Source organism: Nesoenas mayeri (assembly GCF_963082525.1).
Source record: "Nesoenas mayeri genome assembly, chromosome: Z".
Lineage (NCBI taxonomy): Eukaryota > Metazoa > Chordata > Aves > Columbiformes > Columbidae > Nesoenas > Nesoenas mayeri.
In genome coordinates, this window is record NC_137542.1 from 63,719,999 (window position 1) to 63,864,177 (window position 144,179).

A 144,179-nucleotide genomic window follows, 5' to 3' on the forward strand; every position below is an offset into this window, starting at 1 on the left:
CCTGGCAGGACCTGTGGTGCTGTGAGGAGAGGAGCCCAGGCTGGAGCAGGTTTTCTGTCAGGACTTGTGACCCTGTGGGGGGCCCACGCTGGAGCAGTCTGTCCCTGAAGGACTGCACCCCTTGGAAAGGACCCACAGTGGAGCAGTTTGGTTTCCCAGCGCTGAAATAAAAGCACCGCATATAACTACGTCCGTGGTTATGTGTTTTCGTTTGCTGACATTGGTGGGCACCAGGTGATTAGTCACGGTCAAGCCACCACATCAACAGTTGATGTCACCCTACAGAGATCTCCCAGGATTGTTCCAGTATAGCAGCATACTTGACATTCCCTTGTTGGTTCCTTACAAGCACTGCTCCTGCCACAGCCTGGCACAGTCCCGTAGTCAGTCACCCAGCATCCAGAGGCACATTTCTTCTCTTAGCAGCTTTCTATTACAGTTACAACAGGTTCAATCTAAGCTAAAACTGTAAAGTATTCATCGCATAACATGGCAAAATTACCAAACAAGTGACAAGACAGGATAGCTATGTAGTTTCAAGTCTTAGTTGAAGGTAAGCTGCAAACTATAAATGCTTCCTGTTAGGAAAAGATTTAGGATGTTAATAAAGTATTTCTTGCCATAAATACAGCCATAATGTGTTTTCTCTCTCTACTCAAGCTGCTGCATGAAGATGCCCACCTTGTATCATAATAAGAGCTTTTTCTTAATGAACATCAGTATTATCTCACTTGAACAGACATTAATGTAGGTAACATCTAGGTAATCACATATTTTACATAAAGCCTCTGGGAAACTTTGCCACACTGGTGCTTTATCACATGTAAATCATAATACAAATACAGGTAAACCTCCTAAAATTGGCTAATAGCCAGTAAATTGTTAAATGTGGGGATAATTCAAATAATGGAATTGGAAATGTTATATTTGGCAATATGGATAATTTTACTGTTGAAATCTAGAGTGCCTGTATTGTCCATGTCAAGTGTTGCATTCTGCCTTTTTTATTTATATGACCTTAATTGAGGGCTAGCTAAACACACACTTTGCTCACTACTGAAGAGTTATTTTCCTGGTAGTAAACTGATTTGCTACAGCCTTTTCTTCTGCAGTTATCTTAATAGTTTAATTTAACATCTTTGACCACTCTCTGAATCAAAAAACATTCATTATATGACCCACGAGACTTTTTAATGCTTGAGACATGACTGAATCCTTTTCTCTCCAGATGAGACCTAGCCTGAAGATGAAGCAGCTGGCTGCAGTGATAGGACAAGATGCTCTGCTTTGTTAACTTTAACATATCAAGCGGGGTGTTTTTCAGGTATTAGGCCACACAGGTCAGCCCATGAGCTTTGCATGACTTTAAATAATACCTTGAGAAAATCCTTCCGTATCTTAAGGTCTGTCATTAAATACTGTTAGCTTTTTGCCTCGTCTACAACAGGTGAGAGAAGAGTGCATAATTCTCAACATAACTTTTTTTCCATGACTCATTGATAAGCAGGTACTAGCTCATTTGGGATCTCAGCTCATACCTATGACTGAACTCCATATTCCAATTCTGCATCTTTTTTTCTGTTTCTCATTCTTAAGATTCTGTGAATTCTTTCTTCTTCCGATTCTGTGAATCTCAGCCTGACCCTTTCCAGAAGACTTTTACATGCATTCTCGTTGCTCACATCTCTCCCACGAAACATTACATTAGTGAGGACAAACAAGAGACTTTGAATAAAACTTCATTTGTTTTAACACTCCAAACAGTGTCATCCTTTTATTTTTTTTTTCCACAAGTCAAGCTCAAACTATCTGCCTTTGTTAAGTCCGGTTAAAACTTAACCCAGGGTCAATCCGATTTCAACTAACGCTTTCACTGCTGTCAGTCATATGTGCTATGCCTCTTTCTGCTAATAAGCCATGGCCTGCAGACTGAAAAACAGATTGCTTCATATAACAGCACCCTTCACCTTCCACTGGTGATGGAAAATAATTTGCCACACTTTACAACACACAGATGCATAGTGGGTTGGTGGGAATGTTGATCTGCTGGAGGGTGGGAAAGCCATACAGAGGGATCTGGACCAGCTGGATCACTGGGCTGAGGCAAATTGTATGAGGTTCAACAAGGCCAAGTGCCAGGTCTTGCACTTGTGTCACAACAACCCCAGGCAGTGCTATGAGCTTGGGGAAGAGTGGCTGGAAAGCTGCCTGGTGGAATAGGATCTGGGGGTGTTGATTGACAGTGGCTGAACATGAACTAGCAGTGTGCCCAGGACTAGGGGAGTGATTGTGCCACTGTACTTGCCAGTGGTGAGGCCCCACCTTGAATCCTGTGTTCAGTTTTGGGCCCCTCATCATAAGAAAGACATTGAGGTGCTGGAGAGAGTGCAGAGGAGGGAGATGAAGCTGGGGAGGGATCTGGAGGACCAGTCTGATGAGGAGCAGTTGGGGCAACTGGGGCCATTCAGCCTGGAGAAAAGAAGGCTGAGGGGAGACATTATCGCTGTCTACAACTGCCTGAAAGGAGGTTGTAGCATCGAGGGTGTTGGTCTCTTCTCCCAGGTAGCAAATGATAGAACAAGAGGAAGTGGCCTGAAGTTGCACCAGGGGAGGTTCCAACTGGATATGAGGAAAAAATACTTCACAGATAGGGTTTTCAGACATTGGGACAGGCTGCCCAGAGGGATGGAGTCACCATCCCTGGAGGTCTTTAAAAGGCATTTAGACAAGGTTCTTGGGGACATAGTTTAGTGCTAGAGTTAGGTTATGGCTGGACTTGATGATCCTGAGGGTCTCTTCCAACCAAACTGACTCTATGATTCTAGGAGTTCAGACAGCTGTCAGTACAGGATAAGGGAACAGATCTCAGTTTCACTGCAGGTGTAACAAAAGTATTTGATAGGAAATTTATCCAGTTGCTATGCCCAAAGTCTTTCTAGAAATGACTGCCCTTTCTTGAGGAGGTTAAATGTATAGTTGCTAAGTAAATACATTGATTTATTAAAAAGAAGAGAGAAGTTGCAATAGTTGCCTGGCTGCAGAACAGTTGTTAAATAGCAGAAATTGACCTGTGTGGTCTCTGTGCCCTGGCATCTAGATGACAAAATGGTCCCTCTGACTCCGTCTGCTCTGCGTGTCCTCTCATGTGGCATTTGTCATTGTCCTGCCCAAGTATCCTGACAGTAGTGTGTCCAAGTCAGGTTTAGAGAAACCTGAAACAGGGACACTACTCACCTCAATGTACATAAATATAGTCAGGGAGCTGATGAGTGCTATCATGTATTGCCTGTTATTGGTAACATCTTCCATAATTTTTTGTCAGCAGCCACTGAGACTGTCTCTTCTCAATTAGAGACTCAATTATGGACCTTTCAGTGTGAGTGATGGTGCATGGAGAGAAGTACATTAGAAATTCCCAGAGGATGAGCAAGCAGAGGGGTGTGATTAGTGAAGCTGGCTAAGTTCTCTGAATGCTTTTGGCTTCATGAATTCTCTTGCAGGGTATGTATGGATGGCTGGCTTGCTCTGAGATGGGGGAGGCAAGGAAAAAAGCAGAATGAAGGTTGAAGCTACTGCCTTCTTGTACACACTAGGCAAAGGCAGTTGATCTAAGGAAACTGAGTACTCAGGCAGGCAGGACTTCTGCCTGGAGGTTCCTCCTGTCCCCAGGCAATGGAGTGGAGTGGAGTCGCGTGGCATGGCGTGGCGTGGAGTGGAGTGAAAGGTGATTGCTCTTCAGTAGAAAAAAAAGATCATAGTGGTGACAAATGGCAAGCAACTTGGCTTGTTGGCTCTTGAGTATTGAAAAGCAGTCCCAGAGGAAGGTACTGTGTAAACACATGCCCAAGTACACTGGTAAAGCTGTGGTATAAATGGAGAACAATGCTCTCTGCTTGATGGCTGATCTATAGACTGTGAAGCCACAAGGCTGCCAAGTGAGAAACATGAGACGAACAAGCCCTTACGCACAGTACCTGCTGGGGATGAAAAGCAGCAATCAGCAAGATAAATGTGAAAAAGTAATGTTCTCCATTTTGTGGCACTTTTCTCTCTCTCTCCCTACAGCATTACTTATGGACAATGTAAAGTGACCTATATAATCCTGGTGGATATGATATAAAAGGCCATAATGGACCATTGTTGCCTTTTCAGTACATTGATTAACTATTTTAGTTGTGAAATTGGTCAGATGTACCTTGCAGGATCCTTCCTCTCTGCCAGCCAAATCACTTTAGGGCCAGCAGGAGAGTGATATTTGGGGCAGGAGTCAGCTGGGGGAGACAGAGAGCGAGCTCTGGCTGGAGGACACAGTGTGAGCGGCAGCACAAAGGTGAAGCAACTTGGATAGACTCGAGGTTTCTTGTTTAGAAGAGAGGGACCAGTGTGCTGTGTCTCAAGAAAATCCCCTGAGAGGGGAGAAGGAATGACCTGGGGGTACGGACAGTATCAGAGGTTCACACTCAGGCTCCACAGGGCCGAGTAAGAACCGAAAAGAGACCATCTTAAAACAGATCTCCAATGACCTCATGAAGACCATCCCAGCACAAGGGTCAGGTTTAAGGATACTGGTGTTTACTAACCTCTTGGTAGGTATCAGCCTTCTTTGGCTGGTCAGATATTTCCTTTATTTCAAAACACAGGAGCACAGCAAAACCCTCTAGCCTATGGAAATTGTACCAGATATTTACATACCTTTTGCTAAGCCTTACATTCAAGTATTTTGAAATATAATACATGACCTACAGGGCACTGAGATATCTGTTTCTAGGAAACACCTGTTTGATGCAGATGATAACCCATTCCCTAGACCTTCCTTATCTAGGTGGTACTTGGCTGACTTAAATGACGTTAGTAAGGAAAATTGCATTTGTTAAGTAAATTTTCTACAGAATATTTTACAGTAAAAGGAAAAATGGTGCCTGTCTCTCTTCCCCTCAGCATTGTTTTGTTCACCTACAATCCCTCTTTCACTGCCGGTACCCTAAGAACCTTCCAGAAGAGACATAATGGTAAAAGATCCTCTCCTGAAAGAAGACTCTAATAATCACAACAGTATGTTTCCACATGACTATTTTTTAAAAAAAGGAAAGCAATTTTCTTGAAGGATTTTTCTTACTGCTTGCTCTATACTGTTTAGACTAATTGGCTTCTGACAATCATGTACAAGCAAGGGAATCGTGATAAATACCATGAGGAGTCTGTAGGCATTCACTTCTCTGCTAATCACTTCTGGCTTCTGTTACAATCAGTGGATAGAAGTGGGCAGTTCATCCTAAATCAGAAAATACCTGGGTTTCTCCACTGATGGTAAGAGTGTATGGGAAGTAATTAATGTATAGACCTCTACACAGTAGACACTTAAGGTTAGATGAGATTATTCCAATCAAAAAGAGCACTAGGCTGTGTTTACACAATTTACTAAAACTGTTTCCTGAAAGGTGGATTAACAATGAGAAGTTTGAGCTCAGTTTCATGTGTTAAGTTTAATATGTAAAATGAGATGGTCTGGATACCCACCTAAATTACTTGACTTCACGTTACACCAAAAAAAGTAAGTTGGCATGGGAACCCAAATCTCCTTGTTCCAGAACTTAAGTCTGTGTACACTACCTGGTAATGTTCTTTCCCTCAGTGTAAGAAATGTCACTTCACAAATATAAGCTCTAGTAATCTGAAATAAAGGTAGCTTTGAGGAGGTGGAGGTATCTTGCTTTCATGTAAGGTCATCACACCACAGGCATTGCTGTATCCTGAAGCTCTGGAAATTTATTGGGAGCTCAATTGAAGTCAGGAATAATCAGTGAAGTACTAAAATCAAAATATACTATATTCAAGCATCATGTCAGATTTCCTTATATTTGAAAGCCTCAATTTAAATCTTAGTTTGTGGTGTTAAAGACAACGTTAGTATCACGTTTGATCCATAAATATTGATTAAGATAATATTCACCTACTTTAAAAGATCATGTTTGGACATGGAGTTAAAGAGTCATATTTTCTATTAATACTTACCTTTAATTTTTTTTAATTTGATGAATATTTTTGGTCAATATTGAACTTTCCAAGTTAAATTTAAGCCTATTGAAGAGCTTGTCAATTATCAGGAGCTAGAGATCTGTTTTGTAATACACTTTATTTTAGGTAAGAAAACTAAGAATATCTTCTTGAATCAGTGTCTACAGATAGCCCACTTCATGAGCTCTAGATGCAGTATTAGATGGTAAACAAAACTTTTAACCACTGTGTTTTACATCTGTATTCATTTTAAAATTTGTGCAGCATCGCAGAAACCTAAAATGTGCTTGGAAAAATCTAAAATCTACATTCAGAATCAAAGTTCTTTTTTTGCAATCTTTGCAAAAGCTTTTTAGATGTCTCCAGATTTTCCCAGTTAAAACAAACAAGCAAACAAAAAACCCCAAGTCAAACCAAAACCAAACCAAACAAACAAAAAACCCCACAAAACTAAACAAAGAACCAACAAACAAAAAAAATCCCCAAAACTAGCTGTTTTGTTTTCTTACTGGCCCACTCTGATACCAGTCTGGATAGCTGGATTCTGCCTATTTAAATTCTGCCCTGCAACTCCAGATGGATAGAACACTAGATGTTTCTTGTCCTAAACTGCTGTTTGCATTCATGGTGGCCTGATCCTTCAGCTCCAGCAGCAGCAGGAGGATATTTGGCATGCCGCTATGTATTAGTCCTCATTCAACAGAAATACAATATCGGAGTGGTCTGCTCCTCATTTATTATAGTACACAAGGGATGTTGTAAGAGGAGAAATTTTTGCTGGGACTAATGAGCAGAGTCTTAATTGCAGTGCAACTAGGGCAACATTTCAATTGCAGCATAAGTGATTGAGGTAAAATGAGGATATTCACTTTGGGTCATCCTGGGCCTTTTGAAATGATTGGATATGCAGATGCCAGTACTTCATAACTGTACCATGGAGTTGTTTGCACAGTTCAATCTATGATAATTCTTTTTCATTTCAAGTATAGCCTAACAAGATGTCACAGAGATACAAGTTATTAGAAATTATTATTCCCCATTAAAAATTCCATATTTGGGATTCTTTTTCTTCTGGACTGGAATGAGAAAGCAAACTCTCTCCTAGTCAAAGCATTTTGAAACTGAGGGAAGATTTTATTATTATAAACAAATTTTCAGCTCTTCGGTTGCAATGAGATGAAATCAATGTTCATATGATGTCAAAACTTTGTATGGAGAGGACAGATGTGGTAGCCCAACAGAGGTGAAGCCATTGCAGCTCCCACCCAGGAACAAGGCTGAGTGCGTAGTCCCAGTAGGCACACACACAGACACACATATACAATACACATATATACATAACTGGCCACACTGCTGAACACAGCGAGAGAAATTCTCACTCATATAAACACAAGCTGCACCAATGACCTTGTCCTGTCCCCTTCTGTGGCTCATCAGGATAAAGGTCTGTTGGTGGGAAACATATCCATGCATATAAATTAAATATGGATTGCTCCAGTAACTGACCAACACCATCACTAACTGGTCCTGGACCCTTAGCTTCCACAGTTCCTAGCACCTGTGCACACAAGCCCTCAGTGCCTGCAGCCCCACTCACAGACACAAGCATGCTATGGATCCCCTAGTGTCACCTGGATCCTCTTGTCTCCAGTTGCCCTGAACAGACACACACATACAGATGCAAACAGGTCTCTCCATCCACCCAAAACTCCATGGTCTGGCCTGGACCCCTGATTCCTCCAGCAGCCAGGTCCTGCTGTGGGCTCACTCAGACAGGCATGTACCCCCAGCTCCCATGCCACCCCTGCTTGCTGCCCAGTCTAGCACAACCTTTGCTAGAGCTCCCATACTTATTGACACACCCACACTCATGCTGGTCACTGGCACCATGGATGGATGGGTCCCTGTGATGTGTGGTTGCTGCCCCAGTCACTGGTGACACTCAAGACACCACTGCCTGCACGTGTACACAGAGTAGAAAGTCCCTCACCCAGGAAATTGCTTAGAAACAGATTTTACTGAGAAGTCAGGACAGACTGTGGTGACCAGGCACCAGGACATGGCCAGATAAGTGTGCTGAGCAGCACCATGTTTATGTCTCACCACCTCTTTTGTCCCCTTATTTCCCACACCTACTCTTCCCCAAACCATGTTGATACTTTGCTTTCCCCACCTTTGATTTCTCTGGTAAACATCCTTCAGTTAATATTAAACAATTCCCAAATGCTCTTCCCTGTTGTGGGTTAACCCTGGCAGGCAGCTGAGATCCACAGAACTGCTCACTTACTACCAACCTCACTGCCCTCAGTGGGATGGGGAGAGAATAAGAAGGGTAAAAGTGAAAAAACTCATGAGCTGAGATAAGAATATTTTAATAGGAGAAGCAAAAGCCCCTCACAAAAGCAAAGCAAGACAAGGAATTCATTCACTCCTTCCCATCAGCAGGCAAATGCTCAGCCATCACCAAGAAAGCAGGGATCCACCATACATCACAGTGACATGTGTGAGAGTCGGTCTGAAGATGGAGCAGTAGTTGCCTGAACATAGCCATCAGGAACTGAGAGAAATGAGGTCCTGACAGAAAGAACACATGGACAGTGACTTGGAGAGAGGCCCAAGGAGAAGCAGTGTGCTGCACTGGTTTCTTTGATACAGGGGGGCTGCTGCTTACAATGGCCGCTGTATGGACTTCACCTGCTGCTTCAGCCAAACGAGCCCCAGCCTCCTGAAGGCTATTGTTATGAGGGTCTCTTCGACACAGGGACAATAGCTGCCGTCCAGAAGATGTGTTCTCACCTGCAGTCTCAGTCACACATGTCCCACACCTGCTCCCCCAAACAATGGCCAATGAAAAGCAGCATGTCCAGAAGCTCGCCAAGGGTCCTGAGGTCACCCAATGAACCAGAGAAAGACCCCTGAAAGCTGGACACGTAAGCGCTGGCAAAAGAAAGCGTGGATCTTTTGAGCCTGCGCAGTATAAGCCTGAGTTGCGAAGCCAAGGTGGAGACTGGCCTCAAACAATGGGAGAGAGGCAGGGTGAAGAAGCATAAGAGATGACTCCCAAATGGACACTGTCAAGATCTTCCCACCAGAGGATCCTGAACCACGACGGAGAACCAGCAGGACTCTATAGGACCGCAGACCAGAGGGACACCTCTGAAGCTCGACTGGTGGTAAACGCATCCTCATTTCCCATCTTTACTTTTTCTTTCCATGTTTCTTTTCCCTTTTTGTTTTTGTTACTCTCCCTCTCTGTTGCGTGCTGCTTTATGGGCAAATTAATAAAGTAACGCTGTTTGATTGAATCATAACCCCTTGGCTTTTTGGTTGCCTTAATTTTGCACTCTGAGATCAAGGCAAATGAACCATCATGAGTCCATCACCAAGTGGACCATGACAACATGGTAAGACAAATGCCATCACTCTGAATGTCCCCCCCTTCCTTCTTCTTCCCCCAGCTTTTATTGCTGATCATGATGTCATATGGTATGGAATATTCCTGGGGTCAGTTGGGGTCAGCTGTCCCAGCTGTATCCCCTCCCAACTTCTTGTGCAGCCCCAGGCCACTCACTGGTAGGGTGGTGTGAGAAGTAGAAAAGCCTTGATTCTGTGTAAGCACTGCTCAGAGATCTAAAACACCTCTGTGATATCAACACTGGTTTCAGCACGAATCCAAAATAGCCACATATAGGTTACTATGAAGAAATTCAGCTGTATTGCAGCCCAAAACAGCACAATCTCAAGAGTCACATAGCCCTAGGGAGTAACTTCCCTCAGCTTGAAAGGGGCCCCAGAGAGCTTTACGTTGACTCAGGGTAATAAGTGTCATCCCCAGCCAATGCAGCTGATGGGCAGCCCTGGTAGGAGATGGACAGGGGCTCCCTGTCTCTGACTGGGTTACAATGGTTCCACTGCCTCTGTGCTCCTCTGTGTGGGTGGAGATGCGCCTATCATCACATAACCTAACAATACATACAGTAAATATCAAACGAATAAAAGTTCTAGGAAAATAAAACTTTTTTCACTTTATCGTGATATTGTGTATCCCACAGCATTCTCCTGGAGAAGCTGGCTGGTGGAAGAGTGGCTGGAAAGTGCCTGGTGGAATAGGATCTGGGGGTGTTGATTGACAGTGGCTGAGCATGAGCCAGCAGTGTGCCCAGGTGGCCAAAAAGGCCAACAGCATCCTGGCTTGTGTCAGGAACAGCGTGGCCAGCAGGACTAGAGAAGTGATTGTGCCACTGTACTTGCCCACTGGTGAGGCCTCACCTTGAATCCTGTGTTCAGTTTTGGGCCCCTCATCATAAGAAAGACATTGAGGTACTAGAGAGAGTGCAGAGGAGGGAGACGAAGCTGGTGAGGGCTCTGGAGCACAAGTTTTCTGAGGAGCAGCTGAGGGAACTGGGGCTGTTCGGCCTGGAGAAAAGGAGGCTGAGAGGAGACATTATCACTGTCTACAACTACCTGAAAGGAGGTTGTAGCATGGAGGGTATTGGTCTCTTCTTCCGAGTAACAAGTGATAGGATGAGAGAAAACAGCCTGAAGTTGCACCAGGGGAGGTTCAGATTGGATATCAGGAAAAAATTCTTCCTGGAAACAGTTGTCAGGCATTGGAACAGGCTGCCCAGGGACATGGTGGAGCCACCCATCCCTGGAGTTGTTTAAAAGGTGTTTAGACAAGGTTCTTAGGGACATGGCTTAGTGCTACAGTTAGGTTAGGTTATGGTTGGACTCCATGATCATGACAGTCTCTTCCAATCAAAATGATTCTATGATTCTATCCCATGTGAAAACCCTTTGGCTTCTGTCAAAAAAATCATCAAAAACATTGATGTACTACCATGAAATATTTCCATTTTAACAAATATTACCATGAAATATTTCCATTTTAACAAATATGCACTTGCCAGTTACAAAAAGTTCTGTGTAGATTTTTGTCAGCCAGGTCCATGGAGTAGTATCTCCTTGCTTTGGATCCTGTTTGGAATTTATCTGGGTAATACCTTTCACTGAAGTATTTTGCCTGTTTTGTAACTGATAGTATGAATTAAAGTCAAACTGACAAACTGGCAAAAAAAAACATTTCTCATCAAAAATAAAACCTTGCTGAAGAACCATTATTTTTCTATATGGACAATATAACTATTATTTGTGCGAATAATATAACATAAAGAATTAAAACACATACGGCTTCTAGTCCTGCAGGAATATACACAAGTACTTAATTACTTAATATTATTCACTCTGAGCAAGGAGAATGCTAAACACAGGTAGTATATCCCTGCTTGATCCCACTAATCAAGAAAGAAGTTGATTTTGTTTGGCTTATCATGAATATTGACTACAGAACAAATATCCCTAAAGATTATGTGGTGGTTTAACCCGAGCTGGCAAAACAACCACAATAGCTGCTCACTCACCCCCTCCCCACCTTGACCCCAAATAGGGGAGAGAATTGCAAGGGAAGGGAGAAACTTGGGTTGAGATAAACACAGTTTAATAAAATAACAAAATACTAATATAATACACTACTAGTAAATATATATATAAAATAGAAATAAAAGATACTCAAGGCAATTCCTCATGAACTCCATCCACACTGAAGAGCCAGTCCCAGGAAGCAGCACCTGGTCCCAAACAGCCGACCCCAAAGAGAGAAAAAAGGAAAGAAGCAGAAGGGTTCAGAGGCCTCCGCAAAACAGCCAAAGGCAGGACTAAACGTCTCAAACCAAACTCCCCCAGCTCTGACAAAAAAAAGCGAACAAGAACACATGAGAGGGAGCAAAGAGCACCCGAGAACAAGACCAGACTCCTCAGTCTCCTTAAATACAAAGCATGATGCTTATGGGACAGAATACTCCTATCGATCAGTCTGGATGTCAGTCAAGCTCTTCCCCGTCCATGCCTCGCTTCCTCGCTGCCTCACACCTGTTGGCAGAGCACTCAGAATGTCCTTGGCTCTCAGACCAGAGCAATTAAAAACATTATCTCTGTGCTGGGGTGTTATCTCTTGTTCTCAAGCTAAGTCCAAATAACAACTGTACTAGCTATGAAAAAGAAAGTTTTCTAACTGCATGAAGAAAATTAACTTAGTAAAACCAGCATAAGATTATCCTTGTTTTATGAAAAAGCTTTAATTCTGTAGATAAACTGAGGTTTAGGGTTCCTGATCACAAACACTCCAAAGCAGAACAGTTTCTTGCAGATCACTGCTATCATAAAGCTGAAAAATCCTCCTTGGCAGGTGCTGAGATTTGCCTTTTTCCAGGTGATGAGGTTCTGTTCAAAGCTTCTTCAAGAGTTTGTCCTTAAAAAAAGATCTGAATCAAAGTTAGAGGGTTATAGCATTTAAAGGTAAGGCATGTTCAGAGTCATTGTCACAGCAGCTTCGTCTCATTCTATATTTACATTTGCTCATCCTCTTGGTTGTTTGATTTTTCAGGGTAAAAAATCTCAGACTGTTATTTGGAAGCATAAAAGGACATGTGTAATTTGAAGAGAATGTAACATGAAGATCAATTTCTGACTGGAATTCAAGTTGTCGCCTTCAAGACTAGATCACTAAGCCCACAATGCCTCCCTACCTGTGCAGATATTACTGCTTTTCAGGAAACTCCACAGGACGTCCCAGGCTGAAGTATCGTTCCATCGTTGTGCTTCAGATCCTTCCAGACCTGCTAATCTGACTTATCAAAAGACTTGTAAGTAACGTGGCTTGCATGTCACAAGTAACATGGTGCCAAAAGCAGTTTCTCTGCAGTACAGGAAAAATCTCTTAAAAACTGGTGGGTGATTCTTGAAAGGAGAAGATATAGTAGCAACAGAATGATAAGTGGACTTCAGAAAAAAACAAATGTAACCAAACTTTGGAAATGGCAAAGAGGAGCTCTTTGGGGGCCATAGTAAGAAGAACAGGCACCCCATTTGTAAAGAGAAATCAAATGCAAACCTATAAAAAAGGGACTAACAGGGCAGGTAGCAGTCCTTAGAAAAGGACCTAAGTATTATATTATGGTACATTGCAAACTGAATATGGGTCAGCAATGGTATACTACTGACAGGAAAGCAATAAAACCATAAGGTAATTCAGGTTGGATCTCAGGAAGTCTCTAGTCCAGCTTCCTGCTTGAGGTAAGGTCACCTAGGAGGTCACATCAAGTTTGTCTGGGCCTTACCCAGTCTTACAGTGAAAACTTTCATGTACAGAGACTGCACAGTCCCTCTGGACAACCTATTCCCAAGCCTGACTGTTCATCACTTTAAAAGTCTTTCCTTATATCCTGTCAGAATGTCTCATTTCAGTTTTCCAGGATGCATTAAGAGAAGTATTGATGACTATGGTAATTATTTTGGTCTACTTGTGCTGTTGGAGTCTCAGTTTTACAGTTTGTAGTTTTTATATTCTTTCTAGTTTGGTGTATTGCACTTACAAGTTGCAATGTTGGGAGAAGAACCATGAAGGGTGAAAAGAAGATCGTAAACATGATCCTTGAGTCAAGCATGAAGCATGAAGTGGTTAGTGAAGAAAAGAAGAAAAAATGTGCAGAACTGCACATAAAAGTGTTTTCTTAGGCTGCAAGGGGACTGTGATCAATCAGGCTCATGGACACAATGCCAAAGGACAAAAAATAATTTACTTACATTGATATGGTGTTCTATTAGACATCAAAGAAAGTTTTTTTAAAAAATGCAAGGCTGATTTTGTGGATTCTTCCTCACTAGAGGCTAAAAGATCAAGATTACACTAGTAACTGCTAGAGATTTGCCTAGACTCACTCATCTCTCAGTACAAAGGGATGGACTGGGAGTCCTTTTAGTCCCATGTTTCTGAGAGAGGGCTTCCTGCTATCAGATGGAGAAGAAAAAGAAACTGTGAAAAATAATGCTAGACTGTCGGACAGACTCTCTGTCCTGCTTACATCCCCACAAAGGTCTTAAATTCTTATTTCTATGGCCTTACACTCCCTGTCCATTATTAGAGCTCTGGTGGGTTTCTTCATGTGCATTGATGATTTTCTGGCCTTCAGTGGGAGTTCCCCCCTACCTGCTGTCATCTAAGTGCTTCCCTTCAGAGTGCTGCTGAAGGACATTCCCCAGGTTTCCAGACACAACTTCAGAAGTTCTTCTTACCATCTCCCCAACAAGTCGTCTCTCTTATTCCTCGCACAGAATGCTATTTGATGGAGACTGCAAGAAATGAAGACTTGAAATTTTTATCTACTCACTTCAGAAGCACACTGCTCTCCTCACACGGGCACTTGGTATGGAGTGGGAGAGCATAAGCATGGTCACACAGCAGTGAGTGCTGATGCCAGCACTGCCCTGTGCACCAGCATGTACAGACATACCCTCCCCAGCCACAGGGGAATCTGCATATAGAAACAAGTGGTACTCAGAGAGAGCTTCAAGTAAATTGTAAAAGCAATTTTTGCTGTGAATTTTGAGAGTAAAAAAGCAGAAAATAATTTATTTCTGAAAATGTGTCTGTACAGTAGGTAAGGTCACAACTACTCAAGTGAAAACACACGTGAACAAATAAAGTGCCAAGAGCTAATCAGAACAATTACCAAATTCCTGTTTTGTAGTAATAAATATACACAGATACTAGAGGATGAAAGAAAGAGTTTGCTGTTTTCTAATGCTCTGACATTAAAAATATGTTCAGATAGAGCAATTGTTTTCACTCTTTCCCACACTGCAGATCTCTGCTTTGCAATGTTCACTTCTATATAGCAAAATTAAGGACAGCAAACTCGCTTTTTTTAAGTTATCCTTCAGAAATCCTGTAAAAGTTGTCACAAATCCACAGGGATACCTACTCATTTTTAAGATCACTCTCTTAGGCAAGTGAAAAGATAAGGCTGTGAGACATTTTTACGTGCAAAAGCATAGAGTAGACAACATTCCTGTCACATGTACAACAACCTAGTGTTCTTTTGGTTGTGTTGAAGCTATGGGATGAAATCCTGGCTTCAGGATTACTGTTTTTCTGTGGTAGTTTCTGTGTGTTATTTTGGACAATGGCTGTCCTTCCATTTTCTCCTCTGCTATAAAATGTTAATCCTGCCATTGATGGGGAATGGTCTTATCTATGACCAGACTGTTTAGAGAACTGACAGTCTCAAGATAAGAAACACTGGGATTTATGGGTTAACAAAAAAGCATGAGGCAACAGGGACACAGTAGGGACCATCCTGACCAGGAGTGGTTCAAGCCCATTTGTGGTCTGTACCTACCCATCTGCTATCAAGTGTAGTCAGCTATCACACAGAGAAAATGTATAAAGAAAAGACTTGAAGGGAGCCATGGAGAGCTGCTTTGGTATTTATTGAAAAAATCTCTAAAGTCCAAAGGGAAGTGTGTGTATTTCATAGAATCATTTTGTTTAAGCTTTTAAGCCTTTATGCTCAAGTCAAACCATAAATCTAACACTGTCAACTCCACCTCTAAGTCATGTCCGTAAGCACTTAATCTACACGTCTTTTAAACACCTCCAGGGCTGGTGATTCAACCACGTCCCTGGGCAGCCTGTTCCAATGGCTGGCAACCCCTTCTGTGAATAAAATTTTCCTAATATCTAATCTAAACATCCCCCTCTAGACACTTTTCTCTCATCTATCACTTGTTACTCGGGAGAAGAGACCAACACCCTCCACGCTACAACCTCCTTTCAGGCAGCTGTAAACAGCGATAATGTCTCCCCTCAGCCTCCTTTTCTCCAGGCTGAACAGCCCCAGTTCCCTTAGCTGCTCCTCATCAGAATTGTGCTCCAGACTCCTCACCAGCTTTGTCAACCTTTGCTGAACTTTACCAAGCATCTCAGGGTTAAGTTAGGGTAAAAGCATAGTAGAAATCTGTTTTGTTTTTAAAAAAACAAAAGCAGTAACTTCCTTGTCCTCATACTCATCATTGGGAAAAGGTATTCTCATGGGCAGTAACTATAGATCAATTAAATCCACACCAAGACTTGCTTCACACTAACTTCACACATGAGATCAGATAAACTGAGCTTTCTTACCTTAGCTCTTTCTGCTTTTCACCATTTAAGTAATATCTTGTAAATTTGATTTAAGTTTTTCTGCGCAATTTAACTGCAATTTTTTCCATTTGTGTCTTTCCCCTCTTTCTTCCCACATGTGCCCTGCACAGGGCCTGTCTAACTGCTGAAGACTGTGACTAGTGAATGCCTGGTTGACTTTCTGCTGCATAGAGCAGATGGGACTGCTGTGGTATTTCATTTCACATTAGGAAAACTGCAAGAGGCCATGAGCCTTGGGGCCAGAGGAGCAGTAAGTCATGGGGCCAGCAAGAGGACAGGGGCCACAAGGACAGGTTTCAAATTAACTGCATAGTAAGAGCATTGTACAGGGAGATGGAGGAGAGGGGATATGCATCCTGCAGAGGCCAGACTACTGATTGCAGGCAGTCCTAATCATGGAAGATGTACAAGCCAAAACAATACAAAATCTGCATATTTGAACGAGGTGCAGTCTTAGAATGGTGAAGCTGTTTTTCAGCCTTTGTGAAATGTCTTCTCTTACGTTGCTCTGTGATGGTGGAGCCGTCCTAGAAAACTTTCTGCATCTACACTTCCATGTGGCATCATCTTCAAACACACTTAGAGGTCTCTGCATCACTAATGCTCTTTTGGTATGAATAGCAGGGCTGATGTAGTTAAAGACCTGGACACTATATGCACATTCCTATGTGTGCCTATGTGGCAATCACAGATTTGACTGCATTATCAACACGGCACAAGAGGAGATCTATATTGGTGATTTACAATGCAGTTCCACTTGCCTGAGGTCAGATGATCTCCACACAGATAATATCACAGCATCACAGTATGTTTGGGATAGGAAGGGACCTCAAAAGATCATCTAGTCCAATCCCCCTGCTGGAGCAGGAACGCTTAGGTGAGGTCGCACAGGAACATGTCCAGGTGGGTTTTGAATGTCTCCAGAGAAGGAGACTCCACAACCTCCCTGGGCAGCCTGTTCCAGTGTCTGTCACCCTCACTGAGAAGTTGTTTTTTCTCAAATTTAAGTGGAACCTCTTGTGTTCCAGCTTGATCCCATTACCCCTTGTCCTATCATTGTTTGCCACTGAGAAGAGCCTGGCTCCATCCTTGTGGCACTCATCCTTTATATATTTATAAACATTAATAAGGTCACCCCTCAGTCTCCTCTTCTCCAAACTAAAGAGACCCAGCTCCCTCAGCCTTTCTTCATAAGGGAGATGCTCCACTCCCTTCATCATCTTTGTTGCCCTATGCTGGACTCTCTCCAGCAGTTCCCTGTCCTTCTGGAACTGAGGGGCCCAGAACTGGACACAGTATTCCAGATGGGGTCTCACCAGGGCAGAGTAGAGGGGAAGGAGAACCTCTCTCGACCTACTAACCACCCCCTTGTAATACACCCCAGGATGCCATTGGCCTTCCTGGCCACAAGGGCACAGTGCTGGCTCATGGTCATCCTGCTGTCCACCAGGACCCCCAGGTCCCTTTCCCCTACACTGCTCTCTAATATGTAATTTCCCAGCCTATACTGGAACCTGGGGTTGTTCCTGCCCAGATGCAGGACTCTACACTTTCCCTTGTTAAATTTCATCAGGTTATTCCCCGCCCAACTCTCCAGCCTGTCCAGGTCTCTGGATGGCAGCACAGCCTTCTGGCGTGTCAGCCACTCCTCCCAGCTTAGTGTCATCAGCAAACTTGCTGATAGTACACTCTATTCCCTCGACTAAATTGTTAATGAATATATTGAATAATATTGGCCCCAGTACTGACCCCTGAGGCACTCCACTAGATACTGGTCTCCAACTAGACTCCGCACCATTGACTGCCACTCTCTGGCTTCTCTCCTTAAGCCAGTTTGCAACCCACCTCACTACTCTATTGTCTAGACCACACCTCCTCAACTTAGCTGTGAGGATGCTGTGGGAGACTGTGTCAAAGGCTTTACTGAAGTCAAGGTAGACCACATCCACCGCTCTGCCATCATCCATCCACCTTGTTACACTCTCATAAAAGGCTATGAGGATATGACCCCTCAAAACAATATAAGGAGGAGATTTTATTCTTTCCCTCCCAATTTTACAAGATAAAGCTTTCTATTTGGCTCATTTACAGCACTTTTGGTTTTATAAATGCCCATTCTATGCTTGGGGAGTAAGAAAATTTTGATAAGAAATTGAAGATGTAGATGAAAGAAGCTTATGAAATATCCTGAATTACTCCAAAAGTCTTCATCTCCTGGTAAAACTACAACCACACAAAAATGTTTTCATAACGAAGACAGAATGTGGAGTATTTCAGAAAGCAAGGGCTAGGCAAAATAAGTTCAGAGTGAGAACACAAAACTCATACAGTATTTGGAGAGAAAAGGAAGATTTCAAGCTATGAAATTGGAAATTTAAAAGGAGGCGTTAACTTAGAATGGTTATTTCTGTTACATGCTGTTGGATAATTCATCTTGTGATGACATAGTAAAATCCTTTTGCATGTGGAATAAGATCACCAGAAAGGGAGATATTTCTAGCTTTACCACAGGAATATAAGGGAGAAGCAAACTTTGTTATGTGATTGTGGACGTACTGGGTTTGTGTCACAAGGTTTTGATAGCAGTAGGGCTTGGAGAGGTGGCTTTTGTGAGAAGGTGCCAGAAGCTTCCCCCATGTATGATAGAGCCAGTTCTAGTTGGCTCCAACATGGCCAAAACTAAGCTAAATAGCAATGGTGGTAGCATCCCTGTGATAACATTTAAGAAAGGGTAAAATCTGATGTGCAACAGCTAGGAGAAAGGAGTGAGAAAATATGGGAGACTATGCAGATATCAAGGTCAGTGAAGAGGGAGAAGGAGGAGGTGCTTGGGGGGCTGGAGCAGAGATTCCTCTGCAGCCCATGGTAAAGACCTGAAGGTTGTCGTTCTGCAGCCTATGGAGGTCCATGGTGGAGCAGACACCCACCCTGCAGCCCTTGGAGGATCTTGCACAGATCATGCTGGAGCAGTTAATGAAGAACTGCAGCCTGTGGGAAGGACTCACATTGAAGAAGTTTGTGAAGGACTGTCTCACATGGGTAGGACTCCATGCTGGAGCAGGGGAAGAGTGTAAGGAGGAAGGAGCAGCAGAGACAATGTATGATGGACTGACCACTCAGGGGGAAGAGATAAAGGAGTCAGGAGTGAAGTCAAGCCATGGAAAAAGGGAGGGGTGGGAGAAAGGTGTTTCAAGATTTGATGCTATTTCTCATTATCCTACTTTAATTTGATTGGTAGTAAATTAAATTAACTTTCCTGAGTCAAATCAGGTTTCCCTGTGATGGTAACTGGTGACTCCCTGTCCTTATCTTGATGCACGAGTCTGTCCAGTTGAGGAGGGGCAGCGATAGAGTGACTTGGTATGCATGTGTGATAGTCAAGGTCAACCCTCCACAATGGAACAGTCTTTGACTAATAAGTCACATGGATGGGCCCAAAATCTCATCAATAAAAATGTCAAGATGATGTCACCTTTACTGGAGTGAACGTGGCTCTGCAAAGGACACCAAGGCTGTATTTGTCCATGCTGTGGAGGGTGGTGGGAGAGATTAAAGAAGAGAAAGGTGGAGGATAGATGTAGCTGACATAGCTGTTTGATATCCCCTAAAAGAACTTGTCAGTAAAAGGAGTTGCAAGATGCACATTTCTTTATTCACATCTTTATTTCCCTATAGCTAATTTAATAACACTCCTAAGACTGTCCTTGTCTAAGAATGAAAGGGAAAAAATACAGCAAGATGGTCAGAAGCTGTAATTTTGCATGTTTTGTGCGTTTGGTTTGTTATGCTTTGGTCTGTTACGTAAATCTTGCAAAGAGCAGGTTGTCCCTTTTTCTAGATGGGTTAGGCACCCTCAAGTAACTAGCAATAAACCACTAATTCCTTGTTGACTGCCAAATCTTGCTGGCCATACCTGTGCACTTCTGCAAGTGTGTAGCCACCAGAGCTCCCTCAGCAATGCCTGCCACCAGTTCTCTACTTGTCAAACCCAAGTCTCCCACTGTTAACCCCAGCATTTTGTCTGTTAAATTCTTGATCTTCTATAGTGACAAGTCCCAGGATCACTAGCTGTAACATCTGCTAATGAGTATATTTCAATGAAATTTTTCACAGTGAGGGTGCTGAGACACTGAACAGGTTGCCTGGAGTAGTTGTAAATGTCTCATCTTCAGAAGTGTTCAAGGGCAAGTTGGGTAGGACTTTGAGCAACTATCTACTGAGAGATGTCCCCTCTCCTGACAAGGGGGTTGAACTAGATTGTTTTGGCAGGTCACTTCCAACCCAAACCATTCTACGATTATATGTTTCTAAGTACATCATATGTCACTGGAACATGTGTTTGGAGTACAATTTATGGAAGCTGTGCCAAACGCACAGTCAGATATGTATGTTGTAGCTACATAGCATGCTTGTCATTTAGCATGCAATAGCCATGACCATAACACCATGAGAACTTGCTACCTTTCATTTTACTCTTTGTTTATTGGAAAAAAAATCTAACCTAGAAGTCGACTTAGGTAGGCTATGGGCACCTCCCTCACTGGAGATTTAAGAAAGATCAACTTAAACATCTCCCAGTCTTGGCCTTGCCTCTCTGCAAGATGGACCAGACAATTTGTTGAGTTTCCTTCCAATTTGACATTTCTTGGAAAGTATTGATTGTTCTAAGATACCAGAGACAGAAGATGTAAAAATATAGGGTAAAATGCTAGACCTTCCAATTCTACATTCTCTCTTTAGTGCAAAGGTTTTATGAAAGTATTTAGCTGTAGGAGCATCTCCTTTTCCTGTACACAACCACGGCTGTGGTGAGGTATGGTCTTCGCGGGAAAAATTATCATGGCAATCCAAAATACCAAAGGACAGCTTTGTGGCAGGTGGGAATGTGTGTTTGTACAACGTATTGCACAGGGGATCATCCCAGTTCTATATAATGTAATTTGTAGGATCCCCCACTGCATATATTTAATGTTATTGGTGTGAGCGGTCCTATTAGTAATGTTGAATATACTTTTAAGAATTTGCAATGTAGACATGATATAGGAGAGAAGGAATGGATGCACAAACTCACAGGGAGATTAATATGACTATCAGAATGAGAACTAGTCATGACCAAGCACCTTCTATCAAGATTTCTGTAAGCCTTACAACATAAGTTAAAGACAAAGCAGAAAGCGCATCTTCATTTGTGGGTTTTGCACGAAGGTTCTTCCAGACATAAAACATGGCATGAAAGAAGTAACAACAGGAAAAAAAGAAAAAGAAAAATGGAAAAAAAAGAAACAAAAATGGAAACCTATTTCTAAACCAGATTGGAGGTGGCTTGTGAAGGCAATAATTTATTGAATGATTTCTGTCTGAATTTATTCTTCTGCCTTAAGCTCATATCTGTCTTTGTATTTCTTCTCCTAAAAGACTTTGTGGCCAGGATTTTAATAGCACATCCATATCCTAAGCAAGTAAGAAGGGAAATATTTTTATTAAATTACATTCTGTATGTTAAAGTCTCGTTATCTCATTCCAAATACCCAGTAAACAACTATGATAAAAAACGCATGAAAAATTTTTCATCAAGAAAGGCCCAAAGATTCTTGGTCCTTCCACTAACCTGTCAGCAAAAGTGAAGATAGAAACATACAACCAATTGCTAGGTTCTTTCCTTCATTTATTGTTTGAACAAAAAATACAGGAAGCAGAATTAACTAATTTTAAGAATTTCCTGGCAGGGTCAATTTCTAGTTTTACTCCATTAGCATGTCTTGTTTTCTACTACATACTGCAGAACAATTTTCACTATGTAACTACATGACAGATTTCACTATATAACACATAAAATTTCTTTATTTGAAAAGCAAGTACAAAACATAATCAGTATCACTCTAACAAGGAGAAAAAAATTGAAGTACCATAAACCTTGGTCCTGCTACATAGGGCTGTATGAGTTGATACTTGAGCTCACATTCTTGGTGGAATAGGTGTGCTTGAGTATGACCTAAAGGATATTCCCATACTAATCTAGTTTTCCGCTGCCAATAGATCTTTCGTCAAAGCTTGGTCATATACAGATTTTTAAGGTAATCACTGTATTAAAAAGTTCTGTTTGTGCTGTGTCCCAAAACTGCTCTCGTATTCTGATAGCTTTAGCAAAGTGAAATTATTTTGGACACACACATAACCATTATTAATGCCCTGAATTGCTGCTTATTTGGCCCTTGGAGCGACAAACTTGTTTCTAGCAGGCAGCACTGAGATGGAATGACTGCTGGCCCCATCCAGCAGTGACCTCATTTTGTGCCCAGCCTCTTCTGTCCCACCAGTGTCACCACAGCTGTGCACCTAGTACCTCCCCAGCTCGGAACAAAGGATCATGTGCTATAAAGCAAGGGTGTGTTGCACAGTCTGATTCAAGGGCCACCACTGTCCTCCTGCAAGAACCCGTTTGATGTGTTGTTCTTCAGCTCCCTGGCACGCAGGCCGTCTCGAGAGTGGAAGCCCTTGTGCCGTGGGCAGTGGTGGTCAGTGCTGGGAAACAGGGTTGACCATTCTCCTTTGGAAAAGATGCCCTTGCAAGGAATGCAAGCCAGTTGGCTCCCCGGTTTGGTGAAGCGGAGCAGTGGCGAGGCTTCAGGCTGGCCCGTGGTGTGGGTTCTGCTGGAGACGGGCAGGCAGCCCTTCCCAGCTGGGGCCGTGGGTCGGCCTGCTCACAGAGGGAAGATTTCACCCCCAGCTTCATGGCGAGCTGCTCTGCGCGGCCTTGCTCCTTCCTCCGTGCAGGTACCACCCATCACCAGGACAGCCCTGGGCTCCCTCTGTGTGCCGGGGCCGCACGGCAGGTACCTCCACCCCCAGCGCAGTGAGTGACGCCGTGGGCTCCATCACGGCCGCCGAAGCTGACGATGGCACAGGTACCAGAGCTGCCGCTGCGGTGAGCGATGGTGCAGGTACCACCACCGCACGAACCGCCAGGGCGGGGGGCGATGGCGCAGGTACCACCGCCCTCCCCGCCGCGGCAAGGGACGATGGCGCGGGAGACCCAGCAGCCGCCATGGCGGGGGGCGCGGGGCGAGCGGCGGCGGCTCCGGGCGTAGCAGCTGGAGTGCGTCAGCGGCGAGGGGCGGAGAGGCCGCCGGGGGAGACGGTATCAGGCGCGGGGCAGCAGGACTGGGCGAAGCCGGAGGTGAGCCAGGGACCGCCGTGGACGCCGCCTCCGCCTCCATTCATTTCCGCGCCTCCGTCCTCGCCCGGTGCCGCCGCGGGAGGCTGCCCGGCCGGCTGAGGTGAGGCGCGGCGGAGCGTGAGGGGTGACCTGCTGGGGCGTCCCGCCTCTCCGCGTAGCCCAGCCGGGCCTGGCCGGGCGGGTGGGGGACTGGGCGGCCGGTTGCAGAGGCTGGGGAAAGGGAAGCAGGCCCCGGCCCCACCGGTGGGCGCGGACCGTGCTGCCCGGCGGGAGGTAGGTGGGCGGGCCGGAGCAGCCGCTGGTCCCCGGCCCCTGGCCCGCGGCAGGCCCCGACCCCGGGGCATCCCCACTGGGGGCAGCGCTCGGCCCCCGCCGCCCTCCGCGGCCATGGCAGCGAGCTCGCCGTCGCGATGTCGCCGAGGCCGCGGGGCAGATGCGGCTCTGTCAGGCGGCGGGGTCGGCCAGGCTCTCCCGCGGTGGGGGGCGGCCCGGCCCGGCCTCCCCTCGGCCCGGGCAGCCGCCCCGCGCCTCGCCTGGCCCCCGCGGGGTGCGGGCCGGGGCTTGCGTGGTGCCGAGTTCGGTGTGAGTTTTGGGCCAGGCCACTCCGTGTTGGGTAGGGCCAGCCATCTTTTGTGACAGCATCTATTGTAGCTTTCTAATTTGCGTATTATAGCCACACACACAGGTAAGATCTGTTATATATACATAATACCTTTATGCATATATATGAAAACAGAATTGCAATGCTACAATAGATGCCTCCCACAAAAGATGGCTGTGTGTCTGCATGCATATGTGAATACGTGTGGACACACAGTCATGCATGCTTCCATTTTTCTATGCGTGATGTGTGGAGTTCTTTTAATTTTATCTTGAGGTAAGATTGATTCTTCCCTCTTAAAATGGGAGGCATCTCGCCTAAGATATCTGTTGACGTAGCATTGCTATCCTGCTTATGGAGTGTTAAATCCAACCTGAGAAGGTGGGTTACTCTGGGAGCTAGAGCAAAAGCTTTTAGTAGCATTAATGGAAAACGAAATATATTAGCTTACTGATTTTATACACAATGTCCTATTTAGAGGAAGCCATTAAGGAGTCATCTTTAGGCGTTTCTGAGCTGTGGAGTTTTCAGTGTTAACAATGAGAAACTGGAAAAACTAGCCTGTGGTGTGGAGGCACTGTCCTGCTGATACTGTAGTGGTGAGTTTTTTATGTGTGTATGTGCGTGCAAGAGAGTGGAGGGGGTTTTTTACTCTTTTTGAGTGCAGGTACCTGTTCTATTTGTTTGGAGCACCATTGTCATAGTCTGGTATAGAACCGCCCAGTTTTTTAGGGGAATAATTATTGTGTCTGTGATCAGTATGAGAGGAGCGGTGCTGCTTCTATGGAGGACATATAAAAGATTGCTGCAGATCAGAGTGATCGTGGTCTCAGTTGTTCAAATGCGTCGTATGGGAACTGAATACATCTTCTCTCCTTAACCACACCAGCCGGTTTCTTGTTATTTAACTGACCTCCACTTGACTTAAATAGTGAAGAACTTCTCACTTCTTATCTTAGTAGTGGCTATTAAGAAGTCATTTTGGCATCTACTTCATAGAGGGAAAACATCAGGGCAGAGAGAGGTTTAAAATAAAAACGCTTAAATTCAGTTGTTAATCTTGGTGATCATCTCAATTTTAACACTGTTAATAAATGAAAAGCCACTGGGGACTCATATTTACCACACAGGTGTTTAAGTTGCCCCCCAATCCTCTTCCCCCAGTCTGATCTTAGCATCTGCTCTGTATGGAAGCAAATGTTTTACATTGCCTTTCTTTACTGTTTGGAAGATGAGTAATTACAATGGGGTCCTACCATAGTTTTCCAGTTTATTCTCACCAGCAATGTGTGATCGAGGCACACAGTGACATGTCTTTTTGGAGTGTTTCATAACTCCTTTACAAAGAGGCAGTACTCTGAGAAACTATTTGGAAAGTACTCTTAATTTCTTCTGTATGCATATTAAGGTAGAAAAAGTGGAAAAATGTCTCTTCACTTTAATAATTAGAAACAGTGTTTTGGTTGTGTGTGTGTCTTTGTTTTTTTAGCCTATCGGTTTTGCAAAGCACAGCTCAGAATGAACTTGGAACTCTCCTTACTTATCCAAACATCCTATCTGTGCAGGTAGGTTTAAATTGGACGCCTATTACAGTGCAGAATCTTTGCCAGGGAAAGATGGATGAAGTGCACATCAGTGTTAAGGCTGACACTTACTAATGCTCTTCTTTTCATTTTTTAATGTGAAAATTTGAAATGTTTGATATGAAATCACTAAGAAAAGAGCACTGAATTTGGTAGTATTAGAGAAACTCATCAGATTAGAAGAGCCCTTTACTTGCTTTCATTCTTGGGTCTAGTAGTACTTGGTTTATAAATCTCTGTCTTGTAGCAATCAATGAATATCGAGTAGTAGTAATCATTTGAAGATGTTATCAATTATATTTCTAAACTTCAAATACAAGTAGTAGTTACAGAACTGAAATAGTGCTTGCTTATTACTTATGCTTATTTTCACATTGTTACTCATTAAATATTTCTCTATTCAAGTACTTGCTTCACATTTCCTCACAGATAAATACCTTTCTCCAGGTTGTAATCTAGCGATCAGTTCTATCAGCTGTACATTCCAGAAGGCTATAGTCATCCTTGAATCTGTGAAAAGTGCAGTTTGGGACAGCTATGGTAGAGGTGCGTTCTTTTCTCTGGAACTGCTTTAATCAGTGTCTCTTGGGTAATAATTTTGTAAACTGTTTAAAAACAAAACCTTTCTCATAAAATAAAAATGGGTTTAAAACAAAAAATAAATCAAGGAAAATTCAACTGTCCTCTCAAACCTCTTCCAGCTGTTACAGTACCGATTAAACAACCCTGAGTAGAAACATGTGCTTTAATGTGTTTCCTCTACTTCTTTGTTTTAAATATGACTGAAATGGCATATGCAGTGTCTTGATATCTCTTCTCTGGCATTCTTGCAGTTTTGTCTGGTATTGCTTTTTTTTAAAAAAAAAACATGGCATGTGACAGCATATATTTATTTAATCACTGTAAATTTACGTGGTGTTCTCCAGTGAGCCTGAGATTTCAAAGAAGCTTTTAAATATTTCCCTAAAATATGTAAAAGAATCCTGCCCCAAAAGAGTGATGAGCTTTCAAATCTTTCCTGGAAAGAACCTAACTGGAACTAACTGGAAGAACTAACTGGAAAACCTACCTGTGTTTTAAATGATACATCTGTGTGTAATAAAATGATTCATTGAGTTGAAAATCTAGGAAAATGCACTTGTCTGAATTGCGTACTGGACTGTGTGTTGTACAGCTATTCAAAATAGCATTTTTAGATTTTTGATTTGTTTTCAAATCTGAGTTGTTCTGCTCTTGGTCCTGCGCTATAGAACAGGGGACCTGCATATTTACAGTGCCACTATCTCTCCCTCCTACTTATGGTTAGAAACTGTTTGTGGGCCGGGATGAATTGAAGTCACCATTACTCTTTCTTCTAGGCTTCATCAAAACATGTAAAGTAAGGGTGGTTAAGCAGGTTTCTTTGATTCTGTGGATCACTAAAGAGGAAGAATAATTGGTAAAAGGTGTGGTCTCCATTGAATTAGTAGCCCCTGAGGCAGTGCTAGGGGAACACAGCCTGTTCAGAAATTAGAGCATAGCAGTGGTCGTGAGCCTGCAGCTGCATCGGCCTTGCCCAAACACTGAGCATCCATGAACTTTGAATGGTACGACTTTATACTTACAATACACCAGGTGTAAAAATGTGAAATGTATTTAAGTTAACAAATGTATTGGTAGAAGACCAGTCTTTTATCTGTCTCTTGCAGGAAGCAAATCCTGTGAGGCTTTGTAGCTTGAAAGCTGTTGTAGAACTAGCCAGCAATAATTATAACTTTGTGGAATTAAAATTACTTGTGAGTTGCTAGTGATAAAATAGTTGGGGATGTTAACAATAACAATGTAAATGTCATTACAGTGCAGCACAGACAATGTGAAAGGATTTTAAAGTGTTGTAGTATTTTATTTCTTTTGATACTGCAGCATTGAGAGTTCATCTTGTGAGCCTTTAGTCTGAAGCTGCAGAAGAGAGTTTTCTGAAGAAGCAGGAGCTAACAACCTGATTCTTGCAACCCAGGCTTAAAGCTGAACGCTAATTTAGGGTTAATATAATGAGTCAGCAGTGCTAATACTGTTGCTGTTTTTTGTATAGTGTGGTATGGTGATATGTTCAGAGGCATGATTAACTTGCTAACTTCTAAACAATCCATAATGGGAAAGTAATGTCTGTATTTCTAAGGAAGAACAGTTATTGAAACTTTAAAGGAATTCTTTAAAAAAATAAAGTACATCTGTAACAGGATAGCTTAGGTACTAGGAGGTGTAGCTTAGAAGTTTGAACCTAACAAATGTGTAGTACAGTGAGAAGCAGGAGAAATGTGTATTCACAGAAGCGCCCATGTTCTTGGAAGGATGTCAGGGTGGTTGATGAACACGATAAAGCCAGGATGACACCAGGGAGGAGGTTGTGTGTGAATTCCTTTCTGCTATTAGAGACATTTTTGCCAACATTCTGAGACACAGAACTTGAGTCCTGTGGTAACATGTTTACTGATAGCTAGTGAATGCAAGGTAATGAATATTTTTTTATAATGCAGCTGTGGTGAGTTGAACTAAACCAGGAGTACCTGTATACCCAGACAATTGAGGGAAACAAAAGTGAACCATCTACAAGTATGAGACTGCTGAAAGTGAAGGCAAACACAGAGCTGCTCAGGAATTTGCTCTGTCAGCTAAGGAATTTGCTAAATACAGGTTTTGATGGCAGCAGGTATCGATAGTGAGGGGAAAAGATTCCTTTTGGGCAAGATGATGTGCCTTAAGCTGCTGCTCATTTGTGTGGTCCCATTGGAAGGCTTAGAGAAGAGGGATGTGAGTCAGTTGATTTTTGAACATATTCTTGAGGGCTCTGAGTAATGAAATACTCTTTTGATGCTTTGTTCTTCCATTGTTTTGTGAGCAGGACTTCTACGCAAACAAGAAATACCAAATCTTGCTACATGTTTTTTTCTTCTATCTGGAAGAGCCTACAAGATGCCTGACTCTTTCATAGCTTCTTACTCACATTGATGCTGGGTTTGAATTTGTGTTTCTTGGATGCTTATTTTTCAGAGGGTGGAGTTTACTTATAGTTTTATAGTTTTAGTTCATATGTGCCTTTTTTTTTTTTTTGTCCTTCTGAAAATGGGACGAAGAAGACAAACTTACTGCTAAGTCAAGCTGTGAGATAGATTAGGGTAGTCTGTCTGTGTGGCTTTTGTAAAGGTGAGGAAGCACTGGTGCTGTTTTGCATTGATATATGGAGATATTTACACTTACTACTGCATTTGTGAAAATGGTATCTGTCAGCTGGGATGGTAGCTTGAAATGTCTCTTCACAAAGTGATTGGGCTCAGGCAGCCACACAGTTATGACTTACTCATCATGCCTGTGGCCCAAGCATGGTATGTGAAAGCCCCGATTACTTCCTTTGAACATTGTTCTTTATGTCTGTAGTATTCTTGTCATTTGACTTTCACCCTACCAGTCCCTCAAGAAAGGCAGGTAGATTTATTTCTAGTTATCTGTGTCCCTGGCTCTTCTGGTGTTCTTTGATCCCACCCTGTTTTGATAAATCCACAAACTGCATTGCCAGGACATCCATAATTTTGTTGTACATTGTCAGGACTCTAGCTGTGTGCAGCTGAAAGAGTTTGCTAATGTAGAACACAGACCACAAACAGCATGTAAAATTCAGCACTTACTTTTATTAAACACTATATTTTTAACCATCTGTCATCCTCTGAAGATAATTGTAATAACAGTTGGATGGTTGCCTGCTCCCTTTTTTGGAAAAAAGGAATTCTTAATCTGCAGTAAGGTTTGAATTCCTACTGCTCCAAATATATTCTTGTAGCAGTGATTTGCCTAGTCTGCAAGGAAGTTTTGGTTTGATTGACAGGGATCTGTTATTGCAGTCTTGTTTATTTGCCTTCTCTGCTTCGCTTCGGTGATTTACTCCTACTCCTGGGAAGATCCCATGTTAATTTCTACCACCCCCCAGCGTTGTGTTCCCGTCCCCCCACCTCCGCCCAGTTTCTGCATTTTCATTTGAATCACCACAAAGCCAAGGCAATTGCTGCCTTCTTAGTTACAGGTCTCCTGCTGCGAATGACTTTAAAAACAAAACAAACCCACCTAACCATAATTTAAAAGAGGCAAAAAAAAGCCTGAATACCACTTGAATTTCCTACACCTCCTCTGCTGAAAGCCACAACATCCCGAGACTTCATGTGGCTAGCTGTAGCTCAGGCAACTGCTTTAGTAACTCCTCGGGTATGGAGGGTATGATTGCAAAGCTTAATGACATGCTGCTCACCGTTAGTAACCATGGTCACCATCACATTTGAATTTGCATGTGGAATAACCTCCAAGCAGCCGTAAAGAGAGTTGCTGTTTTTTGGTTTGATGAGCAGTAACTCATTAGATTGTGCTAACATGTGTCTGCAATTGTCTGGCCTGGTCTATTCAGCTTTGAAGTCCACCCCAGTTGTGGTGATAGGGGAGGGAATGGCACAACCATGCGTTTTGAAAATGTATGCAAATTTGTACATAGGTTTACTGCAACACCAGTGTCACTGCAGTGTTAGGCTGTTTATGTTAGGCTTGATAGTCCACCAGCTGACTAACCAGATTCAGTGGGGTTTTTTGTAAGTGTGGTCAAGAGCAGAGTTTGCTTTATTGTAGTTATCTTTAAAATAGCTAGATGTATTTCTGAGGTGGCCCTTCCAAACTGGAGGGATGATACTAGAGGAAGCCATGAAGGTCTGAAAACTGAACAAGTTGCCAAGAAACATGGGCACCAAGTGGTAGTAGGAAATACTCTTCTGATAGCAAGTGGCAAATAAAGATGCAGAAAAACAAAGAGGAGATGCATCTTTTTGCCTTTTTGAAGAGGTGCTTTGGGAAGCAGAAGGTCAACGTAAGGATGTGTAGTTGTGGAAGACTAGCAGGGGCAAGAGCAGCGTGGCTGGATGTGTCCCAGGTGGCCAGCAGACACCTGAGGAAGGGAGCTAAGTGTGGGCTACTAGTGCTGAGCCTTTAAGAGCAGATGCTGTGGGGTATGAAGTGCAGGAGCAAAACTGGAGGAAGCTGCGGGTGGAGCTGGAGAACTGCAAAACAGCTGCTCTGAACTGCTGAGGCACAGAAGAGAGAAAAAGCAGTGACCAGAGAGGAAAGGTGGGTCTGTAAAGGGTATCTGTGTGGGTTTTGGTGTTATGTTTTTTAGACCCTAAGCAGGTTTATCTTGTGAAGGGGAGATAGAGGAAAGTGGGAGATTAGAAAGAAGAGTGAGTGCTGAGTACAGGAGGGATCAGATGTACGTCAGAGAGGCTGATGCAGGAAGTAATAATCCCACTTTGTCCTGCATGCCTGTCTTTCACTTGTTCATTATTTTCAAACACAATTGGAATATATTTTCGTTTTGTGTATGGATGTAGTCACCTTGAATCTGAGAAGCTGAAAGGGAAGGCATGAAAGGTTTAAGAAAAACTCTAGATTTGTTAATTATGGCTATTTTCAGTAGTCTCAAACACAGAATTTTGGTTTATTAAATCTCTGGCACCCTTTCCTTGTAGGAATCGCTTGCACATATTAATTTATCAAAACTCTCTACTGAAGAAATTGCTCCTCAAGAAACCAGATGATAATCTCATTAAAATGTGAGACTGTATAGAAAAATGTAAATAACAGATTAGCAGTTTGTATACCTAAAACTTAGTCTTCGATTTAAATAGGCTACCTAATCAAATACCTAATTTTAATCACTTGAGCAAAATGCCAGTGGTGTTACACAGGTGTTTAATCAGGCATATGCTTAAGAACCTTACCTGCCTAAGATGGGTATGAAAGTGAAGTTGTGTAATATATTCTCCCAGTACTACTCTGTCACCTCAGTTTTGTCAAGTTTTCTGTCCTGTTTTCATCAAAGCCATATAATTCCATTCTATGCATTCATGTTTTCTGCAAGTCTATCCATCAGTTGATTGAAAGTACTCTTTAAAGCTGTTACTTATACTTTAATTAGGAGCATCAAGTTTTATAGTAGCACATTTTGCTTGCAGTTTAGTCTTTTAGAACTACCAAATGTTATTTTTTTTAATGACATGTTAGAACATCCTGGATATATTTAGTTGTAGGATGAACTTTTAGATACTTTTTTTCTGACTCTATTTTGTTTTTAATGACATTAATATACATTTTTCAAACTTTATTTTTTTAATTGAAAAGAAGTCATGTGCAAATACTTTTTTTTTTTTTTTTAATGTGGAGGACTCTTTTATGTTTCATTTGACAGGAGACTATTTGAACACAGTTGCATAGACCTTTTGACCATAATTCTTGCTGATCTCCACTGCAATTGTGTTTTATACCAGGACTAGGGAATTGAATCCTTTCTGTAGGTTTCATAATTCCATGTTATACAAGAAAATGAAAGTTAAATTGTGATGGCTAATTAATGAGTGGAAATGTTTATTTTTATTTGTTTGCATTCAAAGCAACACCTTAGATTTGTGTCTCTGATAGAAATGCAGGGCTGCATAAGCTGCTTCAAGCAGATTACGGATAATGTGGTTGACGTATTAATCCATAGCTTTTGGTGGATGTTGACAACAATTTCTAGACCACTGTCCTGCATTTCCTTAAGAACTTTCTATTTGGGATTTTATAGTGTATGAATAGACCTTATTTGGCGTTTTATGTTCCTTTTCTAAAAAAACCCTACAACAACACCACCAAACCAAAACAGAAAACAAAACCTCAGTTTCTTCCTTTTAGGAAAAAAAAACCAAACCAAACCAAAACAACAAACCCTAAACCAGAGCAAATATATCTGAGTTGGCAAGAGCTTGTATTTAAGATCAATGTGTCTTTATCCTCTAAAAACGTGAACAGAAGCCACGCTGCAGGAAATAGTATTTATGTGACTTAGTACTATGGTGCAGATAATGGCTTGAAGATCACTTAGGAATGTATAAAACCAAGCTTTTAAAATTAAAACCCAAGAAAAATACCTTTAAATATATAGTTATTTGAGCAAGGAGGATTTGAGTTGTCTGTTCAGTGTGGCAGATGAGATAGAGTATTGTTGTTGCTTCTTTGAGCCTGTATGATTTTCAAGAAATCCTAATAAATGCTCTAGTGTTCAAAGAACAGCTTGCCTTTCCTAAAATGTCTTTCTCTTACCACAGTCAAGATACGTTACATTACAAATTAAAAGACATGGGGATATTTATAAAATGTGAAAGCCTCTTTACAGTAGTGGTCTAAACTGTTAATTATGGGACAGGTTTCTCTATGAATTTCAAACTAGCGGAGTCACCATAAAACATATTTGAATGATTGAATATCTTAACATAGCTTTAAAATTTACTTATTTCTATATTAGAAAAAGATTAACAACGTTTTTACTTAATTAAATGTTTCAGACCATGTTTGGGTAGAAACAAGAAAAAATGATATTTAAAAACAACCCCTCCCAATTTAACGTATTTGATGTTGAATAAAGAAGAAACAAAAGCCATGAAAATGTTTTGTATATATGACAGCTTGTAGTCTAAGAACAGAAACACTTATATAATTTGTCTGTTAATAGAATTAGTGTTAGTGGAGCTTAACAATTTTAGAAGGGGCAGATGTAAGACTGTTTTTTGTAGTTGAAGCTTTAAATTTTTTTTATTTTGTATCCAACTTTTGTATAGTGTCACAGCTTTCACCAAACCATTTCAGGGGGGGAAACTGACATGGCAAATTATGTTCCTGCTGCTCTGTTTGAGAAGATTATTGCTGGTTTGGTGCATCATCAGATCTGGTTCCTGAGCGTGGCTTGAGACTTCTGCAGTCATGGTTTTGTTTTCTCTGGAACATCAGCAGCTAGGGTATATATGGAGATATATATTTGGTTTGTTGTTTATCTTCTCATTATGCTATGCAGGTGTAGCTTATTGCTAGTCTAGGAAATTCTGGTAGGATTATATTTTTAAGATAGAACTTTGTTCAAGGTGTGCAATGATTATGAAGGAATGTGTGGCAGTCTTTGAGGAGTTCTGTGATACAGTAGTTCAGTGCTTGCTTAAATAGGTTAAAGCTTAGGTCAGGCACTACTGCTGTTTAATTTTTGTCACCATAGGCCAATACTTCATTACAGGACTGGACCTGATGTGTGTCCTGTGGGCTGAGGCTGGATTAGTTGTCCTGGTTTACCAGAAAATTTCTGCAGGTCACAGCTTAAGCACCCCAGTATCTGCTCTCTAGACTTCAAATACCAATAAAAAACCAAAACAAAAAACAAACAAAAAAACCAAAAACAGACAACCAACAAAACCCAACAACAACCAACAAAAATCACATAGAAACCCCAAACCCAACCAACAAAAAACCCCTAATTATTATTTCTTGTTAAGCACAAATTTAAATCTGAAGATTGTTCACCTGCTATGTAGCTGTTGATTTCGTTTTGCCAGGCATCATTATACCAGGCATCTTTATCTATCCCAGTTTTTCTATGTTGAAAAGTCCTTGGTGAATTGTTTGTGCATTTAAATTGTGCTGTGTAAGTAATTGTCTACTTCCAGCATTTGTCAAGTTTTGAAACAATTTGTGTTCAAGTATATCAAGACCTTGGTAAAGTATTTCTCATACTGGTCTCTATAAGGTAATGATTATTTGCATTTTGTAGATGAGGAGTTCAGGCAGATCAAATAACGTGTACTCACATGAAGTCTGCCAGAGCTGGAAATTAATCCTGATTCCTCTAAATCTAAACCACTTAGACTTCAGTCCCTCTAAGATCAATGTACCCAAAACAGTTTTAAGCTGCATTTAAGCCCTCTGACGTGCTGTAAGAAATAATACAGCTTTTGGCTTCTTTCAGCTGTTTTGTGGGACTTTTTTTGACAGTCAGCAAGGGGATGAACAGATCTCTTAGTTCCTGCTGAAATTCACGTATGAGCTGGAAGCTGCATGTACTGTGCACCTCTCCTTCATGCACTTCTAAGATAGAATAGGAGTTGCAGCTATAATGTATAATTAAATCAATTTGCAAAGTTGCCCACTTTTCTACTGAAAGGTATTTTTTTAGCCTTATGTTTATAGTAATAAAGATTTTGTGAATAAAGAACAGCCTCAGTTGTACAGGAATGTGTTCACTCATTTTGTTAAATGTGTATTTTTTGGTATTCTTGAATTGATCTCTGTTAACCTCTGGTGCTGCAGCTGTTCTGAAAAAAGGACGTGCCATTTCTCCCGTAGTAGCTCGTGTAATGTTGACAAGGGGGAAAGTGATACAATTCCACATTAAAGCAAACATTGTTCATGTGAGTTTAAGACATACAATCTTTATTACTGTTATGTGAAATGATATGGTTTTGAAGAGTGCGACATTTATTTTCATTCAGTTGAAACATGAAAAACATTTGCCTCTTTTAAAAAATAAAATAAATTTTATTCCCCCCCTCCAAACACACATTTTAATATGCCTTTTGTACAAATGGTCGTGATGAGTTTGGTTGCTTAAGGCTACGTCGTATGTGCTCGGTCATCCTGACTGTTTGGTAACCAATCGGAGTGGTACCCCATGACCAGAGCGTGGTCCCACAGTGCGTGACAAGGATTTGACCTGACAGTTTTACAGTCGTGCAACACATAGAGGCTTAAAGCAACAAAAAAAAGGGCATGAGAGATGGTGGCAGAGACCTCTGCTGTTGCTGCTGCCTCTGTGGAGAAAAATCTGTAATGCTCTTGTCAAGAAAAATTAAAAAGCTGGTTTTTCTTTCCTTTTTTTTTTTTTTTCCTCCTGTATTACTTGAGATTGGCTAGATGTGGAGCCACCTGTATTCTTACTTGGTTGAAGATGTTGACAAACCAGGTGTGCTTTTATGAGGGAAATGTATTAATTTATCACTATTGGAAACCATTTGGTTTGTCTTTGTTAAGTTATTTTGCCTTTCAAAATGAAGATGCTTGCATTTTGGACTGTTGAACTGCTTACAGCTCTGCTGTAGAGTGGTGTGGGATGTTCTCCTTTTATCAGCTATTTAATGCCTTTAATGTAATATGATAACTTTGTGTATTGTTACTAATTTCTCCAGGAATTTCATGAACTTAATTGTTGTAAAGTATTTCTCATCTCATCAACAAATGAGAAAAAGTATACCACACAAGTGTTTGAGAGCTTGTCACCATACATGTTTAATGTGCTGCATGGTACAAATGATAGATGATTATTTAGCAGGAATGGTTGAGTAGGTTTTCTTTGGTTTAGTCTTGAAGATTGCTCTGTATTGGTGTTTTTTGTGGTTGTGTTTTTTTGTTGGTTTGTTTCTCTTCCCCCCACCCCCATAACCTGTTCTCTGTAAATGATATGAGATGAAAAGTCAAAAGTGACTAATGTAAATGAGTTGGGAATGGATAAAAATCAAAGTACGCTATATGAAAGTGCCAGGTAACCCAAACAGCTCAACAGAAAGAATGTCCTTGAATGATGTTGGGTGCAATTCAATGAATTTATTAAATAGTAGAAAAGAGTCTTTTGTCTTTTTTTACTTACAGGCAAAGATATGGTCATTGCTTTTACTTTCATAGTGGTATAGTGGTTGGAACTCAAATAATCTACTGAATTTCTTATTGCATGTTTTCTGCTTTGGCCTTGCATATTTTTATTCTAAAAAATGTCAGGAATTATTACCTAGAGGCTTTCAGTTATAGCTTGTGGCTTGCTTGTCTATTTGTCATTTAATAATGAAAACTCAGCTCGGTCTGGCTGTTATTGTGGGAGTTACTCAAGCACTTAGGTATTTCTGTAAGAGTGGAGGGGGATTTCCCCTTTCTGCCAGCATACAGAAAATTAAATTGTGACTTTCATATGTCTGTATTCCTATAAAACAGAATTTACCAGGCCTGTTGCAGTTTACTGGGTTTTAAAGCCTCATCCTGTTGTAGTAGCTGAGACATGTACTCTCACACTACACCTCTTTTTTTGTTTCTCTTCCAAAATACTTACATCAAGCTAGTCACCTTATTTATATTACAGTATTGCTGGTGTGTTTCAGAACTATAGTATGGGTGGATAAAACCGCGTCTGCTAGAGGTGAGGAAACCAGCAGTGGATTAATTTCTCGCCGTGCAGCAGCTCCTTTGGCTGCTGGGCATTGCTGCTGCATTCAAAGGCACACATGCCTCACCTTTGGTTTGCAAACAGGAGGAGCAAATGAAGTTTGCTGGTGCCAAGTGTCTCTTGCTTCCTTCTGCTCTGTTAGCAAGGACAGCACCTGGAAGGTGGGAAGAAACTGCTGGAGGATTAAGAGTTGCAGTGGAGCATCTGAAGGAGACAGTGACCAGAAGCAGGAGGAGTGTGAGAGACTGGAAGAGAAAGCAAGAGAAAACCCAAATAACAGATTAGGGGAAGGAATGAGCTGAATTTGAAAGGAAATTGCTGTGGCAATTTGTATTTATATCTAAACAATAGCATTTGTGTTTTCATCACGAAAAGCACTAAAGCCAGCAGTTGTAAATGCCAGTGAAACCATGTCCAAGTTTATTTTTTGATTTTTAACAGGAAAAAAAAAATCTCTTGTAGAAGGAGCAGCCTTATCTATTCAAGCAACTTAATAATAGTAGGTTATTGCTGTTAAAAAGCTTTCAAAATGCAGACTTTTTAATTGCTACTGGGTAAGTTGAAATAAAAACTTATTCTGCATGTGATTTACCTGCGTCAGTAGAACACTGAGTGGAGGATTAATGGTAGGAGACTGGAGATCAAGGAGAAAATAATTGGAGACTGTGATTTAAAATAAAATTTTTTAAAAAGTACTTCATAGTGACGACTAGGAATTGTAAATCTTCTATGAAAAGCTTTGTGGGTTTGGGATTTGAGTGTTGAGTCCCTGGGAGCTGAGTGAGACAGGTCAAGGAGATGGCTGTGTTCTGCCAGAACAGGTTCTCATGAACTTGTGGTAGCTCATGCTTGTGAGACTTTGGGTTGTAGCTCAAAAGGAGCTGAGAGGTCTGTTTCTGTGTATAGTTTTATAGAGCTGCAAGAGCCTTAGCTGAAGAGGACTCAGTGGATTTCAGGAGATTTTGTTCATCTTTATTTGACACCACTTCAACAAGGAAGACTTGAATCTTAAGAGCTTTCAAGAGGTTATTGCCACTGTGGTTGGTCTTCAGTGGTTTAGTTTGTCTACTCACCACCTTAAAGTGTCTCTTTGGTCTGTTGTGAGCTCTTGTTTTTAATGAGCTTGTAGCATCTCCTGTTGGCGATTGAAATGCTTTTGGAAACAACCAACTAGTAGGCACATGAACTGTCCAGCTGTTGAGAGAAGTTCTGAACAGTGCTTTGGGTTCTTCAGAGATACATTCAGATGCCAGGTGTCCAAAATAAATGACCTTATCTTTCTTGTTGGTCTTATCTAACCTTGTTGTTATCTTTTGAGCTGTTTGCTTTTCATTTGACTGGTTGCTTATTGCTTGATCTATGGCCTCAAAAACATGCGCTGGGAGGGAGGTAGCTGAGCTTGCTGCCTCAGGCAGCATGTTGTGATCTATGGTATATGTACTGCAAACAAGGGGCTTGTGTGTTGCAAATCTTCTGTGTTTGCGTCTGGGAGGATCTATGGGCTAAACCCATCCTTTTCTGCTTACAAAGGCGGGTTGGGTTCATGTATTGTTTCACAGATGTTGTTAATAGACACCATCCTAATTAAGTGCCTGCAGCATTTCTCCTTTCTGGCTTGGATATAGAGGGCTCTAGAGTGCTGGGGGGAGCGGGGAGTGTTCAGCAGTCTTAGTTATGTATTTAGTTATGTGTTAAACAGTGCAGCATGTCTCTCAAACTATCAACAGTAATAATTTTGCTTATTTCTCAAGAGGATGTCATTCCCTGTGGATGTGTTGAACAGCTACAGCCATGAGGACCTGGAGAGCTCAGCAGAAAACTACTTGTCTGACCTTCGCTGTGGGAATCCAGACCAACCTGAATTCTTGTCTCTGCCAAACCATCGCAAAGTAAGAACCAGCAAATACCTTAGTCCCAGTTTTCTTGACATACTCATAGATCTAAAAGATCTAACATTTTTGGTCCATAAATTTTGCATTACGTAATTATTTTAGCAAAGCTTTTGTGTCTTCCAATTCCTGTTTGTGTGTTAAGCTCTAAATTTTAAGAAATTTTGTTATGGAATTTAAACTGGGCATCAGTGACAATTTGCTGCATCTAGGCAATGGGTCTGTACGCATTAAATCATTTTTTAAAAACCTTAAAATTTCAATTGATGAGTCAAGTTCTGAAAAAGCACTGTCTCATAGTCACAGAATCACAGAATGGTTGGGGTTGAAGTGAACCTCTGGAGATCATCTAGTCCAACCTACAGTCACAACCTGTCATTTTAACTAAGGAGTTAATGATTTACTGAAATGAACTGACTCTTTGTATCTCAATTTTTTTAGTGTTCTTCATGGTTGGGTTCAATTCTTGATCAGCAAGTTCCACTAATTTCAGAAGTGATTCTTTTTATCTGAAATATTCCTTGCTGTTCTAGTGTAGGCTGGATGTGACACTTCATGCTTTAAACACTTGTCACATGTGTGATAAGTTGGTCAATGTTGGCTCTGTCTAGATGAACGTTTCTATTAGAACTAGTACCAGTAAAAACAATGGTGTCAAATGAAAAATAAGTGAGCTGAGACTCTGTGGGAACAAAAGGTTAGTGCTGCAGATTCCTTGGCAGAAGCGGAGTCTTGACTACTCTCCTGCGTTTCGCTGCAAGTGCTGTATGCCTAAATATTTGCTTGTATTAACATTCTCACTTGTGGCATAGCGTATCATAATCTTCTTAAATTGGATAAGCAAATCTATTTACCTCATAATTTATGTCTGGCTAGTTTTTATGCATTAATTAAATATTGAAAAAATGTGAAATTATATCTAAATGCATTTCCACAGAGGTACTCAGCTCCTGAAGGGTAGATTGATTTAACCCTTCTCATGTTGCTCTTGAGGGAAAATCAAGCAGACGACTTTGGAATTTCTAAAATGTGTGCAATTTGAAGGAAGAAAACCCTTTTGAATCCAGCCTTCCCAGTTTAGCACATTAGGGCTTGTGTTAACAAACAGCAGTTTGTTTCTTTACTTGACTGTCTGCCTCGTAGTTCTGTTGGCTTTGGCAGCTTGCATCGCTGGGGCAGTTGAAGTGAACATACTGCTGGCTCCTTGCGCGTCTTACTTCAGTTGTGCACGTAAATACAAACTGCTGACAGCAGAGAGCTGCAACAGTATAAATTACTGTAGCTAATTCTGCCAGAGCTTGAGAGTCAGAGCTCTTTGTAATGTATTCTGTCTTTAGGAAGAACAATCTAAAGGGCCAGAAACTGATGCTTGTCCTTTACAGTTGACTGTTAAGCGCTTGGTTTGCTCATTTGACTTGCTCACCCAGCTAAACATTCTTTGTGCATTTTACTAATTTTTTTTTAGCAAGAGTCATTGAAATATTGTGTACTCTTGTTTCAGATTCCTCTTACCTTGTCAACTGTGGGCTTCGTTCCTCTTTATGGTGAAGAGCAGTCACACAAAGTTCTTGCTTTGTTTCCACCATGGGACTCACTCACAGGTTTCATTTTAAGATTTTTAATCTCTGCTGTTTCTTTGACAAATAGATGTAACCAGTCCCTCACTCATTTCACACTAGTGTATCTCATAACTTTGCCAGATTTTCCATTTGTTGTTTACTGTGTTCTTGTTTCTATACTATATTTTTGTTGTGGATTCATACACACAAGTTATCGAACTTTGCGTGCTAATCAGAGTACAACTGGACTTACTGATTTCACAAAATACTTAGCAAAATAACATGGCACTTGTCTGAATCAAGTGCAACGTGTATCTCGTGATCTCTCACCTCTCCAAAAGAAGTTTATTGAGCATTCATAGTATCCAATTATTTCCCCATTAATTTAGATGCTCTTTAGTAGCTATGTTTGATCGTCACCAAGTGCAGCACCTTTAGCTTTAGGTAGCGACATAGCTCTAGCTAAGGTGACATTTCACTGTTTTTTGGGGTCTTTTTCCCGATTTCTCCCTTCCTTTCCAGTCCTCCATGTTTCCTTCTCTTTCCATTAAATGCTATGTATATATGATTGCCAAGTTTGCCACAAATCCCTGTAGATCAACATCTTCCTGATCACTAATCTTATGGCCATCAGCCTTTTTTATATCCGACTCCCTGAAGCTTGCACAGTTTCAATATCAATATCCATTTTCAACCCAAAACTAAAATATATGTGTGAATGAGACTTCTCTTGGCAGGCTTGTTTTTTAGTGGAAGGAGGTGCTAGAGCACAGTGATGAAGGATAGTGCATATGTCTGAAAACAATTCCTGTATGTTGTACTGCACAAAATCTGTGTTTTTATTGTTTGTGGTTTTCAAACAAGTTTGGGACTAGGGAGCATTGCATATGGGGGGGGTGTATAGCACCGCATTTGTTGTGCTAGCATAGTAAGAGCTGCATGAATATAGTGCCAAATAAAAGATTCTTAACTTGGTTACTACAGTGTTATTCCTAATTATTTGGCAGCTTTAAATAATATCTTTCTTTTGGAATTGTAAGAATCACTAACTTTTTATTTCCTGTGTTTCTTTCAAGCTGTAGCCCTGTATCTTGCTGACCAGTGGTGGTCAGTTGATGACATTGTGAGAACATCTGTTCCTGCTAGACAGGGGCTTCATCAGGTAAAGCACTGTAACATTCACCTCGCAGTTATTATTATCCTTCAAGATAATAGCAAGTTATGATGAGTAGCTAGTGTGTGAGATGTTACATGTTTTCATTTCATTCAGAAATGAGTTGGCTGTCTCATGTCAAAAGCAAGGTCAATGGGAATAGGGGAATAAGTACTACAGGGAAGGGAAGTTCATTGTGAAGTTAGTGTCTAGAGCAAGAGTGACTCTCGTACAGTAACTTCATATGTAAGCTATTTAAAAGTTAATGATGATGAGAGTTTATTTTTTAGAGCATTGTATATCTGGTTGTATTGAAATGTCTTGGTACAGTGGTGCATTGTACCCTAGCAGTACCTATTGGTCTCATCATGAGACTAGTAAGCTAAAAGTATTGTCAGGGGCCTGTTTGATAGAGGTGAGTTGGAGCTGATAGCTTGCAGTGACAATACATAAGGTTTGGAAAAGTAAACTGTGGTATCTGCTTTATTGCTTGTCATTGACCTTTGCTACCATTATTGACACCTGGGTAGCATGGAGGTTTGTTTTGATTTGGTTTGCTTTTCCAAAACTCGAAATCTGTATTTTTCCAGGAGTGTAATCTGTATCTGCTCGTGGAATCCAGGCACTCATCTTTGATTTGATTTTGTTTATTTATTTATTTACTCCAGAGAATTTGCCCTGTAGCCTTGTTTTCCATTTGCTTCTTAATGGTGGGATGGTGATTAAACCATGAAAGCTCAGTCTCTTACAGGCAGGGTAGCTGAAACTCTGGGCATTGGGAAGAGAGCATGGTTCCTCATTCGTCCTTCACAAGGGGGTAGGATAGTGGTGAGCTTAAATTTCATATGTAAAGGGAACCCTGCAGGACAGAGAAAAGGATATTGAGTTCTTTGTTTTGTGCCACAGAAATGGTTTTACCTAGTTCTTGCACTGCATCATCTCCTCTTGTCTGCCACTCTTACCAGCAGTGATTGAGTGTACCAAGTCCTGCTGCCCTGCGAGGCTCATCATTTCTCCTTTGTAGGGCTCTAATTACCTGCTAGCCTGGAAAGTCTTGAGGCTGGTGTACTGCTCCTGTGTTTGGTGAATGTTTCTTAAATCCAAAAAGTTTTGAGTTTAAATTTTAGAACTTCCCCTACTGCCCCTCTACCAGCACTTCTCTCAGCTTTTACCTGTTGGATTAGGAGTTACATAGAAATTGTGAAGTGCCCTGTGTCTGTGGTACTGCTTTCTATTTATCCTGTTGATAGGGCTTCTGAGCATCTCCTTGTCCTCAGGCAAACCCCAGAACTTCATCCTGCTTTAGCAGTTCCAGCTTCTCTTGACTCTGCAGTTGTGTTAACTGGTGACTTGGAAAAATAAGGTCTCTGATGTGTGAGTATTAACTGATCTGGGCACTCTTTTAAAATGTTCTTCTGCGTTTCTTTAGGTGAACTCTCTTGGAGAGAGGATTGTTCTTTATGTTCTGAATCGTATTATCTATCGGACGCAAGAAATGGAAGGAACTGACGTCCCATTTCTCTGTCATCGTAGCAATGACTATGCTAAGATCATGTGGAAAAAAGGAGAGGCTATTGGATTCTACTCTGTTAAACCTACAGGTAAAACACTTGAGTATTGTGGGATTTAGGGGGATAGATAGAGGGAGAAAGGGAGCTTATTTGAAGAGTATTGTATTTAGTAGACTTTACAAGCCTTGCAGGCCTAATGAGATGATGTTTTCCTGAAACCATAAGAGGTCAGATTGCTGTTAAAATGCCCAGCTCAAATGCTTATGTGCTTTAGCAATTTAAGAAAGTTCTTAGATTTCTTCATATTCCACAAAATACATTTAAAACTATAGAAATGAGGTATACCTCAAAATTTTTTGTCTGTGTGTGTTTTTTTTTTTTCTTCTGTAAAATAATTGTTTATGGTGGGATTGGGCTGTGCTTGGTGGTGTTTGGTGTGGGTTTTTTGGGGGGCCTGGGGTGGTGGTGGTGTTTATTTTTTTGGACCTAGCTCCAGAATGCAGACATGCTGTTAATCTCACATGATATCTCAAATGGTTCTAGAATCAGATGTCTTTCTCACTTAAACATTTTATAGCATGACAGCATAGAAACTTTGCTCAAAGCTGTAAGATTCAGCTACACCTGGTGATAACAAAAATATTCCTTTTCATTCCACACATGCATTCCCTCAGAGATAACAATTGAGCCTCCAGGTTTATGTTATTACTGTTAGACTTTCTGTTGTTTTTCTCTTTTTTCTAAAACATTATAATTTCCTTTTAGTTATTTTGGAATTCACTGTGTTTTTCTTGTTTTGCAGAATAAAATTTAGGCTGTTTAGCACATTGATAGTGCTTTGTAGAATACAAATATTTGGATCAAGGAGAAACAGTCTGGCATTTTTGTTCCATCTCTATCCATTGTTAACTAATTCAGGATTAATGGTGGTACTGGAGGATTGATGGAGATTTCCCCCATCTAACATATATCTGTGCCTTTGCAAACTTTAATAAAAAGTAGTAAACTTTCTGCGTCACTGACCTATTCTGGTCTGGCAACCAAGATAGGAATTAGTAGCTAATTAGTTCTGATTGTCTTTGTTTTTGTGTTTTGTTTTTCCTTTTCAAAAAAGTAAATTATGCAATGCATAATTTGTATAAGTCTCAGTATTATTTTTCTTATGGAATTGTATAGTGAGACTTTAAAGTGAGATTTTTCCTCTCTTTACCTTTGCTATTATTTTCTGCCACTATTGATTTTTTTTTTTCCTAACGTGTTAATCTATTAATGTATCTTGGCAACATTATGAAGCTTGCTCAAGGAGGCAATAATGGCTGATAGCAATTATTTATTTTTAATGAATGTTATAAATTATTTTAATAATTTAAAATATAATTTTATATGATTTACAGTTATACTCTCATGTCCATCTTATAAATTACAGAACTCTTCATTCGAATATACTAAAATGCATGCTGCAGCATGTTAATGCTGAAGTACTGATGGATATTTCGGCCTCCTGTTATTTCAGGAAGTGTTTGCAGCTCTCACCGTAATATGACTTACACACTGCCAGTGATGGACACAATGTTTGTAAGAAAGAAACATCGTGAGAGAGACTCTGGTCTAATTATGTTGGAAGACTTTGTGGATTCCTTTAAAGAAGACTCTCTTGGCCTACGGTACCCACTCTCATCCTTCATGTATACAGGCAAGCTCTTTATTTTATTCTTCTGTTCTTCTTTGTGCTTTCTTTACATGTCCAAATATGTGCTGTCATTCAAGCTTTCTGCTTGTGGCTGCATCCTCACTTTTGGTATTAAATGTTCTGCTCTTCACTGAAGCTTATAAATCCTGATTTGTTTAAGACAGTGAAATAGTTCCTGATTAGGTTTTTAATCCTCTACATGAGATCAGATTATTGGATCTCCATTGGCTTTCAGCTGCCATGAAGTTCACCACTGCATCCCCCCAGGCCTCCAGAATGGGCTGAGGTGTTTTGGTGTGTGATCTAAGGTCTATATAGCAGCTTTTTCTTGCTCACTCATAAGCCTCACAAGGTCATTTCATTCATGCCTTCTCGGAACTTCTGGTCAAATGGACATACTAGGCTATGTTTTAACTTGGGTATAAAAAGGCACAGTCCTAATGTACGAGGAAAACACTTACAGCTCTTCCATTAGCAATCCAAGAGGGGGTTATGTCATCTAGGAAATGACATACATCCTGGGAATGATGTTTCTTGGGACTGTGTTGAGGCAAGATGCATGTTTCCTTTACTCTGTTTCTCAAGACTTGTCTTACTCTTAGGCCATCTGCCAGACTTGCTTCTCTGAACATCTTCATCTGGCCTTCTTAGCCCCTGGAAATCTGCATTTCCAAGTTCCACTATCTGTTGTTGGATCTGACTAGACCTGGTTTTTTAGGCTTCAACCAGCAAACTGTCTTGAGCAGAATTTAATGATTAATCCATTTCCCTGGCCAAGGAATGATACAGCAGGAATCTAGGACAGACAAAGTGGATGTCATCATGGGAATCTACTGTAGGCCACCCAGCCAGGATGATGACACTGAGTTATTCTTCTTGGAACTAAGGGAAGCCTCTAAGTCATCTGCACTTGTCCTCATGGGGGACTTCAACTTGCCAGATGTCAACTGGAAATACCACACAGCTGGTAAAAACAGGTCCAAAAGATTCCTAAAGCATCTGGGTGATAACTTCTTGGTCAGTTCCCTTAGTACCTGTACCAGGAAAGGTGCCTTCCTGGATTTGCTGCTTATTAACAGGCAGGATCTTGTGGGTGAAGTGGCAATTGGTGGCTGCCTTGGCCACAGTGACCATGAAGCAGTCAGGTTCAAAATATATGCTAACAGGAGGAAAAGTGACAGCAAGACCTCAACTCTGGATATGAGGAGAATGGACTTCAGATTGCTCAGGGAACTACTTAGTAAGGTCCCCTGGGAAAAAGCTTTTGAAGGTGCTGGGATCTGTCAGTTCTGGTCACTTTTTAAGTACCACCTCCTAAAAGCACAGGACCAGGCAATTCCAAAATGTCCCAAGTCAAGCAGGTGAGGCAGAAGGGCAGCTTGGCTGAGCTGGGATCTTCTAGAACTAAGGCAAAAAACCCCCTAATATTTAGCCAGTGGAAGCAAGGTCAGGCAGAACTAGAAAGGTGCTGCTTGCCACCAGAGGAAGGAAATGCATGTGGTTAAAGCTCAAATAGAGTTGAAGCTGGCCAGTACTGTAAAGGACAATAAAAAATGCTTTTTAAAATATACTAATAGCAAAAGGCAAGCCAGAAATAACATTGGCCCCTTAGTTGATGAGCGTGGTCACCTCACAAACAGGGACATAGACAAAGCCAAGACATTTAATGCTTTCTTCGCCTCTGTCTTCAACACCAACAATGGACTCCAGGACTCCTAGAGCCCTGGGCCAGAGAACTATAACTGTGAGAATGGGGATGGTTATGAGTTTATCAGTCTTGTGTGCTATTTGCTGTTCTGGCTAGATCTGCGTGATGGGATTTATCTGAGTATACTTAAAGAGCTGGCCGATGTAATAGTGAGAACTTTCTTGGTGATTTTTCAATGCTCTTGGGAATCTGGAGTGGTCCTAATTGACTGGAAGCTGGCAAATGTTGTCCCAGTCTTCAAGAAGGGCAACAGGAATAACCCAAGTAACTACAGTCCTGTCATCCTCGTCTGTTCCTAGCAGAATTATGGAGAAGATTGTTCTGAGAGTTATTGAAAAACACTTGAAGGACAATGCAGTCATTAGTCCCAGCCAGCACGGGTTCATGAGGTGAAAGTCATGCTTAACACACTTAATTTCTTTCGACAACAAGATTACCCACCTGATAGACCAAAGGAAGCCTGTTGATGTGATATTTTTGGATTTCAGTAAAGCCTTTGATAGTGTTTCTCACAGTATCCTCCTCTACAAGATGTCCAGCCCACAGCTGGATAAACACACACCTACAGCTTCCTCACAAGGGAAGAAGGAGGGGCAGGCGCTGAGCTCTTCCTCTGAGTTGTCATATGCAGGGACAGGAGTTGGACTCAATGATCCTTGTGGGTCCCTTCCAACTCAGGACATTCTATTATTCCATTCTATGATTGTCCACTGAGATTATGCATCAATAATGAATCAGGTAAAAATGGTAGTTTTCCTGGAAGCTGCTAAAGAATAATGTCAAAGCATGCCACTCCACATGCATGTTTAGTATGTGTATCAGGAGAAGAGATGTGGATGGACAGCACAGAAGAAAATATTCCAGAAGTGAACAGTGTGTGGGTGATAAACCATGCAATGGTAGTGTGTTAGCATTCTCATAGAGTGCATTTCATAAGTGCCTATAGTAACACGGGGTGACAGAAAACACTTGACTATGTCCTCTGCCTAAGAGCCCTTTTGTCCTGGGTTGGGACATGTGATTGATTAGCAGGTACTGTGACCAGTGAAGCTGTAAAACTCTCAAGTGGGTGCCTAGAGAAGAAGAAGAAAACCCCACTCATCTTTGTTTGCAGTTTAAGATAATAATGGAAAGTGTTTAAACTTGAAGAAAGGTTTTATTGAGAAGGATGAGTAGGGTAAAGCAATATTATGTTTATTTCAGACTCATCTGTTCTGTTGAACAGTTCTTTCTGGGGTAGTTTGTGTGTATGATGGAAGGCTGTAAATTAATTTATTTTCAGGTAAACTTTAAAAACTGAGGTACAGCTGAGTATATAGTGTATATATAATATAGCTGTTTTTTTCTTATGTTTGTTCAGCTTGTAAGCAATATCTTGAGAAGTACCCTGCAGATCATAACCTTTTGTGGCAAGTGGAAGGACCAGGATCTTGGTTCCAGAGAACATCTATTGTCTTTATGATATATAGGGAAAATCTCAGAATTTCAGGTATGGATGCTTTGTTTTGTTGTTTTCTGACATTTTTTAAAAATTGAACAAACTCTCTACAACAGTGACTTCTGTGAACACTGTCTATGGAAATTAGCAGAAATATTTTTTTGTCCTGAGATCTGAGAGATGATATTTGGAATGGTTAATTGTAATATAAATGTACTATAATTTTCCGTTTCCCTATTTCCTCTTTTAAATCTTAACATCAGAGGCCGCACAGAAAGAAAATAAGAGTTCTCAAGCAGAGGATCATTGTTTGCAGTCTGCAGCCGTATCTGAAGCACGTGGACAAAACACGGAGCTGGAAACACAGCTAAGTGTAGGTACACGCACTGTTAACGTAAAAGCTCTCAAGCCTTTTAAATATATGGTTTTCTATACTCATATAATGCATCTTGTCCTATTCATCTGACCTGTTCTTTATGTTCAGTAAATATTTTTAATTTCTACAAAAGAATACATTTCTGAATTAAGAAATGAAGGATTTTAGCAGATTAGTGTGTTTGATCAACTGTGTGTTAATCTTGCTTGATATTTCTATTTGAAGTTCTCGAAGAGCAGTCCTGGGTTATGCAGAGAGTTTGTACATTCTGTTATCTCTTCAATTTAAGTGGCAGCTGGTCTGATTCAGATTCCAATAGTGATCATGTTGGCAAAATGATCTTAAAATGTATGTTTTGGTTGTAGAGCTATATAGGTATACTCAGAGAAGATAGCAGAGGGGTAGCATTTCTTCCTGTTTTTGTTGCTGTGAGTTAAGGACTCAAGCCCTGTCTCTTGCCTTCTTTCAAAAGAAGAAAACGGAGGATACCAAAGTGCTCCAACTCTCATAGCTTGGTAGAATTTGTGGCAGCTTTGTTCTTGGCATCTGCACTATCTATAAGCAGTTCTGGGATGCTCTGAAAACTGTTGGACCACCAGACAAAATAAAATACCCCACCTTCTCCCAAACCAGGAAAAAACATTCCTCAGCCTTCATTTTCACCTTCCACTTAGTGCTCTCTATTTTGTGTGTTTTGATGCTAGAATAATTTGTCATAATTTGTCTGCAAATTCTTACTTATTTAAAACACACTTGGAACTATGTCAAGCAGCAGAATATATGTATAGCCACTTCTTGCTGTTGTTCTTGTGTTGTACTGGAAGTGGGGCTGGAAAGGCAGCATAACACCTTGATGCCGGTTATTGTGAGTTCAGATTACTTCCAACAGCTAAGGAAGAGCAATGTCTGTAACTTTATTTGAATGTGTACGGTTTGTACCCACTCCAGAGTATCAAGTGCTTGACCACTGAGTCCTCGGCTAACTTGCAGAAAAAATGGGAATATTGGTATGGTGAGGAAGAACAAAAGGCAAAAGAGCTGTAGGGGGAGAGAACTCAGACATAAGCAGCCTCTTGCACTGGCTGTGCATGTAACTTACATTGCTGCTGAATCACTAAGTTCTGCTGATTTTTTTGGTTTGTTTTTTGTTTTTGTTTTTTTTTTGGCATGTGCAGCTGTATTGTTGCATGCCACAATAAAAATAATACTACAGAAGAGAATACAAATACAAAAATAAAGCTTTCCCATTAAATTTTGTCAGCTACTGTAGTGTAATCCCTCGAGTTTGTACAGAATGGGGGAACAAAAAAAATTCCTAGCATTTAATGATGTGGACACCTGTTACTAATGGAGTGGTTAGGAAAAAGACTTGGTAGTGTTGTTTATGATGACAAGTTACTTACAAGTCTTATCTTCTATAGTGAGACCAGAAGTAAAATGCAGGAAAAAAAAAATCATCATTGTAATAAAAATAATTAAAATCTCTTGACAGATAAGATACATACAAGTATCTTAAATTAAGAATAGTTGTAGCTGCTCTTCCATAGGATCATTACTAGGAAATCTTTTTAGATGCTTCAGAAGGATGCAACCACAGGTAGGGAGATGAAGGTGTTTCAGTCAGTTCAGGTTTTGTAATAACATTATCTTTGCTTTTGCCTCACAGTCTGAACCTCAAAAAGGTAAAGAATCAATAGATGCCCATGGAAGCACATCCGAAGGTAAAAATAATCTTGATTATCAGTATTGTTTACTGTGGATGTTAGCAGGCTCTTTCAGTCTTAGCATGTTCATCTGCAAGGTGTATAAAAACATGCCTTCCACTAAGGCGCTGAGGCTCAGCTCATAAACCTTTTAGAAAGCTTTGGATAATATTGTTATGATTGGTAAAGATATTATGCATGTATATTCTGAAAAAGAAAAATGACAATGAAATACTCTTTTACTTGCACTCCATTGCTTTAATGAAGTACTAGGGGGGAAAAATACATGCAGATCTTAAACTGTATTTGTTCCGTTGCATTTATTTTGTTGTGCTTTTTTGTGTTTGTTTTTGTTTGTTTATTTTTCGCTAAGACCCTAATGTGGCTCCCGTTTCCATTCGGACACGAAGCAGTCATTTAAAACGTCCCAGGATAGGAAAAAAATGCCAGGAGTCTGAACCTGGAACTTCCCAAAGAGATGAGGAAAATGCTCTTCATGCGTCAGAAAGCAGGTACAGCCGCCCATATTTTACTGGTTTCTTATTTTGTTGCTTGGGCAGTCCCATACTAGATCAGTGTCTCACAGTGTGCTACTTATACTTTTTCTGCTTTCTTTCCACATTACTTGTTTGTTTTTAAGATTACTAAAAATAAAGCCTGATGTGAAAAATGAAATTGAGACATCACCCAAAGAGTGACTGCACCAACATACAGTGTCTCTGAAAACTCAGCAGATACTGGAAATGACATCAGGAAAACAGTGTGGGCTCAGTGTGTTCTTATAACTGAGTCTGTGTGAAGTTAGAAACATCTGTGTTCATACAGTATAGTATCTTGTGATAACATAACTGGACATGTATCCACAATGCTGTGTATGATCTTTGGAAAGGTGAGATGTCCCTTCCTGACTTCTTTTTATGGTGGCATATTGCAGTAAAATAAACTCTCGCTGTTTATTTTGGGAGCTGGTTACTGCTTGTCACTTAATAACAAAAGAGTTATAGGGAGCCACCTGTCTTCAAAGTAAAGCCCTTTCTTTAGACAAATTCTGATACAAAACTATCATATCCAAACTTGAATCCTGGGGGCCATGGGGGAAGTTGTCTCCAGTTTAAAGGATGTTATCCTGTGTAATGACTGTCAGATCAGGATGTGAAGAATTGTAACACTTGCATGCCATAAGAATTCGTACAAGATGGGGCCTGAAGTACTAATTTGCACTGGCTTCCATCTAGAAAGCGAAACTGTGGCTATTTTAAATAAATAAATTGCTCCTTCCTTCCCTTTCCTGTAGCTACTGTACACACTGACTGTTGTCCCCCCAGTGTCTCTCTCTCATGTTCTTTCAAAAAACCCACTGCAACTCCAAAATCCCCATTGAAGAACTGAAGGTAACCTGGTTATTTTCTAGGAAATCCCTCAAACTTGTTCCATGATTTTTTTTAAAGAAAATTTGTTGTAAAGGGGTTTTTTCCACATGAAGCTGAGGTCTTCAGCTAGATGCAGCCTAATTTTTTCGTGTTTAAATTTCTCTGTGGAACTACAGAGATAAGCACTGCTGTCCTGCACTATCGGTGTGCTCCCTTTAAGCTGGTTCAGACAGGACAAATGGCATGGTTTGACACTGCCACAGGTTGAGAAATTCTTTGCCATGTTACTGTTAACAATTGGCTAGTTGGTATGTGAGAGGACTATCCTGTTACTGAATGTCAGTATTTTGGGCCTTGCAAAAGCAAGTCAGTGAGGTGCCACTGCTCCTTTTAACAAGATGTGTAATGTGGTGTTTGTGAGAAGAGCTAAGGGGAATCCTGATGGCAAGGATCAGCTTTGTTCTCACCTTCCACGCACATTAACAAATATAGCAGGGTCTTTTGTTAGGGGCTCTCTTGGGTGAAGTGCCTTCATCTCAAGATTGGCACCTGGGATAAAACCCTCCAGTACTGCCTTTGAGATCATGAAGCAGCCTCCTGCAAATCTATTGCATTTTTCTTTGCTTTCATGTAATGCTTCAAGATCATCTAAGTTTTATCATCTCAAAACTGAGAACTGAATGTTTGATATAATGTTACTACCCATCAGGTGCATTCATCTTTAGCTATTTTTTAATTAAATCTCTAGCTGAATACATCTTCAGCCATGATGTGTTTATGGCCTTGAATTATTTTCCAGTCATAGTCTTGGTAATATATGTCTATTCAACAATTATACAAACATTTGCTTTTATAACTCTGTAATTTTTAAATGTTTCTACAGTGGGAGTAGGAGAAGTTGCTTCCTTTCTCACCCCTTTGTGGTTTCCAAATATGTAATGGATTACTACTTTCTAGATTTAAAAGAACAAACAAATTTCTGACTTTTATTCCCATACAATGGAAGTGAGATAGTTGTAGTGAGATAGAGCAGTTGATTTTTTTTTTTTTCCTAATGAGGAGTTAGCCATTTTTAGATGTAGGTAGTTTTCTGCATTCCTATTTCCTATGGCAAGCATGTGATACAGTACTTTATAATTGGTCATAAAAGAATTTAACTGCTGAGATTGCCAAAATTATGGGTTCATCTCAAAGATTAAAGGATGTATCTTAATACTTGCTGCAGGCTGGAATGTGCTACCCAAACATCTAAAAGCTCTGAACATACCATAGTGATATCTGATGAGAATACTGTTGAGAAGGATGAGGAAATGATTGTTGAAAATGAAGGCCAGTCTGCATCAGAAGCGGAGCCCCGTGTATCACCCCCTGAGAAACGGAGTGAGAAGGAGGTGAGCTAAGTGCAATAGTGATAGCAGATAAGTTTGGGATACAGCTACAGTTTATGATAAATATGGCTCTTGCTGCTTGATCTGTGTGACTATCAACTCTTTGATTTTTCTTACCAGTGCTTTGCTGAGAATTATATCTGAGAACCTCAGGCAGGATGGTATAGAATTAATTTCAGGGAATATTCTATTATACTTATTTTGAACAACAGACTTCGTAGGATCTTCAGTAAGGTGAATTTCTAGTTTGTCTACCAACCCAATTTTTGTAATTGAGTTCTCCTACTTAAAAATTCTGGAGAATGGGAATAAGGTCAAGATCTCATCCAGTATCTCTAATTTAAACAAAAAAACAAGTTTATTTGAAGAAAACAATAGCTAGTATATTTCAATGTCTACTGTTTGCCTTTTTACTTCACATAAAACTTGCCTGCTTTGATGTTAGATCTACCTTTCATCTACAACTTGCTAACAACTTGAATTTAAATCTAATTACCCTTTGTGCCTAGCAATGCCTCCAGGATTCTATGTTCTTACTGCTCAGTGGGCAAGTGGATCGTACACTATGTTGGGTTGAAGGAGTAACTCCAGCATGTATGCTTCTGAGGTGCATGAAAACTGCTTGGCTTGGCTCCAAACAGTGTAAGCTATGGTCAGAAATTTAGTGCAGGTGACAGACCAAGCTCATTCTCTGGTTAAGTTAGCTGCTCTGCCTTCCTAGTACATGTTTCTAGGTACCTGAGCTATCTGCTTCTCACATTAAGCTGCAAATTTAAATCACACCCACTGGTGTTGGGGAACAATGGCTGGGCATAATCATGGCTTAGACATTTGATTGATTGATTGATTGATTTTAGGGAAATCCATCAGAGCCTCTTAATGGTGAGGTAACAGAAGAAACTGGTAAGACCTCATTTATGGCTGAAGAGGAAACAGCAAATGAAGTTCTAGGTGGTGAATCAAAATTGCAAGTTGAGAGTCAAGAAGATCCCTTAACACTGATTGTTCCCTTAATTCTTGAGGCTCCAGCAAAACCTTCAGAAGACACTGTATCAGAGAAGGTGAGAGAGTTGAAACAAAATGTGAAGTAATCTTTCCATCAGAGCATACATGTCTTGTTGTGTTTGTCTTTTGTTAAGTAACAGATAGAACATAGCCCCTACCACCATATAAAGTTCTTGAGAGAAGCAGTTGTTAGGCTGGGTGATGTAAATCCATAAGCAGATTATACTGATGTTTCTGTTTTAATATGCAGTAGTGAGGCATATATGTATGCGATACCAAAAAGAAAGTTACATTGCTCCAGTTTGCCTTGGCAGTAATGAAAGAGCTCTTTCTCACTATAATATTAGTTGGATGTGAATTGAAAAGCCACATCCTTATTTTTTTTCTGGTGGTTCTGCCCTGATGAAGTGTACAAGTAATTAATTACTGGTGAAATACCCTTCTAGAACAGATTTTACTCTTCTCCCCCCCACTGTGGGATTAATTTCAGAATATTTTTACCTGAATAATCCTTTTGAATCATTTGAATTTGAAAATAGGAGAGTAACTCTGGATATCAGATGCAGTTCACAAAATAGTCTGGTGCAAAAAAGTAGGAAAGGACCGGCTTGTTGCCTGTATTCATAGTACTAAAAGTTGCTGAATGCCAAAATATCATCTGAGGTTGCTAGCTAGAGCCAGTATTTGTTCAGCCTCTTGTATCTTAAGTTAATTGCCCTTCTGGTTGTTTTGGCACCCTTGTCCCCCACCCCCCTACAGGTTTTAAATGCAAATGATTCACAAATGCTGACTGAAGAAAGTACATCAGTAGAAGGGGAGAGTACTGAAGAACAGCAAGAATCTGAAAAGCCCACCACTGAAAATGTGGCTGCTTCAGCATCGGAGGAACCATCTGATAATGGCCTGCCCAGCTCTGTCGCAACTGAACCAGCAGAAGAATCTGTTTCTGAAAATGTATTGCCCAAAACAGCTTCCTCGTTGGAAGATCAAAATGAGGAAGCAGGGCACAACTCACAGGAGGCCTCTGGCTTGAGTCAGAGCTCTTTGGTAGTGGTTGAACTGGAGGGTGTTTCTTTACAGCAGCCTTCTGGACAGGAAGAACAGAAGAACCAGTCAGAAGAGCACATAGAAGAGTGTGAGCAGATGGATCAGTACGTGCAGACAACAGTGGAGCGGGCTGCCGACAGCAGCTCTGAGGAAGCCGAAATTGAGGTACCCATTGTAGATCGGAGAAACTTGCGGAGAAAGGCCAAAGGCTACAAAGGTCCACCCAAGAAAAAAGGAAAGCCAGCTTAAAAATGAAATATTGACTGTTAATTCATCTATTTATAAGAAAGTTATTATTTTATGTAAAACACTAGGCTGTAACTAAACCACGTTGGATACAGGACATACGTGTTTAAAGTCCTGGGTTGGATTTCCTCTTGGGATTTATCACCTTCCCTCAAGTTTTCTTGAATGTTTAACCACTAGACACTGAGCTTCATCAGAGTATGAAAGTAAGCAGCCAGTCTTCTGCTTTTATAAAGGATACATACTGAATAAATATGGTTGTGCTAGCAAAGGGAACAGTTTGCATATTTGAGGTGGCAGCTGTGGAAGAAAAATGCAGTGTGAAATCCTCGCCCTATCAAGGTCCCTTAAATTCCCGTAGACTTCCATGAGGCCAGATATCACTCTAGTGGTTTGGTTTTTTTTTTTTAAATATCTGTATTTTGTACTGTGAAAAGAAGCAGAATAGGAGAAATCCTTCCTTGCTTTCTGTTCCCTTCTCATAGATTTTCTCAGATGAGATTAAAAGGATGTAAGATGCTGTAATTCTAGGTGTCAAAATACACAAGAAGGTGTAACTTGGTAGATGAAAACAACATGCACAGCATCTGTCTTTTGTGAGAACCACTTGAAACAGCCAAGTCAGTAGAAATGCTGTCAGCATAGTGTCTGCCATAGTACTCTCTGATAATGAAGTTATTGACGTGAAGATTAAGAGATGTCTACACAGTAAGCTATTTGTAGCTTTCAAAGCGAGCATCTTGGGAAGTTTTTTCCAGAGTGTATGGAGTCTAGACTCCAGTACATATATGGAATCATTTAAACTGCCTTCCTAACTACTTGCATGTATTTAGTGGATACTTGATTACTTGTTACATTACAGGAAAAGGTTATGACAACTTTTGATCTTGTTTTGGTCTGAATGGAAGTGGTGCTTTGTGTTTTCCAAATACTCAGCTGGTACTGTGGGGTAACTATTGAAACATGTCTGCCAGATGTGTGACTCCCATGAGTGCTGGCGTTTCAGGTGGTTGTGACATTCATTAGTGTGAATATTAGTGGGTGTTTCAGCAAATGCTTGTTTGCCAAATTTATATGCCTTTAGGAGTGAGAAGGTGATTGCTTGCAAATACTTCCAATTCCCACTTTCTTTTTGTAACTTGGGTGTAATCCCTGGGATGATAGTTTCCCAGTTCACAGCTTTTCTTGAAAGCAGCAACCAAACTCTGCTGTAGGCAAACAAACAAAAATGGGCTTTTCGTGCATGTTTCCTTTCAGAGGTTCTCCTGGCAGACCATGTACTTAATTTGTCACACATGCAATAAGTTACTTCTTAGTTTGCTATGTGTTTCTTTGAATAAATGAAGTTCCTCTTGTAATGGGTTAAAAACTCAGGAAATAACACCTCTATCTGTCCTGCTATACGCCATTTCAAAGATCAGTGAACTACTCTCTCACTCGTTTCTCAAAACCAGAAGTATCTAGAAATTGCTGTTCAGAACTTCTGAGAACAAGGCTCACTTGAATAGTTACAATCCTGTCTTAATTTTATCCCTTTATGAGGCTAATGTAGGAACCTGGTTTTAGATGTTATGCTTATACAGTTTAAATATATTTATAAGATATTTTAACTGTATAAGATACATCCATACTGTTTCTTTCAGCTGATGAACTACCATACTCCTATTTAATCTCTTAAAAGCAGTTTACAGAGGAAAAAAAAAAGACTGTTTTTAAGAAACAGATATTACCTAAACTTTAGATCAAAGGTGCATTGTATTACTCAGTTGAGACTGGGTTTCTTGAGCTATTGTATGTAGCTGTAACTTCTGTCAATGTATATGCAGGTAGCCCTTATTAACCCCATGATATAGATGTTCCAGATCTTTCATGATTGTTTGTAAACATATTCAAGTGAACCTTAAGCATTTCTAAAAGTTATCAAGCATTTTCAATACAGCACGAGACAAAACTCTTATCTTCTGTATGGCTTCTCATTAAGTGCTAAAAGTTATTGTAAAAAAACACAAACAAACAAACAAAAAAACCACAAAAAAACCAAACCCCAAACAAAACCAAAATCACACACACAAACCAGTCGCTAGAAAACACGTTTATTGCATTCTAAGAATCTGGGATTTGTGAGGGCTGGTGGCTTAAAATAGGCTGGTTCTATACAGCATATTGTGACTCATCTTTCATTTTTAGAGCAAGCTATACTAAAGATTAATCTGCTGAATACTTCAATTGACAGAAATGTATCCACTTTCAAAAAGTTGAGGGTTCTTTTGCTTATGAAAAGCGAGTTCCAGTTACTTATAGGTGGATTTTTTTATACATATATTTATCACTTGTATTTCCTGTGAGGTCAGAACACTGCTTGTTAAAAAGTAATGTCACTCATCTGGCTTTTACTTTTCATGGCTAAGTTGGAACTGATTCTGATTAGTATTTTCTAAGACATTTGCATATTGAATACATAAATATTACAACAGGATTATTAGGTCAGTCACGGTTTCTACTGACAACAATCAGATTTCTGATCTCATTTCAGTGAGTCAATTTTAAATACTGAAGTTAAATTCACATCTTTTAAGTTTACTGCTGGGTGGAAACCACTGTAAATCTGGGGTATCTGAGATGGTAGCTGATGACCAGACTGTTGCGTACATAATGTGGGCTGTTGGGGTGCAATTAGCAATTCTGATAACCAGTACAGTCTTGGAAACTGGTTGTTGTTCTAATTGTGATTGCAGCAGTACTTTGAGTTCAAGGATGCAGCTTATAGCAACTTATTTGACATCAATCATTTTGCAGAGTAGCAAAATCAAAATATTGACTTTAATATTTTTTATTGCTGTACTGATTGTCCCTATTGGAACAGTAGTTCAATAATCTACAGCTTCTCTTATATTAATGCAAGAGAACATACCTGACAACTGTATCGACTGAAATGTTTTATCTTGGGAAAACCAGCAGTTTTTAGGCTTGGGCAATTTTCTTTTGTCTGTCAACTGTCTGTTTTATTACCATCAAACTCTTAAGAAATTTTTAAGATCTTATTGCACCAGCAATCAATGATTAAAAGATCAACTTTATACAAGTTTGTACCAAGTGCTATTACAACACGCTATGGAACTATGTGTGCAGTGAAAGCAAGCAGTATTATTTTTGAGCTTTATTTAGTCTAGGAATAGAGTTCAAAGAACATTAATTTGTAACTTCAACCTTGCATTTAAATGGTCAATGGCTTTGTATTTGAATCCAACATTTGTTCAAATGTCTCTCTTGTACTGCTTGTTAATTTTTGACAGAACTTGCTTTGCTTCTCCCACATTGTCTTCTGGTCTAATTTTCATTTTATGCAGAATTCTTGTTTGTTGTTCTCATGTTTAATAGCCCTTTACATGAAAATGCATACATAGCTTATTTCAAAAGTGCTTTTAGCTTATTTGAAATGATGTCTGACCATAGTCTGTTGCTTTTTAAATGCCATTTCATTTGTAGATGTCAGTAATCAAATCAATAATTTATGATATCATCAACACTAAGTTAAACATAGCAACAAATAGGCCTAAGTTTCAGCTTCTCTGCTCCAAGTGACTGTTCTGAAACTTATTTCCAAGGGGATATACGTCTAAAGCTATTTTCACAAATGTGGTGTTAGATGTTTTCTAAACTAGTGATATGCTGTTTATAAATCTTATGAAAGCTGTGTTGCTCTTCTAGAGTATTGTACTTAAGTATTGTTACAGTGTTAGTTTTTCCTTTTTTTAGTAGTCTTGGCTGCTTTTGAAATGTTTTGAAGTAGTAATTAAACTTATATTTTGTGATTACTTCTTTCTTGGTTTTTAGTATTTGAATCTCTTCCGCTATACAAGAGGCGTGTTTAAAATGTGTTAGTTCACTAGAACTAGCATAATTTTACAATCTGTCTGCTACCACGGACTTTCAAAATCTCAGAGATTATTAATTGAAAAATCTTTCACCTATTAAAACAATTTCCTGTACTTCATTAGCATCGTTTTCTCCTACTTAATTAGCGTCAGACTTTTAAATAAGAAAAAAAAGCCATTCTGAATGTTACAGCATGCATTCTGCTGTTTACATCATCTTGCATAGTTGCTATAAAAGTAGCAGTTATTAATGTAGTTTGCTATAGACAAGCCAACTAGAAATGATGTAATGCACTCCCTCCAGCATGGAACATTAAAATGTCTTAAGTGCAATAACTGTGTTATTCCACCAAGAAGTCACATGTTAATAGCACAAAATGTTGTAATGGTCTTGAGACAGCTGTAGAAAGTGCAAGTGTTCTGTTGATGTTCTTTGTTAACATGCAGTGAAGGGTAAGGCAATGAGAACTTAAACGGAGGCTTATCTGTTTTGACAACATCCCATCTCTCCAAGCCTCTCCAGACTTACTGGCTTGTGACCCTCTCTTAGTTTCAAATGACTTGTCACTAGACAAAGAAGTAAAAATCATAGCAAGTTATTAGGTCTAGACTAGATCAATGTGTTAAACTACTGAAATAGTAGACTTTAGTATAAAGTACTGGTGTCATCAGATTGTGCAAGAGAAATTAGAAATCTCGTACAAAAGCAGTTAGCTTGACTTCCTGGCCAGAGTTCCAGATCTGGAACATGATCACAGTATCACAGTATGTTTGGGATTGGAAGGGACCTCAAAAGATCATCTAGTCCAATCCCCCTGCTGGAGCAGGAACGCCTAGGTGAGGTCGCACAGGAACATGTCCATCTGGTCATGAAGATGACTAACCAATTGGAGCATGTCTCATACAAGAGGCTGAGAGCTGCAGTTGTTCAGCCTGGAGAAGAGAAAGCTCTGCAGGATCTTACCTTGTGTACAAATACCTAGTGGGGTGTATAAGTAAGATGGACCAAGACTGATCTCAGTGGTGCCCTGTGACAGAAGAAGTGGGTACAAACTGGAATGTAAGAAAGTCTATTTAAACATAAAACATTCTAAACTGTAAGAGGGGTCAGACACTCAAACCCCAGAGAGGTGAGTCCCTATTTTTGGTGATACTCAAAACCTGACTGGAGATGGCCCTTGGACACCTGCTCTAGTTGGCTTTGCTTTAAGCAAGGGGTTTGCGCTATACAACCTCAAGAGGTCGCTTCCAGCTGTTACTCCTCTGTGATTCTATAACCTGCTGCTCAACCTGCTTATTGCACATGTGACCATCTCTAGCCTTAAACCCTTGTTAATGCAAGAACACCCAATGCAAATGTTACTCACATTCTGGCTTCTGAAATATCTTGAGAGTTGTTTGAAAGTTTACTTTTTGCAATGTTGAGCGGTAACAGTGCCCTCATAAATTGGAGAAAGCTTGTAAGGATTTGACTTGGAATTTGCATTAAAAAGCTCCTTGGCTTGAAGTACTAGTAGGAATATAAAACAGTGAGCATGTTTATTTGTAGCAATAGAGTGTGCTAAGCTTATTTACCACCTAATTCTTGACTGGAAGATTACTGATGCAGTTATATACAGCATTGCTGAAAGCTTCCAGTTAAGAAGCAACTTCTGTTTCTTGCATTTCAAAGATGCAAGCTGAATATATATTGGTGAGTTGATGCTTGTGGCCTTAGTTTTTATTGAATGTTTCTTAAAGCCACCAAAATAGCTACAAGTAGTTGTAGTATCAGGGTTGTCATGCCATTCTCAAATTTCATGTCCTAAGACACCTACAACTTCATACATTTAAACTTCTGAAACTGTTTTTCTCCTGCCTGGAGCCGCAGTGCTACAGTCTCCAGCCCTTATTCTTTCCATTGATGCAGGGAGAAAGGTGTGAGTTAATGGAAGGGAGAGCATGGGAAGGAACAGCTGCCCTCCTTGTTATCTCTCCCCCCTGCATCCTCATGCTGCTCATGTGTTCTGAAGCCCATGCTTCTGCAGAGGCAAGTATCAAAAGGGGGCGTGTGATTTCTGATGTCAGTCTGCAGTAAGATTGTAGCTATATTCTTCCAGCTCTTCTGCTTTCCCAGAAGCAGAAAACAAGTTAACAATATGTTCCTGTATACATTTAGCTATTACAGTAGGCCATCATGGGAAACAGGGGCTGTATTTTCCATAACTAGGAATGTGAGCTGAATTAAGTATTTATACAATACTTAAGCCATGAAACCGCTAATGTCAAAACGCCAAGAAGGTTGAGATCAAATCCATACCACATTAGCAAAATAGGAAAATGGAATCACTTTATTTGGACAGTGCTCAGCTGAGCAAGCATAATAAAAATCCCACGCAGTCATTTCTGGCACGTTTAAGTTCCTCATCAGCTTGTGGGGTCAAAATTCTTGAATAGCTGAAGGTTCAAGAGACCTTGCAAACTTGTTGAAACCACACTGATTTTACAGGAGCCCATGTCCACTGATCAGCATCAAATTTCATTTAAACAAGTAGAACTGCATTAATACAGCCATCATTTTCTGGATTGTTTGTTACTTGCGCGTATTTCCCTAAAGAGAAAAGGAAATTAAATGTCTACAAAAGCTTGAAGTAGTTCATATAATAAATTAAAACTTAAAATTTGCATTTTTAGGGCTGCCTAGTGGTTGCTTCTGCTACAGCCCAAACCTAACATTTAACAATAGATCAATTGTGATTATAGGGCATTATCTTAACACATCAGGCAATGAAAACTTAAACCTTCTGAAACTAGTTCTGCTGTACAGGTAGTTAAACTACTTACCCCAGATAACTTTGCCCCCTTGTGTCACGAGGCCAAGCTCACTCACGTTCACCTCAATGACGGTACCTTTGGTAATTACACCCAGTGTTGTATACAAAGGAGAAGAAGGATTCTTTTTCACACCAAGGATAGGTAGGCAAAAAGTAGCTTTAAGTTCAGGATGTGTCACATGTGCCTTCTTGAAACGTAAGCCCTGTAGGATAAGAAGTGTTACAGTGATGTGATACTTGCTTTAAGCCCTCATGACTAATGTAGTTTAACACTTTCAGCATCATGTCATCAGCCAAAGAATGAAACAGTGTAGAATACAGAATGCTATCTGCCAACTATAGTAGGCCAGATTTGTTTAAAAACCTGATTAGTGACAAGATGTGTGTATTTATTTCCAGGATGTCAATTTTTAGTAGCAGTACAGGAATACTTGCTACCTCAAATGGTTTCTGTTCGATGAAGAAATGCGGTGTTTACGGTAACATATTTAACAGTGCTAGAGGTTTTCAAGACTAGAAATTTTTCCTTTTGTTCTTGTAAAACTGAAAAACCTTCACATATTATAAAATACTGAACAACCATCTCTTGTAGCATTTTATATCTAGCAACCTCTGCCTCATAAAGGGTACTCTACCATTAAGTACCATAACCTTTTCTCTGTCAATAAAAACCTATCCAAGGCTTCTGTGTAAGACAACAGACAAATAGTAATGAGGTGTGATCCAACAGGCAGCCTGCACAGCCTGTTGATTCCTGTAAGAAAACAAGAATAGGTAACAAGAATAGGTAAAAATTACACTCTTGGCGAGTCTAGTTTTTCCTGCTGTGCTCTGCCAGGCTTGTAGAGCCCAGACACTGTTCCTGCAGCTGTGTAAGAAAAGGTCAGGCTGCAGGCACAGCATTTCCCTTGCACACGGTCGTGACTTCAAACTTACTTAACAAGCCACAAGGAGGCAGTTCTGGAGTCCCAGAACAGAGTTGGCCTCTGCATCTGACAGAATCACACTAGTCTGAAAAAATAAGCCTCCAACTTTAAAAGCCATTCAAAGTGCCTTTGCTATGGACCCTCCCATGCTGATTTTGCAGCTCGTAGCTTCAATGTACTGGTATCATCTGAATTAGGGGAGTAAAAGCAGAGATATTTCAACTGCAGGGGCATCTCCCCACCGTCAGGCTATCTGAAGTTTAGATTTCTGCAATGTTCTACATTAGTAATAACTAAGTGCGTTATCAAAGAAGAAAGTTTCCTCACCACTGGAACCCAAAGCAGAAAAGTAAAAAAAAATTATTACTTTAACACTATTTAAGGTTCAAGAACATTACCATCGGTCGGATGAATCGTTCATATTTAGGAGGCTTCCTAGTAAAACCATCTCCAACAAAACAAACTTTTGTAACCATTCTCTTCCAGGCCTTCTTCTTTCTCTTTCCTGTACGAATCACTTTTAAAACTTCTGTTTCTCCTTGTGCACGGACCTTTGGCACAGGAACCTCCCATTTTCCCTAGAAAGAGAATTAAAAAAGTCAATAGTCTTACATGCCACATTGCTAAATGAGACAACTGAAGCATAAAATGAAATTTCCCTAAAGAGCAGTGGTACACTATACTTTTTATACAACTCATAACTACTTATTTTAATTAGCATTTAAAGTTAAGAAAATCAAGATATTGCATATGCTTACTTTGTCCTAGACTGCTCAACTACTCAAGGTTTCAGGTTTAGTACAGTATCATAATTTAGGCTTTGGCTGTAGTCTGTAAGCATCAGCAACACAAAGTAGTAATTATCAGAAGTAACAGTAAATATCTGAATTTTAATTACAGTTACTTACAGCTTTTTCTTTTCTTTTCTGCTTGATCATGTTAGAGAGAACCTTAGCCCGGGACTGGCCCTCTCTGTCCAGCAGGTATGCTGGTACAGCTCCTTTAGGTGTTTTTTCATCATCCTTTTTCTTTGTGTTTCTTTTTTCATGCATTTTAATGCTGCAAAAAAATAAAATCAGTATTAAGAATAGGAAAAAAAAAGTATATATCCATGTCACTTAGCTTGTGCCTCCTCAAAATTTTCTTTTGAGACATATTTGTAAACAAGTATATATTTAGGGAATAATCCTAAACAATTTTTAAGGTGAAGTAGGAATTTCGCTTAATGTAATAACTGACAGACTGCACGGTACATAAAAGCTTGTCAATTCCTGTCAAGACAGGAACATAAGACATGCATCTTACTAATTTCTGTATGACATAAGACAAGCAGCCAAGCACTTAGAGAGATACTGGCCCTTTTCTCTGGCAAAAAAATAACATACTACTACTCTTCTGAGATTTGACAGTAATGCTTAAAAATCTGAATAACCTGTGTGTGTGAGAGGGGTTGTATTTTCTTAATTTTGAGGCCATTTAGGCAGAAAAAAGAAGACCCACAAACTAGTTAACAAACCTGCTGTCTTTACAAGTAGCAGAGGAAAACAACTGTCAACACTTGGAAAGCAACAGAAGCAACACAGTGGACAGATACCAAGTTCATTAGCAAAAAAATAATATGGTTAATTGTTTTAATTTCAATTGGTGAACAACAAATTTTCAGAAAAATGCTTTAGTTTATCTGTGCGCGATACTGTAACTTATCCTGGAAGAGAAGCCTCATGTTCTGCTCAAACACTGTATGTTACTGCACGTCCCCTCTTAATACTCAAAAAATGCCTGCTGCCTTTTGCTACACTATTACAGTGGCTCATGTAAAACCTCTAAGTGAATCCAATGTTTTCCAGAGCAGAATTGTTAACAGCTATTGGGAGGAAAGCAGAGATGTCTTTACTGTGGCAAGACACACTTCCTCCTACAACCTTAGCACAGAATCACAGAATGTCAAGGATTGGAAGGAACCTGGAAAGCTCATCCAGTCCAATCCCCCTGCTGGAGCAGGAACACCCACATGAGGTTACACAGGGATGTGTCCAGGTGAGTTTTGAATGTCTCCAGAGAAGGAGACTCCACAACCTCCCTGGGCAGCCTGTTCAGTGTCTGTCACCCTCACTATGAAGGAGTTTCTTCTCATATTTAAATGGAACCTACTGTGTTCCAGTTTGTACCCACTGCCCCTTGTCCTGTCATTGGTTGTCACCGAGAAGAGCCTGGCTCCATCCTTGTGACACTGAGTCTTTACATATCTATGAACATTAATAAGGTCACCCCTCAGTCTCCTCTTCTCCAAGCTAAAGAGACCCAGCTCCTCAGCCTTTCCTTATACGGCAGATGCTCCACTCCCTTAATCATCTTTGTTGCCCTGCGCTGGACCCTCTCCAGCAGTTCCCTGTCCTTCTGGAACTGAGGGACCAGAACCGGACACAATATTCCAGATGTGGTCTCACCAGGGCAGAGTAGAGGGGAAGGAGAACCTCTCTCCACCTACTAACCACCCCACTTCTAATACACCCAGGACGCCATTGGCCTTCTGGGCCACAGGGGCACAGTGCTGGCTCATGGTCATCCTGCTGTGCCACAGGACCCCCACTCAGAAGTACAACCTATGAGCCACGCAGCTCTTTGGACCGGTATTAACGTCCCATCTTGCCCGTGTCGGGCAGCCCTGACGGCGCCTGAGCGGCGGGAACTCACGTCTTCTTCATCTGTATCTTCTCGCTGTGCCGCTGCCGGTGGTACAGCTTGGCCTTCAGCCCGATCATCTTCTTGGCCTTCCGGGACCGCTCGTGCGCCTCGCGGCCCTCCTTCTTCCTCCTCCTCTCGTGGTAGTCCAGCCGGTACCCATAGCGCTTGCGGTGCAGCTCGATGTGCTCGTTCTGCGGCTGTGGGCACAACGCAGCGCGCTGAGCGCCGGACGCGGCCCCGCCGAACGCCGGCGCCGCTGGGACAGGCGGCGGCGGCCCGAGCGGGCCCGCGGCACGGCGGCAGCGGCGCCCTCAGCGCGGGGCCCGCCCGGCCGCCGTCCCCCCTGGCCCGTCACCCCTGGCCCGTCCCCCGTCCCGCCGCCCCGTCCCGGCCCGTCCCGGCTCCCACCATGGCGGCGGCCCCGCGGTGTCCCCACGCGCTCCGCCGAGCCCTCCGGCCCTCAGCCGCCTACGCAGCGGAAAGAGCGGGCGGGGCGAGCAGCGGCCCCGGCTGGAAACGCTTCCGCGCGGCGCTTTGGTTCCTGCCGGCGGAGAGTCCAGGTGCGCGTCTGCCGGGAGCTGCGCGGCCGCTTGGCGGGCCGCAAACAGGGAAAAAACGGAGAGGAAGAGGCCGGAGCAACGCGTTTTGCCTCCTGGGTTTGTCCGGTGGGAACGTGAGGGCGGAACCCGGGGCGGCGAGGTGCTGGGGACGGGGAGGAGGACGGCGCCTTCCGGCGGCTGTCCCGGCCGGAGCCGGGGCCGCACTCGCGGCGCAAGCCGAGGCTCGGCCCTGCTGAGGCTCCTCATCTGGAGACAGCAGGTAACGCGGGACCGGCGGAGCGGCGTCCCCGCGGTGGGTAGCGCGGCGGGAAGAGCGCTGTGGGTTTGCGGGGCGGCCTTCTGGGCAGCGGCGGGCGCTGAGGGCCCCGCTCCGGGCCCGCCCTCCTGCTCCGCGGCGGCGGCGCCACGGCGCGGGCGTTGGGCTCGGAGGGTGAGCGGCGTGAGCCCGCCTGCAGGCTGCTTTGCCCTTGTTGTGAAACTTTGACACAAAGCGTAAATCGTAGAATCACAGAATGTCCTGAGTTGGAAGGGACCCACAAGGATCACCGAGTCCAACTGCTGTCCCTGCGTGTGACAACCCCACAGTTCACAGCGTGTGTCTGAGGGCGTTGTCCGGTCTGTTCTTGAACACTGTCAGGCTTGGGGCTGTGACACCTCCCTGGGGAGCCTGTTCCAGTGCTCCAGCACCCTCTGGGGGAAGAACCTCTTCCTAATGTCCAACCTGAACCTCCCCTGGCACATCCTCCTGCCATTCCCTTGGGTTCTGTCACTGATGGTCAGAGGGAGAGCTCAGCGTCCACCCCTCCTCCTCCTGTGAAGAAGCTGTAGCCATGATGAAGTCTTCTCCAGGCTGAACAAAAACAATGACTTCAGCTGCTCCTCATACAGCTTCCCCTCCAAACCCATGAAATCACCAGAGTTGCATGTTGGTGGCTCCTTAGATAAGCAGCAGCTGGCCAGGAATGCTTTTGAAGTGTCTGCACTTGGGTGTGACACTTTGTGTCACAGTGGTTTCGGCCTTGCTTAAAAATTTATAGAAGCTAATATTTTATTTCTGTTCTGAATATGTACTTTTTCCTGCCCTCCTCCCTCTGTCAAGATCAGCAGAGCTATTTACCCTTCACTGACTGGTAACCTTTACTCTAGAACTTACTTGAGCATGAATGTAAACTCTCGTCTTAACTCTTCTGTTTCACTGTTTGCAAATTTATTTGAGAAGTATATTTGGTGTTTGTTGCCATGCATTTGTGGTGCATTTTTAAGGCTTAATAACATTATTTCTACAAATCTGACACAGATTTAACCTGCAAAGCAGTAACCTGAAAAACAGTAACCTGATCAATTAAGTTTCATGATTGATTTATGTGGAAGTAGTAGAGTTACCTGTTTTCTCTCATAAACATTTTGATCAATGTTTACTTATCTTGACAGGGAACAGGTTCAGAGACAGGAGCAGAATGTTGGGAATTATGAAGAAATTTCCGATAAATGCATTGAAGTCATCAAGTTTGTGCAATGAGGTAAGATTTTTCCTAAATTTTTATAGTTCCTCTGTGAGGAAAAGAAGTACTTGGGTTACTCTGAGTAAACTTTAAAAAAACCCTTTCCTTTAAATATAGGTATCCAAACAGAATGCATACTTTCATGTTGGAATTGGACTTTCATGTATGTCAGAATGTGAAAGTTGATTTTCTAATTTTTCTATAAACGTTTTACTTATCTGTAATTTTGATTACCTAACATTTGTAATTGAAAAATTTATAGTATTTTAAAAAATAATTAGACATATTTAAAAATATTGTGGCTAGTGGCAACATGTTTTGGTACTATAATAGATTTTTACCAGAATTCCCAAATAATGTTGGGATTGGACTTGGTTTAAACCTCAGTGCTGCCATCTTCATGCTTCTGCTTCCAAATGCTGATATTTGGAGCTTGGGTAAATACCTAACAACAGTATCAGTTCTTGTAGATATTTTTTTAGTTTAGTTTCCTACAACTGGCAAAAATGTACCTACAAGTAATTATTTATAATGATAAATTTTCTGTATGAATTTTTTTTCTTTTAAGTATGGGTACTTCAGAAAGACAAAGATGCGAGTCATAAGTGTGACACAACAAAACCACAATCCAAGACACTTCAGTTCTTCACAAGGTATAAATTATTTTCTTAATAGTAGGGGTTACTCTAAAAATGAGTAATAATACTTTTTAAATTGTCTTTCAGTGTATTCATTTTATCATTATTTGTGAAATTTGGTGTATGAAGCACAAACAGAGCAGTTAATAGGTTCAAGGACTGAAAAGAAGTGTTTTGTTCTGCTGCTGTGTTCTCAGTAGATCCATGGTATGAAGCTTTTAGAAAATATGAAAAATAAAAGATACAGATGTACAGGAACTCAGGCCAGCTGTGAAGTGCGCTGTAACCTCTCTCCAGTTACCTGAGGTTTTAATTTGTTGTCAAGTAACTGATGGTAGCCAGCATGCTGGACAAGGAGGGAGAGACAGGAATCTGATTAAGTAGAAGTTTTAAGCTGTCATTAGTGTATTTTCTTTGCAGAGTCAGGATAAAAGAGAGTAAAAAGAATAAAATAGTTGGAAAACAGAATTCCAATTAAAAGCATTTTTTGCTGGTTTTTGAGTAGCTATGCTGAGATTGGATGGAAATTGATTGATACAAGCTGTCAGGAGTCAGGGCCACTTGTTCCATGCTTTTTCTACATCAAAGTGAAGGTGGGAAGAAAATACTGGTAACTGGTGGGTAACCCAACTTCTTTAAAAAAAAAAGTTAATGGGTTCAGCACTGTGTATCTTAGCAAAAGTCTTTAACCTGTAGTCACATACCTAAGAAGACGACTTACTCCTCTTAGTTGCTGATGTCAACACAGTCTCTGTTGCCACCTGTTCCTGTGGTGTTGTCTGTGCGATGTCCTTGCTGTCTGCTGTACTCATCCCCAATTTTGCTGTGCTGAATGCCCCAGCATGTCTCATGGAGGCAGGGCTTCATTCTGTATGCAACTTAGGCAAGCAAGAAGTCTCAGACATACTAATGCATTATTTTGTGGGTTATTTCAGAAACTGGAGGGGAAAAAAAGCAGTGTTGGAGTTTTTATTTGGGGTAGTGGTGGTTGTTGTTGGATTTCCAGGCTGCTACCTTGCTTCTCCTAAGATCAGTTAATATTGAGATGTTAACCTATGAGATCCCTCTAATATCTCTGTAGTAAGAGGGATGATTTGTAGATGGTGAAGGAATGCTAGTTAAAATATTATTGAATTCTGTTTGGCATATCAAAGGTAAACTGAAGTACTAGGAAAGTGAATTCATGAAACACAACTCAAATGGTTTAAGTAACTGGATTATGGATTAGTTTCATAAAAATTTAGCTTGACAGCTTATTTTCCAGCTAAATAGGGTGTGAGAGAGGAAATATCTTTCAAAGATATGCTATTAAAACTCCTTAGCCCTTTGTTTTCTTAACCTAGTTCAGTTTATGTTTTTTCCTTGAGAATTACGGTGTTTAGCTTCAGTGTTTAAAGGAGAAATGGGTTTTGAAATGTGTTCTCTAAGTGCCAATTCAAATGAATGTCAGCATTACAGTTGTCTTTCATTGTGGCATGTTTTGTTACTGCTTCTGCAGGGTAAGGTTTTTGTGCAGTGATTATACTTTTTTGTGCTGTCTTTTTCCTACTGTTTCTAAATTACAGCTGTTCTGAAGAGTTTTAAGAGAGAGAGATTTATTGAAAGTTAAGTACATATATTTGTAAATGTGGGGTGCTAGAGATTATTTTCATGAGTTGTGCCTCTGAATCTTTTTTTTTTTTAATAAGTTTTTAATGACTTCTTAAAAATGTATATGATTTTGTTAAAATCTCTAATTTGTATATTGGGGTCAGTCTTATAAATTAGTTTGTTTTGTTTGTCTCCAGGAGATGTTAAATCTCTGCGTTCTGTCATTAATCCTCATATATCCAGGTATGTCATGCTAGGTTTTTTTTTGGATATAACCAGCTGTCAAAGCAGCTGATGTGTTAACAAGTCTTGGGTTGTTGCTGTGCCCGTCACAAGCATAGTTCATGTGCACATTTTAAATTAAATTTAGTCCTTCTTTTTACCTTCTGACATTTCATTACAGAATGGCTGTTGGTGTCTGAGGGGTCTTGGACTGTCTTTTCTTTACACCATGGGAAACAAAAATGGTCTTTTAGGGAAGCTCCAAATCCGTGGTAGTTGCTGGGAGCTGAACAAGGGTGAAGGGTTGTCCTTGCACCTGGACTCCTGCGGTGGGCAGCGCTCTGTACTTTGTGTCCATGGGAGCCCTCAGCCCTGTTAGATGAAGGCCTTTGTAATGAGGGGGCAAGTAATTAGAGGATGGCAAGGTATTTAGGTGCCAAGCTGCTGTAGGAGTGGCTTGGGGGTGAAGTTCCCTTGGAAGACCACTTACGTCCTGAGGGTGAGTTCAGCTAGCATTAATGGTGAATCTGGGGGCTGGTCACAAGCCTGTGATGCGCAGAGCCAGTGAAGCCGTTTTGGAAGCCTCTGGGTGAGGTACTTCAGAAAGGAAGATTTGGCCGAAGAGAATCAAGGAAAGCTTCATGGGAACTTGGATGCTAGATTTGGGGTATAAAATGTATGTGTATGGGGGATTGTTTCAGGTGCCAGAGGTTAGGGACTGGGGTTCTGTCTGTGGGGAGGGCAGGTGGGTGAGGATGAGGCAGAGAAGTGGCCTAGCCCTGAAGTAAAGTGTGAAAACCTGTTCCAAAACTCTTCAGTACTACTGATATGAAGAAAACCCACCATTTCCATGCTAATGTGCCTCAGTATCGGAATGTACACTGTATCAGATATTCAACAGAGGAAAAGTGTTATTCATCTGGTGTGCTGTTCATTGTGAATATTAATCGTTTATGCAAATAACAATATGACTGAATAAAAAAATTAGCTCAGTAAAGGCACTGTTTTTATTTTATGCAGAATCCGAAACATTGGCATTATGGCCCACATTGATGCAGGGAAAACAACAACAACAGAGAGAATGCTGTATTATTCTGGATACATAAGAACACTTGGAGGTTAGAAATGCTTTTTGTATTCAGTAGCTTTGAGAGTTTAAATAGACTACAATAACATGCAACCCAGTTAAATGTTGGTGGTGGAGTACTTGGTATGGAAGCCAGTTGTTCCAAAGCTGTGCTGCAATATAATGAAATTTTAATGCACAATATATTACTTTCTAAGGCAGTCATGCTTTGAGAGATCATTGGTTCTTAGTTTTCTTCTAGTGAATTATGGTTTGTTTTAACACTTAATTAGAGGTTGTCCTTGTTTGGCTTGTTGCTCATTGGCCATTCTGGTAAAGCCATTTCTTCATTTCTCTTTTGACCTTTAAAAAATCGGGTTAACAAACAGTAACCATTTCTTTTGAAAGTCATACCACAGAAAGTGTTCCTTGCTTCAGCAGCTCTCACAGAATTCTTCAAGATTGAAAGGGTCAGAGCAGCCTCCATTTGTGCTACTTGCCCTTGGTGAAGCTGTGTTGGCTGTCACCAGTCACCTCCATATTTTCCATGTGCATTAGTGTAATTTCCAGGATGATCTGCCAGGCACAGAGGTGAGACTGACTGGCCTGTAGTTCCCCAGGTCTTTCTTTTTTCCTTTTTAAAAAATGGGGCTTATGCTTTCTCTTTTTCAGTCAGTAGAAAGTTCACTGGAATGCCACAATTTCTCAAATATGAGGGATAGTGGCTTAGCAACTCATCTGCCAGCTCCGTCAGGATCTGCAGATGCATCTCATCAGGTCTCATGGACTTTGCTTTGGTTTTTAAGTTTCTGATGGTGTTACTAGGATTAAGAACAACAAAAAGGTTGTTGGAAGTGCTTGTCTTTGACTTACAGAACGTTCGTTCCCTGGAAAGGGAGCCTGGGTAAATTAGCTGATATAATAATTTTCTGAGAAAGCATAGTTTTATAGCATGCACGTATATAAAGGGGACAGTATTTCCAAATCTCTTTGTATTCCGAGACAATTTCAGCTTTTGAATTATTTACCTACCTAACTGTAATACTGCTTCCTGTTCACAGATGTTGATGATGGGGACACAGTGACAGATTTTATGGTACAAGAGCGAGAACGTGGCATTACCATTCAGTCTGCTGCTGTTACGTTTGACTGGAAGGACTACAGAATCAATCTAATTGACACCCCAGGTACTGTGCTTTGGCAGTACTTGCATTATTGGTGAAGAGTAGTGGTGGGCTATCATAGAACTTAAGTCTTCATTTTAAATATGGTGCAATGTTTAACTGGTTTAATTGTGGCAGTAAAAAGGCCTATACTGAGCTGTGTTCAGCTTTGGCTGATTATTGTTTGCTGGTGCCTAATCCAGCTTGTTTAAAGTGAGCTCAGACATTTCTGAACTAAATTGCTCTCAGTTCGGAGATTGCAATGTAACAGTCTTGTGTGTTTCAAGGACTGATGGGTGTATTTCTCTGCAGGTGCAGACATGGTTGTTTTGACATGATTTAAAAAAAAATTATCTTGACCTGTTGATGTTGCCTGTACAAATTATGACAGTATAAAAGGAAGATTGTTTTTTAGGTCATGTGGACTTTACAGTGGAAGTTGAGCGTTGTTTGAGAGTCCTTGATGGAGCAGTAGCAGTGTTTGATGCTTCAGCTGGTGTTGAGGTAAAAATAACTGGTAGATTTTATTTTTTTTTTTTGTCTAATGACTTAAATCAGACTGAAATAATAATAATCATAGTACAGAAATGTTGCTCTGTATTATCTCTTTTGATACTTTGATAAAAATTCAGTGCCAGAAAGCTGAGCATTTAAGTTCAAGTCCTGTAGTATATAGCAATTTCCATGGGAATGAGGTGCAAATACGTTGAATTCCCATTAAAGTCTGAGGTTTTTTTGATGTTTTGTTACTGTACTTTACAAACATTGAGGTAAATTCTTCTGTCTAGCTCCACCACTGGAAATAAATGAGTATCTCTTCATTTCTCATTTTCAGATTTCATGTAGAAAATCAGTAATTTTCAGCCAGAACTTCTCCCTCCTCAACGGCTTATTTATCATGCCTTTTGGGGCATAGTGCAGAAAAGGTGGAGGAAGGCTGGAATTTGACTTCATAGCATGAGATGTTTGAGTAGGTCAGTCCTGTAGAAAAGTTACCTGTTGTAAAATCACTGTATTCCATGGGACATACTTTTTTTTCCGTAGTTGAGGCATGAGAGAACTCTTGACCAGTGTGAATCCCATTATTTAACTTGCTATTGGAAACCATTTAGGTGCCATCATGTGTGAACCTGAACTGAGTAACAGCCCCTGCCCCCATCAACAAAACAATTAGATCTGCTTGTGTTTTTTCTAAAACTGTGTAGAAAATTATTACATTATTTCCATTTATTAGTAAGAGACTGTTTCTGAATCTGAACTGATTTCCATATATACCTGTTTTAACTTTCCAATAAAAACAGATATCATAAATGGCTCAGCAGTATACAATTTACTAGCAAAACCACAGGATTTTTTAGTGTTGCATGTGTAGCCAGAGAAACACTTGCCTGTTTGTGCTTACAGAAATTGGCAATAAAGTCTTCAGTCACTACATTACTGAATTTTTTCCATATATATCCTCCGTAATGCTTAGTTTCTCTCCATGTTCCTTTGCCCGTATGCCTGTGTGCCCTTAGTGGTGGACGGGGAATGACGACAGCTGAGAGAGCAGATGAGACAAAGCTGCTTGTGAAGTTAATCTGTGCTGCTGGAATCAGGATTGTCGCAACACATTCAGCACAGATCTGTGCTCAGAACTTGGTTCCTCAGCAGAATCGGGGAGTGTATAGTTCAGCTGTCGACACTCATGTTTCCATTTTTTCTTCTGCTTTAGGCCCAAACTCTGACAGTGTGGAGACAAGCAGACAAACATCAGATACCACGAATATGCTTTTTGAACAAGATGGACAAAAACAGGGCAAGGTATTCAGTTAATTTAATCCCTGCTAAAATCTTTGCAAGCGAATGTATCTAATAAAGATGTTCTGTTATGCACAGAGCAAGATAATTATGTGAATGCTCACTATATACATCTTTGATTATGCAGATACATATTTTTGTGTAATTTTAGGAGTGATTTTTGCAGTAAATAAGGAAAGTTAAACCTATTTTACTGTATAAGTTTTGTGTAACTTTGTTGTTTTAATATAGTTTTACATATGCTGTTGAGAGTATCGAACAGAAGTTGAAGACAAAACCTTTGCTTTTACAGGTAAGCATAGAATTGAAATGTTTATTTGCTTTCTTTTGAATAGAACTCCTTCCTTAATTTTTTGCAGCTGTCTAAAATCTCCACTCTATTTTCAGTTGCCCATTGGGGAAGCCAAGACCTTCAGAGGACTGGTTGATGTTGTGACTAAGGAACAAATAATTTGGAAACCTACTTCTCATTTGGATGATGGAAAAAATTTTGAGCAAAAGCTGCTGCTGGAGGTTGATGATCCCAGCCTGTTCCAAGAAGTCCAGGATGCCAGAAATACCTTAATAGAACAAGTAAAGTTCTAAAGTAAATACATAATATATTTAAAACTGTTATTTAAAACAGTAGAAAAAATAGGGTGGATGGGGCCTCTGGAGGTGACTGTTGCAGTGACCCGCTCAAAGCAGGGCTAAATTCGGCTTTAGATCAGGATGCTCAGGCCTTGTTCAGTTGAGTTTTCAAGTCTCTAAGCATAGAGGTTGCAGTCTGCCTAGATAGCCTCTCCCAGTGCTTTGTCATTACTGTGGTGAGACATTACTTTGTCCAGCAGGCATTTACCATGTTTCAGCCTATGACAGCACCACTTGTCCTTTCCTTGTGTACCTCTGAGAAGCATCTGTTTTCCCTGAAGAAGGCCCACCACTGCCACCATTTCAGGTAGTGAGGGACAGCACTTACATCCTCCCATAGCCTCTCCAAGTTAGACAAACCCATCTGTCTAGGCCTCCTGCTGCTCTTAGTGTTTTTCCACTGGAGTTCCTACAGTTTGTTAGCCTCTCTTGTGCTGGGGAACCTAGAAGCAGAGTGTTTTACGTGCAGCTTCACAAGGGCAGGGGAGAGGGTACTAACCACTTGCCCAGATCCACTGGCTGTGCTGTTGCTGATGGAGCCCAGTATGCGGTTAGCCTTTGTCACTGCACAGGGACGCTGCTGACTATGCTCACTGGACCAGCAGGTCCTTCTGGCTGACTTCTGAAGACCCGTTTCCTAGCTAGTTGATCCCCACTGTATCAGCGTATGGATTTGTTCTGTCCCAGGTGCAAGACTCTGCATTTGTCCTCATTGAACTAGTTTCAGATTTTCTTCACTTTTTTTCCATCTGTCAAAGACGATTAATGCACGTTGGAAACATTAATATGCGACAACAAAACATGCTGAATATAAAAAGACAGACTCCCTGGCTGTACAATACATGCATAAAATGGGAAGTACTCCCTGTTTTATCGATAAGGAACTGAAGAAAGCAGATGCTAAATTTGGTTGGCTGACATCTCGTACTGTCTTGGATGCTCAAAGATTATTGGGACAGCGATAGGAGTCTGGCAGATGTGACCCAGAACCTTCAGGGTACCCATACCCTTCCAGAGTGGCTGCTAGAAGCTGGATGGGATGGTGCAGGCTGGTGAAAATGGCACTAATTACTGTATTTGAGGCAGCTGAATCCCACTCTAAATCTTGTTCCAGATCTATCAAAAATCCATGGGGAGAGATAAAGAGAAAAACTATAAATATTTATTTAAAATAGTTTGTTATACTGTGAAGCTAAGAAAGATAATAGAAATTTGATCTACTTGATTCCAGGTTTTGCACAGATGACAGTTTAGAAGGGGTGAGGAATAGAAGAATTAATGGAAGTAAAAGAATAATTTCCCTGTTGAGCAGTGCAGAATATTTTGAAATAGTTTGTCTGAAGTGTTTTTTTTCTCCCCTCAGTTGGTATTTTGAAGTCCCACATTGTTTTGTGTAATAATATTGGAAGAGTTGGTTGCAGTAGAGACTCTAAGCAAGTCTTCTCTCCAAGTAAAGACTTGTGGTTTGGTTTTGTTTTTTTTTTACATTCAGTTTGCTTTATATAACTTTTAAGTGTAATAGTCATTACATTTGAATGCATACTTTTATTAAAAAAATACAGGAGGTTAACAACTCTATTTATCTCAGATATCGATCTGTTTTTCTGGCATGCGTACCCTCCATACAGCTCTGAATAACATTGTGCTAGTGCATATACAGATGGTGCTAGGCTTTCGGTTTCCTTTGAAATGTCAGGATTGGAGAGGCCCACTTTATATTGCTCTGAGTCCAGTAAAACACATACACAATCTAGTTTTCAAATTTTCCAGGTCTTAAATGGGGGTGTTATTACTCAGCCTCTTATCTTAAGAAGTGTATTGTCAGATATAAATCTTTGTAAGAACAGTGTTAGGGTTTTTCGCTTTGGTTTCTGGGTTCTTCCTGGAGCAGGAAGGGCTGGACCAGTCGTGTGATAACTGAGATAACCTGTGTTCATAAAATACTTTTTACATACTTTCTGTCCTATTAATACTGCATATCAGAAACACTGTAAAATTTAGTAGTTTCCATACCAGCCATCTTGCACACTTTGCTTTTACTAAATTAAATGAACACTTCCCTTTATCCCTTATGTTTTAGTTATTGGCTTGATTAGACATTTCAGTATTTGGTCAATTGCTGTTGTAACCTGTAGAAGGGCCGAAGTGTCTTCTTGCACTTATGGTGTCTTGAGTCTTTGACAGTGCAAGCTTACACATGAGACAAGGTTTGAAGAGTAGTTAATTTGTCAAGCTAAATGGTCCACTTTGAAAACACAGGTGGGCTCTTGGACTTACAAGCCTTTGGTATGTTGAAGGTCAAAAAACCCTGAAGATTTGTCTGTTTTTCCCAGCTGTATACCTGCTGGCTTGCAAAGGTTACTTGCTGCTTACTTCAGATTTCGCCTTGTTTGCAGATCTGAAATATACTCAGTTTTACCCTTCATGACTGTCACTATATGGCTGCAGATTTTTGTACAAGCACTCTTTCCCCCACTGATGTTTTGCCTGACAACTGCTTTATAAGTTGATTTTTTTCCCTTGTCCTTTCTTGAAACCTTCATTTCCGTAATTTTCTGTGGTGAGTTTATTCTGATGTCTTTAAAGGCTTTGTTCCTGCTCTATTTACCATATATCCTGAATAACTGAGATTTGTGACTGCTCTTTGAAACTTGTGTATGCCAAATAGTGAAGAAGTATTCTGTTGAAGGTTGCAGATCTGGATGATGAATTTGCTGAACTGGTTCTAGGAGAATATAGTGAAAATTTTGACTTAATACCACTTGACAAGGTAATTTCTACATTTCATTATTTATAACTAGCTTTTACTCTGAAAGGCTGGGGTTTTACTTCTTTGGTACATGCATGTTATGATTTTGCAGATGTGCTTTTTTATCAGAAAAAAAATCACAACAGCTTCTGTAGTGAATGTACAGTACTGTGAATTTAGGACAAAGTATATTCAAGCTCAGTGTGAATTTTGTATGATAATGCACTTGCTGTGATTCTCAGACATGCTAGGCACAACCTTAAAAATATGGCACCTTTGTGCAGCAAGAGGTTTTTTTGAGAGTTAGACTGCTGTGAAAGAGTTTAGGGAAAGGAGAATGGAATTTCCATGTAGGCTGAGTGCAGTTTGTGTCTGAGCTGCTGATTCTTACTAACAGAAGTAGCAGCATCTCAACTGCTGTGAACTGGTTGGATCTTCAGACACAACATATTGAAAGCGGTGAAGTGCAACATTCTGAATTAAAAAGACTGTTAGAAAAAGAACAAGAACAGCTGCAGATCTGCATGAAGTGCTTAGAAATCTTAAAAGCAGTGTCTTCCATTTTAGCATCTGAACATTTGGGTTTCTGGTTTGGAGTTCATTAAAAACAGTGAAAGGAGTTTGGATGAGTGATGTTATATTTGCAAACGTACTTAGCTTTTGGGGATTTGTTAGCAATATCTGATAGCTGGAATGCAATCTAAATTGCATCTAAATCTAAATTGTAGCTCCTATGTTAACAGAAAATCATTATTTTTTTGCAGTTACGGTCTGCTATCCGCAGAGTCACGCTAGCTCAGAAAGCGGTACCTGTGCTCTGTGGCAGTGCATTGAAGAATAAAGGAGTGCAGCCTTTACTGGATGCTATCACTATGTACTTGCCCGCACCTAATGAGCGTTCATATGAGTTTCTGTAAGTACAAGGAGAAAAAAGGGTCAGGAAAAAGGAAAAATAAGTAGAAAAGCGTAAAAGGAGAAAATAAAAAATATCAACAAAGCATTCATGTCTTTAAAAATGTTTACTGCCTTTAGGTATTAAATTACAGGAAAGATGAGCAAACATAAAAATACACTTAAGTACTGAACCTGCTTAGGTCAGTGCTACTTGAGTTGTATGCATTTATCTCTCAGTTGTCAAACTTGCACCTTACATTTCTAGGGTATTTTTAACCTGACGATATTGCCATTTAAAAAAATTGGGGTCTAGGGATCATCTTTAGTATTGTCTGAGTCACATGACACCTCACATATCCTGCTGGAGCTGGAACTGCTTAGGTTAATATTTTTTGGCATAAATTATGATTTTTAAAAATCTGCCTCTATTAATGTTACAATAAGAAATGATACTTTTTCTTGAATGACTGGAAATGTAGGTAAATGTGAGCTTGAGTGGATTCATCCCACAAGAATGCTTTTTGTTGTGCTTTTCTATTTTGCAGACAATGGTACAAGGATGACCTGTGTGCCCTAGCGTTCAAAGTTCTCCATGATAAATCTCGTGGACCACTTGTTTTTGTTCGCGTTTACTCAGGTTCACTGAAACCCCAATCAGCTGTATATAATATTAACAAAAGTTGCACGTGAGTAAGATAGAGGTGTGGCTTAGCAGAGCGTTGGAATGTCTGTTAAAGTCCTAAGTAACACAAGAATTTCATTTTCAGGGAGAGAATGAGCCGGCTGCTCCTGCCTTTTGCTGATCAGCAAATTGAAATACCATCACTAATGCCAGGCAACATTGCCCTTACTGTTGGGTTGAAACAGGTAATGGAAAACGCTTATTCTATAAGGGAGCTTGTTTCACTAGTGTGCTTTCTACTTCTGTGATATTATATCTCAGGTATGTTCTTGGTTATTATGACATATGTAAACTTGCTTTGTTTGAAGTACTTCCTCCTAAAATGAAATATTACAATGTACAAATGTCAGTAATTGACCTGTGAGATGCTGTGCTGATTACATGGAAAGGACTGATAAAGTGCATTTTAATAGAGTTCTGAGCTTCTATTTATGCTGTAACTCTTAAAATACAATGTAATGCCATGGAGGGACCTCCTTTGGGGAAGGGGAGTCATGTTCCATATGAGGTATCCAAAGTTACAATTTAACTTAAGTTCAAATAAGTTGGTTTCATGCTTGCTTGTATTAGGTTACTAATTCAGTGTTTTACTGTCTGTACAGGCTGCGTAATTTGCACAGGTTTTTCTAAAATGTAACTAACTTAGGTATGCATAAGCAAATTTTCATTTAACAATATTGTTCTTTGTGGCTTTTTATCTCAACTGTTAAGTTAGACTTAAAATGCAGTGAACTGGACAAAGAAATGTTAGTCTAAATTTGAGCAGCTTTTCTTCTTCCAGATGATTTTAGTTAGTATCTTTGAAGCGAGAAGTTACAGTAACTGTTTATAAATAAGTAAATAAGTGGAGATTAGCATGGGAGGTTTTGAGGAAGAGAAAGAGTCAGGGTTTGCATTGTTATTTTTTTGTTTTGTTTTTCATGTTCCCTCCTCTTGCCCTCCTCTGGTTGTTGATCTACAGAGTGCCACTGGAGATACCATAGTGTCCTCAAAGGCTTCAGCAGCAGCTGCAGCACGCCGGGCTGGAAGGGATGCTGGGGGACAAAAGAGATCTGCTAGTGATGCAGAGAGCCTTCTGCTGGCAGGTGTTGAGATCCCTGACCCAGTCTTCTTCTGTACAATTGAACCCCCTTCAATGGCCAAACAACAAGGTACAACATAGCTACCTAAGAATATGATAAGGTATTCTACAAATGAGATATTTAGGCATAACCATATTCTCCTATGTAAGAAACAAGGCTTGTCCCCAGTTGAAGCACACCTCGTTGACATGACTGAGTTGCAGAAATTTAGCAGTCAGTGATCTAATAAGGCCCTTTTTGGTGTTTTGCACAGATGATGTATTTTAGATTGTGGTTGTCAGTATTCTTTACTATTACCCCATCGAGCAGTACTAGTAGTAGTACTTTTCTGGTTTTTGTGTCTAGAAAAGTGGTGGTTCTTAATTTTGAAAGAAGAGATGAAACTTTCGTTTCATAGCATCATGCTGCAGTCACACCGATGCGCTGCACGTAGTGTCCCGAGTACAAATAACCTTGAAATGTGGTGTTTTCTTTTTCAGTCAGCCCTCACATTTTTACTGTGTGGTTTAAAGTCTTCACTTGCCGAGACTTCTGTGTGCCTAGTTATGGTTCACCCCTGCAGTATGACCTGTAATCTTACTGCCTTTCACAATAGTCTGTACCAGAGAGCCTGGTTATTTAACTCTTTTTGGAAATACTTACTTAAAACTCGGGATCTTCATTCCAACAAAGCTGAGCTTGGTTGGGGGTGAGCGGTAGGAAGGATAAATGCCAGTGTATTGTGATGGAATGCAGCAATGTGGAAGGCAGATTTGGAGCAACATGTCTGTAGGCTGAGCAACTGGGTTTTAAGGTGTTCCTTGGTTTTGGTGGGTTGGATGTTTTGTAGTATGGGGGTTTTTGTGGGTTTTTTGTTTGTGATTGTGTTTTGTTTTGTGTTTTTTGTTTTGTTTCTTTATTTGTTTTTTCCCCAAAGACTATAAGGTAGATAAATGCAGTCTCAGCTGCTTTCCTTAGCAGTTAAGATAATGGGGAATCAGAAAAATAAAATTGTATTTGAACCTTTCAATGTTGAACTCATCTTGAAATATTTAGGTAAATCATAGGAGAGTTAGTTGACAATTTTTTCTTATCTGTAAAAAAGAAGCAGTACTTTTTACTGACTTGGTGAAGTCTTCATACAAGTACAAATACATACATTCTGTCTTCATACAAGTACAAAACATCACTCTTAAAATGGTATTTTTAATAATTAAATAAGCACTCGGTAGTGTGCGATTAATTTGTTGGAGAGAATCGGAAGTTGCAAGTTGCTTGTAATTTGAGTTGACTTTGTTTGACAAAATCTGTGCTTCTCTAGGGTCCTTTTGATTCCTTCTGAGAATAAAATTTGACCTTGTGAGGAAAGTGGTGTATAGACATTCATTGTGATTCTCAAATTACTGAAGTCTCTAGATATAATGTTTGATACTTATGTACAGAGTTGGATAACGCATTGAGCTGCCTTCAGCGTGAAGATCCAAGTTTAAAAGTGAAGCTCGATCCTGACACGGGACAAGTAAGATGAATCTTATTTTGTCTGCATTGTAACCAAGCTTTATTTTAGAACTGCCAAGACCGCCCTTCAGTTAAATCATTTACATATTGAGATCTTCTTGAATAAAAGGTCTGTGATCGTATCGTGTATGTACAAAGTTCTGTGCATCAAACCAAAATGGAGCCTTGTGCACTTGTGCTTTACAGTGTAGAGGAAGTCATCCAGTGCTCTGCATGTTTTTGACAGTTCTGTATTTTAAAAGTTTGAATTATATGGTCTTGAAGATAATGCAAGATGACCTTTTTTATAGTGGTCATAGCAGTGGTAATTACGCTCTCACTTACATGGTGTTTATGTCAGATGATCTAAAGCAGTCCTGTTTTCTCTCTAGGCTCCTTAGAATTCAAAATATTTCTGAAAGACTATTAATTAAGAGCATGCAAGATCTTGATTAAACAGTTTGTATTCAAACCTGAGTTTTGCATATTGTTCCTCTTCTCTCTCAACTGTCTTCTTACTAGACTATTCTCTGTGGCATGGGAGAACTACATATAGAGATCATTCATGACCGAATCAAACGTGAATATGGAATTGAGACTTATTTGGGACCCCTTCAAATAGCCTATAGAGAAACCATCCTAAATGCTGCCCAAGCTACAGGTAAAATGAGTGAATGGAAGGAACATCTTGTGTCTGGTTTTGCAGCTTGAATTACTTTAAATGAACTTGAAACTTTTAAATGAATTTCACGTATTAGTTTTATCCCAGATACTTGCTTCATTTTTATTTTTTTTTTCTTCAGATGTTTTGGACAAAACAGTAGGAGATAAACGACACTGTGTAACTGCAGAGTTAGAGGTGAAGCCCAGGTTAGGAGAGAGAGCAACAACAAAACCTGCCATCGAGTATGCTGCGAGTGTCATTGAAGTGCTACCCAAAGAACTCCAAGAAGCCATAGAAAATGGAATCATGAACTCATGCATTCAAGGTAAAGGAAGTGCTACAACAGCTATACTGGTCTGACATTTCTCTAAGAAGCAATTTAATGTTCCTAGGAGAAAAACTCCTTGCTAGTTTGAAAACTAAAATATAGTACATATTAACATTAGATGCAAAGGAAAATTCTGAAAATTCTCTAACTACAAGAATTGCCAGACACCCCTTTCCCTGTGCCAGGAAGGGAAGTCAGCGTGCCTTTGGTTTTAAGGTTGATTTATTCTAAGTGACTCACCAGGGAGCTTGGCGTTCTCTTGATTTGTTTTTTAATCTGCTATAAGAGATCAGTTGTTTACTTGATGAGGTCGTGTAGACCATAGTGATGTGACAGAAGTGGTTTTGGAGGCCAGCATATACATACCACACTTCTGTTAGAGTTACTGATACTTTTTTTTTGGATTTTCAAATATGTTAAATCCATGAAAGTAAACTATAAAAAACCTTTACCTAATGGCAAAATAAAGGCTTTCTAAAGGACTAAAAGTATCCTTTCATTTTGCTTAAAAATACAAATTATTTATGGCCAAAGAACTCTCCCTAACAGTAAAATTACGAGGCAATGAGTGGATTGATAAATGAGAATTGCTCTAAAAGAAGCAGCATGAGGTGTTTTTTCCATGTTGCTTTGTGGAGTTGGAAAGCATCTCTCATCTCTGGTGTGGAATGAGTCTTGGCTGTGTGCCTTCTTCATGCTCCTTGAAGACACTTCAGAACTGTGCTGTCTACAGCATAAAATTCTTAGCATTCAGTGCTTAAAAAGAAATAAAATCTGGCCATGTTCTCTGTAGGAAAAAAGCTGTGTGTGTTTTTTTTTTCTCAAATACTTCAGGCCTCCCATCCAGTCTAGTTTTCGATCTGGTTGAGAGTCCGGGGCTGGAGGGAGGTAACCTACCAGTGACACCAGTTGTGCTTTATCCCTCATGGAACTGGGTTAATGCTGCAGTTTTGGTGGTGGGTCAGTATTGGGCTTTGCTGTGATCACAGTGTGTTGGAGGGGAAAGTAGAGAAGTTATTCCGGCTTCAGGTTAAACAAAAGGTTTCAGTACTTTTTCAAATGAGGTTTTTTTTCAATAGACGAGTTTTAGATACTATAATGTATTGAAAAAACATAACTTGGCAATGATTGTATGGATGAGCACACTCGGGAACTTCTGGTTCTGAAAATTATCTGTGCTTTTTGTGAAGAGATTAAGAAAGTGTGAGTCTGCATTCCTTTATCTCTTAAGGCAAAGCAGGACAATGACAAAACCACAGAATGAGGAACACAACCAGTAGGGGGGAGAAAGGGGAATGACAGGGGAAAGTGAGAAGTTCCAAATTAATCCTGAAACTTTTTGGCATGTGTCTTAATATTCTGAAAAACAAATGTGTTTTTCCCTTTTTCTCTTCTTTTCCTAGGACCCTTGCTTGGATTCCCAGTTCAGGATATAGATGTGACAGTGCAATCACTGACGGTGCATCCTGACACCTCCCACACAATGGTATCAGCCTGCGTCTCTCGTTGCATGCAAAAGGTATAGTGGAATTGTAAAGCTGTTGTAGAACACAGCAGCATGATATACCAGTGGGAAAATATATGTGCATATATATATGAGAGCATAATGGCCTTGCCGGGGCTTTATAGCTTTTGGAAGCAGAGAATTTGAGATGCAGTGTTAACTGGAGATATGGAAGTAATGTCAATTTTCTGAAAAACCTAAACCAAAACAACCAGATTAAAAATCAGAACCAAGCAAAACACAAAAAACCAACACAAACTCAACATAACTCTCCTTCCCTTCCATGTAGGCTTTGAAAAAAGCCGGTATACAAATACTGGAGCCCCTGATGAACCTAGAAATCACCGTAAGCGAAGATCACCTCAGTGCAGCACTTGCTGACCTCGCACAGCGGAGGGGCAGCATTCGGGAAATCCAGAGTCGTCAAGATAACAGAGTTGTGGTTGCCGCTGTTCCACTAGCAGAAACCATGGTATGTGAAAATGCAAATCTGATCTTTTTTTATATGCTTAAAATTAATTAGGCTTCAGTTCACTTTTTCTGTTCTTATGAATAAGTTTTGGAATGGATTTTTAAAATTTTAATTATTGGAGGTCTGAAGCAAGCGCCCGCAAGTATAGCAGTGGTTTTCTGCTTGATCCAGAGTGTTAAGCCAGCACATTTTCAACTTCAAGTCAGAGAAGCAGTAAATATTACTAAAAAGGTTTTACAGAGGTTTTTTAAAAGTATGTTATTAGGTTGACTTATACATGTATTGCACTTTTAATTCAGTAATATTGAAACATTTACTAGTATTTTGCAGTATACTTCTGACTCTCTGTTGGTAACTTAAGCTGCTTTCTGTGCTAACCTATCTTCCCTTTATCCTAAATTGAGTGACACGTGTTCTCCATTTTGTCCAGGGCTACTCAACAGTTCTGCGTTCTCTAACATCAGGCTCAGCAACCTTCACATTGGAGCTCGCCAGTTATCAAGCCCTGAACAGTCAAGAGCAGAGTGCACTTCTTCAGAGGAGGATGGGGCTGGTGTGATCGCTTTACCCTGTGGAACAATCAACCTATTTTCTGTCCTCCCTGTTAAACATTTTCAGGAGCCTATGTATGTACACCAGTATTTCCTTCTGGGATCAACTGGCTTGTGGTAAATGATGAATTATCAGCTGTAGGAACAGACTGTGCTTTAAAGTGTCCAAGGGAAGGTTCAAGAGACTGTGTTCTTCGGGCACAGCCTTGTAATTTAAAGCAGCTGAACCAGAGATGCAACTGCAGGTTGCTGATTTACAAATTCTTATCTTACAGATAATGGGCAATGAAAAGTGATGCAAATCCTCTTCATGTAAATGAGCACTAAGTGCACCTTAATGTGCAATTAGGACCGTTTCTTAACTTAGTAAGTAAAGCTTGTGAAATTTCTGTCTACAAATGAAACAACCTTACAGTTTTGTCAGTCTGTATCTTGTTTTCAGCTGAATAATATGGTTAATGAGTATTTTTAGCTGTACAACTGTAAGCATTATTTCCTGTATTGCTAGAAAGTAATTTGAGCAAGAATACAGGACTGGGTGTAACTTCTGCCCAAGTTTGCTTTAGCAAATTTGTGGACTGTGTGCTTCTGCAAATTGAGTGAGATCTGTGCAAAAAGAGTTCTGCCAGGGAGTGATCTCAACCTACCATCTCAGAGCACGTTAAGGGGGATTTCTTTCTGGACCTTCAGGAATTTGTGTTTTAAGCTGTAATGGGTCTGATTTGCCATGTGTTACAAGTCAGTTATGATTTGCAATTAGCTGGTCACATAGAAAAGAAGCAAAGGATAAGATACTTTGAAATAAAAAAGATGGATTGCTCTTTATTTAAATAGTGTCTTTATTTTCGCCTCAACTTTACAATGTAAGGAAACTGGAATTGGTAACTGTGGTATCATGTTACAGGATTTCACAGTGAAGAACCCTTATTTCTAATAAAAGCTAAAATCCCCAATTTTTGCTCCAACAAGAATGTCAAGTAATTTTATTTTAAAAGTGAAAATTCTAAGTGTCGGTTCAAGATCAAACCGCATGTACATATATTCATATCCCTGAGGCACTTCAGGTTGTTGACAATGAGTCTTTGCAGCAGTTACTGCCCTCTTGCTTCATGGGCACAGTATCCAACAAACACGGGTTCGGCTGCTATGCCACGGCTGTTAAAACGAAGTGGAATGTGATTATCAAACACCAGACTGGTTGCATAGGCAGGAAGAGAGATATAGGCACTCTTATTTTCATTTTTGTGTAAACAAAAGTACGTCCAAGAAATAACAGATGGACAATTTAGGGAGTGTAAAAGGGCCCTATTCAACCATTGTACTTAAGTACAGTTCTCCATTTCAATCAGATGTAACACAATATTGGAAAACAGGTTGAAATATTCAGGGGCTAGTTGTGTTTATGTTCTGCAAAATCTACTGGTGTTACTGAAAAGCTGAGATTTGCACATTGCACACCCCGCTCCCTCGCCAATGTATCACAGAATCACAGAATGTCCTGAGTTGGAAGGGACCCACAAGGATCATCGAGTCCAACTCCTGTCCCTGCACAGGACAACCCCACAGTTCACACCGTGTGTCTGAGGGTGTTGTCCGGTCTCTTCTTGAACACTGTCAGGCTTGGGGCTGTGACACCTCCCTGGGGAGCCTGTTCAGTGCTCCAGCACCCTCTGGGGGAAGAACCTTTTCCTAATGTCCAACCTGAACCTTCCCTGGCACATCTTCCTGCCATTCCCTCAGGTTCTGTCACTGATCACCAGAGAGAAGAGCTCAGCACCTGTTCCTCCTCTTCCCCTTGTGAGGAAGCGGTAGCCATGATGAGGTCTCCCCTCAGTCTCCTCCAGGCTGAACAAACCAGTGACTTCAGCTGCTCCTCATATAGCTGCCTCTCCAAACCGTTCTCAACTTCATAGCCCTCTGCTGGATACTCCCGTAGCTTTATGTCCTTTTTACCCTGTGTTGCCCAGACCTGCACACAGTGCTCCAGGTGAGGCCGCACCAGTGCAGAGCAGAGCGGGACAATCCCCTCCCTGCCTGGCTGGCGATGCTGTGCTGGGTGCACCCAGGACACGGTTGCCCTCTTGGCTGCCAGGGCATGTGGCTCATGTTCAACTTGCCATCCCTCTCCAAAGAACTGCTTTCCAGCATCTCATCCCCCAGTCTCTATGTACAGCCAGGGTTGCCATGTCCCAGGTGCAAAATCTGGCACTTGCCCCTGTTAATCTTCATGTGGTTGGTGACTGCCCCGTTTCCTTTATGTGTAGCTCTAACTAGGCCATTTTTATTTATTTTGTGGGGGAGTCAGTTTTAGTGAACATGACTTTTTCCAGCTACACTAACATAAATTATTCAGTCCTAGTGTGGCTTTAAAAACAAATAAATGAATCTTTAAGCTTATGGTGGTGCAGTAAGATGGTTTGAGAGTTAAAGTAGTTGTAGTCAAAGTTCTGCTTCTTGGATGCTTAAGCACTAGGTAGTACTGCTATAGTGAATTGTAAGACAATAAATACTGCTGCTTAAATTGCACTTAAGAGCCACTATGGAAGAAACTGGATAATGAAGTAGCTCAGATGAACTACTTCTTACCCCCAAGCAAGACTTACTCTTGGTAAAAGACAGGGTTGCTGTCTAGGTCTCTGGAATATATACCCATTTGTTTCCCTTCTCCCACCACCATTTCTCTGCGATTTGGGCTGCTGTATCCTCCTATAGGAAGCTGGGTTTAGATGTAAATAGCAGTTACTGCTTTCAGTTCAGCAGCAGTGGCCTTGGGTAGGCAGAGCTACTGCTCTTCCAGTGACCTTGATGTAGCTGCTACGAAGTTCTACCTATCCCTTCCCACACTCTCTGGTTCCCTGCTGCAGAGCAAGCCAGAGCTGTTCTACTTGGAAAGGCTCCTTGGACTGGTACAACTGCCATAGTCAGTATATGCCATATATAAAAATGTTAGTAGGCGCGTAGTCCTTTGCCCAAACTCTACGATTTTACAACAGCCTGACTGATTAAATCAGCTCTTGGAGTTCACACCATGCTCAGGAAGCTCCATACACATGAAAGGCACTGCAGCTGCAGCTCCAAGGAATGCTCATTTCATCAAGGGAAAGGGAATAGTTTTCTCTGATGTTTTTCTGCTTCAAAGCCTACGTTGAAGGAATAATTTTCAGGAAGACATGTCCTTTTATTGAGGTAGTCTGTTTATAACAGGAATTGTTCACCATAAGCTTATAAGCCAGCAAAGCATCTCTCATGCTAGCACTATCCAAGCATCTGCAGGCATCTGTGTCAGCTCCCTGTGCAGCAATACGCTGTGCAGCCAGTGTTAAGGAAGAAGATGGAGATGCAGCAATAGCTAACCAGGTCCAAGAATAGCATGGCTTAGTTTACCATAAAACCCTAACCCTAGAGGTACAGCCACAGTACACTTCACTGTTCAGTTCTATCAGTGCTTGCTTTGAGCCTCATCAAGAGATGCACCACCCTGTTAAGTGATCGGACGTAAGTTTTTAAAGTCCTTTAATCTTGTTTTTAACACGCATTTGTTAACTCTCAATCCATCTATTCTTCTCATGGCCGAAGGAGACAATGCAATTTACATATAACTATTTTGCTATAGCATTATTTAATGCCAGCTTGAAATAAACCCCCAAAATTAACACTGATTAATCAAGTGACTGAAGAACTCCAAAGTGCTAGTTTACATTGTAAGCTGAAAGTCAGTGATTCTGGCAGGTAAATGTGCTAAGACATCTACAGGAACATGAGCCGACTTTTGAGTGCTGACTGACTGCCACTGTGCCTTGTTCTCTAAAAAGCCAATCTGTACCTACTTTGAAATAGATGGGATTTTCCATGATTTTTATAAACCTTTCCAGAGAAACTGAACAGCATGCTGCATTTTTGCTGCAGTCCAACTTTGCAGCAACATTCAGGAATACCTAAAAGGCTCTTGTGATTGTATACTTTTAAAAGTGGAGTCAAACTTGGACTTAAGACTCAGAAATCACCCATTTCTACAACACTGAATATACAAAGACAGCATGAGCAACAATTAACCAGTAACTTGTTTAGGTACTTTTTGGGAAAGAACTGCAGAGAAGAATATGTTATGAAGTGACTTTGTTTACAGTAGCCATAAATGAATTAAATTTTATCAGGAACTCCTTATCCACCCCTTTCAGGTTCTACACTACGGTAATACCTGAAAGAACAGCTCACTCAACTTCACCTCTCATGCAAACAACTCCACTTGATTGCCTTCTCCAGGTTTTAACTATTATTTAGAATGAATAATTAACAACTTTTTTCTAAAAAAAAAAAAAAAAAAAATCTACTTTTTCCCCATGTGTGCTCCTCCCAAATCTGTTTTAATATCCTTTTTATCTGACATAATAATGGTGTTGGTTTTTCCTTTATAGGAAAGATACATAGATGAGTTCTGGTATTTCACTGAAGAAAGTGAATGAGTTAGTTGCAGAACTGTCTAGAACTCCTGTCTTAATGTATCTGCTCTTCCCCTTCTGAGGATACAAAAACACATGGGAGGACATTTACATAGTCCAGTTGGACTTGTAGCTCTCCTCCCTTCATAAGCAGGCCAGCAGTTTAGGGCTTGAACTATGCTGGTTACAAGGCATAAGTATCAAGCTTCACTACAGCTATTAACCTCACCGGAGCATGCGGCATCGATGATTTGTCAGTCTCCTATAGGCATCCTGCAAGTTGGTCACATTCCTGCTGCTCCAGAGTCTTTCCCCAACAGCACTTGCTCGAGGCCTGTAAATATATAACAAGTTTTAGAGGAGCTAGAGTCTATAACCAGAATTGGATGAAAGTTTTTAGTAAGAGATCTTATTTCCAGAAGCATCAATTTTTATAGCTGCTCAGGTTCAGTACAGAGCACTGTTACCACTAACACACAGTCCTGTTGGATGAATTAATGCTCATTGTAGCTGGCTTTCTAAAAATCCAAAGATAAAGCAGTTCATACCATAATCTTGGTGTGAGGTTGGTTGCATCCACAAATTCCCCCCACAGGCAGGCTTCTCCACCTATTAAAAGCTTTTTCTGTTTTTCAGACCCTGAATTCAAAGCAGAAAGTTAGAATTTCTATTTGCCCAGAAGATGTGCATATATAAACAATTTCATTTTCCAATACTGAGAGAGAGGATTAATGTTCACTGGTTTGTTTTATCATACAAAATATCTATCCTAAGCACTAACTTTTTGGTAGTCTTTTTAATGCATGTGAAAAGCACCAGGTCCTTTGCCCAGATAACCCATTTCCCTCCTTTGTAAGGAAGGATGTTGCCTTTCATCCTCTGAAGACATTCCTTATCTTTCTCACATTCCTCAGGGATTTCAGTCCTGATTAAAACTGTTCACTCTATCACATACAGAACATTCCTTGAAAAAGCTGTAGTCAGGGGTTTTCCCTAATCAGCTGAGCTACCTTGCACAAAATGAAAACCCCAGGGGAGAGCATAACATGTTTGTGTCACCTTCAGGCAGGAGAGAACACGTCTTGTTCTAGAACAGTCCCATGCTCTAGAAACTTGCTGACATGAACTCAGTGTCTGTCTGTGAACAGCCATTTGGCACAACTCTGCCCCCAATGCACGATGCGTCTGTTCACCTAGTCCAGTATCTTGTCTTACACGAGCACCAGGCGTGCCAGATGCTTGAGAAACGTTAACACTTTTCCCTGTGAGAAACTGAAAGTTTCATTTTTTTATTTTGAGAATTTTCCAGACATTTAGCTGACATTAAAATCCTTTGATTACAGGCTATATCTCATCATAGTGACTGCACAACTACTCTAAATAGCCTCATTCTTTCCATTTACACCTTAATATGAACCAAAGAGTTACATGTACAGAACATGAATATAAAAAATAACAAACCAGAGAAATTAAGCGGTTCAACACTGTAGTATTTCCTCCAGTCTTGCCCGTAACTAATGTAGTCTAAGTACCAGGGAGCTGCCAGGATAGCAGTGAACCCAGCTCCAGTGACATTACTCAGTTCATAAGCATAGTTTCTTTCCATCCACACTTCGACTACCGTATCTGGTTTCAGCTAAAAAGGGAAAACCAAAACAAAACCCCAAAACATTAAAGACAATCCTAATTGCTGTTATCAGGAAAAAGGATGATGGATTTCAAACTGAGTATTTTGTTTTGAAGAGGAACATTTTGGAATCTGCCTTTTGCATTTTTTTTTCCCCCCACAGTCTAAAGCTGATGAGCTTTTCACTGGTTTTAAATAGAGCTCAGACTAGTGAAGCCTAGGTTATACTACAGACAGTGTTGAAAGCAGGTATCTACACGCACCACTTATCCGACCACTTCTGAAAAGCTGTGCATTTGGTGTTACTAGGCCAGACACACAGTTATGTGAGAGAAGAAATACAGGGAAACTTACAGCAACTTTCCTACCCTTTCCTCTGATGCTCTAAAGCATATTATCTGTGTTCACCTTTAGAAAGCATTTCAATACTCATGTTCCTGTTCCACCTATTTTACATGTTCAATAAATGGTAAGCTCAAGGAAGGCCCCACAGCTGAGGAGACTTGCTGAAGTCAGTGGACTTAGCTTTAATTCCCAAGAGACACAACTCTAACTATTTAATAGTCTACTCTGGAAGTCTCCCACAATTTTGTGCTCCTATGGAAGAGTATCTTATTCATTTTCCCATCTTACCTTCGCTTTGTTATCAAACACTTCTTGCCAAACCATGTATCCTTTGTTATAGGAGGAAACAATGTCCAAAATCCTAGAATTCAGAAATATGATCATGTTTGCGAATTTCAGTGAGATCAGTACAGGCAAACAAAGCAGCAATCTTTTCTACCCTAAGGCACATCAGGCCTTTCCCAGCATTGCATAGGGGACCAAGAAAAATCAGGTTTTTCTGGTTTTGGCCTTCAGTTCTCTGCCTTGAAGAGCACGTTCTCCCACATACAAGGATATGCATGTGCAGTAACACAAACCGATGTTCAGAACTACCAGCAACTCACACAGGTGTCTAAACCCACGTTACTTAAGAATGAGACAAATAAATGGCTGCAAAAACTTTAGGACTCTTCTCCCCACTCTGTGTGCTAACATTAAAGCTGATGCCTAGTGTAAGACAGCCAGTACATTGAGAGTGTGTGTACAACTAGCCTCGTTTGTGTCCCACATTTTAATGTTGTAAACTTTACATTCAGTGTATTAAGTGGACAGTCCCCAATACATGGCACTTTTCGAAAACAATATAGGCTAACCTAAATCAGCTTCAGTATCTGCACGTCAACACCACCCTCAGATAGTAGCTGTGAAAAGCTGAGCAAGAATTAAAAAAACACCATACTTCTGAATATAGTAAGATTCCAGTTTAGCATAGTCACTGCCAAGTCCTTGCTTCTTCATGAACTCCTGCACTTCAGGATTAGATTTCCTTAAAAAAACCCAAAAAATTGTTTTATTTTAAACCAGATTTCCCAACCATTACCACCTACGCATAGCACACTACCTGATGCCTTAGGCACACTATAGCTTGGAATGCACAACAGAGGAAAAGCAGCACACTCACATGATTTAAGTATTTTGAAACGGTTTCATTTTGATTTGAAATTAAATCCTACTTCTCTGATAGAACTACTGGAGTCCCTGTTCCGAAGCAGTCTCTGGAAGGCTGCCTCAAAACCCTAAGACCTCTGGGGTTCCTGGCTTCCCCGAGACTTTGTAGGAAGGTTACCAGCAGGTCTGGAAATTGAGCAGCCATAGTACCAAGAGATCTGCAGGACTGACATAAAGAATCTCAAAAGGAAACCAACACTTCTGTGATAAAGCATTTGCCAGAAGTTTTCTCTCTTTTTAAAAATTAAAGTAAGTCCCAAGTGTTCAGATTTGATGTTACAAGAGAATGCAAAAATACTAACTAGATCAAGTTGAATACTCATCCAACTAGATCTGCTCCAGATTCTGTATTATTAGTTACTCCAGCAGAGAGATTTCAAAATACTCAAAATTCGCAATCAGTTCAAAAAACTCTATTAATGCATGCCATACTTCTAATATAAGCACACGAGAGTCAGTACTGTAATACTTAATGTAGCAGATTTTCTGGAAGGCAAAACTCACTTGAAAGTACTGCTTTTCCTTTAACACAATGCATTCAAATGTCAATTATCTTCTTCAGTACTTCCTTCCTGCCAGGTTATTTCTCATAAAGAAATCCTTTAGAATACCTGAACATTTATGAAACTACTAGTCAAAGCAAAATTCTGCACAACATCACTTGCTTGTTGAGGATCCCAAATGCCCTGCCTGTAAATAGTTACAAAAGTAGGAGTGGAGATCACTGGGTTAAGCAGTGAAAAACTGTCTCAAGTAACTGAGTTCCATAATTGATGGATTTAGGCAAGCTTAAGAAGCACTAGATATTTATTCTTTGAGCTGTTACCATACCAACAATTGAAGTCCACTTCATCTCCTCCCAAATGAATGTATGCATCTGGAAACACACTGCTGATCTCTTTGAAGAATTTAGTCATGAAGTCATAAGTTGTATTCAAAATGGGATTTACAGGTCCAAAGGACCCACTTGGCTTTTCTCCATTGTAACAAGGGGTGAGAAGATCTTTTTGACCTAATAGAGGCAAATAATAGAGGATATTTAGTTCCATGTCGATATGCTAGCTTTGCTACCAAGAAGAGGCAGTTACTCATATTTAAAAGGCTAATATTCATGACTTAAGTGCTCATCTATCCTAAGTATAATCTAATAGTGGCAGTATGAAATAAAGCAACCTGCCCAAGGTTGAAGAACCCTCTAACTGGACATCAGGACTCTGATTTTTAGATTTGTGATTTAATAGACACTAATTTATGGAACATGTCACTGTACCTGGAAAAGAGATTCTGGATGACTACTTGAGTAAAAAAGCTTTAATGGATTTAGGGAGGAAACCAACTGGAAGGAAGCCCAGTACAATGACTGTGCTCCAGAGGCCTCTTTTTTCTTTTTATTACTCTGCTTTGTTAACACCCAAGTAGGTGGGAGGTATATGTCCTGCCTCTAGGTAGTCTGCTAGGAATTTACCTCTACGCAAGAAAGGAAGGCTAGAAAGACATCAAAACTAAGTACAGGTTCTTGAGTCAAGACAGCTGAAGAAACATGAGCCAGGATAACAAAACAGGAAAAAGTTATTATATGTAGGCTGGAGATTCCTAAGTACAGTTTATTTGGTACAGTGTGGTTGCAGCAGTAGCACCTTCTTGGCTGCATGTTCCTACTCTAAGCGCATGTTCCCAAACAGGGTCCCAGTGGTAGATTGCTTCAACTACTCTCCTCACACACCCTCAAGACTTCTCTCCAATATCTTGAATTTGAATGCAAACAAAGCATAGCTGCCCAGGTTCATAAGCAAATCCAGGACTGTATCCCGTGTATCACATTAAAAAAAGAAATACACAAGAAGCTACAAGGAACAATCAACTTTAGGCAAGGGAGCTGAACCTTGCTCTTCACATGAATGTAGACCACCTCACATATCACCAGACAAGCCACTGGCTTTTATCACTGCTCTGGAACAGCAAAGACTTAATGAGATGAAGGATTCAGAAAGACTGTTTAGTAAATTTAGTATTTACCTTGTTCCTTTCCTCCTCATTTTAAACTAGTGAGAAGAGCCTGAGGCATCTTCCAGCATTATGGCCATATCTCCACAGGACAAGCACAAGACTTGCCTCATGGCTGAAGCTTAAGTTATGAAGCACTAGAAATATCTTTACTATTTACAGTTTGGCCAAAACCATCTTATGTTTAATTGCAGTCAGTGCACCTTGAATTAAGGCACAAGCCTCCTTGGTCCTTGAGCTCATGTAAACACCACCATTCTCTGCATCCAAGCATTCTCTATCAAGAGAAGTATTATTCTGAAACCCAGAAAAGAGAGACTGAAGAACCATCCAACTTTGCTGTGTTTTGTACACTGGAAGATTACCATTTAACTAATAAACAGAAACATCAACCACTTCAAAAGAACATTCCTAAAGCAGAAATCTCTAGACTAGACAGAAACTTCACTACTTCTAGCCATTACCTTATTACTCTAAACTCAAGAGTACTGGATGGGGGGACAGTAACAATACAAAGTCTAAGGCAAACAGAGTATATCTGTGCTTTTCCACACACATCCAGCACAGGAAGTGTCAGCTTTCTCTGTCAACTTCAGTTCTTCTAAAACATGAAGATAAAGACCATCACTGAATCTGCCCCTTGCTTACCTCTTACCAAGGGCCTTTCACAGCACTTCAAAAGATGCTTTTTAACAAGTTCATTTGCTTGTTACACACTGCTTACCACAATTTTTAACCATTAATACTTGATTGGACATACCTTTTCCCCAAGACTGTGTGTGCCCTGGGGTATCAAACTCTGGGATAACTCTAATGCCTCTTAACCGGGCATACTCAATCACCAGACGGACGTCAGTAGGAGTATAGATGTGGTTATATGAGTATGCTCCCTGTAAAGCATTCACATTAAGAGACAGCTTACAAAACATTACATCAGCAGCTCACAACATGTGGATTAAAGTGTTATATTTTAGACTGCAGAACAGTTTTACAAGTTGGCCTTTTCTGGTTTATCACATGTGCAACTGCAATTACAAAATTTTTTGGTTGACTATTGGAAAAAAAAAAACAAAACCCACACAACCAAACAACAACAACAGCACAACAAACAACCCCCCCCCCCAAACAAACACCACACAAAAATTAACCCCTTTTTCCAAACTAAGACCAACCTCTTAAGGAGACTGTCCTTTCCTCCTTAGCTCAGTTACTGAAGAACACAGAAAAGCTAGTTTCTATTCCACCAGATTTCTGAAAGATACATTTTTCAATTTGCCTGTACGCAGGGAAGTTTACCATCAGGGTGTGTATGTTTTGTGATGCTGAATTTGAGTGCTAGTCCCCTCAAACAGAGCCAACAAATGTGACAGTGACCCAGACTGCGACATTTGGATGAAACAAATGTTTGCCAAAAAGTCAAACAACATAGGAAAAGCATTATGCCTCCTCATGACAAAAAGCACTTTAAGCTTCTGTTTATCTGGAAATGGTTTCCACAAATGAGTTATTAAAAAAAATAATGGTAAACAAGAACCTTTCAAAAAGGCTATTGAAACAAAGGCTACGTCCCTCCCTCCAGCTTTCAGAGGGGAATGGGACAGGACTCCACAGCTATTGCCAGGAAAAATAATCTGACAGCACCATTCAACAGGTGCAATTTCTAAATTATAAAATTCTTCACAGCATATGCCCAAGAACTGCCCACATAATTTTCATGAGGGTTAGATTCTAGCACTTGTTTTAAAATAGAATCATGAATTTTCTACTTAGGCTCAGTCTACTTAATTACGTGTGCTTGATTTGGCTACTACTGTACTGTGACCGAGCAAGAACCTCATGATGGCTTTCATAATTAGCAAAATCTGCTGTGAAACAGGAAATAGAGAGAGATGTTGCATTGTCTTTGTTTTAAAAAACAACCTCTCACTTTTGGACCTTTTATAGACATGTTGTGTTACATCTCAGAAAGGGCAGAAGTACTACTGCAGCGGTTCCAAACCTAGAGGTGACAGGGAATCCTCTTACATTTGTTCAAGTGTCAAGAAGTCTATCAGTTAAACAAAGAAACGAACAGAAATCTACCAGTACTGCTTGAAGGCCTGCAAACACTGAGGATCACAGTCACCACAAAATTTTTACAGAAGAGTTATGAAGGTCATTTACCATGGATTCACCAAGGAAGGCTTGAACATGGTCCACACAGACACTCAGGGAGGAGTCTAAACATGTACTTGCTGGTGACTGGTGACTGTTTCACAATCAGCCAAGGCAGATGTATTCAAGCACTGGTAGGCTCTGCACTTTATTTTAATGAAACATATGCCAGATTTCTGCCCTCCCACCCTGCTCCAATGATGTTCACTCACCTTGTCACTTAACTCAGGGAAACAAATACTCTGGTAGGGGAATGACTGATCATCTACTATATGCCAGTGGAGAACATTGAACTTGTTAAAAGCCATGGCATCCTGTAATAAACAATGCAATACAGTCTAGTTAAGCACTTTACTCACTCCCAGAAAAGTTATGCAAAAAAGATGGTCTTGTCCCAGTATCCTGCATGCCTAAAGCAACAACTACATAAAATAATAACAAAAAACTACAAACAACAAAACAAAGCACAGAGGAAAAGGTGTACTGTGTTACACCGAATTATAGAAGCACACAACAAAACATACCAACCTGTTAATACTACTGCTCCATGCCTCTGCCATCTATTTGCATCACTCCTGCCAACAAACTCTTGATCTGATGATGCTTCACCAGCTCGTGGAAGGGGAACTGCTGTAAATGCTTATGAATTTTTTCCACTGCAGAACATCTGCGTAATTCTCTATGCACCATCAGCTATTTGAGCTTAGAGAAGCTTATGCCTTTCTGCTTAAATATTTTGGACTCAAAAACTAAACAACATGTGAGAGTTTTCTACTATTCAGTACACCCCTACTTGCTAGTGACTTCTGCAGAATCCATTTCAAGTGCATGCAAAATAAAAAGTGCATCTTCCCCACAGGAGATAGTGTTCCCCTTACGTTTTCAGTCATTACAGTGTCAGTACTTCCCTTTTTTGAAGATAACTAAGATAAACGTTCACACACTTATTTTAGAATTATGAGTCCAGATGGACAGCTAGACACAGGGTCTGAGTTATGAAAGTCTGTTAGAGTCACTGGAAGTGTAGTGTGCTGTGTGCAGACAGAGTAAGTGTTCTCTACATTGTTCAGGGCTGAGTAATCCCAACACAGTTGCTTCCAATCCCTTGCCTCAATACAGTTATTTCATAGAATCATAGAATTCTTTAGGTTGAAAAAGACCTTTAAGATCATCAAATCCAAACATAAACCTAACACTGACAAGTCCAGAACTAGACCACGTCCCTAAGCACCACATCTAAAGTCTTTTAAATATCAGGGATGGCAACAGGACCCCTCCCCGTTTTTTTTCACCAAGTTGTGTTTAAAGAAGCGACAAAGTCTCTTCAGGACTCGCACCAATCCAAGGGAAGATTTATACCACGTCCATTCCCCAAAATTATCTCATCTGTTTTATTAGAAAGCATAAGTTTTAATTGCCACATGTCTTCATGCACTTCTACCAAATACTATCTTTCCACATAGAAAATTCTATCTCCTGCCCTCAGCCACTCCTTCCTCTAGGACAAAGCCCTTCCTGGAAATACAGCACAGCAGCTGAACACAAACAAGAAATGTACTTGAAACGCTGCCTTGTACATCTAATTACCACATGTCAGTGAAGGGATTACTGCTGTTTTTTATTAGGTTAGCCTGGATTCAAACAGGCACAGAGGTGGGAGGAAAAGTACACTTGCTATTAAATCAGCAAAACATCATAAAATGTAGCTCTGTGAAAGTATTAGAGCCATACACATAATTTAAAGACAGAAAACAGAACACCAATAGTTACAGAAACACAAAAATGATTAGAAATGCAAGTCTCAAAAGTCAAGTTACTCTTAAAAAAAATTACTCATAAAAAGTTACTCGTAAAGAGACAATAAATATTGACATAAGTAAGTACCTGAGTCTTTGAAGTACCCTCAGTTGTAAATAAAACACTACACAAGCACTACCTGCTGAACAACGACTGATCCTAAAGGTAAACACAAGTAAATATCCATAGAGGGGAAAGTTCTGAGCACAGTTCAAGGATGACCTCAGAAATAAAGGCTGGTTTTACCTTTGCTCTCTCCTGTCCATCTTAAGACTGCTCTGCAAAGTTCTCCAACATGAAAGAGAAATTTCTAACACTACAAGGGTGTTTCAAAAAGATGGACCACATTTGAAATCACTACTGCTTTGAAACTGGGTCAATTTTTTGGAAACACCCTGTATTTCATCTTGGAAAAGCAACATAAAGACAGGAAACTGCACGTTGCTCCACTCAAAAGCTCCTCCATTTCAACCCACCAAGTATGCCCTGCTTCAAGGATTCCAACAGCAGAAAAGAGGAGTACAGAACAGAAAAATCCACAGCTTTGGGTGCTATGATTATACAAATTCATCACCTTCCCATCAAGGTGGGAGTCTAGAGTTCTTAGTGTGCTTACTTAAGCTTTTCAGAAAGGTGTGAGTTTGGTTTGGTTGGGTTTTTCTTGTCTTTTTTTTTTTTTTTTAACTCTTTTTGAAGGGACACAGTGAAGCTTCCAATGAGCATTTCCAGTTTTCCCCCTTACTCTGTACTACTTAATTACTGGCTTGCTCTTAGCAGCCTAAGAAAGGACAACCAGAGCCTGGTTAATGAATAAACTAGAATCTTTCTGCTACCACGGGCACTGAAGCCAGGACTTGCAAAATCCCCCTTACATTGCTTGGTGACAGTCAGATGTCTCAAAACATCTGTCAAGAAATAAGTGAGCTGGTTTAGGCAACAGCAAATACAGAAAACCCAAGCTACACAAATCCCAGCCTCTTTTACAGATTCAGTAGTCTTTGTGTCTGCCCACTCAATTCCTCTTCTGTGTGTGTTCTGAACTTCACTTAGCAAAGTTCACTCTGTCCTTTCAGAAGTCAGCCAGGGTCCTCTTTCCACACAAGCTCCAGTAGCTACCTACTTCAGAGGGCAAAAAACAATAACAAAAAAAACCTTCATTATTTTAATGATAGAAAATTTGCCACTTACCAGGTTTGTAAGAATAGATTTCAATGGTAAGTAATGTCTTGAAGTGTCCAGTAAGATTCCTCTATGAGCAAATCTTGGGAAGTCATAGATTTCAGATTCATTGACAAGGAACTACGAGAACAAGATTTTAAAATTACAATTCCCACTTTACAGTCATCATTTTAAACAAGAAATGCTTGCTTTTTAGTTTGTTAACAGTTTTCAAATGATTGTTTCCTGAAAAAAATTACTTAATGAAACAAGTAGATCTGCAGTTTCTAGAAAAGCACCAAACAAAGAAAGTGGTTGTTTGTTATCAGAACTGTGGTTTTAGTTAATACTTACACTTCCATAGTCATCTTCATGAACCAACTGGCTAAAGGTTTCCAAACCTAGGAAAAAATCCAAGAAAGGGACCTGCAGTACAACCCAGTACTTGTCCTTACGTTCTATTTAAAAACAGGACTTTAACGTTTCACAGGCGTTCACATAGCTAGAAAGAATGCTTTGTAGCTGAGTTTCTCTTTTAGTTTCCTTAATCACTCAAGCACCACTGTTGATGAAGGTCTGAAGAGAGAACCATTCGAAGTCTCTATTACACATAACTACTGTATATTAGCACTACAGCATAGCTGTACCAATTTAATACTTGAATTGTATGGAAGTTACTGTCCTTTCTGGAACTGGCAAAGTTTCTGATTTGGCATGAAAAATGTGCTAATTTAGACAATATTCCAGTGAGGACAGCAGACCGAAACTTCAGCATTATGGTCTTCTTGGTGATGTGTCCAGCACACTTAGTTATTAGGTGCAGTCGGAGAATCGTTTGTTTGCACTGTGGAACAGAAAGCATTTTAGCACCCAGGGTTTGGCTGATTTAAAGCACAGCAAGAATACACTTATGGTGTGCCACTGGAACCAAGACGCTGAGCATCCAGACCAACGTGTCTGACCAACACATATCTGGGTATCCTTCTGGCCTCTATGCCCTCATCCACTTCCCATTAAGGACTGCATGAGGGCAAGGCTCAGTGGTCAGCTGGTTCTTAATCTGCCATGGAGTTTGTGTAAGACCAGAGCAAATACCTCTATAGCAAAAGTACGAGCTTACCTCTTAAAGCGCCCCATACCTCATCTGCTTTCAGTGTAGCCACCGGCGCAATTACAGTTAACTGATCTAAAGAAAAGAAAAAAGGAAACGTTATACCACAAGTAAGCATGGATTGACATGCTAACAGGCATTAAAAGAGATTCTTCAAGTCCCACATCTCCCATTAAATTCTAAACAATACTGGTTTTAATGGTGAAACTGTGCAGCTAATTGTCATTTATGTGCTTCTGAAATAATGCAAGCTACTAGTCAGAAAGTCAACAGTTAATCAGTAAGATGATAAAACAAATACAGTGCTTAATAATGGCGATGTTAAATATTGCACATGAGCCAGAATTCCAAGCAAGTTTAACCCAACTGATTTAAAACATCAGGTGATATTTTTGCATTTAAGACACAGGTGATAAATGTTGGGTAACTAAGCCAAACTTAACCACAGAGGTTTACTTCTCCTTTTATCTTCATTTTCTATAGATTATGTTGGTTTTTTTTTTTTTGAGATATAGCTTGTCAAGTATTATTGTTAATTGCTTACTATAAAGGTCTAATTACAAACGAAAAAAAAAAATCAGACCCTACCATCTAATGAGCATGCATAAAAATACACTGTATCTATAAATCTACAGACTTCTATTATTATTGAAACATCAAAGCAATAATAAACTGACCACAGTTCCACACTTGAAGCAGCAGATAAAAAAATCAGAGGGGTAAATTGCTATGTAATAATTTGTTGAATCTGCTTCAGTATGAAAGAATGGTTGGTTGTAAGTTATACAAATAAAACCTTTGACTAGACTACCAAAGAAAAGCCATAAGGGGAATGAAGAAAGTACCTCAAGCTTTCATTTTAACATAAAAATAGATTGCATATGCTGGAAGTTCCTGGTAAGAAAGAGAACTTAGAAGACTACTGCAATCTCTATAGCTCTTTTCGTGGTGAACTGGTGACTAGCTCAGTCAAGGAATAACTTCCAAGACAGCAGGTTTTTCTCTGAACATATATAGTATCTTAAATGAGCACAGAACAAGCTCTGTATGGCTGTTTGGAATCTTTACACAAGTGGGCAAGAAGTCAGTACTGAGACAGGTAGATAACTTGTGCTTTAATTACATATCCAATACTCTTGCTATAGGACAGCCACTGACTAATCCATACTGTCTCTATTAAAATAAAAGAGCCAAACTGCTCAATCCAGCAAGTGATTAATAACTGCATACTTCAGTGTTTCTTCCCTGAACAAGCTATCTCATTAAAAGCAGAAAATTACAACCCTGCTGGAATCTGGAGAGAGCAGTTTACTACATGAGGAAAAAGGAAAAACTCCAACTGTCCTAAAGAGTGCAATCTAAAAATGACAGATCTGACAAATGCCCTGACAGGAGAGAACAACAAGCTTTGGCTAAAACCTGAAGCTCCCAAACCAGTTCAAAGTTCAACTAGTAGTAAAGCAGTATAACCACCTGTGGCACAAAAAAATCTACTGCCTTAGCAATTCTGCTGCAATACCTCATTTGTGATGAAATGTATGACAAACTTGCACACAAAAAATGCATTACTTGGCTAAATGTACCAAAAAAGATTGAGTAAATCTAAAATAAGTACATTCTATCGCAAGTTAGGTGGAATTAATCCTGCTGCAGATGTATGACTTAAGATTAAAAGGATCTTTTTTCAAGCATCTCTGTCCCAGATAGCAAATGACTGCCTCACCTAGTACAGAAGATTATCTAAAGACAGCACGAAATGAATCGAATATGTTGAACTGTGTGCTAACCTGCCCAAACAAAAAGCATTACTATCAACTCATCCTTGTTTCTGTTAAGAGATTCCTCTGGTCATTACGGCTTGATTTTAGGGTGCTTCTCTACTCTGGACTTCAGTTGTAGAACTAAAGAAGCAAAGCAGAACAAAACCAATACAACCATCATGTTTTTAAATCCTTACTTATAGCTACCAAGAGAGAGTATTTATAATACTGCAAGACAAATAACAAGAATTTCAATGAACACTCTGTGGTTTTCCTGGGGAAAAACAAAAAACAAACAACACCAAAAAACAGAAATCAAATGTACATAAGCCACTGAACTGAACTTCCATTCAAATGTAGTTTTTCCTACAGAGAGCAAATGAACAAGCCAAGTCCGCCTTCACTCAACACCCTGTACTGAAAGAAAGGATCATTTTTTGATTACTCAGATGTCAGCAGACATTTTTGGGAATAGCACTGAACACCTCTGATTCTTAACGACAGTAACTAGAAAGGATTGTAGCAGGTAAACAAGTTGAGCACCAGCTAAACCGCACAAATCATAGATTACGCTTCTAACCAGCTTCGTGATTCACTGTGGGCTGCGATTTCCCACAGCATTAGAAGCAAGAACTATCTTCTGGTTGCCACTGCTGTGAAATGTCCTGGAGCACCGCACTGAGCCTGTGATTTCCAGTTCCTCAGAGAAACCCCTGGTGACTTCTACGTGGGAGACATGGCTGAACGACACAGGCTGCAGACGCGGTGTCCGCAGCCGGGATCGCGGTACTCACAGGCCTCGCTGGAGCCGAGGTGCGGGTGGCTGTCACAGCCGGGGTCCCGGGACTCGATCACCACCTGCAGGTGCGACAGCTCGGCCTCCGCTCGGGGCCCGAACGGCCTGTAGCCCCAACTCCGCCGGAGGGACTGTCCGAACATGTACTCGTAGTACCTGCCGGGGAAGCACAGACGCCGCTGGAGCCCTGAGGTGCCGCTCCCGCCCCCGGGCCGCCGCCTGGAGCCGCTCCCCGCCGCTCCTCACCTGCGGAAGGCGTCCTGCAGCAGCCCGCAGCGCGGCCCCGCCGAGGAGCCGGCGCCGTGCACCAGCTGGAAGCGCCCGGGGGCCAGCTGCAGCTGGCGGCCCGACGTGCGGAGCCCCTGCGGCAGGGGCCACAGCGAGTCCTCGGGGCCCGAGGGCGGCTCCCACTCGGCCGGCTCCGGCGCGGGCTCGGTCCGCGGGGCGTCATGGCGAAAGCTGGTGCTCACCAGCACGGCGGGCACAAGGAACAGACCCGCCAGCAGCCCGGCCAGGCCCATAGCTCTGCTCATACTGCGGCGGCGGCCCCTTCGGCCCGCGGGAACCGGCCCGACGGGCAGACGGGCCCCGCCTCCGCCATCACGGAACGGGCGGGCCGCCCGCCCCCGGCGGCAGCGGCGCCGCAGCGGCTCCTCCCGGCCACTCACCGGCCCCCGCGGCTGCGCGGCCGAGGAGGGGGCGGGGCGGCGTCCCCGGCCAGCGCGGGGGTGGTTCGCGGTTGCTCTGCAGGGCTTTCCCCCTTGAGCTGTGTCCCTACTCGGGAAACTGCTCGAACGGGCGGCAGGAGAGCGGCGCTGCGTCGGGGGCTTTGAGCGGTTTAATTTCTAGATGGAGAGGTCTTTGTTTGGGTTACATTTCTGTAAAAGGGAAAACTGATTTATCTCGTCTACAGCAATGAAACAGTTTCGGTCTGAACAGAAGTTAGTTTTTAGCTGGCTTTCTGCCGATTGTGTTATAATCTATGCTGTGAATAAGCAGAAGTCTGAGTTGCAGTCAAGTATTTCAGGCTTTAACCAAATCAGGTTGGAGCATCTCCCTTATGAGGAAGGGCTGAGGGAGCTGGGACTCTTTAGCTTGGAAAAGAGGAGGCTGAGGGAGAATCTCATTGATGTTTATAAATATATAAAGGGTGAGTGTCACGAGGATGGAGCCAGGCTCTTCTCGGTGACAACAAATGATAGGACAAGGGGCAGTGGGTTCAAACTGGAACACAGGAGGTTCCACTTAAATATGAGAAGAAACTTCTTCTCAGTGAGGGTGACAGACACTGGAACAGGCTGCCCAGGGAGGCTGTGGAGTCTCCTTCTCTGGAGACATTCAAAACCTGCCTGGACACATTCCTGTGTAACCTCATCTGGGTGTTCCTGCTCCAGCAGGGAGGTTGGACTGGATGATCTTTTGAGGTCCCTTCCAATCCCGGACATTCTGTGATTCTGTGATTTTGACAGATCCCAGTAGAAATTTTGGGAAGTTGTGTTCACAGGGCAAATCAAGCGTTTGAAAGCTGGAAGTCACAGTGGGAAGGAATTCAGGCTTTAAGCCACCTGTAATTGAATGGCTAATGAAACCACTGAAGCGCAATTGGTGTTGCTTTGGCTGATGCACCAGTTAAAGCCACAGCAATGGGGGAGCTGACACCTGCGTGCTGTCACTGCCATGTAACTGAGGAGCTGCTCAGCCACCGCTGCCCCAGGCATCTTCCATGTGTATGGAAGGTTAACTCTGTAGTCACATATTCACGGGGTTATGAAATAGCCTCTTTAGTTTAAAATAATTATAATAAGGAGTGCCTCTGTAGTGAAGGTTACACCTCTTTGCAAAGAGCACAAATGTCTTTCCACAGTCTTGCCATAGAATTTCTAAGAAGCAAAAGCCCTCTTCTCTAGTAGGGTTTGTCCTCCTCTTTTAGCTATGTTGCTTTACAAGTGACAATCTCTTCCCATTGTCTAGAATGCTCCCCCTGGGCAACGCTGGTGCCTCACCTGCTTCGTGAATCACTGCAGGGCTGGGCTGCACTGCAGTTCAAGAGGAGGTCAGCTCTGCCTGCCAGGTGTCCCCAGTGCTGCTCCCAGTCGTAAAGTCAGATTTATGTGATTGCACACTCAGCAGGTCCAGGGAGCTGATATAAACTCACCTGCCTCAAAAAAAAGGGATGGCACTCTAGAAAAAGCAGGAATAAATAGCAGGGTGAGGGGGAAGGCTGAGACTATGTCAGGCCTGCTTAGACTATGAACTGCACCTCAAAGGAATGAATCACAAAGTGGCCTGGTTTTGTCATTTGTTGTGCCCATCCGTGCAATTGGAGCTTGAAGGCTTGATGGAAGCTGTTTGATGCAGGCTATCCATAGCAGAATGTCATTTAATCTTGTCATGCTGCAAGTAAAAAGCAGTCTTTATTATGTAGATGCCAAACAGGCACATGACGCTAGCACATCTCCTCTCCCACCCCCCAGCATGCTGCGAGACATGGAGATGGAGAGACATGGAGATGGCAGTGCAGCCTTTGCTGACCCTCTCAGAGGCAATTGTCACACTGCTGTTTGAGGGGCAGCACAGTTAACGGGTTGCCTCTTGCACGCACTCTTCCTTGTGCCTGCAGTGACCATGTCCTCAACTGTACTGACTCACCTGTTTGTGTTGCATACCTCCGTACCTCTGTTCACCTTTTTTAGAGATATTTAGGAAATATGGATTATTTAATAAGTTTCTTTGGCAAAACTGAGAGATCAGTAAACTGTGTTGGGCAAGCAGAGGGCAGAGATAAGTAGCTGCCATGCCGGGCGACTATAAGTTACTAAACAAAGTCTGCTGTTTACAGGAAAGTGTTAACCAGCCTGGCCATCCCAAAGGGCTGTCAGCTACAGATGCACTGGGTATTTTTACTTTCAGTTCTGTTTTCAGTGGTTGTAGCTTCTGTGGAGCAAGGCTGTTCTACACAAATTAAGTATGCCTCTTTATTAGTCACCTAATAAATATTCACGTATTTACTTATTATTGTCCCTCTTAAAATAAGCTATTAAGTGCAAAGAAAATAATTAAATTTTACCTTTTTTTTTTTTTTTTTCCCTCTGGGTAGATTTTCTGCTGATTAATAAAGGCAGGATGTAGTTCTTCCTTTTGTAAGTCCATGAATATAGTTCTTTCTTTTACTCATTTGTATGTTGAACCAACTTGTAGGAATTTAGTGTCTCTGAGACATCTCCCTCTCTGCCTGTTTTGCCTGAAACTGGCCACTGGGATGTAAAAGTTATTGAGTGGAAGGCTGGAGTAAATAGACTTGAATGTGCTATCCTCAGTTTCTGAGGAAACCTGACTGTAGAGTCTTTAATAACCACAAGCAATCTGAATTTGCATTAGTATTTTTAGACACTATTATAGTTGAAGTGCTGTAATGTAACCCAGTTTTCCAGTTTTCCAGTGTTATATTGCGTCTGGGGACTCGCTCTAAGCTCACAGGGAAGAAGCAGAGGATAAGCAGCAAGCCATCGAAATGAAGAGTATTTGACCATAGGCTGCAGTTCTCCAGTATGGTGGCATCTTCAGAGGCCTGCTGATTTCAGTAGGGTTTCTGCTGAATGTAGCAGACTGATGAAACTGCAGATATGGGAGTGTAATTATTTCCAGTATGTGCACACGGAAAGAAGACATCAGTGTTATCCATGCTCTTTAAGAAAAAAAAAAGCAAACCTGCAAAGATGCAGAATGGAGCATGAGGTTAGACAGCAACAGGCTGGTAAATGTCTGTGCTTTTCCTCTGTACTCCCTTGGTAGGGAATGAACACAAGATCACAAGATCTGGAAGACTGAATGATCCCAAGCACACACCATTGACTCTTTCAGTTCCTTAAGGATAGCTAATAAGACAGAAGGAAAATATTATGTGCATGCCATAGATCAGTTGTCAATATGAAGCAACTTCCTTTAGATTAATTGATCCCTCAAACAAAATCTTTATTCAGAAGGTTACAGGCAGATAGCCACAGTTAAATTATTTTAAAGCCAAGGAAGTGACAGGCTCCTTGGCCAGACAGCATGTTTTAGTTATCTGGTCTCTTATGAACCTCATAACCACACATCATGATAACCCGAAGAGCTTCCTTCCATTTCCCCCTCTCCAAACAAAAATGGTGTTCCCCATCTGCTGTGTGAATGACAAAACCTGCTGTCAGTGACAGAAACACATCTGCAGGCACAACAAATGGTTCCTTGTGTTCTCGAAGAATGGTAGGACACCAACAGAAGGTATTTTATGTGGTGTGTTATTCATATAAACCTATGGGGAGGGTTCGGGAGACAAGATCTTTCTTAGTGGAAGTTATTAGTAGAACACAAGTGGCAGGATGTGGCATGGTCATATCCTTCACCTGAAGAATATGCACTGTGTACTGAGTAACTTTTCTGTCTTTTACAGAATTACTAGTTGTTTCTGACTTGCATTTTTTTAGAGAATCAGACATGGATGTTGGCAGTGGAGGAGAGAGGTAAGATGAGACATGGTAAACAGAAGTGTGGATGAAGCAGGAGTCTTGGAAGGAAGGAAGCTTTTGCAGACAACTGTAGAAATAAGGAAATGGGGCCATAGCAGTCGGGAACAGTGATGGAGCAAACACCTCAGCTGAGACTTTTTAACCTTGTTTGTGTAAAGAGGCTTTGGCAATGGAAGTAGATTTCAAGTAAGAGGTACACCTTACTTTAGATACTCGTTACAGTGGGTTAAAGAAGTGTCACAGTTTGGGGGAGAATTGCTCTGTCTTGTTTCCTTTTATTTTTGAAACTTGTAGGTAGGCAAATGTAGCAAGTGGTCGCTAAGACTTCAATGATAACAGATATGGTTATGCTTCTAGACTCTACTATGATTAGCAAGTGCTGCTCTGAAGTATCTGTGAATCGTTTATGACTTTATACCTCAAATTCATAGGACAACTTGGGAAAGCAATGAGAGTATTTCTCAAAGATCACTGTGCTCCAGTATCAACTGAAGGTCTTGGATGTGGAAAGCTATCGTGCTTTATCCTTAGCCTGTTCTGTTAGTTTGATGTTGTGCTTCTGAGAGGAATGAATTTTAATCTTCTCTTATTGTAGACTTTTGCTTAGATTGTACGCTGTGTAGAACAGGAATGTATTCTTACCTATGCCTGTAAAGACTTACACAACTTTACAGCTTATACATACCTAGTGCATGAGTATGAGAAGTACTATTTTGCATTTTTGTGCAAATTTTTAAAAACTCAGAAGTGTGAACATGAATCATTCAGAGAAAGAACCTGCATGCCCTGGGTCTATCAGAGATGTCTTTTCCGTTCTCTAAAGTAAAATTAAATCTCAACTAGTCTGTTTTTTTTCTAGGAGGTCTTAACAAGGAGGAAGAACGCTACAGTGAAAGATAAAAAACATAGCTGAGCTTGAGTTCTGAAACAGGATTGTACAGATTTGTTCACACACATATCCCTGTATTAAATAGGAGAAAAAACAAAAGCAGGTTTGGACATTAAGGAATCTTGAATGTTCATCTTGCTAAGCAAACTGGTGGAATAGGGCTGGACAGTAATATCTTCTATAGGAGGAAGTGGTAAAGGTGGCTCTCAGTTCTTCCAACTCTGCTGTGGCTACAGCAGTTGCTTCAAAGTGACTGGAGATCTCTCAGCAGTGTTTCCAGGTGTGCAAGGTGATTTACCACATAGTCTCTGCAGTTGCCTCACCTTCTTACTTGAGAAATAACAAAGCAGCAGAGAGGAAATAGTGACTTATCACCGCGTAATACTCTGTGTCCCTTGTAGTCTGATCAACATATGGGGATGTTACTGCCGAGTAAACTAGAGTGTGAATTGACACCAGGCTGGGAATTCCATGTTGATGTCTCTTGAAGACATTTTTAGGGTATATTAAAGGCAGAGCCATTAGTTTTTGATAGAAATTCATCACAGTTAGAAAGAAGTGTTACTTTCCCATTATTTGGAAACTCAGTGATGTTTCGCTTGCTGCATTTCCAAGCTAAGCTAAATTCCTAAATTAATTGAAACTGGCTTAAATTATAAGTAAATGTTTTTACCATGGTTGTAAGCTGTTCAGCTCTTCCACTACCTGAGTAGTGGAACATATCTGTTAAGTACGAGTAGTACATATCCTTTTTAAACAAGCCTGAATCTTCACATGTATTCACTTGCTCTCTAGGTAAATGGCATAAGGTACCTCAGGTGAAAGGCTTGGCTACAATGAGGTGTTGTGACTGAGTAAGGTAGGATGATAATTTTGTACTACAAGTAGCTGCTCACATTGATTTCTTATAGGGCAAGGTTGTGAAGATTCTGCAATTGAATTCTGAATTGGAATTCTGAACTGGAAATTGAATAAACTTCCAGCAGATAGTCACTTGCTGCACTGTAAATTCCTAACCTAGCTTAGACATGGTATTCTCTATGGTGATTTTATGTCCAGATTTTGCCAGACATTGATTCTATTCTATTCTGGCCACTTTGTACAGGGTCACAGAATCATTTTTAGTTGGCAGAAACCCTCAAGATCTTTGAGTCCAACCATTAAACCAACACTGGCACTAAAACATGCCCCCAGGAACCACATCTTTGTGGCTTTTAAACACCTCCAGGTATGATAACCCAACCACTTCATCAGGCAGCCTGTTCCAACATCTGACAACCCCTTCCATGAAGAAATTTTTCATCAGATCCAATCTAAAGCTCCCCTAGTTCAACTTGAGACCATTTCCTCTCGTCCTATTGCTTGTTAATTGAGAGAAGAGACCGACTTCCTCCATGCTACAACCTCCTTTCAGGTAGTTGTAGAGAGCGATAATGTCTCCCCTCAGCCTCCTTTTCTCCATGCTAAACAGCCCCAGTTCCCACAACTGCTTTAAGGGCATCCTTTATATATCAGAGATATCCAGGCACCTACTAGATCTAGAAGGCTGGAAACCTCTGACAGCCCAGAAATCCTGTCTGTGACCACAGAGTCCTTGAATTAGTGGGCTTAGGACCGTGAATGTGTGTTGGCTGAGGACAATTTCAAAATGGAAGAAGATTATACAGGAGCTGTGTGTGAGCTAGACACTGAGAATGCTGGTCCTGATGTTGACATACATAAGTAATTAGGGATGAGAACTAGACCAAACAGGATATTTAACAGATGTAACATGAAGAAAACACATAGGCCAAAACTGCTTCAAACAATAGCAAGGACAGCGTGTGAATGGATGCACATGCTTGGCTTACGACTAATATAAGTGCAGAAACCAGCTACAAAGCAAAGTGTGGACAATGCATATAAAATATACACATATTGTTTTGTAAAGGGAATTGTGGTTTGGGCTGCCAGCCTCACTGTGTGTTACTGTCTGATTAGTGTTTCAGTGTTTGCAGTGTTGTTTTAATACAAGAAAATATGAATGATTCTGAGTCAAGTCTCTGGCTTCAGTAAGCCCCTAGGAGATGTGAAAAACATGTTGGGAGAAATCACCAACATATGTCAGATGCAGAAATATTCTAGTCTACTGGCTGGATATAAAACTCCTCACAGTCTTTTGTTGATTTATGTTTTTGCTTCACAGTTGTCTGGGAATTCTGAGGTCTGGAGCAGTGTTGACTATGGTTTTGGGACTTCAGACTGATGGAGTCACCTATTCTGGTGGACAACTGCTGCCCCTAAATAGATTGTTCAAGGGTCTTTAGTTTCATCAGCTCTGGTTCTTTAGTCTTCAGGGATTGCAATGAGATACCAGAGGGAGGAAAAGGCTGAAGTGAGGAAGGGTTCTTATACAGTTTGTTTTGAGTAAAGATTTGTGCCTGATCATTACCTGCTGCTTTCTCAGACCAACATCCACCACTGCACACACAGTTTGGCAGGGTCAGCCAATGAGTCACTATTTTGAACATGGAGGAATAAGGACTATGCAGGCCAAAGGAGAATTTCTTATGCTTCTAGGATCACTTCCCTGAAGATCTTCAGATCTTTTACCACTACAGCCCAAACATTCAAGTAGTTCTGGCCTTCTGCTAAATAAAGTTGTCCTTAAAAAATAGTTACAGTTGTTCTTCTTGGCTTTCTTCTGGGCAGGCTTTCTCAGAATTATGCACTATAGTCTCCAGGCCCTTATCTGCCTGGCTTCCTGCAACTGCATTCTCTCACTCATGGAACTATGTGCTATTAAAATGTCTTTTAGTGCAAAACTTCTAATCATGCTGGAGCTTCTGTATACATACATAGAGAGGGCGCAACTCAGATGGGGAGAGCATACTCAGCTTAGTTTGTGCAAGATAGCTATGATAGCAGTGCAAGACAGTCTTTTCCTTGAAAGTTTTCTGATGTTAAGCATCCAGGGCATCCTGCCTCTTTGTTGCTTCCTGGGAGAAAGAAAATCCAGGACCCCAGCATAGCTCCAGCTGATAACATGACAAGGCAGCATAGCACAAAGACCAGGTAATGAGCTCAGTAGTTATCATCTGTCTCCTGGAGGTGGACCAAGCCCAGCTGCACAGCAGCATTTTTTTCAAAGAGGTGACATCAGGCTTGTTAGATCTCAAGAGATGAGAGGGCATCCACATGAGCAGGCTGGTGAATCAGGAAGAGGTGCGGTACAGGAAGGCACCTGCTAATATGTTATAAACCAGCGGCAGACCCACACAAACATAACTACTGTACATTTGTTTGAGGTTAAATTACCGTCAGAGTATCTTAGCCACGTGCCTGTTGCATCATCATAATAAATTACACATTGAAGACACAAGTCCTTTGCATTACATTAGACTAAACTGCCTGTGTGCACAAGCTCTAAAAGGGATGTTTTCTAGAGAAGGACCTTGTGAGCACTGAATGTGACAGAGTAATTGAAATGGCCCAGGAACACCTAGAAGGAGTCTCCATGCAATGTCTGTGGCACAGAACCCTTACAAGTTTTATATACTAGAGACTTCTTTAATAATCAAAGAGGGTGAGGTCTATGCAGAGAAGTAATTATTCTACTTTGTTTGTTTGTTTGTTTGTTTGTTTGTTTTTTAAAATTTACTTTGTTTAATTAAACCTAGCAATATTACAGGGAAAGATGGCAAAAACTTCTCGTCCTTCCCTGCCTTGTCTTCGGCAGCAGGTGGTGCTATGCTCCCACTGAATCAGCGTATTCATCTTGGTCCTGGGAACATCACCCCGAAAGTGGAATCACAGACGTGATGGAAACAACTATTAGACTCGTCTGCACCTTTTGTTGTCTGATTAGAAACCACTCCGGGATTCCATGTGCATAGTTTCTTTGCTGAGTTCCCCCACACTGTGCATATATGGCAAAATACAATAAATATTATTGCATTTTGTCACTGAAGAAATCCATGCCACTCAGATGCCTACTTCATGATTACTTGTGTTGTGAGTAGTTAACATTTAAAATTACTGATTACAGCTTGCAGGATAATAGTTTACTGTGTAATTGTTGCAACTTCATAGACAGGGCAAAATTCAGTGTGCAAGTGTAAGCCCATGCTCTTTAAGGACACCAAATGAATTTTCCAGTAGCAAAAAAAGCTAAACCAGCTAAGCCTTTAGAGAGGCAAGAAACAAAATCAATATTTCCCAGAACCTGAGTGGATCTTGTTTTATTCCTGCCTCCCTCCTCACTGGCACTGAAAGTGTTAAACTTAGGATGAATTCAATTGCTGGGGCCTTGGAAAAGGTTTGATCTGTTTCTCCTGATGATTTTAGTCTGTACTAAGTCCCCACTAAACAAGCATACACAGTGGTTTCAAGTGGAGTCCCAGTTCTCAAGGGGGGGTTATGCTGGGTCTGTTGTGATGAGGTCTAATTTGTGGACAGTACAATTTCACAGGAGATACTGACAGGCCTACAGGTAGAACTTCAGTTCATAGAGACCTGGAGAAACTTGAGGATCAAACTAGCAGAAAACTCATGAAAACTCATGAACTTCAACGATGAGAAGTGTGTGAGGGTAGAATAGCTGTGTGCATCAGTACAGGCTGGTAACTTCTTTGGTGCAGCACTGGAACAAGCTATCTGGAAATAGTGCTTCATAGTCTTTCATCCACAGAGGCTTCTGAGCTTGGCCAGGTAAAGCTGTGGCTGTCCTCATCTGGTGCTGGTGTCAGTTCACTCTGCACAGAAGTCCTTTCCTTGCCCATACTCTTTGATCAATGCTTCTGTGGTTTAGTGCCAGCTGCAGTAGATCTGTATTATACACTACAGTTAAATTAAGTATATGCACTGATTAATGAGGTAAATGTGTGTGACATCAAAGTTATTAGGCACAGTATCCTAATGATATTGTGTTCTGTCCTCCTTGGATTCCCAGGTTCAGCTGCTCTATGCCAACTGGCCGTGCTGTGCCTCTCCCAATTGCAGCTGGAGAGAGACCCTGCAGCTTCATTGTGACTATGCCTTGGTGTGCTGGGGCAGGTAGGGTGCAGGAAAAGCTGACCTGGACATGGAGCAGAGCTACTGCTGCCTTTATGCCGTCCTGGAAGAGGAGTAAGTCTTGTAGGGAGAGCAAAAGAAAAAGTGTGTGTGTCACTCAGTGCTCCAGGTCTTCCACTGAGTTAAAGTTCTACCAGTCAAGCTCTGCCTCAAAAGCAGTCAGATCACCTAGCAAGAGAGGGGTTAGCAAAAGGTGAAAGGCAGAGATGCTCCAAAAATGTTTGCGATGCTTATGTTACGATATCTATTTGGTATCTGTATGGCCAGAAGCTCAGATACTGTTGCCCACCACTAATGTGTTCTAGTGTGTTGCCAGACTAGATCTGGCGCATTGTTCACTGCTGGCAAGTTGTTACTGATTTTCCATTGTTTTAAAGCAGGACTGTGATCCTTCAAAGCAGCAAGCTGTAGGCAGGGTAGTCTGTTAAGAAGAAAACAATCTGAAACCTTTTTTTGCAATGTTAAATACAGACTCCTTAATGCAGGATGGAGTGGATGTGGGATATGGAGGAAGGAGGTAAGAATTAGCCTCCTTAGGCTCATTTCATTTTTATCACAAACTTTGATTACAGAAGAGGCATGCTTTATGGAGCAGTAAAGAGGCTAGTGGATACAAATTCTTCCACTGGTCCTTATAAAATGAAACAAGAACATGTGTTAGGATTACAGCATGTATGCAAACAAGACCCAGAGTACCTACAAGGCAGACACATTTTCTAGTCCAGAAAATCAAAGATAGATGGATATAATTTTTTCCCTTGGATTTCAAGAGAACTGCAAAAGGAATACCCTCTGTTTTAGACAATAATATAAGTAACAGTATATTAAAAAATCCCCACAGGGGCAAACTTTGAGGATACTGTTTTGTTTTTAACAACACTTGTCTTTCTCTTGAACAATAGTGAGAACTTGCAGATGCTTTAAAAAAAAATTATAGTGAGACACAGGTAAATGCATTACTTTAAAGACTGAGGATGAGGCCAGTTCTACCTGACATATAATTTGCAGCTGTTATGATTTAGCTTGGGGTTCCATCTCTGTGACTTGGTTAGCATGTTTTTGGCTAGGATGTTATGGTTGGAGAGTTGTGCGTCCTTTGCAAACTATTTAGAGACCTCCTAATGTAAGCACTACTAATAGTATTTATAGTCCTTACGTTCCTGGCTTTGGAAAAAACCCAAAACATTTTGAACATAAAGGTGTGAGTCTTATGATGTTTGTAACAAGCTGCTTGTTTTGAATTCTCTTACTATTATGTATTTATATTGCTGTAGTCAGTCACGTTTAATTTAATTCTGTTAGATACACTATAGACGCATTCTAAGTGACAGATTTGATCCCTAGAGGTGTCAGGATACTTAGCAGTTCAGAGAAGCTGAGTTGTTTTCACTTTCAATAGCAGGAGTCATGCAGAGTCTCAGTATTAATTAAAGCAGTGCTGCTTTGTGGGATCCAAAAAGGAACAATTCATATATGTTTCCAACACAGAAACGTTGCAGAGAATGACAGGACATTTTTCTTCCAGCACTGCACAAGTGCATTGTCTCTCTCTTCTTGATGGTGTTTGTGCACAGGGTATTTCTGCATGCTTTGTACTCTTTGAGCAAACCATAGTTCAAGTAGAATTAGACATGCTGTCTATCCAGATTGCTTTCCATTTGTTACAAGAGCACAAAGAGTTTGAGAGTGAAGGCAATGTATTAGTGATTAGGCTGATACATACAGTGCAAAATATTCATTACTTCCTTAGTCTTATTGCAGCTATCTCAATCATTATACACAAATCTTTTGAGAGGGGAGGTGAAAACTCTCCCGGCTTTTTCCACAGACCACATTGAGAAGCCATTCAGCTGACTATTCACTTCCACCAAGGGGTCTTGTGTTTACGAAGGATAGTCTCTGGTGCTGTGCTACTCAGTTTGTAACTCTAGATGCCCCGGTCTTGTAGTTGGCAGTAGACTGAACCACAAGTTTTCTGACTGTTTTAAGAGGCCTACTGAAATGCTAATTTAGAGGGCAGTCATCAGAGCTGTCTTTGGAGAAGAGGGCTAATGGCTGCAGCGGGACAGGCCTTAACCTGAGAAGCAGGGTATATTATCGATGATCATCTTAACTTGACTTCTGAGGAACTGTCAGTCATGGTGGAGTAACCATCATATTTTTCATGGACAGGATGATGAATATTTTCCCATTTTTTGAGTCCTGTCTAACCCTTGAGTCATGTTCATAGTCTATGTTGGGTTTCAGGTAAATACAAGTATGGGCTCATAGGACTGAAATTAATGGTACCCTCCCAGCCATTATGTATCTCAGACAATTCAGAATGTTTTCTCATTTTTTGGTGAATATAGTGTAAACCTATTTCAAATGTTGGTGTTTTGTAAATCTGAAGAGATGTAGTCAAATAAGTAATTTAACTGAGAAGTTGACCATAGGAATCAAACTGTAGCCTACAGGTTTCTCTGAGACACTGTTGGAGCTGCCACCCTTCACGTCATCATTTAGACATTTGGGGGTTTTTTAAATGGCTGTGCTCCTGCTCAGGATGTACTAAAAAAGAAGGCATGGTGTCAGAAGTAGTACCTAATTTGAAACATGACCCACAATGAATTGGTGAGAGGAACTTTTAGGTTTTCAGTGCCAGTATAGGAAATGTTACAGGACAGAAAAGAACCTGGGGTTAATGTTATTTCTTAGAAACAGAAGTTATGAGATCACATTATGATACCACTTTGAATAGGATTGTAAAGTAAATTTAATATAGTAATTCTAAGTAGTTTTTTTTTTTATTTTTTCAGGGATCAAATCAGAAATCTCACACTGATACACCAAATATTGTAAAAATCAATATGTTTTCATTTGGTAATCTTCACATCTCTGTGTAGCTTGTACTTCACTAAAACAAAACCTGTGATTAATATACTTTTAATACAAGAAAAACAAGTGGCTACTGTCCAACCCTTACGTTAGCACCTATTTTATAGTGACATTCTTACAATTGCTTCATTTCTGCCTTGCTGTGCTCAAGCTAAACATAGCCCTGTCTCTTCTGACATCTTGGTGAAACACCATTTTTACGACATAGTGTCTGATACTTTTACTTTATGCGCCCACCTACGTGACTTTTCATCCTCTTCCCTACTTCATACTTTTACTGTTCCACTAGAAATCATGCTCATGTGGGGACCTGAACAAGTTTTTTAGATGTCACATGGCTCCTTGAGAACTGTCGCTTTCATTTCAAATAATGTTTGAAAACATATTTCTATTCCTTACAGAGAAAAAAAATATATAAAAACCACAAGAAAAATCCCACAGCCCAGTTCCAAATTGGAGGAATTAAAGGATATTAGTTTTCAATGTCTTCAGAATTTTTAGCTAACTGCTTGATGTGTTTTTGGATATGGTTATAGTTACCAACAACTTTTGTACTAATGGTTTCCATTTAATTTCCATTAGTTGCTTGCTCTGTTTTTTGTAAATATTACCTGCAATTATGTGCCATTTACTGCTGGAAGAATAAGTAAATGCATATTTTAAATGCATTCTACTGAAATTTTAGTCTGAAATGGAATTTTTAAGTGCATCTCTTTAAACATGATAGCACTGATGATTCAGTCACATGACTTGCCATTAACTTTATCACAAACATTTCCTGTAGCTTAACTCGCTATTCCTGTCCCTTGCCCTCTTGAAATAAATGGACTTCCAGCAACAGCTTTGACAATACTCTTGTCTACAAGTAATAAAACATCTGGAAATTAGGCTAGATGGATAAAACAGTTCCATGTAATAATACGTATCTGGCATTCATACAACCTCTGTATAATGCATGTTTTTTATGGACCAGATGTGGTATTTATGTGTTATGAGGAACAGAGGCATGTTCAGTCATGCTTTTTATTACATTTAAATGCAAGGTATATTTTAATAACTCTCTAAGGGAATTGTCTCCCATTGATTACAAACTGTCAGTGTGTTAGACATAAACCTGAAAAAGCAAATGAATCTGTCATAAAACAGTAGATGTAATTTGAGTTGACATTAAGCTGTATACTTATTGTGAGCTGGCTTCAAAAAAAAAAAAGAAAAAGAAAGAGGCAACTAATAAATTTCTACTTATTCCTCCAGTGAAGGTGATCTATGAATCCTTTGATCTAAGAGTTGTTTATTTCTTCTCTAGGACTGTGTTCCATTATGTTTACAGGTATATGAAATAATTATTTTATTACGTGTATTCTTCAGCCTTTCACATTTTCTCATTAAGACAACAGCTTTGCATAAACATGAGCTGCACAGTCTCAATTTTTACAGTCTTGCATGGCAGTTACAAGTAAGGTGAACTGAACATCTATTGCACAGAAAAGGGATTCCACTGAACCTTGTCAACCTTGTTTTTGTCGTTGTTACTTTCCAACAGCCCTGTAAAACACGTAACCGAGCTGTTCTCTCCTCTACACCTTTTCTTTGTCTAGGGTTTTTACTATTTTCAGCCTGAGTCATCACTGCTTTTTCAAGAATAGCAGCCACAAGTTAGTTTCAATTACCATTCCCATTTCTGTTGAGCCCATTGAGCTCTGCCTACATGAGATGATCCTACAATATTCTGCATTTGCTATAATCCTTCTGTTCCTTGTCCTTTTCCGTGATTGTTACCTGTAGAAGAGCTGCTGATGTAAAATCTCTCTTGCTAGTTCTTTAGTATTTTTTTTTACTCTGCAATATCTCCTTAAACAAATAAGTCCTCTAGATATATATTTCCAAATATAGGTTGTTTTAAAGCAAGTGCTCTGAGGCCCGCTTCAGCACATGTCAGTACCAGAATACCACTGTAGTTCTCCTAATGCATCCCTCATTTCCTTAACTTTTATTGAAAGGCAAGAGAAGCCTGCAGGGATGCTGGCTTGACAGCTATGACATTTAAAAGAAAAAAAAGTTTGTGAGAGGACTCCAACCAATGCAATAATTTCCTTAATTATCTTCTGCAGTACTGAAGGCCAGAAATCTTGAGGCCATCCTTGAGCCTGGACTGATTTTTAAGCCTGCTACCCTCCTTACAGTTTGCTTGTGTGTCACTGACATCTCACATTGTCTCCAGAACTGCCAAGCTTCTTCCCTGCTTCAGCTCTGGCTCTGCTGAAATTCTTATTAATTCTTGAATAATTTCCTGTCTCAACTATTTCAGCTCTTTCTTTTATAGTTCTTCTAAATCCCTATACTCTCAAGCTTCAAGAGACCCAGAAACTGTGTTTAGGTTACTTTTTCATGTACATTCCCCATCCATCCCTCCAGCCAGGCATCTTTGAATTCAGGTTCAACATCAAGCTTATGCTTTTCAGAACTCTCACTGGATTTGCATCTCCTTTTTCAGTTTTGAGTCTGTAATGAGCAGAGTGGATACAAATGCTTCATTCAGTAACAAGTTTGAGGGAAGCAAAAGGAAACCAGGGCTTAGAGAAAAAGGCCTGACATTCAAGTTCAAGATTCAAACAGTGTTTCTGTCAGCCTCTTGGTTGTAGTAATAAGTAAACTGTCATATATGAATTTACTTATAATCTATAGTCGTGACAGAGAGGGACTAAGGCACTAGTATGTCTCAGTCTTAATGTGTAATTTAGATAGGAGGGTCAACATGAAGTGGTTCCATTAGGAAAAAAAAATCGTTCTAAGCCAAAATACTAGAGTGCTCTCAGATGCCAAATTTGACACTTTTTTTGTGGGAAAAAAAAAATGTACTCAACTTGTTTGCATCTGACATCATTATTGGCCAGTGAGGTTATCCCAATATGCAAGACATACGGCAGGAACCTCAGGAAATCAGCATGGTCGAACAGAGACCACCTGTCTGAGCTCAAACACAAGAAGAGTGTGAGAAGTGAAAGGCAGGGTATTCTGCCAAGGAGCAGTACAGAAGCATCACTTGGGCATGCAGGGATGGGATTAGCAAGAGCAAAGCTTGGCTGGTATTGAGGCAGATAAGGCATGTGAAGTGCAACAAGAAGGGCTTATGCAGGCATGTTGGCAGCAAAAGGAAGACCAGGGAAAACAAGGACCTGCAGTTGAATCAGGCAGCTGATCTGCTGTTGAAGGACATGGAAGACAATGAGGTACCCAATGCTTTATTTTCTTCAGTCTTTACTAGCAGAATCTCCTGCTAAGCCTTTCAGGTTCTGCCAGTTCTGTTCAGTCTTTCTATCAGTGATATGGATGGTAGAGATGAATGCACCATTAGTAAGTTTGCTGATTACATTAAACTGGGCGGTGCTGTTGAGTCCCTTGAGGGTCAAGAGGCCTTGCAGAAGGGTCTAGATTGATTGTAACATTGGGCAATCATCAATGGCACAAAATGAAACAAATTCTGGATTCTGCACTTGGGACAGGGTAATGCTGGACACAAGTATAAACTGGGAGAGGTGTAGGTGGAGAGCAGCCCTGCAGAAAGGTACCTGAGGATGATGGTCAACAGCATGGTTGATGTGAGTCAGCAGTGTGTGCTCTGGCAGCCAGGAGGGCAAACTGCACCCTAGGGGACATCAAACACAGCACAACCAGCTGGTCAAAGAGGTGATTATCCTGCTGTATTCAGTGTTGGCGCAGCCTCACCTGCAGTGCTGTGTGCAGTTCTGGGCCCCACAATTCAAGATGGATGTGAAGGTCCTTGAACATACCCAGAGGAGGGCAACAAAGCTTGTGAAAGGGCTGCAAGGCATGTCCTGTGAGGAGCAGCTAAGGACTCTGGGTTTGTGTAGTTTGGAGAAAAGGAGGCTAAGTGACCTCATGGCTCTCTACAGCTTCCTGAGAAGGGAGGTGGAGATGGAGATGGAGGTGCTGACCTCTTCTCACTGGGATCTGGTGACAGGACACATGGGACTGGTTCAAAGCTGCACCAGAGGAGGTTTAGGCTGGACATGAGAAAGCATTTCCTTACTGAGAGAGTGGTCAAGCACTGGAAGAGGATTCCTAGAGAGGTGGTTGATGCCCTAAGCCTGTCAGTGTGTAAGAGGTGTTTGGACAATGCCCTTAATAACATGTTTTAACTTCTGGTCAGCCCTGAGGTGGTCAGGCAGTAGGAGTAGACGATCATTGTACATCCCTTCCAAGTGAACTATTGTATTGTATTGTATTGTGTTCTGTTCTAATAAGGCTTCTCTGACTACTAGTTGGAAGAGAGACGTATTACCCACAGTATTTTTGAGGATCAAATTAGGAAATACTTCAGTAAGTTGGACATATACAAACTCACAGAACCTTGCAGTCATGGAACAAGAAAAAACAAGTTGGACAACAACAAGTATGAATTGCAGCACTTGGGGCAGAAGACCCCCATGCATTGGTACAAGCTGGACACGGACTGGTGAGAGACCAGCTTTGCAGAAAAGGACTGGGTCTCTTGGTGGACAGCAGCTTGAACCTGAGTCAGCAGTGTGACCCTGTAGTGATGAAGGTGAACAGCATCCCAGGTGGTATAAGCAAGATCATCATCAGTGGGCTAAAGGAAGTTAATATCCTCCATTCTTGGAGATTTTTCAAAATTTGCCTGGAGATTTTCGAAAAGGCCATAAGCGACCTGATCTAACTGCAAAAGTAACATTCCTTTGGGCAGAGCTTGGACTGGAGACCTCTAAAGATCCTTTCCAGTGAATATTCTATGATTTTGATGCAATAAAGAACATAAGCTGATATATGTCAGTCATTTGAGGAATCTCCGCTCTCAAGATTAATTTATTCACTTAATGGGAAGTGCAGAGTAAAGTCCATGGAATTTATGTAGTTTATATTTAAAAGTGCTGTGTATATAAGGAAAACTTTAGATTTGAAATATTTTTATCTTTCTATGTATTCATAAATGAATAGACGGTGGATCCTTTTATACATAATCAATGTAGTTATTGATACACACACCTCCTCATGCCACTAATCTTTACTGTAAATATTTACTTTATTGTTATAGTTTCATTTAGAAGTACAGTGTGGAGCCTGAGAGTTGTGATCTGAGAACTGTGACTATGGAGACTGTCAAAGATTTGAGTAAACACTGATTCATGATCCAAAGAGCTACTACAATATAATTAAAAGGCGTGAGTAAGCAGAATTATAAAGTATACCAAGGAAGACTTGTTGAAAATAATTTCAAGATTCATTGTGAAATATTTTGGAGGAAAGCTTTTTTTGAGTGATAAAGAAAGCCTTACAGAATATCAAGTTTCAAAAAAAAAAAAGAAAAAAAAGTGAACTCTGGATTTTAGGAGCTGCAGAATGGTTTTGATTGCAGTTAAACAGTCATATTTTCTTTGTATAGACCCCAGTAACAGATGTTGCTTTCTTTCTTGGCAGTCCGTAAGTAATCTCTTTTGTTCAGTGAGCTCTAAGGCTTGTGTATTGTATTTGCAGTTTAATTTGTCAGAAGAAGTGGTCACGTCATGTTATCTAACTTCTGCTTCTTGTGGTCATTAGGTACTCGTATTACTTGGGATGCTTTGTGTAAATGCTCTTCATGGTACTGCCATGAATAAATGTTATCAGAAATAGGCTCTACTTACCCACAATGCCTTTTATTATGATCATTTTCAACACTGTTTCATCAGCTGAAGAGTGCTTAGAAAGCCAGCTTCGTTCAAGTCAATTGTGTGGACGGAGGGAATGCACAGTCACCTGTGCTCAGAACTGCCTCTAGTGAAGCCGGTAGTGCAAAATGGCTTTAAAGCAAACCCCTAGATGGAGGAGACTTGTTCTGCTCACATTTCATGTTCCTCATGTAGCACACATGCACTCCCATTTTTCTGCTTTCCCTCCCCGAGGGCTATTGAATATAAACACTGTGAAAAGGAGCTTGGAGGTGGCTTTTGCCTTGCCTGGAGCTGGAGTTGGAGAAAGGGAAACAAAGAGAGGAAGACAGTTTAAAGCCATATCTGTCTACTACTTTCAGTTGTGCCAAGAGCTGCTGTGCCACAGTGCCAATATTTCAAGAAGATTGCCTAATATCATTAGGCATATGTTTTGTCATATGTAGATTTGCTATTTTAAAAAAATAATCAGACAAAAAGACACGGTCAAAAATACATACCTCCAGGTAAAGAGTCTGGAGTAATAACTACACACGATGAAAAATGAGATTTGGATTTTTTTGTGATGTTATCTTATCTTACACTTCATATTAGTTGTGCAGAATGATACAACATAGAATCTACCAATGTCTACTTTATAGACTTTGCTGTTCCAAAGGAAATGGGAAAATACTTAAGTCCTGAAAGAGGGGGAAAAAATCAGAAAATAGGCTTGCAGACAGGAGTTTGATACTACTGTATGTGATGGCATAATGTTCTAGTTTATCACTTCAGAGGTCAGAATGGTTTGAAGTAGTTTAGAGTTGTGCCTTCCAACAAAAGAAACATGTAGAGAATTGGTGGTTTGCTGAAGGCGCCTGATTCTGTTGCCGGCAAAGGCAAAGGGTAACTTGTCTCTACTTCACTGAAAGCATGATTAGATGCCTAATAAAATTACTGTATAATACAGCAGGGTTGGCAGTTCCTGCTTAGGAAGCCAAAGAATAAAATAGCAGAGGCGTTGATGTTCACTGGCAAAACTCCCATTGACTTCACAGGACCTGGGCTTTAGTCTTAAAATGAGTAATGTTGAGAAAATGTGGTTCAGAAATGTTGAGTTAATCTGTTGGTTCAGATCAGGGTAGAGTGGACAACTATGCCTGCAGGCACTAACAGGTTGGACGTATCTTTTCATGGTTGTGGGATTTACTGAAATAAGTGGATCGGATATGGGGTGTGGTACCAAAACCTATCAGGGTGGAATCTGTGCAATCCTTCCAAAAATCAGTCCATTACCAGGGTGTGACTGAGTATATTTTGGCTGTGTTATTGGCAGGCTCCTCACTCTGCAGCTCCTTTTACCTTCATGGACAAATACTGCTAAAGTAGGAGGGCAGCTAAGAGAAATGTATGTTATTAACAGCTAGGACACAGCCTGAATGCACTCTGCCAGGGGTGTGCACAGAGAAACAAATATATGCAGAAAACAAGAAAGGAAAAAATATCATTGTCATGAGTTCCTTAAGAATGTGTTTATCTGTAAAGCATAAGTAATTGTACCATAAGCAATAATAAAAGAGGGAGGAGCGATCTATTTAAAGAGGGAAGGGTGGAGTTAGTTTTACATTTGTGAGCACAGGTAATGTATATGTATGTCTGTTTCACTACACATAATTGCCTAGCTCTGTAATAATTAGTGAGACAAAACCACGTCTCAATCTGCCTACCGTCTTCAACAGATCCGGTATCCACCCAATCCCTTTTCAGATGTCTGATGTTTGTTCATGATAAGTGACTGCCTGAACAGTGAGTTTAACATAATTTCTCAGGAGCTGTGGCCAGCTTCTTGCTGTGCCTGTTCCAGGCAGAGATGGGGAGGGCGCTTGCGTCCCTCCCTGCCTGCACAGGTATTGACTGGGGACAGGCAGCGGCCACCTCCCTGCACCGGACAGCACTGAGAGAGGGCTGCAGAGCTCAGCCTGGACTTCAGGACTGTCCCGGTTCAAAAAGAGGAGTCTAAAGCATCATACCTGGCAAGTAAACTCATTTTATAGTAGTGGTGTGGTGCTATAACTGTAAGGCCAGAAGAAGAATGAAGGTTTGAAGAGATTTCCTCTTCTTACAGACCTTGTTGTAGTAATAAATCACTAAAGAATTGGTTTCTTTTGATCCCTTAAAACAATGGACTGGATTTTTTTGAGCCTATTTCTCATATGGTAGTATATCAGGATATGCTAGAATATTCAGAATATTTAGGGTATAGTAAAAGGAAAAAAATTACAAGCTAAGAAGTCTAATGATTAGTCCTTGTTTAAGTCTCTGAAGATCACATTAAAAATCTTATGCTTTATATTTGGATGTGCTAGGAGCCCTGTGTTATACATGTATTTTAATTTCTATAGTCTGTTTATCAAGACACATTAGCATGAAAAAGCTAGAGCACAATGCATTACTTAATGCACATTTTAGAAATTCACACATCAATGTTATTTGGTAGGAAATAAGACATAGGAACTCTAGAAGATTTTAAACTGTTTTGCTCTCAGACAACGCAGCTCTCTTGTAGAAACACATCTTCATTAGACCTGCTCAGAGAACCAATGCAAAGTAATTTTATGTAGTGATTTTATAAAAACTGTATGGAATCTGCTGTACCAGTCATAAAGAAGAATTCTATGTCGGGTTTTGGTTTGGTTTTGTTTGTTTGTTTGTTTTTTAATTTTTATTTTTATTTTGATCTGACTGTCATCTGGAAAAATCAATGGCATCTGATTAAACCACTTACGATTTTTGTCAGATACTTTGTACCTCAAAGATTTCTCCCCATTTAACACACTGAATTCTCAAAGACCCCCAGCAGAAAAAAAGCTTCTTGAAATGTGCATGAGCAGAAGAGAAACAGAAAGTCCTTCCAAAGTATCTTAGTCATAGGCACTCAGGTAATCCTCTAGGCAAATTTTAGGATTCTGTTTGCATATGTACGCAGCTTTCATTTGCATGAAAATCTGGCAGTTGCATTAATACTTACTGCGGTTTTTACGTACTTGCAGTCTTCATATGAACAATGAATATGTAAAATTTGCTTGAGAAATTTCTGAAGCTTGATTTCCAAATCTGATTAATTTTCATAGAACTGATCATCTCTAAGTTTCATTTTTATGTTTCTAGCTGAGAAAATGAGACCATACATGTACGAACACAAGTTCTGGCTGGATTTGTGCATACCATAGGCTGGGCTCATATGTCTGTGTGTGTGCCCTAAGTTTTCACACAAGCCACTGAGTACTTAGAGATATCTGCTTGGATATTTTGGTGAACTATTACTTTTGAACTACAAAATCCATTTATGTGTGCTCGACCACTGCTATGTGAGGACCACTCTTAAGGCTGCCAGCCCCTGCCCCTGTCCGGTTATTGTGATATGACAAAGCTTGTGACTATTTTTCTATCCCGAATACTTGTGATCTGTGCAGTTTATCGCAATAAGCGATGAATTTAGAAGATGTCTAGAGAACATACTAGTGGGAATCTTCTGATCTTTTAGCCAGCGCAGGATAAGATTGCTTCCACAGCTGAATGTGCATTACTCCTGTAAGGAAATCCCGATGTTTCTTCCAATCCATTATCTGAATGTGGTGAGTCACCAGATTTTGTTATTCTATTTGAGCAAAATTCTAAGTTTACATACAGATGAAAGCAGATTCTGAAAAGGAAATTGCCTGTTAACTAAAAACTTAAATACATTTATTTAAGAAAGACCAAGTGATCAGTTAGCTATCTTCCAACTATGCACTTCAAATTCTTTCTAATTTAATGTATTACCTATTTTACATCTTAACACATGACCTGTTACAAAAGACAGAAGCTGTCTTTTGTATTTCCAAACTACTGTCTTTTCTTTAAGCCAAAATATACATATGTTGACATGCCAAGTGGCTCCTTCTTCAGGTAGGAAAGTAAAAACATGTTCAGACATGTCCCGGAGGTTGGGAAAATTGCCATAAAATGTTTAGTTTAAATAAAGCTTCAACAGTTTCATTTTTACTACTTTCAACAGCAATCAGATCTCTAATTAAACTCCATTAGCTTAAAATAAAGCAGAGCTTTGAAGATGCGAATCAATAATCAGAGTAAATGCCACATTGACTGCATAAAGTAAGTTTTGAAGCTTTGCCCACACTACAAATTCTTCCAAGTTTAAGCCCTTTTACTTAACTTAGGCTTAACTAAATTGTCCAAATTTATATTTAGAGCAAAGAGGTAAGAGGCCTTTTTAGAACACAGCTCACCTGAGAAATCTGATCTCCTCTCACTGTTGAACCTGAAACTTGCAAGGTTTTGCCTACTACAATGTGACATTTCTTCACTGATAAACTGGGGTTTTTTTCCTTTTAAAAATAGGTTTTGCCACAGATCTAAATGCACCAGCACTGCACCATCAGTGAATTCATCTTCTACAAAGGCTTGCTCGTAAAAAAAGATTAAAAAAATTCAAACCAACACCACGAAGGATTCAAACCTTTGTACAATACACAGACTCAATGGCAGGATTCAATTCACTGGTTTCCTTTGTACACAAGAACAATAAAGTCCCAAATAAAGGCTTTGAGAGAGAACATAAGCAAATATTATAAAACAAGCAAACGGGTCCTTTTAAGTCCTTCTCATTAAACAGACATAGGCTGATGAGGATACTGAGGCTACTTGTGCCTATAAGAACCCCTGCTGTAGGCAACATGTTCAAAAGTTAGATCTAAACCACAGAAACACCAGCTCCATAAGACACATCTCATTCTGTTAAAACGTCTGGAATCAGATTACTTAGTCCTCACAATCATCAAGCTTCACAGAATAAGACTAGGTAACTGAGACTGTATTTGAACTGTCTCATGTTCTGCCAAGAGCCTTCAAAAGTGTTCCTTTCTTAAGTGTTCTTAAGTATCTGTAAAAATGCTATTTAAGAACATCCAGAATTAATTTGGCCTCAAAACTACTAATAATGCTGTTCCAGATGTTTGTGGTGAATTGTTCAGCTAGCAAAATTAATAAAGCCATACTTACACAAACAAACTTGTTTTAAAATACTTGTCTGGATCTGTCCTAAACCCATAAAAATCAGGAAATTCTGTACTCTCTGTCTCTTTAGAGCAGTTGTCCCCAACAAACCATGTTATGCTTCCAAATTTCTCATGCATTCTTATCATCAAACTTTTTGAACTGGAAACAATCTAAACTTTACAGTTTACTTCGGTTCTGTGGACCTCTTCTCAAGACCTCATGGCCTGTAGTTTGGAAACTACTCCTCTAAGATGCATGTAAATGATAATGGAAAACATGGCTACAAGATATCTGTTGGCCCTCACTTTAATTTGGTACAGCGAATGACAGTGGCATTTAGAGATAGACTTTTGGCAGTTGAGCAACGTGGGCTTATGGCCAAGCTCCTGATCTACCTATATATCCATAAGGACGAATTAGCTCAATGTCACCCAGGCACTGAAAAACAATAGGAGCAAAAAAAGCTTTCTCTTGTGTTTGCTCTTATCCACCTGAAGGAATCCAGAGCTTGCTCTTAAGTATGTGATGTAGTCAGGGCATTTCAGCTCCTATGTGTTGCCTTCTTTTTCTGGTGTCTGTCTGTGTGTGGCTTGACTCTTTAGTAGGCCTGAAGGTGTAAAAAACTAGTTCCCTTCTGACTTGAGGACGAAATACCATCTAAGTGAGGGAAACAGTGTAACAAGTCCCCAAGCTAAGATGAAAAATTCATTGGAGACATAAATGTTTGTTTTCAGACTCCAGTGACTTAAAGTGCACCACCAAAAAAGTATGTGTATTTGCATCTCATGTCAAAAATCCTTTGTTCCTAAATACATTGAATAAAAGTCCTTAAATAGTCCTTAAGTATTAAAAGTCCTTAAATACCTTGTATTTAAATATGTAGTGCTACTCATGAATGTAATAATAGCTACTTAGTTGTGTATTCCTGTCCTTACAAAGCCATTTGCATGAAGATATTTCTGTCTTTCTGCTTCCAATACAAACATAAAAGATGAAGACAAGCAAAAAAGCTCCATCACTTAGGGGGTCTCACTAGATTATACACAGTTCAGTGTCTAAATTACCTAGTCCCTTCTTAAGGATTGAACATTTTAATGGATAATAAGAGTTACAGCTCTATTCTCAGAGGCTCATCAGCATTGATTAGTTCCAGGCTTAGGTCTGCAGGTGCTTGGAGGGGTCAGGAGGAACTGGCCCGTGATCCCTGCAGAACCAGAAAACGTGGGGAACTCACAAGTCCTTCGGCCCAGTTTCTGTTATAGTGTGGAGGCTTCTCATTACTGAGTGGAAAATCTTGAAATAAGAAGCCAGCTTAGCTGTCACCACTGGAGGCCACTGCTACTTAGCAAGAGAGAAGCAAAGGGAAGTTGCTGTGAGGCCTGGACTGGAGATAGCTCCTAGAGAGAAGCAAAGGAACTGCCCCGGTGTAGAGTCGCTGTTGGGAGATGGGAATAACCAGCAAAGATAAGCACAGGGAACTGAAATCTCCCGACAGCAGCAATATGAATGAGATGCCAAGACTTGTGCTGAGTGTCGCCAGGACTGTTGGCAGAAGTGGCACCAACCGCTCTTTGCGGCAGTACTTCCAGTCCTGTGCTGGCCCACATTTCTGTAGGAAGTGGCTTGCATACCGGTAATAATTGAAACCCCTTGCTCTTTGCTAATCAGACCTGCTCAAAAGCAGGCCATCATTATCGTTGTCTTCAATGATCAGGAATGACTTTTCCTGCTAAGAGGGAGAACAGGCAATATGGAACAGGCAGAAAATAAAGTCAGGTAGCAGAGACTTTAAAGGAAGTAGTTAGAGAGCAAGACAAAGTGAAGAATGACGACAGTGGAATTATGCACAAAAGAGAACTGGAAGGCTTCTTTTTATAGTCTAAGGCTTTTTTTTTTTTTTAGTCTCAATACTACTTGTCTGCATAAGCACATACTGCTGGAATAATGCAGAATTGAGAATTCTGGACTAGATGCAATAGTCAGGCTTTTTCCAAGGTTTTTCTATGAGGATTAAGAAACCTCAGGTGAAACTCTTTCTCACTCCACATCTGTGGATCCATCATTCCCATCTGTGATGTTATTTTACAGCCAAACTGACCCTTCTGAAAATTGTTCACAAGAAACATATTCAGCCTTAAACAGAACCCAAGGCTTGACTTTTCCTATCTCATACGCATAACCTGATGGCATAACTCAGAGGCTTCAAATGGGCTAGTGTTCATACACTTTACAAGTGACAAGGGACTTATTCCTCACAACCATTTATCACACTGATGCAATAGAAATGTTTTGGAGGGGAGCAGTTACATGTTACACACACCAACATTTGCCTCTTAGTGCTTCTAGGTTTTAGACAGCAACAGGTGTTTTCTTTTTGATCTGAGCGGCCATGCCATGCAGGAATGATGTCTAAGGGTCAGCCTGACTGAATGTAATCCTTTCAAAAAATAAACATAGATAGAGGTGAGAAAAGGAAAACAGGTCAAAGAGGGGTTTATCCCCCCAGAACTAGCGGGCAAGCTGGCATAATTATTGCTAAGAATTGTTGACCTCCCACCAAACACTTTAAATACATCTCTGGCATTAAGCAAGCATTGTACCACACTGGGTTGTATCAGCCAAAACCTCTGTTCGCAGCCAGGCTGGAGAAGCCCATCAAAGGCAAATTATAAGAAGGTGTGGGTCGCTGATGGGTGTTCTTGGCCCCATCCCCCTGGGAGAGCTCTGGCACTGGTACTGCTATTGTACATTGTTAATTAGATCATTCTAATTAATTCAAAGTTTAAATTAGGAAGGAATGAAGATAAATTACACTAATACATGTAAGCCCATGCTGTTTATTTAGCAGTTGAACAAAATAATGTGGTTAAAAAGAGTCTAACAAGGCAAAAGCACAAGACACAGCTGTTTAATAGCATTAAAAATGAGATCTCAGCCTGTGCTGCGGGCACATACTGCTTGTTTGCATTTGAAAGGGTTGCCAAGATAGCTGTACTGGCAAACCCTGCTAGTGTAGATGCAGCTGATACTAACAAAACAAAACAAAAAATCTATTTCCATCTCCTGAATGAAATAACTCACACTGGTAAATGGATTCTTTTGCTGGTACAGCTCTGCCAGCTTTGGAACTCTTGTTGGTGTTGCTAGGGTAGTCTGGAAGATGTTTTAGCTACATAGGTATGCCTGCAAAATGTTTAAGTGTCAATAAAGCCATATTATAAAGTTTGCTATACATTCAAGGATCCAAGAACTCGTCTCAGCACAGAAGCCAAACCAATTTAAATAAAGTGTGAGGTTAGACTCATTTAGTTAAAACAGCAGTACTTCTCTGCATAGCAAGTTGGATTTGAGTGGAACAAAGAAGTTTTTGCTACCCAATTTTTTTTGAAGCCAAATGTGGCACTTACAATTGAAGAGATGAAAACTGAAAATATGTAGGGGTTTATAGCCTTTCTGTTTTTGAAGGCCATACTTCCATTCCACACAGTCATTCTTCCAGACTTCTTATTTAAAAAACCAATCAACAAAACCAACCCAAAGAGATTATCAGTTTCACATGACTCTAGAAGCTGGGGCTTTGAGAAAAGGGCCAATTATCTTGTGATTTGCAATAAAATCATGATATTTAGCAACACTTCGAAGATCCTATCTATTCTGGCATATGAATACTAGGAGAAACATGTTTAAACTAGTTCAGTGGGCATGTTAAACTATGTCCTGGGATAGGCTTGGCTAGCTTTGTTTTCAGTAGTGTCAAAATACAGATTGGCCTATCTACAAAACTGGCTTAACCGGAACTGTGTTTAAATGTGACCTGACTTAGTCCTTAGACCAACATAAACCAGGGCGAAGATTTGTTTTGGACCAGGTTAACTTGAGTGTTTTTTCCATGCTAGCATTCTTATTCTAAATATGTTAGAAGCTGTATTCAGCCAGAGCTACCTAGTTTTAACTCCTGTGCAGAAAGGAGCAGAGGCATTTTGGATGCTCTTCACCACCTGAGCATAAACAGCAGCTCCTGTGAGCGTATTCAAGAGAACTACTATTGTGGTTTGTAAGGATTCCAGGTGTGAAATTACAGGCAGAGGACTATGGAATTGTTTTTTCTTCTCCCTCTCTCTCTGCTCCCACCAATAGCACTGCTTTACACAGTGCATATGCGCTGAGTTACATGCACACAGAAGGGGCTGTCTGGCTGTGTAGCTGTCTCCCCAACAGATGATGTAGAGCTTCATCCAATCATTCTGCCCTGATTAACCGCAACAGGTTCGTTTTATGGAGGACAAGGAAGATCAGTACTTCATCTGGTCACTTTCTTACAGGATTATTGCCTTGTCCTGCTCATGCAGAGTACTGCTCAAATTTGTATGCTGTAGGCAGCCATGTAAGTCCTGTATGTTGTCCTCTCTACAGACCTAATTTTTCACCGACTATTCCTCACAGCCATGCTCAAAATCAGTTTTATCATTCAAACGTTGCTGAGCAATAGATTAGGTATCATTATTCTACCATTTTGGTTTTTCACTCATGGTGATAATTCTGCCTGTTTGAAGTTTGTCCTGAAACTGCATGAAGTAATGCATTCCTGTGGTTTTAGTTGCATAGGATTATATAATCCGACTTTCCAACACCAGACAAGGGAAGATTCACCACAATGGTAGTAGCTTTAAGTGGACAGCATTTGGGTGGAATTGCTGTAGGTTTTGTTGGAGGAAAATGGGGAGAAAACGAGATCAGAGAATTTTATGGGAAATGTTACAATGAAATGAAAAACCCAGACACATAACATGAACAATACAATGTGCAACAAAGGTTCAACATTCAGAGTCTAATGCAAAATCGTCGTAAGCTACAGGGCTCAAGAGACCCATGGTGTCCATGAATACCCCTTGTGTAAGGTTGTTTACAATTTCCAACAGCTTCTCACACCTAAACAGCTTTGAAACATACTTTATTACATACAGATGTGCAGCATTTTTAGACGTTGCAATTTTCGATGGTTCATGTCGTAATCAAATAATATTGTAAAAAGAAATAATCTATGAAACAAATTACTTTCATCTGCTCCCCGTTCAGCTATGCTCTCCAAATTTGCGTATGCCCCCAGGCTCTCTGGAATTTCAGATGTGTCCTGCTGTACAGAGAGTGTGTGCTTATCTGCAGTCTCTGGAGTCCAGCAAGAGGAATACAAGTAAGCTCCTGCATGTTTGTGAATTTTTTGCAGGGCTTTTTTTTTAACAGGAGAAATTTGGGTAGTATTTTGTTACAAGGAATTAATTCTCCAAACTATTATATGCAGCTAGGAGTTTCCTGATGGTGGAAGTAAAATAGTTGTCCTTATCTTCCTTAAAGCCGTCTTAGACTAATACCATTGCTTTAAATGGTATTAGTAAATGGTGTATTAGCAATCTGTACAATGTTTAGTATGGCATCCTGTATTTTTCTGGTAGGGAGCTGCACAATACCATTGTGTAAACACTGCTATGTCAAGAAGATGTTTATTTTTGAAACTGGCCTTTTTGCACAAGTGCGTTTTTCTCATAATTTGTTAATTGGGAAATAATTAAAGCCAGGCTTGGCTGCTGTAGCACTCCAGTGTGTAGCTGTGAAGCGGTAGCGTTCCGAAGGCCTCATGAGAGCGCAGGGAAAGCGGCTCGGCCGCAGCCCCGGGGCCGCCGGAAGGCGCAGCGCTCGGCAACGGCGCCCCCGGCCGCTTCTCGGGGCGTTGCGGAGGGGCTCCCAGCGCCTGTTTCACTCGGCTCCCCTCCGGGCTCCCTCGCAGCCGGCAGGGCACGTCGTGCGTGCCACGGGCAGCGCAGCCCCCGGCTCCCGCAGCCCTCGGGTCCCCCCGCACGGTAGCGCATCCTGCGCTCGGCTCTTCCCCGCCCCGTACAATTATTGTAGTGGCTGCAAAGCGGTGCGCGCTCCCTCCTTCCCTCCGAGCGCTGCGAGCACTGGCAGCGCGGCGCCCCGAGGAACCCCCGCCTAGCTCCGCGAAGTGCCGCCCCGCCGGCAGGGCTCGCCCTACAGCCGGGGTGCAGATTCCGGGATCGCGGGGCCTGCGCTAGCCCGTAGAGCGGGAGGCTGGTCCGGCTAACCCCGCGGGCAGGGGAAGGCGACCTGCAGCCCGCGGCGGGGCGTCGCGGTGCCATCTCCGCACCTTCCCTGCCGCCGGCCGGGACAGCAACTCCTGTGAGAGCGCTACCCTCCTTCCTCCGGTCCCTCCCTCGCCTGTCACTCACCCGCTTTGCATAAACACTCCCCCGCCCCCAGCCCATATACCCCTTCTCCGCGCCGCCGCCGGGGCAGAGCTGCGGCCGGCGGTGCCAGCAGCAGCGGCCCTAGTTTTTCCTTCCTTCCGTCCCCGTTTCCTACCTCCCGCCCTTCTTCCGCGGCCCGCCTCCCGCCAGCTACACTACCTCTGCCCGGCGCTGCGCGGCTCCCGGCAGCGCAGTCTGCCCGGCCGCCTCTCCGTGGGACCGCCGAGCCGGCAGCCGCGTTCATCTCTCATGCGCGGCGCTGAGCAGCCCGCCGAGGCACAGGGACGTCCGCGTTCGCGTAGGAGCCGCTGCTGTAAGTCGGTGCCCTGTTGCAGCGCCGGCCGCGGTCGGGAGGCAGCGGGGCAGGGGGCGGCCCCGCTTGCCGGGCTGCGGGGTCCGAGCTGCCGCCCGCTGGGGACAGGCGCTGCCTGGGTACGCGCTGGCTGCAGCGCCGCTGAGTCCGCGCCCGCGGGGCCCTGCGGTGCCGCTCCGGCTGGAGCCGGACTGCCTTGCTTGTCCCCGGCACAGCCAGAGCCCGGCCCTCCTCCGCTCAGCCTGAAGCGCCGAGGAACCATCGCCCCTTCTGCAGGCAGGAGGGCGCTGGGTGGCCGGTGGTTAGACCTTCTCGATAGCTGTTGTCTCCGGTATGCGGCTGTTCTCGGACGGTGCCGGCTCCTGTCAGGAGGGCTGCTAGCCTCACCGATGCGCTTCAGCCTTCTCGGCGCGCCGGGAGGTCCGGAGCATCCCATCCCTCAGCGGGCGTGCGGCAGCGCAGGGCAGCGAGCGAGCGCCTCGCTGCGCCCGGAGCTGCCTGCGACGCGGCTCTCCCTGCGCTGGTACAGAAACTTTCGCACGTGGTTGTTGCTCTATAAAGGAAACCAAATGCGTTTTAACTTCTCTTGCTGTTTCTTTATCAGGTCCGGAAGAAACCCAGCAGGTTTCTTCTCATAGACGGAGTTGTTTAGGCGTTGTGACAGAGTGAACCGGGGGGAATTTAGAGTTGGGTTTCTTTGTCTGCGTGTGGTGAGCGGTAGTGCATTCCTAGCAGGAGCAGCGTGTTCTGCTTTCCATCTCGCTGCAGGTCCTAGGAAGCCACTGACTTTGTGCTAGAGGTTTGATTCTGCAAAACTGATAGTATCGCTGCAGATTTAGCAATTGAAAGCGGTGTTAGGTAAATAGATGGGATGCTTAGGAGATTTCCTCTCCTGCAGCAGTTTTACTGATTCTAAACAAAACTACAACCACCACTATGTAATTACAGAGTCATATTAAAATGAGCCTACATCAAGGATGTGTCAGTAATTTGAAAATATGTGATTTTTTCATTTGATTTAGGCTGAGACTTGCATACTGCAGAGCTGTTAAGGAAGGCAGGGAGTCTGTTGTTTAAAGTCGTGTTTACTATTGGGCTGCTGTGACAAGTAGCCTGTTGAAGTGTAATTATAAATCAAAGTCTTGGTTCAACCTCTGTTCCTAGATAAAATCTATATCTGTAGTTTACTGACCACTTCTTATCTTTTAGATACAAATGTTATTATTTCTAAGGAAAAAATGCCTGAATTGAGTCATATTACTCAAGATGAACATTTGCTTACTGACTTTAAGTTATCTCTGCTGAAGTATTTGAGGATTGCATAATTTCCAACACTAAATAGAGAAATCAGAGATGTCATTTATACATTTTAATGTTCTTGTAAGATTCAGGACTGAGCTAATTATCAGAGACTGCAAAAGGACGTTTACAGAAACACTACCTGCTAGTAAATTATTATAATTGCTGGTAAGAGTGCTTGTTCAGCTAGTCCACGTGTGAACTCATCTCAGCAACCACAGTGAAGGAAAAAGATAGTTATAGATACGTATCTTTGTTCTATTTGGGGAAATATGTTAGCTTATCCTAAATGTGAATTGGCATACTTAGAATTCTTCTCAGTCGGTGACATTGTGATGATAAAGGCAGCGTTACTGGAACAGTTAAAGACCAGCATGCGTGAAATCTGCAAGTGCTTTGTGAGAAATGGCTTTGCTCACTGAAAGACCAAATCTTCTGTTTTAGTGGATTGGAACACTAAGTGCCTTGTTCAGTAACTCTTTGAGAGTGGCTCTTATAATTTATTTTTATTTTTAATTTTTTTTTTTTTTTTTTACAGTGGTTTTGGTTACTGTGGCTGTGGGTGGGCTTGGGTAACACACAGTGATCCGGTCCTCCCCTCTGCATATGGTCTGTAGCTCACTAGCCTCCAACACAGGCATAACTGCAGGGTGGGTTTTTTATGTTTGCCTTTATTTTGTTGTGGTTATGGGCTCATTCTGAATAATGCCGAGGAAGTGGCGCTCGCGGGAGTACAGAGCCCGCTGAAAGGTCTGAATGTCTGTGTTTGCAGCTTCTGACATGAACTTTACCTGCCCTATTTCTGAACCCTGTGTGAATAATAACAGGAAGTTTTCAGTACACTGAATTCCCCCAATATGTAGGGGGCAAAAAGAGGAACCGTGTTTCCATAGAGGTCCTGACATGCCTAAACTGTGGTGTCTACGCATTCAGTGAATTGGGATGGAGAGCAGGGGGACAATGGAGTGTCTTTAGATCCTGGTGACTCTATTGTCTCTGATGGTGGGTGTTTAGCTCTCATCCTGCTCACTGGTGAGGAAACCTTGTAGGAGCAGGTCCTCAGTGTGAGGAAAGCCAATCCGTAGAGATCCAGTGAATGCTTTGCAGTGTGTTGTAATAGCTTTTTAAATGGTAAGATGCCTGGAAAAGTTTGAAAAAATTGCAGGGGTTCACCTTCCCATCTGTGTCACCAGACTGCTTGTAGACTAGTATTTCAAACTGTGAACCTTTCTGTAATTCTTCAGTTCCAGCAGGTTTCAATCTGGATATGGTCAGTGTAATCTTTTTGGCCATAGATTCAGTGGGCAATTTTAGTCTGAGATTAGTGCTCACAATCCCTGAATGCCATCTGAGTCTTTATTTGCCAGACAATACAATTGCATTAAAGGTAATTTGGTTTTCTTTTTAAAAGGATTTGTGTTGTGAAGACTTACCAGCCTCTTTATCTTGTTCTGTGCTTAGTGCATTGAATAGGTTGGTCTAGGTAGCACTTATAGAATACCTTTCTAAACTTTTGCATAATAGAGTGAGGCAGATATTCTAAGTTGTGGCTTTGATGGGAAAGATTCTTCTCTGTTTTGGAGGATTTTAGGTTGAGCACTGTATACTGAGCTGTGTTGCTTGTTCTTTTCAATCTCAGTTAAGTTTCATTGGGGAAGTCATGTTCCAGATTATAGGAAATGGGCTATGGTTGTTTTACAGTAAGGGGTCTCTTTGTTCCTTAATTGATGTTGAGATGAGGGTCTTTTTTGCTCTGACTGAAGGGAAAGGTGTGTCACAAAGTTACTGTTCCAGGTCATGAATCAAGTATTCTGTAGGTTAGCATGGCTAGCAAGGAGGATGGTACTGGCTACGCTGCAGTTAATCTGCAGATGTTGCGTGTTTGATATCTGCTGATAGCTTGTTCTGAAATGGAGTCCACTGCTGAAATTAATCATCTGTGGGTTTAATTTTGTTGAAGGTTCTGGTCACATGAATCTAGAAAAATACATGTATTTAATTAAAAAAAAATATATTATTTTTCTGAAACTTGTAAAGCTCTTATGTCATCTTGAAGCATGAAATGTGGGACTAGAGTTGTGCAGTTCTGTACTGCTTAAACGTGCTCAGGAATATGAAAATGGTTGAGTCTCAGGGAGGGAACTATATCCACATTAAAAACCTCCACAAGTGGCCCCAGGTCATGATCTGAATTTGGGCATTGGGTGCTTCCCAGATAGGCTGTTGCTATGTTCCTCATTTGAAGGTGCAGTAAAAGGGACTCCGGGCATGCAAATATCAGCATAATTAGGGAATTTTGGTTCTCTTCTTTCTCCAAGATTCCTCTGCAGTTTGCAGAGAGAGAAGTGGGATTATTAGAGCGTCAAACACAGGCACAGCTCTGTATGCTTTATCTCCTATTACCTGCACTGTGGCTTTTTGACCTTTGGTGTTAAATGGCTACTAGTATTCCTCCATTTCCCCACCATACTGTTTTGGTTTGACTCTTAATTAAATCTGGAAACTTGCTGGTGTAATAATACACCTGCCTGCATATAATGGCAGGTAACAGTAACATTCATCTCCAAACAGGGGCCGAACAGTGTTGTGTTTGTTAGGACTAGGGTAGGACAGGATATGTCTTCTGTTTTATGCCTCCTCCAAACCTCAGAATGAGCCAATGGCCTGTTCTCTGTGTACCTGACTCTCAAGGTAGCTTCATAGGCGATGCCTCGGTGACTTCAGCTGATGGTCAAAACACATTTTTCTGCTGACTGCCTGTGTATATGCTGTATCACCATAGCAGGTGGCCACTGGCAGAGTTCAAGATGTAATCTCTAAAATGTGCTTGTCTTTTTTTTTTTTTTTTTTTTAATGGTTTCACAAGTCTAAATTTGTGATCATTGCTAGGTTTTCATTTTAAAATTCCCTTTTTTCACTCTCTGCTGTTGCGTATGGAATCATTATACCAAAAGGGAAGCTTCCTAATGGGATTAGTAGGTTTTTTGTTCCGTGTGCAGCTTTTGACATTCCTTAGGTATTCTGTCTGGTAGCTCTTTCTGCTATGATTCAGTACAGCAGAATGTTTCAAGCATGTGCATGTGTACGTATGTACTGAATCAGCTGGTCTAGGTTGGGGAAGGGTGAGAAAATCAGTCCTGGTTCCTTTCCTTTCTCCTCTGACTTACTTGCTTACTGCATTGCTGTGAAAGTTGGAGATCAGGTTTCCCAAGATAAACCTGCTCTTGGGCAATGAATTTAGAGTATGTCATTTATGAAACTCATCTTACAAAAAATAAACACATGCTAAAGGTAGATGCAATTCTCTGTCCACTCCTCTATAAATTAAATCTTTTTTTCCGATCTTACAGTGAATAATAGATACTTTTTGATATGTAAAAAATAATAATGAATTTAACTGTCTCATTAATCTTATTAATTTTTTCTTTGTTTATAGGTGTGAAAGAAAATGTCAGTCAGCATGCATGAAAATCGCAAATCTAGGGCCAGTACTGGCTCCATAAACATATACTTGTTCCACAAGTCATCCTATGCTGATAGTGTCCTTACTCACCTGAACCTTCTGCGTCAGCAGCGTCTCTTTACAGACGTACTTCTCCATGCTGGGAACAGATCATTCCCCTGCCACAGAGCTGTTCTAGCTGCTTGTAGCCGCTATTTTGAAGCAATGTTCAGTGGAGGATTGAAAGAAAGCCAGGACAGTGAAGTCAACTTTCATAATTCTATTCACCCAGAAGTCCTGGAGCTTCTTCTGGACTATGCGTATTCCTCCAGGGTCATCATCAACGAGGAGAATGCGGAGTCACTGCTGGAGGCTGGTGACATGCTGGAGTTTCAGGACATTCGGGATGCTTGTGCAGAATTTCTGGAGAAAAACCTTCATCCGACCAACTGTCTTGGCATGCTGCTGCTGTCGGATGCTCACCAGTGCACCAAGCTGTACGAACTCTCTTGGAGGATGTGCCTTAGCAACTTCCAGAGTATCAGTAAAGGTGAAGACTTCCTCCAGCTGCCAAAAGACATGGTAGTGCAGCTCCTTTCCAGTGAAGAATTAGAAACCGAAGATGAAAGGCTGGTATATGAATCAGCTATCAACTGGGTCAACTATGACCTGAGTAAGCGTCACTGTTATCTGCCCGAGCTGTTGCAGACAGTGAGACTGGCCCTCTTGCCAGCCATATACCTTATGGAGAATGTGGCCATGGAAGAACTTATCACCAAGCAAAGGAAAAGCAAAGAGATTGTAGAAGAATCAATAAGATGCAAGTTAAAGATCTTACAGAATGATGGGGTGGTCACTAGTTTGTGTGCCAGACCCCGTAAAACTGGCCATTCACTTTTTCTTTTGGGTGGCCAAACCTTTATGTGTGACAAGTTGTACCTGGTGGACCAAAAAGCAAAGGAGATCATTCCAAAGGCTGACATACCAAGTCCACGGAAAGAGTTCAGCGCTTGTGCCATAGGTTGCAAAGTGTATATCACTGGGGGACGAGGGTCAGAAAATGGAGTCTCCAAAGATGTGTGGGTGTATGACACCCTTCATGAGGAGTGGTCAAAGGCCGCTCCCATGCTGGTTGCTAGGTTTGGGCATGGCTCTGCTGAACTTAAGCACTGTTTATATGTAGTAGGAGGACACACTGCAGCAACTGGTTGCCTTCCAGCTTCCCCTTCAGTATCCTTAAAACAAGTAGAACAATATGACCCTGTGACCAACAAATGGACCATGGTTGCCCCACTGCGAGAGGGAGTAAGCAATGCAGCTGTAGTCAGTGCAAAGCTTAAGCTGTTTGCTTTTGGAGGTACTAGTGTTAGCCATGACAAGCTGCCCAAAGTTCAGTGCTATGATCAGTGTGAAAACAGATGGACAGTACCAGCCACCTGCCCCCAGCCCTGGCGCTACACAGCTGCAGCTGTTCTGGGTAACCAGATTTTTATTATGGGTGGAGATACTGAATTCTCTGCATGCTCTGCTTATAAATTCAACAGTGAGACATACCAGTGGACTAAGGTGGGAGATGTGACCGCTAAGCGAATGAGCTGCCATGCAGTGGCATCTGGAAACAAATTGTACGTGGTTGGAGGCTACTTTGGCATTCAGAGGTGCAAAACGTTGGACTGCTATGATCCCACATTGGATGTATGGAACAGCATAACAACTGTGCCCTATTCGTTAATTCCCACAGCGTTTGTCAGCACATGGAAGCACCTCCCCTCATAATTGTGTGTATGTTGCAACTACAAATTATCAGGTAAGAAATAGCACCTTTGAATTCCACTCTAACCATGCTGTTCACAAAGCTTTCCAGCAGCAGCTCTGAGGAGGGTGAGTATATTCAGTTTTACAGCTGGAGTAACTGAGGTGTATACTCACAGGTATTGTAAAACAGGCACCAAGGTCCGTGGCAAAGCCAGATGCTTTGCCACATATCTTGCACCCGTTTCTCTTTATGAGGCCTTTTCCTACATGATTTAGATGTAAAGGACTGAACAAAAATAATGTTTCCAGCTTGTGGGGCAATGCAGATGATGTTTTGGAAGTTGAATCTTGCTCTGCATTTAAATACTAAATGCATGCTAAACAAGGGTTTGGCACTGTTTTCCTGACTACAGAGGCTATGTCACTCTTTATATCCAGTAACAGAACCTAAAAAAGATGCTATAAACTCTGAATTGAAGCCTGATAGTGAATTCATTTGAATTTCCAGACAGACAGCATGCTTTTTCCATGCAGACAGACTTTGGGGAAACTTGCTGAAAGGTGTTTTACAGGCACTTCAGGCCTAATTTTCCATCTCACCTAGACAGCATGGTTGCATCTGCATAGACTAAGGTTACATTTGCTCCATTGATACGCTTCAAAATACAGATTTTTAAAAATAGTTATGGTCATATATGTTGGACTAGATATAGTGTCAGAAAGACATATAATTAATATTGCTGGCTGCAATAATTACTAGTCTATAGCACACAATGTTTCAAAACAATTTAATTATACATAATGGGCCAAGCTCTTACCAGATGCAACTTCAGCATTGTATCTTCTCACAAGCAAGTCTGAATTTGGCTTTGCAAGGTTGATTGTTGTGAATTTCTGAGGGGAGAAAATGTTCATAAAAAAAGCACTAAAAAAGACGAGTACATACACATTTTACCAATATTTTTCCAATCTGTTTTTTCATCCTCACTACTAACTGTTACTTTGACTGTTACTGTTGGTTTTTTTTTTTTCTTATTTTTTATCTTTTCTACAGTTACGTCACTTTAAATAAGTCACTGGCATTTTTCCAGAACAATTAATCTATGTATTTTGCAACAAATCTGGCAGAGTCCCCTTAGTGTTTTGTTGTTCTTTCCCCCCGTGCCCCACTTGAGACTTTAGTACAGAATTAGAGTTACCATCAGCCAACCAAACAAATATAGTGGCATACTTAGTGCTAAATAATCCATGCCCTGTGACTGGTAATTTCTTGTTGGAGTTGAACAGTGTATAGTGGTACCATCAAGTCAGACAGGTTAGAAGGAACAAGGCAAATAAATACAGTTTCAGTGATTAAGCACACTCTGCATTTGCATCCAGGTTACCCAGAAGTCCATACTGGTGGAGGTTCTCTAGAAAATGGGAAGAGCAGCTTTTGTGTAAAGACATCCCTAGGTTCTTCTATTTGGAACTGGTCATATCTTTTTTTTTCTGGTGTCTTCTGCAGCTGGGAGACATTTGCTTGACTCTTGCAGTAACATGAAACCCAAATGCCTTTGAAGCAATGTAGATAGAAGTATATACCTAGAAATGCAGGGTAGTTGTGAAATTCCTTTCTCTGTGGTACACTGAGGATTCATCTTGTAGCTGTTTTTCAGCTGACTGGGAGCCTTGGTTTAGTGAAGACTAGAAGGTTGAGCTTGTGCAAAGCAGCAGGTCAGTGTGGAAATCCACTGTGAAATTGTGCTGCTTTGTGCCATCAGGTGCTTGTTTCTCTTGAAGACACTGCCCTCACTCCTTACTTTGTTATTCCCAGACTTACTTGTAGGAAGGCAGGGCTGAACCCTTGAGGCTTACCAGATCCTGGGTGCTGGGAGCAGTCGCACCCTGACAGCCACCAGCAAATGGAAGCCCTGATTTCTGTGCAGTGGCTTCCTCCCTAGCTGGAAACAACTTCTTGACATCTTCAGTTAATTTCTATTATTACTGACTTTCAGCAGTTCCCACTGTTGTCAGACCAGCAGTATTGAATGCCCGGACTCAGACCTGTGCCAAGAAAAATATTGACTTATTCTTCTGAGACCAACTTAATTGTTCTGAAGTTTACAGTACATGAGAGGGAGTGTTTCATTTTGAAAAAGAGTCTTCAGGATGTAACGGTGCTAAAAGCTTTCCTTTGCTTTGCAGTACCTTGTTAAAAGCCACTGTTTTAGCTTCACTAACACAGAAAATAACTGCCTTACACACAAGATAACTGGCTGAACAGAGCCATGGACTGAAATCTCCAATGCTCTGTGCTCAGCCAGCAAGTAGTGGGTTGGGTTTTTTTTTTTCCTACTGACTCCTGCTGCTTTGTCAATGGGTAGGAGGGACAAAAAGGAAATTACTTCTGATTACCCTCTGTTTTCATGGCGCTGTGTGGCCCCAGTCTGACAGCTTTTGGAAGAGTTCAGTCTGCTTAGTACCATTCCTCAAACTTGGGGCTTTTGATTAGGTTGGGGATTTTTTTTTTCCCATCCATTTTGGAATGGTTTATAATTTTTTTTTTAAAGTTCATCTCATGACAGGAAACATTGTTTTGGCTGCAATATTCATACATGTGTTTCAGTGGGAAGAATGACACGCTACCCTGAAGAATGTCTAGCAAAGACTAATCAACACTAAGTGCTGAGACTTTTTTAGATATAATGAAGATAGTCTGTTTCAAGCCCACAGTTGCAAAAAGCCTTGGTGCTCTGGGCTGTTATGTAGGCTGCAGTATTTCCTGTGAGTGTTCCCTGTTTTCCTTAGCTTCAGAGGGAGGTGGTATGTTTAATGCAAGTTCATTGGAACTCCTTGGCATTGTAATGATGTAGGATTTGCCTCCTAAAATTCTAGCAGTGCTGTCAGAAGTGACTGTGATGAGCTGATAGTGGTTTGGAAACTGGCATTTTAATACAGCTTCATAGTGAAAAAGCCAAGCACAACCTCAGCATCCAAACGGTGAATTTCTCATTGAAACATCAATTTTTATAGAAGACTGTGATGGACTTATTGGTGTGTGGTGCATTGCTGCGTGGAAAGAAATGATACAGACTGTTGCTCTCAGGAACAGTAGATATGTTTTACCTAAGGGGATTATATGTCCTTTTCTATATTGTGAATAAATTAAATTCAGAATTCTTCATGGTGAACGGAGGCATTGGGTTGAGACACCTTCACCTGCCCTTCTGCTCTACTCCAACCAGGTTTGCCTTGGCCCAGGAATAGAAAAAAACCCATTGCACTAAGTGTTCATATGGCCTTTTGTGGAAGAGAAATTGCACAAGATTGTCTGCTTAAAACAAATCCACAAACCCTTAACATTTTGGGGGAACATAAAAATGTTTAAGTGTGCAGGATGCAGAGCCCATCCCATTGAACTGTATTTGGACAGCTTGATTTAGGTTTTAAATAACTGAATTTAAAGCAAAATAATTGAATTGTTTCTTGGGTCAGTAGGATATGTGCAGAGTAAGGCTAGTAGAATAATTAAGGCAGAATCTGACCCTAAATAATTATGTTCTTGTCTGTCTTCTCTATCGGTACTTGGCTATGTATGACACAGGAACACTGAAGTGTTGGTGCAGCAGGGAAGCCCATCAACTGGATTTTATCCTAAGCCTAGCTTTTAGATTTTCTCTGACACCTAACAGAAACCTTATGGTACATTGTCTCAGCAAAACCCTTTAAGTCTTTTATCTCTTTTTTTTTTTTTCTTTTTTTTTCTTTTCTCTTTTCTCTCTCCTTGTGCTTTTAGTTTACTCCTCTATTTGGAGAAGAGAATTAGAACCTCAGATCTGGAGAAGTGGTTTCAATGAAGAAAAATCATCCAGTATCTCTTCCATTTGAAGAAAATCATCTGCACCTTGTAAATTATCTAACCTAGACATGAAGGAATTGGAAGAAAAAAAACCTGTCTTCAGTGCTTCAGCACACGGTTAAATACAAATGGATGAATCTCTGATGTGGTCCTTGTACTAGTAATTGTGGATTAATGCAAATATTAATAAGTCCTTCAAAGGAGAAGAAGAGACAGAACTTAAATGAGCTGTGCAGCACCCAGCACTCCATTTCCACGGACTCTGCTGTTTGTATGTGAAATTTGAAATGGTTGTCACCTCTCTTTGTGGTGGTTTGAAGTGCCAGAGCCAGCTGCAAGGGAAGCAGGCCAGGTCTGAAACAGTGAGACGCTACTGTG

The 144,179-nt window shown here is 41.0% G+C and overlaps 5 protein-coding genes across 6 annotated transcripts; 3 read left to right on the forward strand and 2 right to left on the reverse strand.

Moving 5' to 3' along the window:
- Positions 1-23,201: 23,201 nt before the first annotated feature.
- On the forward strand, positions 23,202-54,572 carry FAM169A (family with sequence similarity 169 member A; the record flags this gene model as incomplete). The annotated part of the gene is made up of 13 exons (XM_080362537.1): positions 23,202-23,231; positions 38,238-38,375; positions 39,877-39,976; positions 41,011-41,096; positions 42,517-42,688; positions 44,112-44,291; positions 47,357-47,485; positions 47,698-47,807; positions 49,477-49,531; positions 49,887-50,025; positions 52,109-52,274; positions 53,129-53,332; positions 54,036-54,572. Exons 2-13 carry the CDS (start codon positions 38,241-38,243, stop codon positions 54,570-54,572), a joined length of 2,013 nt encoding a protein of 670 aa, XP_080218663.1. The 5' UTR covers positions 23,202-23,231; positions 38,238-38,240.
- A 6,184-nt stretch (positions 54,573-60,756) lies between these two features.
- Positions 60,757-65,424, reverse strand: NSA2 (NSA2 ribosome biogenesis factor). The gene is made up of 6 exons (XM_080362436.1): positions 65,277-65,424; positions 64,878-65,065; positions 63,092-63,242; positions 62,582-62,761; positions 61,268-61,460; positions 60,757-61,034 (listed from the first exon to the last, which is right to left on the reverse strand). The coding sequence occupies exons 1-6, from the start codon at positions 65,277-65,279 to the stop codon at positions 60,967-60,969; spliced, it is 783 nt and encodes a 260-aa protein (XP_080218562.1). The 5' UTR covers positions 65,280-65,424; the 3' UTR covers positions 60,757-60,966.
- A 1,448-nt stretch (positions 65,425-66,872) lies between these two features.
- On the forward strand, positions 66,873-85,256 carry GFM2 (GTP dependent ribosome recycling factor mitochondrial 2). Its single transcript, XM_080363111.1, has 20 exons — positions 66,873-66,948; positions 67,499-67,583; positions 69,356-69,401; positions 70,401-70,498; positions 71,508-71,633; positions 72,025-72,113; positions 73,324-73,412; positions 73,641-73,701; positions 73,797-73,982; positions 76,729-76,809; positions 77,553-77,701; positions 78,228-78,368; positions 78,450-78,549; positions 79,326-79,515; positions 80,868-80,944; positions 81,445-81,583; positions 81,726-81,911; positions 83,318-83,433; positions 83,708-83,890; positions 84,321-85,256. The coding sequence occupies exons 1-20, from the start codon at positions 66,886-66,888 to the stop codon at positions 84,447-84,449; spliced, it is 2,334 nt and encodes a 777-aa protein (XP_080219237.1). The 5' UTR covers positions 66,873-66,885; the 3' UTR covers positions 84,450-85,256.
- Positions 85,257-85,263: 7 nt separating this feature from the next.
- On the reverse strand, positions 85,264-103,374 carry HEXB (hexosaminidase subunit beta; the record flags this gene model as incomplete). 2 transcript variants are annotated; one of them, XM_080363109.1, is made up of 14 exons in its annotated part: positions 85,264-85,596; positions 89,110-89,214; positions 89,429-89,519; positions 90,342-90,516; positions 91,141-91,213; positions 91,793-91,879; positions 92,893-93,073; positions 94,826-94,955; positions 96,432-96,533; positions 99,205-99,315; positions 99,529-99,575; positions 100,295-100,360; positions 102,840-102,997; positions 103,088-103,374. In XM_080363109.1, 14 exons carry the CDS (start codon positions 103,372-103,374, stop codon positions 85,533-85,535), a joined length of 1,677 nt encoding a protein of 558 aa, XP_080219235.1. In that variant the 3' UTR covers positions 85,264-85,532. The 2 variants fall into 2 exon arrangements, with proteins under 2 accessions (XP_080219235.1, XP_080219236.1); XM_080363110.1 differs by lacking the exon at positions 91,793-91,879 and having other exon boundaries at positions 103,088-103,222.
- A 34,837-nt stretch (positions 103,375-138,211) lies between these two features.
- ENC1 (ectodermal-neural cortex 1) lies at positions 138,212-139,981 on the forward strand (the record flags this gene model as incomplete). The annotated part of the gene is made up of 1 exon (XM_080362488.1): positions 138,212-139,981. One exon carries the CDS (start codon positions 138,212-138,214, stop codon positions 139,979-139,981), a length of 1,770 nt encoding a protein of 589 aa, XP_080218614.1.
- Between the last annotated feature and the right edge of the window lie 4,198 nt (positions 139,982-144,179).

What these genes read in the sequence shown, in the direction of transcription:
- NSA2 (XM_080362436.1), bottom strand. An exon ending in AAGATACAGATGAAGAAGAC is followed by an intron (nt 63,243 to 64,877) that starts GTGAGTTCCCGC and finishes ATTTTTTTGCAG; the next exon opens with CATTAAAATGCATGAAAAAA. An exon ending in AGAAAAGAAAAGAAAAAGCT is followed by an intron (nt 62,762 to 63,091) that starts GTAAGTAACTGT and finishes TTCTCTTTCTAG; the next exon opens with GGAAAATGGGAGGTTCCTGT.
- GFM2 (XM_080363111.1), top strand. Translation starts at nt 66,886, where the DNA reads ATGTTGGGAATTATGAAGAAATTTCCGATAAATGCATTGAAGTCATCA. An exon ending in AATATTAACAAAAGTTGCAC is followed by an intron (nt 78,369 to 78,449) that starts GTGAGTAAGATA and finishes TTTCATTTTCAG; the next exon opens with GGAGAGAATGAGCCGGCTGC. An exon ending in TTACTGTTGGGTTGAAACAG is followed by an intron (nt 78,550 to 79,325) that starts GTAATGGAAAAC and finishes GTTGATCTACAG; the next exon opens with AGTGCCACTGGAGATACCAT.